The following is a 144,179-nucleotide window of genomic DNA, read 5'->3' on the forward strand; positions in this document are numbered from 1 at the left end:
CACGGTTCGGGTCTGGCGGACACGGCGGCTTAGATCGTGGGGCTTGCAAATGGAGCTGGCAGAGGGTCTTTAGACTGCTCTGGCACTTTCCCAGTCCTCGTCTGCCAGCTCTGATGTTCTCACTCCCCGTGCGGAAGCCTGCCCAGCGGCTTCTTCCATTTGGGGTTAGGGCCAGATGCTCGAGCTGTCTGCTTCTGAGCAAGTGGATGTGCTCAGCATCGAGGCGGGGGATATTGAAGGGAGTTCACCACTTAATGTTCCCACATACAAGGAGCTTGTAGAGGTTGTGACTTGTGATGTGGTAAAACTTAACATCAGCTGGCCACGTGAGAGGCAGGAAGAGCATGTGAAAAGCAAGTTGGACGAGTGCTTCCTGCAGTACAGATCACAACCTCAATGCCAGGGCTTGGTGTTTTTTCCTGACTTACACAATGAGTTTTGTAAGTCATGGACTAAGCCATATTCCTCTCAGCTGTCCAATACCCCTGTGCTTGATTATAGTAACATTGTGGGGGAGAACGGCTATGGGATGATGCCGCGGGTGGAAGAGGCTTTGGCTAGCTACCTTTCCCTTGAAGCTGTGTCATCCATGAAAGCCATGGCGCTGCCCACCAAACTCAGAGAGCTTGGGAGCATAAGTGGCGTTCTCACCCTAAGTCTTCCGAGAAGAAGATCGATCTGAGGACCGTCCTTCAGGTGAAGAAGGCTTCGGGAAGGAGGTCCTAGCTTTTGCAGGACCTCTGAGGGCTCTCCTCCCCGCGGGGGAGCGATTGAGATCTGCTCCCCCGCTGAACCCTTAGCGAACGCACGCTGCTTTGTCCGCCCCAATGGCTTGCGACCGTACAGCGTTTGTGTCTGCACACCGAAAATCGTTTTCGATTAACTCCTGCCAGTCAGCCGCTTCAGGGAGTCGAGAACAATATTTCAAGAACACCCGAAATCAGCCTCGAGATTTTTTTCAGGGCATGTATTTTTTCAGGGCATACATCCGTGTATTAAACTATATCGACGACTGGCTCATTTTGACTCAGTTGCGAGAGTTGGAGAGTTGGTTCAACATTGAGATGTTGTTCCTTGGCCACATTCGGAGCTTGGGGTTGAGACTCACCACGAAGAAGAGCATGTTGATGCCTGCTCAGAGAACTATGTTCCTGGGGGTGGTGTGGGATTCGACTACGATGCGGGCACAGAAGTCTCCTGCACGTATCGAGTCAATCCTGACAATGGTTTCCAGGATAAAGCTAGGCTGCACCCGTTCTGTATGTTCAGGGTTTTGCGCAAATGCCTTTGTTCCCTGTCCAAATGGAGTAAACCTTGGTTTCTGTCCCAAGGCCCGGTGTTGGGAACGCCGTGCCGCTGGAAAATCGTTTTGACAGACGCTTCCCTCACGGGCTGGGGCGTGGTCACGGACGGCCACTTTGCCAGAGGTCTGTGGCAGGACCACCATCATTCTTGGCACATAGATTGCCTAGAGATGTTGGTGGTCTTCAATGCTCTAAGGAGCTTGCTCCCTCCTGCTTCTTTGTGTGTGTCCCTTTATAGCTTCCGTGTATGCCATCACATGCTACATGCTCTCATTTCAGGCTCAAGAATGTGAATTGGTTTTTAGCGGGTTTCATCAGCATGGTAACTTACGCTACATGGCTAACCTGCTCCGGAGCAGGTTTTATTCTGGGTTAGAGATTGCAAACCCAAACTGGACCAATCAGTCGTGAGAAAAGTGTACACAATCAGTCGTGAGTAAAGATATCCCACAAACCGGTGCTTTCCATTCTGTGACAGTTGAGCTAAAAAATTAAGATAGCGTCTGAACATTGTGGTTGGTGGTTAGTTTGTGTTAATATACGTTTTTGTACCTTCGTGCACAAACGCTGCCAACAAAGTCATTGCCTGATAAGAAAGCGAGGCAACAAGTCAGCTGCCTATGTTTTCGGATGCAACCCTTATTTAGCTGGTTCAGTTGTGTTTGATCAGGGTTAAAGCTGAACTTTGAAGGAATGATAGATCTCCAGGAACAGGATTAACGGGAATTCATACGACCCTGAAGCAAAAGTGTGTGTGAAACAATAGGTGTGTAAGAAAATACAAAAATTTGAAACTTTTTAAACTATAAACCATTGCTTCCGGCATTCCACCTAAACTTTTACCCAGTTTTGGGGGTAATGCATTACAAGTAATGCAAGTTATGTAATCAGATTACTTTTTTCAAGTATCGAGTAAAGTAACACATTACTTTTAAGTTCACAACAAAATATCTGAAGTTAATTTTTCAAATAAGTAATGCAAGTTACTTTGTTTTCCCATTTATTCACTAACAGCTCTCCTTTCCCGATGTTGAGAGAAATCAGGAGTAAACAAGAGGGGTTGTGTGCACTGTGTAAACATGATGGTTATTGTAGTTCTAGACTAATGTGAGCACTTACTCATCTCACTTTATGTCATAAAAAAAGCAAAAGCAACTTACCACATTACTTTCCATAAAAATAACTAAGTAATGTAATTAGTTTTTTTCTTAGGGAGTAATTCAATATTGTAATGCATTACTTTCAAAAGTAACTTTCCCCAACACTGCTTTTATCATTAATATGTAATCTTCAAACCAAAATGGTGAATAAAAATTTCAGGCATCAAAAAACAATGCCTCTTGAAATCAGTGGTTCCTTAAAAATGGACGAATTTATGGCAAATGGCAAAATTAAATACAGATAAAAACTCACATGAGTGGAGGCAATGTTTCCACTTCACTGTAATTAGATGCACACCTGTCATGTCAGCAACTGCTCACAGCCTAAACCATCTAAACTGGTCAAACTGAAGCAAACTGATTGATTAATTAGAGATAAAAAAAAACATACCCATTCAAAAATCACTACTTTCAGTCAAGCTCGCGCCAAAATGATCTTGATATGGTTTGAAATAATGATCTGAGTTCTTTTAGTGAACGCTCAGCTCAGTTAAATAAAACTGTCTTCGTGCCTGTGACCATTTGTCCAAGTGTTCATATATAAGTACTTCCAAATGTTGTTTTGGGGGGGATATGGAATGTAAGACAAAAATTGTTAAGAGGAAGATGAGAGAATGAGGATTAGGTAAAGATAAATCCAATAATAAGACAGAAAGAGAATAATATTCAGAAAGACAGGGGGACAGAGTCTTCTGTGCTAAGTAGGTCGACCTGAGTCAGATGAAGGAAGAACAAAGTAAGTGACAAGAGGGAATAGAACTACGGAGCTTTATAATAAGGACTGTAATAGCACGGGCAGTGAGTGCTGAAAGACAGAAAACCATGGCAACATGTGCAAATCATGCTACAAACTGAACTGTGTTGCCCTCAGTGAACTACAGTCACACCAAGCTGATATATTCTCATACTCATAACCATCTTGTACCGTACAGTGACTGTCAGCAATAAAGAGATTCACATGTTCCTTTCATTTCCAGGACAGAACTGAATCATGTATGACTGATCCATCTGCTCCAGGAGACCAAGATCACATTTAAAGTCACCATGAAATTTGTTTTTATTATAAATAATTTATTGAAAAGACGATAACAACTTCCGCTTCATGCTGAATTTAAAGCTGAACCATAGCATTTTTCTTTTTCACTTTTAAAATACCTTCTCCACTATTTAGAGACAGCTATAAATATAATATTTTTGTATGTTGTTTCCCCTGAACAGTCTGAACAATGCAACACTTAAAACATTACTGTGTGTTCGAACAGCCAGATTCAGCATTATTGGCTCAACCAATGATGTGAGTTTGGGGGTGGGAATATCTGTTTATTCGACCAATGGTAAACGATGTAATAGGAAACTTGTTTGAAAACAGTGAATTTTTTTTTTTTTTTTTTGGAAACAGTGGCTCAGAAGTTCTGTGCACTGATGTTTGCTTATTGAGCCAAGGTGCACAAGTTCACATTGTTTACCACCAATAAATATTATTTTAGTGTTACAAAACAAATTATGGAACAGTTCTCTTCAAAAGAAAGTGTTTAATTGGAATATTTGTCATCTGATGTTATTAATGATCTGTTTGGCCATCATACCTATATCAAACACTAGCCTCTGGTACTTCATGGAATAGTCACCTGTATTTATTTTAATAATCACAATCTGTTATGAACAATCTCTCAAAACAAACTTTCAATGACCCATGTGACCTATTACTAGTCTGCACTGGTTATCTTAAGCTTAGTTTACCAATAGTGTTTAAAGTACTGTTTGTAAAGTGCAAGGATGAATTGTGTATATTTTACAATAATTTTATTTAAAGGTAAAAAATTTGTCTGTCTTATATTAACAATTAAGGTATTATATTTACAACATTGTTTGTACATAAACTGTTTGGCATTATGCTTGAGATTGCAAAGCATTTATTTATTTGAACTTGTATATCCAGCAATGCGAAAGTACTTTTTCAAATATTATAAAGTAAACAATAAATTAATTATCATATAGATACATTTTAACCTACTGTACTAAGATTTCACCTATGAGCTCATTTATTATTATTTTTTTTAATCTCATTGATGTCTGAAGTATGCCAGAGTGTTTAAAATGAAATCTAAATAGCCTGTATACTCAGATGTTATATTAAACATGACACAGCAGGACATTTAGGTGCACCATGAACTGGAAAAACTGGTTTTTGAGTAACTGTGTTTTTGAGTAATTTCAGCATGTGTTACCTGTTCATCATATGCAGAATAGCGACCCACTGTGAGATCCTTTGAGAAGATGACCTTTTTCATTCACCCTCAGCATTGATAGCATGTTTAACGAGATCAGGGGTTACTAAAGATGTTTTGCTCTCAGACAACATGATACCTTCATCGTCTTTCTGTTCGTGACTGCTGCATCATCTCCCTGTCTCTTTAATAAATGAAGCGTGCAGCATGTGATCTGGCATCAAAGGCTTTGATAGAGCTACATATGGCAAGCCAAAAATAACTCCTCATCCTTTGATATTTTGCTAGTTATTTTTGAAAACATTTTTTTAAAACTGTTGAATGAGTAATTTGCTGTGTCTCCTGACTATCTAGACAGCATTTTGGGGCTTATGCTGCTCACTAGGTTTGAGACATTATATTAGACAATAGTTTTCATGTTCAGGTGTCACCTACCCTGGTTGTCTTAACAACAGCTGATAATGTTAAACTACTTTGTAATGTCTCTCATGGAATATCTAACCTATAGACGTGTTCAAATCAACAACACTTTTTACTAGTAATTATTTTTTTGTGGTTTATAAGATCATTATAAATATTCAAGATAAATTTTCTTTAAAAATCTTCTTTTGGACAGTCTGAATCTATGTAGTTGTAAGGAGGATTTAGGCTGAGTGGATTCCATAAGCGGGTCTTTATTAAAGGATCTGAGCATAAAATCCAAACAATAGTCACAACTCGTAGTAAGGTCACAGGCTTTGGTCGAAACACAGGGAAAACAATCCAGTGGCAGACAAATCCAAAACAGTAATCCAAAAATGTGAGTCAAAAGAGCAAAAGCAATGGTCATAACAATAATCAATAACGGAGTCATGGAAGAACGCTTAGTAAGGCAGTGAACTGGCAATACTTCGCAATGTGGCAGTGCAAACACATGGCTTAAATACAGGGTGACAGGAAATGACAAGACAGGAACTGATGTGGCAGGAACAGGAAGTGGCAGAGTTCAATATTCAGATGAAGGCTCCCTCTGGTGGACTGGAGCCTCCAGGTGTTCTTCTTTTAGGATGACCCCTTGGTCTGAGTGCTGGACGATCTGGGTGAGCTTGGTGAAAGTCTCTGATAAGTGATGAATCCAAGATGTCCTTAGTTGCTACCCACAATCTCTGGTCTGGGCCGTATCCCTCCCAATCTACGAGGTATTGCATCTGGCCCCTCCTGTGAGAATCTAGGATCTCCCGGACTAGGTAGGCAGGAGCTCCCTCGATCTTGAGCGGTGGAGGAGGTTCTTCGTCAGTGGCTTCGGGGCTTGGTTTCAGGAGGGACACATGAAAGGAAGGAGAGATGCGATAATTAGCAGGCAACTCTAAACGGTACGTGACAGGATTCACTTGACATATAATATTAAAAGGGCCAACATACCTTGGACTTAATTTCTTGCAAGGGAGTTTCAGGCGTAGGTCACGAGTGGAAAGCCACACCATTTGACCTGGCTGATACTCAGGATGAGGACGTCTGCGTCGATCAGCTTGGATCTTTTGAGATCGAATAGCCCGCTGGAGACGGACATGAGCATTGTCCCAGACCTGTTCACTTCTTCTAGTCCAATCATCCACAGCAGGCACTTCAGATGGCTCCCCACACCAGGGGAATAGAGGAGGCTGGTATCCTAGGACACACTGGAAGGGGGTAAGACCAGTTGAAGAGTTTGTGAGGGAATTTTGGGCATACTCTGCCCATGGGAGGAATATGCTCCATTTTTCCTGTTCCTGGCTACAGTATGATCTCAAGTATCTACCAATTTCCTGATTAAGATGCTCCATGTCTCCATTAGCTTGAGGATGATAGCCAGATGTGAGACTGACATTGATGTTTAAATGTTTGCAAAAGGCTCTCCAAACACGTGATGTGAACTGTGACCCTCGATCAGTAACAATATCATCGGGTAGTCCATAAATCCTAAATACTTGATTGAACAAAACTTGGGCAGTTTCCATGGCAGTGGGTATACCTTTCAATGGAATAAGACAACAAGACTTAGAGAAGCGGTCGATGGAGACCATGATGGTGGTAAATCCTTGAGAGTTAGGCAGATCAGTGACAAAGTCAATGGACAGGTGTGACCAGGGTCGTTGGGGAATTGGTAGTGGTTCTAAAAGTCCTGCAGGCAATTGTCGAGGTGTTCGTGACTGAGCACAGATCTGACAAGCACTTACATAATTATTGACATCTGCAGATAATGTGTGCCACCAAAACGAATTTCTGACCAAAGCAGTGGTGTGATTAATTCCAGGATGTCCAGAAGCAGGGGATGTGTGGACCCATTGAATGATTCTGTTGCGAAGACTGGATGGAACATAGATTTTTCCAGCTGGGCACTCTGGAGGGGATGGCTCTTCATGTTGGACATGTTGAATTTCTTCCATAATATCCCACTGGATGGGTGCGATGATAATGGAGGGTGGTAAGATAGTTTCTGGTCTCATCTGTGAATCAGCAGAGTCATGGATACGTAACAATACATCTGCCTTACTATTTTTGCTCCCTGGACGGTATGTGACTGCTAAATTGAAACGAGTGAAAAAGAGTGCCCATCTTGCCTGGCAAGGATTTAAACGCTTGGCATCCTTGATATACTCCAGGTTTTTGTGGTCTGTAATGACTTGAAAGGGATGAAGGGTGCCTTCTAGCCAGTGTCTCCATTCTTCAAGAGCGGCCTTCATAGATAATAATTCCTTGTTACCAATATCTACCAATATAAGTAATTGCTTTCTGCCGGAGTTAACTTTAGTGAGAAGAATGCTCAAGGGTGTAACTTGCCTGGTGTTCCATGACGATGAGAGAGGACAGCATCAATTCCACAGTCGGAGGCATCAACCTCTACGATGAAGGGAAGTTTAGAATCTGGATGCTTAAGAATTGGAGCTGTGGTGAAACTGGACTTGAGCCTGTTGAATGCTGATGTAGCTGCCTCCATCCATACTAACTTCTTGTGAGGTGACAGGTGCAGCTGTGGTACTGAAGTCACAGATGAATCTATGGTAGAAGTTAGCAAAGCCTAGAAATCGCTGTAACTCCTTGACAGTGCTGGGTGTGGGCCAGTCCGTGACAGCTTTTACTTTGGTCTCATCCATCTCAACTCCTGAATGGCTAATATTGTATCCCAGGAATATGGTTGATGTAACACGAAACTCACACTTTTTAGCCTTGACAAAAAGATCATTCTGGAGCAGGCGTGACAAGACAGTTCTTACATGAGTGATATGTTCTTCCATGGAGCATGAGTAGATCAGGATATCATCTATGTAGACAATCTCATACTGATTAAAGAGATCTTTGAAAACTTCATTAACGAAGGACTGGAAAACTGAAGGTGCATTGGCCAACCCATATGGCATAACCAAATACTCATAGTGCCCCCTGCTGGTAAGAAAAGCTGTCTTCCATTCATCACCCTCACGGATTCTGATGAGATTGTAGGCAGATCTGAGGTCCAATTTAGTGAAATAGCGGGCCTCTCGTAATTGCTCCAGAGAAGAAGGAATAAGAGGCAAGGGATGGCAATTCTTAACAGAGATTGCGTTGAGTGCTCGATAGTCAATACTAGGTCTTAAACTGGCATCTTTCTTGTCAACAAAAAAGAACCCAGATGTTGCAGGAGAGGTGGATGGTCTAATAAATCCAAAAGATAAGGCTTCTTCAGTGTATTCTTCCATGGCCTTGGTTTCAGGTAAACACAACTCTTAGGTGGATAGGTAAAGGAGGTAGATGGCACAGTCCCAGGGGCGATGAGGTGGCAACTTGGTGGCCTTGTCTTTACTAAATACCTTGGCTAAGTCAGCATACTCATTGGGGACGTTAATTGGTAATGAAAAGGGATTCTTGGCTAGATGGGTAGTGCAGACTGTAAGTTTGGTGGGCAGTTCCAGACAGTGAGAGTGACAATGAGGTGACCAACTGACCAATTCCTTTTCCCTCCATGAAAACTGTGGGTTGTGCGTAGACAACCAAGAATATCCTAGGATAACTTGGTTTTGTGGTGATGATATGACAGAGAGTGATTTCTTCAGTGTGAAGCAGGCCAACTCTGTGTTTTATGGGGAGTGTTGATTTGGTAATCTTCTTCTCCGTTCATCAGGCGGTAAGTGAGTTCATCCTATTTGCATGGCTTCAGTAGGACTAAACTGACATGGTATTTGAGCAGTAGTAGTAGGCACATGATAAGCGAGGTTAGACTTGGGACTTGGTTGTGTTCGTAAGAGATTGTCAATCTTGATAGCAAGGGAAACAAACTGGGAGAAGTTGAGGGAGTCATCTTTGCATAGTAATTCTGCTTGTAGCTTAGCAGACAGACTTGAACGAAAAATGTGCTTCAAAGCAACATCATTAAACCCACTTTGTGCTGCAAGAGTGCGAAACTGGATAGCATAGTCAGAAGCAGCTCCGTTGCCTTGACATAACTGAGTTAATTGAGTTGCTGCGTCCATGCCTCCAGCAGGATATTGAAAGACATCACGAATCAATTGAGTGAAGTAACTGTATGACTGCTGGATATGTGTGTCGTGATCCCAAACAGCTGTAGCCCACTCTAATGCCTTCCCGGTAAGCAAAGTCATGATAAAAGAACACTTTGTATGGTCCTGGCGATAAGTTTCAGGTTGGTTTGAAAAATAGATAGAACACTGTCGTAGGAAACCAGTGCAGTTGTCAGGAGAGCCATCAAACTTATCAGGTAAAGCGAATCTTACTAGGTCAGGTCGTGGGGCAGGGAGAGACTCAATGTACTGTGTCAAATGCTCGTTGGTGGCTTGCAGCGTCAATAAATGGTGTTGAAAACCATTCAGCAGATCCTTTTGATACTCAATGGTAGAAAGGAGTTGAGAGACTTCCGCTGGATCCGCGCCAGGTGAAGTATTCTGTTAGGAGGATTTAGGCCGAGTGGATTCCATAAGCGTGTCTTTATTAAAGGATCTGATCATAAATTCCAAATAGTCACAACTCGTATTCAGGTCACAGGCTTTGGTCGAAACAAGGGCGAAACAATCCAATGGCAGACAAATCCAAAACAGTAATCCAAAAACGTGAGTCAAAAGAGCAAACGCAATGGTTATAACAATAATCAATAACAGAGTCATGGAAGAACACTTAGTAAGGCAGTGAACCAATACTTCGCAATGTGGCAGTGCAAACACATACAGGGTGACAGGAAATGACAAGACAGGAACTGATGTGGCAGGAAGAGGAAGTGGCAGACTTCAATATTCAGGTGAAGGATCCCTCTGGTGGACTGGAGCCTGATCAAACGTTACAGATGTCCAGCAGTCAATAGCCAGAGTATGTGAGATCTCTCAATTATTATTATTATTACATTTAAAATTTTATGTAAAAAATTAAAAGATTAATCAGTTATCTGACATTATTATTATTTTTAATAATAATAATAATAATAATAATAATAATAATAATGTCAGAAAACTAATTAATCTTTTAATCTTTTAACTCAGAATCTTATCTGTTTTAATTAGGGTCTCATTTAGAATTCATTGAACTTTGCAAACTTATGTAATCATAGCTTGGCCAAAAAAAAAAAAAGGTTTTGGATCACTTTCTGGATTTAAATAGACAAATACTTAAGAGTCTTAAGAGTATGATTGGATCATTATTGCTGTGATTATTATGTTTCTAGCATATTATTTTTGGCAAAAACTCTTTTAACCCTGATTGATGGAGTGTGTAGCTTTTCATTTCTTAAACAACCATGTAGGAAAACACATCATGGCCATATTTCAGGATGACAAAGCCAAGATTCATCAGACTCAAATTGTGAAAGAATGGTTGGGAGGAAGCATGAAGAATTTCAATTTGAGCCTGATGAATCTTGGCTTTGTCATCCTGGAATATGGCCATGATACATCTTCCTACATGTTTGTTTAAGAAATGAAAAGCTACACACTCCATCATTTAGGGTTAAAAGAACTGTTGCCAAACATAACATGCTAGAAACATAATAATCACAGCAATAATGATCCAGTCATAGACTTTTTTTTTTTTTTTTTTGGCCGGGCAGTGTAAAATCCCATGAGTATCACAGATTATTAAAGTGATTTATATGAGTAACCACCAGAACTCAGATACTGTAGATACGTACACTCACATCTGCCAGCACCTTAAAGAGCAAAAATCATTAGCTGAGCAATGCCAAACTGCCTCTCCCTACAGCATTCATTTTAATTACATGACTTTTAAAAACAGCAAAAATCTAAGCAAAAGCTCACTGTCCCCTGGCCAACGCATCTCATTCCAGGGGCAGTATTCGATTCGTCCTAAATGCAGGCCTAAATTTTGCCAGAACGCTCCCTGAAAATTCAGAGACTAGCTTGGTCAATCAAAGTTGGGGACAACCTCCCCCTAAATATGTTTCAGAAGCTACTGGGCCTCATGGCAGCAGCCTCCTCCGTAGTTCTCTTGGACCTGTTACATATGCGGCCACTACAACACTGGTTGGAGGCCTGCGTCCCACCTCGATCGTGACACGAGGGCCGCCTCATTCTCAGGGTGACCTACGGCTGTACCAAAGCCCTGGTCCCCTGGAAATCACTCCATCTGTATCAGTTGGGAGTAGAACTGGGCTCGGTTTCCAGAAGGAAAGTAGTCATGATTATGTGACGGCAGGCCGGCCTTTGGCTCCTGGACAGAGCCAATGAGAAATGATGGCAGTACTTCTGGCCTTCAAGGAGTTCCAGTCAAAACTCAGGGGGCACCATGTCCTGGTCCGATCGGACAGCATGACAGTGGTAGCCTATATAAATCATCAGGGGGGTCTCAGGTCTCATCCACTAAACAAGCTGGCGTTCCGCCTCCTTCTGTGGGCACAGTACAATCTTCACTCAGTGAGAGCGATACACGTGCTGGGCTATCAGCAGTTCAGATGCTATCAGCAGCCCCATGGCCAATCCCACTGAGGAGGGACCACCTTTCCCAGGCGGAGGGGTCAATTTGGCATCCCCAATCCGAGCTGTGGAGCCTCCATCTGTGGCCTCTCGACTGGAGCCTTCACGTCTTTTCCGGGAGGTCATGAACACGACCTTTGAGACTAGGGCACCTTCTACTAGGTGATTTATGCCTAAAAATGGTCTATTTTTTCAGGCTGGTGTTCAGCCCAGAATGTAGAACCTCTTGTGAGATCGCTTCTATTCTCTCATTCTTAAGTATACACGGCAGCTATTGCAGCGTATCTCGGTTGGGAAGCACGACCTAGTGGTCAAGTTTCTCAGAGGGTCCAGGAGGCTAAACCCACCTCGCCCCAACACGGTTCCTTCCTGGGACCTGTCTATTGTTCTGAAAGCACTTCATGGCCCTCCGGTTAAGCCGCTCACGACGGTCGACCTTCGGCCTCTCTCTTTAAAGAGTGCCCTTCTGCTGGCTCTGGCGTCGGTCAAGCGAATTGGTGATCTGCAGGCTCTTTCAGTAGACACTTACTGCCTCGAGTTCGGGCCCAATGACACTAAAGTTGTCCTTAGCTTAAGATGAGGCTATGTGCCTAAGGTGCTTTCCAAGTCCTTTAGAGCACAATTCATTTCACTATCTGCTCTCCCCTCCGCTGAGGGCGAGCAGACACCACACCCACTTTGCCCGGTTCGGGCCCTTAGGGTGTATATTGAGCGCTCTAGCCAGTTCAGACAGTCAGAGCAGCTGTTTGTGTGCTTTGGAGGCCACTCGAAGGGGCTGCCAGTTACGAAACAGAGACTATCCCACTGGATAGTGGACGCAATAGTGCTAGCTTACAAGTCCTTGGACTTGCAGTGCCCTATTGGAGTGAAGGCCCACTCCACCAGGGGAATGGTCTCCTCTTGGGCTTGGACTAGCCAAGTGTCCATTCTTGACGTGCCTGCTCTTCATGCATCGATTTCATCTGCCTAGTCTGTCCATATCCTCTGGGGTTTTTCCGGTGGCATTATGCCCCACGGGCTCCGGTTCTGGACTCTAGCCCTTTTTTTGGGTCATATTTTAGGTTCCTATCTCTGGTAGCCTGCCATGGGTTCCGTGTATTCTCACGCCCCCAGGGTATGAGCTCACAGGACGGCTTCCAGTCTGCACTAGTAGCATGGAGCTATTGAATTGCGTTCAGAAACTGACACAATGCGATTGAACCGTATCGAAAGGGAATGTTGCGGTTACTAACGTAAGATAACAGGAACGAGCATTGCGTAGCTTGCTGTGCTACTGCACCTACACGAGAGTCGATGCTGCCGCTCCTCAGTCGAAAAATTCTGACGAAAATGGCTTTCAGCATGACTTAAATAGGCAGTGGGCCCCAACTGTTTTGGCGGGCTGAAAAGCCATTTGTCTGTGCATGTGAACCAATTAGGCTTCAGTAGTCAGAGAAAAACAGAGTTTTCCCCATAAGCGTTAGAAACTGAAGCACTGCTCGTTTCTGTTGTCTCAGGGAACCAAGGTTAGTAACCGGAACGTTATATACAAGTCGGCATGAAATGGAAGGTTTGGTAGTTTTTCTTCCCTTTTGTGATGTATATCTGATTGAAATGGCTTCTCAAAGAAGAAAAAATGTGGGGTGGGACTTGATTTTGTCCATTGGGATTTGATTGGATGGTTGTGGTTTGCTAATGCTGTGATGTGAGTGACAGATTGTCCTGCCCTCACGCCAGTAAACACAACATCAGAGAAAAGGAGATATTGCTGCTAGAAGGAGAAGTTATTTTGATTAAAGATTATGAGGGCACATGAATTTTTTTTAAATAATGATGTGCACAGATAAATCATTTATAAAAAACAGTGCTATATTTCATAAAAAAAATAAGAATTTTTCATTTTGATTTCACTGTGACTTTAAAATTTAGACACAAAGTATTTAAAAATTTCTAGTTGCTGAACATGTTTAAAAATAATGTAATGAGTTTGAAACACTTTTTTCACTATTAGTCCATATAGTACTGTATTCTAAAATATGAACCTTTTAGCAAAATGCAACTATAATAATGAGTAATGAACAGAACTAAAAATGCTCAGATTTTATTTTCTTATTGACACTATTTAGACTGAAGGTAAAGAACAGGACCTGCAGTTTCATATCCCAGTGATCATTTGTGTCCATTAACTCCATTGCTGACTCCAGGATGTCTCAGAGATTTTGGTGCCAGTTCATAATGGAGTCAAACAACCTTCTTGATGCAATAAAAGAAAAAGTGTCTCACTTTGTTGAAAATGTTTGCATTTTAAAAGTCATTTTGTGAACATTTTGAGGTTGGCACAGTTGATTTAATAATCTAATTTTAACACACAAATATCCAATATCTAATTCTTTGTGTTGCAAACTGCTTCTAACTCATCCTAAAAGAGATGTAAAGTGATTTGGTCATAGCATTTCAAAGCTTGCGTGATACACAAATGGTAAAATTACGCAACAGCATGTTATTTCACATAACACAGAAAGCAATTTGCCCTAAAAAGAAAAACCTCCATTAGTTTGCCAGTTGTATTCAGGGTTTGTTTTAAGTAACTCTTACACAAGGCAGTTATATAAAACGCCACCATGCAGAAGTGTGCGTTGGTTGAAGAGAGAAAGAACAAGGCCTCAAGGTTTCAAAGGATTTTTTTATTCGCAACTCTGTTTAATTATTCAGGAATTTTTAAGACAAAGTCAACTTCACCAGAGCAGGACACGCAATGGAGTGACCATTAAAGTTTCAGTGCTGCTCTCTGTGGTAAGAAATACAGGCATGAAATATTGATTGGACGACATGAATGGATTTGTTTGTTGTAAATGTTCTGTACATACTGTATGGGAGAAGGAAGCACGACAGGACATTCTTGTTGATGTTCTATATGCAGATAAGAAGGATATTTACATAGCTACAATTTAAAATACATCAACAACATGTTCTCTGCTATATTTTCATTATTCTGAGTCATATTTACAACTGGTTATGATCCAAACAGTTCAATTCAAAAGGAAGCTGCATTGATTTTAACCTCAAGTTTTGTTTTAAAACTATTAAAATGCCATTTTAATAGCTTGTATGATACTTTATATTTTCTTATCTTGCCAAAACTAGTTTTAAACAAAATTTACAGTTACATTACTTAAGTTCACATATTTGTGACCACATAAAACATGAATAAATAAAATGAAGTATGTTATGATTCATTCATTGGTGTAAACACTGTAAATTGTTCACTCCTGATAGTGGTTTATTTTGATTTGTTTCATTGTTAGTTTTCCAATATGTGTTTTTGTTGAAGTCAAACTGTTTTGTGTCCTTGTTACAATAACATGAAGGGCATCTTAAAAATGTCCTTTAACTTTAGCTGCCCTGTGGCACATGTTTATATGTCAATTTCCTTATGGCCTTTGTATCTTATCTACGGGGAAAACACAAACAGGACAAAAATAAACCTTATCTGCATGTAGATAAAATTGTGGTCTCATAGTAAACACTAAACTGAACTGGAAATATTAAAATTTAGTTCCTTTTGACTGAAGATGGTACTCATCTTATCTTTTTTTTTTTTTTTTTCCAGTGTTACATTCATATTCTGTTATCAGCCAGAGATGATGTACTATTTAAGAAATAGTACATAAAACTTATGGTTTCTTTTAATGTTTGGCTTAATGTTTACATTATTTATACCTTTGTGAATTTTTATGTTAATTAATAACAATCTGATTTCCCCCTTGGCTTTTTTAATATGTTCCTGTAACCTAATCCAAACATTGGACAGATATTAGCTTTAAGCTTTAACACTGTTTCACCAGTTTTTTTTTTCAGAGATGTGATGTGATTATAAAATGAGACATATCCCAGTGTTTAACTGCCTAGCACTATTAAATGAAACTTAAGTATGCTGCTATTATTGAGATATTTATAGTGTATGCTACACATTTTACATAATATTAATTGTGAAAGCAAATGTATAATAATAAACCTAAATAGCGAGCAGCATTGAAACTTTGAGTCATGTTGATTTTGCAACAAGCGTTTTCTGTGCAAGTTATTTTTGTCAGGCCTTCATTTAATTTGTCTAATAACACAAGGTTGCTTCAATGAGAAAACAGCAACTTTGAGACCTTGACCGCCCAACAGTAGAAAAACATGCGTAAAAACGTATCAAAAGCACAATGTCACTAAACCGCCACCTGCTGTCTGTAAATCTACAATACAGCGACTGAGTAAAAACGGTTGTTCTCCATCCTTAAATAAACGAATCTGTATGTGATCAGCTTAATAGCAGTTTAAGCATGTAGACAGAGACAAATCTTTCCAGGAATGAGTAATTTCGAGAAATAAAGACTACTCACGTCAATCCAGGAAAACTGATAAAGAGGGAAGCACTGACATCTTGTGGCCATCAGTTGGTACGTCGCCTGCTTAAAGGGTTAGTTCACCCAAAAATGAAAATTCTGTCATCATTTACTCAGCCTCACGTCGTTCCAAACCCGTAAGACTTTCGTTCATCTTCGGAACACAAATGAAGAGTTTGAGAGCTTTCTCTCCCTCCATTGACAGCTACGCAACTGACACTTTCAAGCCCCAGAAAGGTAGTAAGGACATCATTAAAGTAAATCATGTGACTCCGGTAGTTTAACCTCATAATTTACTACTTTATTTACAAAATATTCATCTCCAACGCGCGTTCACGAGAGCACCACGGCGCGTGTTATGTGGATGGGAGAGCAGACGTTGCATGAACGCGGGTTGGAGATTAACATTTTGTAAGTAAAGTGGTAAATTATGTTTTTTGGGGTTTTTTTTTTGCTCAAACAAATCACTCGTGTCGCTTTATAAAATTTAAATATTTCGCTTGATAAAATTGATATATTGTGTTCCGAAGATTAAGGAATGTCTTACAGGTTTGGAACGACATGAGGGTGACTTATGACAGAATTTCCATTTTTGTGTGAACTAACCCTTTAAAAAATAATTTCTCCCCACCCACACTGCTAGAATAAGCTAGAATAAGACCAACGCTGTTACTTCTTTTGGTAGCTTTATTAAGTCAAGAATGTGATGAATTAAGAATGTTGATGCCATACCCCTTGAATCAAGTAGACAGTAATAAATGAAGAATGCAGATGTGACGTCTGCTGCATTCTTAAAATTCTCACACTGAATTTCTCAATACAGTGCTCGGACAATGTGGAGGATATATCATATTGGCTCTTGGATACGTGTAGGATTGTCACTCATGCCGCATGCACAAAAAAGCGCAAAGTGGTCTGATAAACACAACGGCTCTGGGAAAAAGCACAGATACTTCAATAAATACAAAAATAAAATTCTAGTTCATATTTACAACATTTACGAAGGGATTTAGATCTGTGCGTTTATTTAGAGAGAAGCTAGATGGACAAGTTTTGGAAAGAAACAGTCATGTGGTTACAGAATCAATGTTTTCACCCAAAATGTCATAAGATGAGGTAAAAAAAAACAAAACAAAAAACAAACATCCTTAGCAACCTTTTAAGGGGCCACTCACACTTGTGTCCATCTGTGTTGTAAACATTGCGACATATTTGACTGCTGCAATGGATCTCGCTGTTTATTTAGCATCTTGCTCAAGAAGTGGTTTACATTCCAGTTTGCTTCATCTAGCTGATTTACATTTAGGGCCTCTCCATTTAGAAGGATATAAATACTTTTGAACACATGAATGATACCAAAGGGCTGTGATTTTTCAACAAAAGGTTCATAAAATACAGAGTTATTGCGCGGTCACATTTACTGTTGTTCAGCAAATTTTCACGGGCAAAGTGACTTCTGTCTGAGCTGTGCTTCATACGTAATTACACTATATACACAATATGGAGTGGACCTTTTTTGCCTGTGAAATTTTGCTGAGATTTTGTTAATGTGACCACATCTTTATCATTGTCCAGTCAATTTTTGTCAATTAAATCCAGTCATTTCTATATGAATCCACGCAATCAGGAATTTCTTGTGAGAGTGAAAGATTTTCACACACAGATTTTGCATCAGGTTCAAGTTGGCCACACAAAATGATAAAGGACAATTAACCTTTTTGCCCACAAAATTTCACAAATGTGAATGCAACTTTACACAGGATTAATGTGCTTGGACAGTTAACTCTGTACACATTGCAATGCAATGGAAATTTAAAGCAAGTTGACTTGAAAAGTTCTGACAAGATGGACCAGATGTTGAAAAATCATTCAAACATCAAATCAGCTTTTTGACTGGTCTTTGCTGGCGTCCTAGCCTGGTCAAAATGGCGTTCACTGTTCAGCAAGCTAGTCTGCCTGCCTCACCAGCTGACAAAAACTCATTTAAAACCAGCAAACCAGCTCAAGCAGATTTCATTTTGTTTTAAGCAGGGTCAATAAACCTTTGAAAGTGAGACAATCAACATGACTTTTCCCTCAGAGGTTAGAGAAATATGGCAAAGTTTGTGAAAAATACTCTTTGTGGATCTCTTCATTTTAAAATAGGGAAATGTACAGAACCACACACATGACATGCAGGAACAAAATAGTAGGCTAAATCATGTGCACGATTTACTAATTTGTACCCTTGATTTACTAAATTGCGCGCACTATTTACTATTTTGTTTCCTCGAATTATAAATTATGCGCATGATTTATAAATCAAGGGAGCGAAACAGTAAATCGTGCGAACGATTTAGTAAATCAAGGGAACAAAATAGTAAATCGTGTGCACAATTTTGTAAATTGAAGGAACTAATTAGTAAATCGGAGTGTCTATTTACACTAAGTGCAAACAGCACTATTTACACTAGCTCCGCCCACCACAGCAGTAGCGAGTAAGGCTCGCTGACCTGTCTTTTAACACGATCGATGTGGGTTCGAATCCGCCTTTTGCCGACCTTACATTTATTTTCAATAAAAATGAAAATAATGTTCTAAAAGTGGAACTAAACTGCGAATGAGTGTTTAATAATATTAAACATGTTTATTGGGTCGGGTTAGGGGAATGTATAAGGAGGGTTTTTATTCTCCCAATAAGGCAGAATCCATTTAATAATTTGAATAAATATAATCATTTACACTCTATGATATTATTGCATCCTGTTAATGTACAAAAATACTGAGGTGCAAATAGTATCTGCCAATATAAAGTATACATAGCATCTAATTACTATTTACTCTTATTGCAAAGAACTGATACTTTTACATGGTGTAAATAGAATCTATTGCAGTTTTCACCTAGTGTAAATAGCATATCGCTAAGAAAATGCTGATATTGTCACTTAGTGTAAATAGAATATATCTATTTTTACTTAGTGTAAATAGCATCTATCGCTAAGAAAATATGCTATTTTCACTTAGTGCAAATAGCCGCTACCTTAGTAAATCGTTCACACTTTTTTTTCTTGCACGTCACGTGTGGGGCTCCGTAGAAATATTTCATTCGAATGCATTCAAACAGCAAAACATCTGAGAAATTTTGCTTTAAATCAGGCTCAAACTGTACGATTTTGCAGCCCAAGACAAATTTTGGGATCATTCAAGATTTCTCTTTCTGTAGCACAAAATCGGGGGTCTTTGTGTGACGTGTATTCACTATAGGACAATACAGCCTCCAATAAAATTGTGGCAGTGAAATTTTCACAGTCACAAAGTATGACCGCTCGTACATGCTGTCAAGGGCACCATTGGGACCAAAGACATGGCTATGATGTGTATCATATGGTCGGACTGATGGCGTCACACAGTGTTCCATGACTTTTACCCAAGATCTCATTGGGATCATGTACAAAAACAGTAAAGGACCAGAAAAATCATACAGTATGTGCCCGGTTTAAATGAAGCTTAAACTACCAGATCTCCACAACAAAAAGCTTCTTACAGCCCTGCATTCGTCCCATGTATTTTTAAAGCAGCCAAATGTGGTAAACCTCTGGTACAATGTCATCTTCAGAAAAAGCCTTGACTAGGGTCATTTTTCTTTCTGATTAGATGCCTTGAACAGATACTACATGAAAGATTGAGATCTGAGGTTATTTCCTGTAAAAATATTGTAAATGCCAAAAGAGAGTGTAGAGGCCATAAAACCACTTAAAAATATACTCACAAAATACCACAGGGATAAAGGAAAGGAAATCTATCAGTCTCCTGGTTTTCGTTTCAGTCTTTGAAGCAGGAAGTCTTGTCGTCTTTTCTCTGCAAGGAGCTCTTGAATTCTTTTATTATGCGTTTTCTCACGGAACGGCACTCGCTTTTTGGGGACATAGTGGTTGAGTGTGACCTCGTTCGGACTGACAATCCTGTAGGACACGTCGATGGAGTTATTCTCCTTCTTGTCTTCTGATAGATGGAGACTGACTATGGCAGGAGGGCTTGTTGTTGCAGTAATGTTTGGCGGTAGCGTTGTCATAACTGTTGTCTGGATGTTTTCATTCTCAGGTCTGCTTGTAAACTGTGGAGTGGTTGGCCAAGGCTCTGCAGACGATGAGATAAACTCATGAGATTCGGAATCTGAGAAGTGTTCAGTTGAGAAGTCGCTCCAGGTTTCGTCCTCGTAGAAGGGGGGGCTGGTTTCGTCTTCATACTCAAGTGTGCTGGGATGCTTAGTATCCACAGTAACAGAACCAGTGGTGAAAGGGATTGTGGTTTTTTGTTTTAGGGTCATTGGGTTCAGAGTGGTTGTGTGGCCCCAAGATGTGGGTTTGGTGCTGATGTTTCTCCATCTGCTGACTGATGGTGTGATTGTTGTGCTGGGCTTCTGTGTGGTCCTGTACACCTGTGTCATGTGAACAGGAGACGCTGCAGTGGGAGTTATTGGAGGGCCAACAGTGGTGTAGATCCAGGGTCTAGTCAGGTTGAATTCAGAGGTGTAGTTGCCCTCGTTGCAAGACTTGCAGCACATCTGCCTGTAGCCGGAGTTGGAGCAGTACTTACTGAGAACCTCCATACGACAGAAAACAGACTTGTCTCCTTTACAGCGGGACCCTGAAAGATAAACCAGTAGGAGGCTGACGTCAATACAATAATGGGATATATATTTAATATTTTATAAAGTTATATTATATATATATATATATATATATATATATATATATATGAATAATAAGAAAAAATGAAATATGGAAAATAAGGCATGCAAGAATGTGCAAAAATAATGTGTGTGTGTATATATATATATATATATATATATATATTAATATAATATAATATAATATAACATAAATAAGGAATGAAATATGAAAATGAACCAACAAGAGACTTAGTGTGGAGTTAGTAGCATCAATACAATATTGAGAAATAAAAAAAAATAAAAAATAGGATATGTAAAGCAAGCAAATTTAAAATATGTAATATATACGGTCTCGTGGACTTAACGGACACGCGCGCGCGGCAGCCATTGTAAGTCCACAAGACCGAAAGTGCATAGAAGTGTGCCATTTGGGACAGGGCCACAGTCTTGCGGGCTCAGCAGAAGTGCGCATCGAGGGCGCATAGCAGCCGCAGAGGGGGCGCTCACGAGCATCCTTCTTTAAGCTTAAATGACGAATGGGGCACCCTACGGTCTTGTGGACTTAACTGACACGCGCACGCAGGGGCCATTGTAAGTCCACAAGACCGAAAGTGCATTTAAGTGTGCCATTTGGGACAGTGCCAAAGAGCGCCATGTACTTCATTCCTGAATGAATCAGCCCTTCAAACGAATCGAATGAATGAATGACTCACTGTCTCACTCATTAAGACATTTACCGCCACCTACTGGCAGTTTTAGATTCTTTTTTAGAGTATCACTTCATAAAATGATGATCATATTTCCATCTTAATAGTAAAAAAAAAAAAAAAACATTAAAGGGATAGTTTACCCAAAAATGAAACTTCCGTTATCATTTACTCAATCATTTCTTTCTAAAGCTACTTTTTGTAATGTCTCTTTGATGATCTTTTGGGGGTAATTTCTCAGTCAAATTTGACATGCTATTAATTTGCAATTAATTAGATTAATCGCTACATTGTGTAATTAATTACATTAAATATTTTAATCGCTTGACAGCCCTAAAATAAACATAAAAATATTATAATATAATAATAATGTAAAGAAAATAATGAAAGAAGCAGAACACCAGGAAATGAGGAAAAGGGTGCAAAGCATACAGTTAGTCACACTAAGCAAAACACAACATGAAATTATAGAGCAAGAGCACATATTCAGAGGGTTTAAGTATTCAATATATTACTTGACCCTTTATTCCCATAAACACAGCCGACAAGAAACCACAGTTACATAGAGACTTCCTGTCAAATATAGAGCATATACAAGACAACACGTACAACTTTTCTCAGTACAATGTAAACTGCTTTGAAATGTCACACCATTCACAGTTTAGTAAACACTTTGGTAAAACATTTCAACACCATCAAATCCATTGAAAAACTGACAATTTTGAGGATTATAGTTATAAAAAAAAAAAAATGGAAAAATGGCACATCCTGGATTACATTTAAACAATCACATAACGTAACCGCACGCACTGTAATGTTATCAAATGCTACACTCTGGAATGAAAGAGCCATGACAAATAAGACCTACAGAGGCCAGCATTCAGCAGAGATCTGACTACAGGCCACATGCTGCCTTCAACACCCTATTTGATATCAATTTAAACCACTTTTAATTACTTTAATTAATGTGTCCAGATGTGAGGTGGTCTGAATATGTAATTCCAGAAACATGCTGGAAGAACAGTCGAAAACAAATGCTACCGTTGGTGCTTTTTATTGTAAAGCTTGTATCGAAGTCTTGTGTGTTTAAATAAAGGAGGATTATTTCCTGGACCCTGTTATATTTCTTTCAGTTACTCAGATGTACAGCCATTCTTATTAAAAAACAACAGGGCCCCTGTCTCTCTGTCTCTCTCTCTCTCACACACACACACATACATACAGGCAGACACTTTATAATCCTTTAAAATTTCATTGTAACTTTAAATACTCTTTTCATCATGATATATACTATATATGTATCTCAAATCATTAGGCAAGGAAACCTGGCCTGTAAGGTCAAAATACATAGATAAATACAATATATTACTTTTGTTACTGGTGTAAGAGATAACAGTCATTGAATATGTTATTAATGTTACTAAGTATGTTCAACATCATTTAATATATACACATAATTGCTGTATAGTTTAAAAAAGGCCTGCATCGCTAAAGCTTTGTCTTTCCACAGACTCGCAATCATACAGCAGTGAAAGACTGTGATATAATCGAAGATCTGAGGAGCAGCAACTATCTTCACTCCCTTAGCTGTAAACATCCATATTCTTTGTTCTTTTCTTTAGCTGCCTCTTTTCGAAATTCAGTGGGCATGCAAACGTAAACTCGTGTCCCTTCAACCAAAGGCAAAAATGACTGATGTGAGAAATTACGCAGAAGCATGAGGTATTTTTTATCTTTCGATACGACATCAAACGCCGACACGCAACCGATTTGTAAAATAAAATGTGAGTGTTAAAGCGTGCTCCATCTTACCATTCTCATCATATAGAACAAAGAAAATGGGTAAAAAAAGAATGAAACATCTCCATAAAAGTTTCTTTTCATGATTCCATCTCAGTTCTTAAGACATTTTTCAAGAAAATATATACAAAAATACATGACATTTAACAGTCAAAATAAATTAAGATTATGGCCCACATTGCCATTTTAGTGATATATTCTTTATGCTCATATTGTATATGTATTGAATTGACAAATTGACTGAAATGCTCCAGTCACTGGCGGTACCGGACCAACTCCCTCACACAGGAGTTTGTTTCATAAAGTTTGTTGAATGATTCACCCTGGAAGTCGTCACAACAGTCATTTCCATATTACCTGACGTAGCACAACCATCATGGCTTCTAAAAACAAGGCCCCTTCCGCACAGGCACCTACTGCCCTATTTCAATGCAATTTTAGGCCGTGTTTAGCCCTCAGCCCTGCAGAAGACCAGGGGCAGGGGAAAGAAACAGCCCGCAGAATTCCCTCGAACGAAGGAAATGTTAAGAATCTGAGAGGGACAGAAAAGTGCTCAAGGTAGAGTGTAACAGAGCCATAGCGTAAGAGAGAGAGGCAGGGTCCAGGAAAGAGCGGCCATGCAGCACACAGCAGGTTGAGGACTGGAGACGGGCCGTTTACTTGAGGAGATCTTGGGCGCTGGGAACTCGGGGTCTGCTCTGGAGAGCCACTGGATGAGGAAGTTCCCTCTGTCATCTGAGAGTTGGGAGAGAGGTTTTAAGAAAAGGGTTATGTGGTTTTGGTTTTGAAGGAGTCTAAAGTGAAATCTGAGGAGCTTGTATACTGTAGGTCAAAGTGGACACTCACTTGGACACGGTGTCAGCAGACATGGTCTGATGTTCTCAGGTTTGGTGTCCATGCAGATGCCGATGGCGTTATCAGGGGTGCTGCACATGACCTGCCGCTCCTGAGTCCCATTACCACAAGTCACTGAGCACTGCACATACATACAGAACACATATAAACATATAGCAGAATGTGACAATAGCTGTTTCCATCCAAAGTTGCTAAATTGCAATATCGCTTAAAACATTTGCGAATCCCCTGAGAACAAAATCGTCACTTCCTGATAAACTGGTGCTAAATATCACTAAGAAATGTAGAAGAAGCCACTGCATATAATGATTTTCATATATAATAAATTATTTGCATCTCAGAGCGAGCAGACGAAATGCAATAAACGTGTTATCTTGCTTTCAGAGGTGAATGTAAGATGTAAGACAGTTCTGGGAGGAATTATACCGAACCACATTGACGACAGACTTCTGAATGACCAAAACAGCATCAGGAACAAGATTTTTCCACTGGTTAGTACAGTTATGCCGTCCCATTGTGCAAAGTCACATGATTTTTTTGATGCGCATCGAGGAATTTATTCGGTAAATGTGTTTCCATCGTAGTTTATGCGCATGTTTTCTTATCGGATAGAAATATTATCCAACCCAAACGAGCGCATCATTTTTTTATGCACATTTTTAGAATTTATGCGCATCTTGGCATTTCCATCCAGCAGTTTTTGATGCGATATTACAAAATGCGCATAAAAATAGGTGGATGGAAACATAGCTAATGATATTGATTAACTTACAAACAGACCTCACTGTTAAAATAATAATAAAAAAGATTTTGAGAAGAAAATCGTGACGAGAATGATTGTTTTGGGAATGTTTTGAGAATAAGGTTGTACAGTACAGTACATTAGGAGATAAAAGTAGTCATATTTTAATGATAAAATCAAAATTACAAGAACAAAAATCATAGCACTGAAGTCACAGTAAACTCACAATGAATGTGAAAAACCCTTAAAGGGATTGTTCACCCAAAAATGATAATTCTGGCATTAACTACTCACCCTCATGTCGTTCCAAACCCGTAAGACTTTCGTTCATTATCGGAATGCAAATTAAGATCTTTTTGATGAAATCTGAGAGCTTTCTGTTCTTCCATAGACAGCTACGCAACTACCACTTTGATGCTTAAAAAAGTTCATAAAGAGATTGTAAAACTAATCCATATGAATTGAATGGTTTAATCCAAATTTTCTGAAGAGACTTGGTCGCTTTATATGATAATTTATGCTTTTATTCACATATAAACATTGATCAGCAAATATAAGCAGAAGCTCAACCGAACCTGCTTGACGTGTGAGAACAAACCTCTTGCGGAAGCTCAAACGTGCTGCGTAACACACGAGAATGAACCTCATTGGTTCTCGCATGCGTTAAGCAAACATGTTAAATGTTGATTAATGTTTGTATATGAATATATGCCTAAATTAGTTTTTTTTTTTTTTTCATATAAAGCAATTGCGTCTTTTCAGAACATTTGGACCGCTCAATTCATATGGATCAGTTTTATGATCTCTTTATGAATTTTTTGAAGCGTCAAAGTGTCAGTTGCGTAGCTGTCTATGGAGGGACAGAAAGCTCTCAGATTTCATCAAAAAGACCTTCATTTGTGTTCCGAAGTTGAATGAAAGTCTTACGGGTCTGTAATTAATGACAGAATTTTCATTTTTGGGTGAATTATCCCTTTAAAAATTCACTTAAAAATGGGCTTTCTATCTTCTGTGGAACATAAAAGACATATTAAGGAATGTCTCAGTGTTTTTTTGTTAATGCAATGGAAGTCAATGGTGACCAAAACTGTTTAGTTACCAACATTCTTCAAAACATATTTTGTGTTCCACAGGAAAAAACAGTTAATTTTAAATGTTAATTTAGAATGACATGAGGATGAGTTAATGACAGGATCTTCAGTTTTAAATGCTTCAAGTGAATTTAAACATCGCAACAATTAAAAAGTACAGTATGTGAAATGGTTATTCATTCTGGATTTGCTGAACATTGCATTTAACAGTCATATTATTTGTGTTTATAAACATCAAAAACTTTGAGCATTAGATGGCGACAAAAATATGAGAAATGAGTATGTACAATTAAATATCCAATACTGATCAAGTTTATTTATATGATAAATGAAAAAAATCTCACTGATACTAACCTTGAGACCAAGGTCCAGTTCTCCACTGTGCGGGGCATAGGTGACGATTACAGGGTCGTCGTCCTTCAGGCCGGTCGTCGTTGCAATATTTGGCGTTGATGGCTTTGTATGTACCGTCCAGTTCAGGCCTCACACAGCGCACAGGTCGAGTCTGAGAACCGGTCTTACCACATGATTTACTGCACTCCTCCCATTCTCCTGTCACCCAGCTGATATACACAATACACATTTAAAATATGTCCACAAACTCCCATATCCTTACACCATCATCCATCACTCATTGTGTGTGTTCAAGTACAATTGTATGATATTGGTTTGAAAACTACCACATGGTGAACCTCATTTGCTTACATTGGTTCTGAGCACTCCTTCTGGTTGCAGGCTCGACTGATGGCGCGGGGTTTGGGTATGTTGGCGCAGAGTGTGCGGTGTACCATTTTGCCATCCGACTTCCTCCGGCATCCAAAACGTGTGTACTGTTTCCCTGTAAGCCAGATAAATAGACAAAACGGCACAATACAAGCTGCTGTCTCTTATGGTCGATCCAAGTTTCAATCAAAGCTCATGTCTGTCAGGGTTGTGCCGTTCAGAGTTGAACTGAGAATTAAATTCTTTTATCAATTTTCCTCAATTTGAATTGAATTTGAATTGAGGTACCAAACAGAACTGTAATTCAAACCTTAATTTAAGGAAGTATAATGAAATAACAAATACTTTTACTTTTCAGTATGAATTACACATAAACATGTTATCATACACTACCTTTGAAAAGTTTGGGTAATTTTTTTTTCTTTAAATTAATAATTTTATTCAGCAAGCATGCATTCCTTTGATCAAAAGTGAAAGAAAAGACTTTTATACTGCTACAAAATATTAATGTAACAAACAAATGCTGTTTAAATACTTTATATTAATGAAAGAATCCTGAAAAATATATCATGGTTTCCACAATAATATTAAGCAGCACAAATGTTTTCAGCATTGCTAATAATATAAATGTTTCTTGAGCAGCAAATCAGCATATTAGAATGATTTCTGAAGGATAATGTGACACTGAAGACTGGAGTAATGATGCTGAAGATTCAGCTTTGCCATCAGAGGAATAAATTACATTTTAAAAAAAAAAAAAAGAAAAAAAAAAGTTATTTTAAACTGTAATAATATTTCACAATATTGTTTTCAACTATTTTTTTTTTTTTTTTTTTACATAAGATCAAAAACATAAAAAAATCATTCCAACTTCAAACTTTTGAAGGGTTTTGTACATAAAGTTTTTTTTAAATGTTAATAATCAATGTTTGAAATGCAACCTATTAAAAAAATATTTTAAAATTAGTATTTAATTGTCATTCCTAACTAAATTCCAACTCAGCATACTGTGGGACATTGTCAATTCAATTTCAATTCTAAGTCTATTGAAAGTGAATTGAAAAGGAGAAATATTCTTCTATATTGCTGTGTACCTCCGCCACATGGCTTGGAACAGTGCGACCACTTCCTGAGAGCCCACTCAAAGTAAATTGTGTCATCCTGAGGCAGGGTGTTCTCCATTGATGAAAGCGGGTCTTCTGGCAGGATGTATTTGTATGAAAGCGTGACTTTAGAAATGCTCTGAGAATGAACCTGGAGAAGATGTTTGTTATTGGAGAAGTATGTTACTTATAAATATATTCTATTGAGTAGCCTTATTGCTATCATGTGATTTAACCTTAATTGTCCTTACCAACTAGGGATAGTTAATTTTATTTCATTTACTCACCCTCATGCCATCCTCAATGTATATGACTTTCTTTCTTCAGATAAACACAAACGAAGATTTGTAGGAAAATAATCAATCTCTGTGAGTTCATATAATGCCATTGAATGGGTGCCACCCGTTTGACGCTTAAAAACTACACACAGCGATCGTGACAGTAATCCATATAACCCCAGTGGATGAATCAATGTTTTCAGAAGCAAAACGATATGTGTGTGCATAAAAAATACCAAGTTCTGTCATGAAACTCTAGATGGCACAGGCTGATGAGTCCTTAACACAACCTGCTGACAATTACATTGTTAACTAAACTGCACCAGCTGATTGGTTCCTGTTGCATCTGCAGCCAATGAACTTGCTGCTCAACATTTAAATAGTTGGTCAGCGTTTGCTGTAGCAGTTTACAGCGTGCTTTTAGAGTTCCTCTGAAGCCCTCCACCTTCCCCAGCTCCACCTGTCTAGATCTGCTATAGGTAATTTCCTGTTATTTGTGCAGCAGCATGTCTTTCATGCTCACTGTGTATGTATATCCATGTTACTTCTCGTGTGAACTTCACAACGCACTATTGATATCAAGCTAAACTTGTGAACACGCCTAGGACATTCAGTCAGAAGCGATGGTTTATTTATTTTTCTCACACACACCTTTAATTTAGCTTCAGAAGACATTGATTCATCCACTGGGGTCATGTGGATTTCCGTCACGATAGCTGTGTGTGGTCTTTCAAGCATCAACTGACTGGAACCAATTCACTTGCATAATATGGACTCACAGAGATGGATTATTTTCCTAAAAATCTTTGTTTGCGCTTATCTGAAGAAAGAAAGCCACATACACTGCCCGGCCAAAAAAAATATGGCCATATTCCAGGATGACAATGTCACGATTCATCAGGCTTAAATTGTGAAAGAATGGTTGGAAGGGAGCATTAAGAATCATCAGTCCAGACCTTAAATTCATTGAAAGTCTTTGGGATGTGCTGGAGTAGACTTTACAGAGTGCTCGACTCTTGCATTGTCAATACAAGATCTTGACCAAAAATTGATGCACCTCTTGGTGGAAATAAATGTTGTGATGTCATTTCAATCAAGAGGTGCAACAATTTCTGGTCAAAAATCTTGTATTGACAATGCAAGAGTCAAGCACTCTCCAGCACATCCCAAAGACTTTCAGTTAGGGTTAGAAGAACTTTTGCCAGACATAAAACATGCTAGAAACATAATAATCACGGCAATAATGATCCAATTATAGACTCTTAAGCATTTGCCTATTTAAATCCAAACAGTGACTTTTTTTAGGCCGGGCAATGTACATTGGGGATGGCATGAGGGTGAGTAAATGATGAGAAAATTTTCATTTTTGGGTGAACTATCATCCAGTATTTAGAAATGCACTACTATAGTGCCCTTATTATCCCTGAATGTCCTTTAGGCTTAGTTCTGGATTTATAGTTATAATAACTGATATAAATCTCATTCTCACCATTATGAGAACTCCATATTTGAGTGGTCCAGTGGTCTGCACTGTCTCCATGTCATCATTGTTAGCATACTCCCACGCCACACCTTTCTCGATTACTGTACGTGACTCAGGAAAATCGCCCTCGTCGTTCAGGAAAAGATGATCTGTGGCCTGGTTCTTCACCGCTAGCAGAGGACAATTTAACATTAGGACAATCATGCAGTCCAATTTATGCACCAAGTGAGAAAAAACAAGGATCAGTCTTCATCATGCTGATTTAATATGCGTTTCTTGTACCTATAAATCACAATTTTGGAAGGCATTAATTCTAAGTAGCCAAGATGCTTCACGGCCACTGAGCTGGAGCTCCTAATGGTCTCAGTGCCAGGAGGAGTCCAAACCTCTCCATCAATAACAAACAGTGGGAGGCCAGACACTTGCATTATGAAGGCCAGTGTTGGAGTAATTAATCACACTGCCATTTGCTGAGAAGGAGCTTCTACCTAGAATATGTGGAGTTCCTTTGAATTCACGGATCTGTATGTGGCGTGCTCCTCTAGGAATCTCCAGGATCTTCAGAAAACCTAGGAATAAAATTCAAAAAAGCCAAAATGAGATTTGAAAATGGAAGAATTTCCAGATTATGATGAAATTTTGGGATGAATCTGGGTCGAAAACATTGGGTGACCTGTTCATGGAGTCTGCAGAAAGGGCAGAAGCTCACCTGGTTTCCTTGTGCTGCGGGTGAAGTTTCCTTTGACAATCTTGCAGGTGGAGTTGTCTCCTCCACACACACCACACTTATCATCCTCTAGCTCCGAGGCTATAACATTGTCACAGCCCACTTTCTGTGCAGAGAGCAGGGTTTAAGAGAATATATAGAGAGATGTAGGCACAACTAAGGTGCTGACCTGTTGATTTATTATGTATGGAGTTGGTCGACTCTTGAGGCCTTCTAAATTGAGATGACCAGCCGAATACTACTAAATTCATCAGTAATAATCATAGGCAACTAATAGACAAATAAACACTGCAAAAACTCTAACAGAACGCTAATTGATCTCTCTAACGCTGTGGCATTAGCCAAACAGACATACTTCCTATTCCACGAAACCCTATATTTTGTACCCTTGCCTGCGATCGCCCTGCTGGACGATTATGAAAACTTCTGTTTAGCCAGTCTCCTCCCCAGTGCCACCTGTAGAGATCTGCTACAGGGGTTTTAATATATTCTTGCAGCAGCATTTCCTTTATGTAAGTTATTTTAAAGGATTAGTTCACTTTAAAATGAAAATTAACCCAAGCTTTACTCACCCTCAAGCCATCCTAGGTGTGTATGACTTTCTTCTTTCTGATGAACACAACTGGAGTTATATTAATAAATATCCTGACACATCCAAGCTTTATAATGGCAGTGAATGGGAAACAACGAGTATGAAGCTCAATAAAGTGCATCCATCAATCATAAAGGTACTCCACGCAGCTCTGGGGGGTTAACAAAGGCCAAAAATATGGATATTTTTTCTTACACAAACGCATCGCTTCACTTGAGAAGGACTTTATTAACCCCACGGAGCCGTGTGGAGTACATTTATGTTGGATGGATGCACTTTCTTGAGCTTCATACTTGTTTCCCGTTCACTGCCATTATAAAACTTGGATGCGTCAGAATATTTATTAATATAACTCCGATTGTGTTCATCAGAAAGAAGAAAGTCATACACACCTAGGATGGCTTAAGGGTGAGTAAAGCATGGGGTAATTTTCATTTTAAAGTGAACTAATCCTTGAACTAAAATGAACAAATTCTTGTATGTGCTCAGCAGCATAGCAGATCATGTCCACCAAAATCAAACATATGTACATTTCATGCCGCATGCCAATAAATGCTGGTTAAATAATTCACTCAGAGAGTTGTCATGATAAATATATCAATACTTTTTACATAAAAAACAAGACAAAATACTGATTAAGAAAACTATTTCTGCAAAATATTTCTCCAAAATATTTAAATTTGAATAACTGAAAGCTTTTATGTGTGGTGCAGCAACCATAGCAATAAACGTCCTTATAAAGGCTAAGACAACATTATGTATGAATGGAATATTAGCTCTAAACTTAATCCTAATTCAATCCAGTACTCATATTTGCCAATAAAATCAATAAATGTCAATAAAGTTCAGGTAGGAAACACTCTTGAACACACAACTGCATGGAAACAATCACAGATCCTCTCTTTCCCTTACTGAGTGTCAGTGCCAGTACAAATTCAAACCCATTCTTTTCCAGACATTCATATCCCTCTCAGATTATAAAGCAATACATCTTGGAATGCACTTTATCTTTTAATTCCAGTAGCAAAACATCATCAATCTGCCCTACCCACAGGACATCACAGTCATGTATTCCACCAATAACAGAACTAGCTAAAAACAAACCATTCAAGATAGTGTTCTGTTCTAGCTCAACACTTTACACGGCAATGAGGAGTGGAAAGGCCTCAGAAGGCTGATTAGACTTGATATTATTCATTCTATGGCATTTTGGAGGATGAACTTCAGTGATGGATGGTTTGTGTAGGTGTGTTTGAATAACCTTTACCTCACACTCCCCACGCACACACACGCTGTAAGGGTCTTTGTAGGAACAACGTGTGCCGTCATGCACCATTCTCTTCATGGACACCACGTCTCCGGTCTCTTTTGACTGGCAGTATAGTTGACATCTCTCTTCAGCTGTCCAAAAAAACAGACCACAGACAAATTCATACAATTCATTTTTGTAGCTATTTGTCTGTGAGGTGAGTTTTATGAGTTTTAGCACACATACATTTTTGACACTGAAATGAATAATAATCATTAATAAGCATTTTAGGTATGTGCAACTTTAGAAAAGTACAAATGTTTACAAAACCTTTTTAAGTTTATATAATTCATGGAATTAATAGGTTGTTGTTTTATTGTATTTTAATGAGATTCATTAAATATGTTCACTGCATCACTTTTACTTAAAGGTGACCTATTATGCAAAATTCACTTTTTATATTGTTTTTGAACATAATTATGTGTCTGCAGTGTGTGTACACAACCATCCTATTGTGATAAAAATCCATCCACTCCATTTGTTATTTTCTCCGTAAATCGGAAACAGTGTCTCAAAATGAGTCATTCAGGAATGTGTTATGTCACATTGGAACAGGCCCCGCCCACGACTGGCACAGAATCTGCCCTATTAGCTTAGCTCCTCCCCTGAGTGAGCTGTACACAGTCCGCCATGTTTATCTCCTTGCCAGAGCATTTAAAGGGTTAGTTCACCCAAAAATTTTAATTCTGTCATTAAGTACTCACCCTCATGTTGTTCCAAACATGTAAGAACTTTGTTCATCTTCAGAACACAAATTAAGATATTTTTGATGAAATCCGACAGGTTTTTTTTTTTTTTTTAATCTCCCATAGAAAGCAATGAAATTACCAGAAAAGTAGTAAAGACATTGTTAAAATAGTCAACGTGACTACAGTGGTTCAACCTTAATGTTATGAAGCGACAAGAATACTTTTTGTGTGCAAAAACAAAACAAAAATAAGGACTTTAATCAACAATTTCCTCTCTATCCTGTCATTCTCCTACGCAGTTACGTTGAAGAAACATTGCAGAGGTTCCGTGTTTATGTCCGAACGCCAACTCTGTATTGGTCGGCTACTGTGTCAGCATCACACGCATGCGTCGTGGTGCTCACGTGAACAGCGTCAGCCAATACTGAGTCAGCGTTTGGATGTAAACACGTAAGCACTGCACTGCATCAACTGCGTAGGAGAGAGAAAGGGTAGAGAAGAAATTGTTGAATAAAGTCATAATTTTTGTTTTGTTTTTTGCGCACAAAAAGTATTCTCGTCGCTTCATAACATTAAGGTTGAACCACTGTAGTCACGTTGACTGTTTTAACCATGTCTTTACTACCTTTCTGGACCTTGAATGTGGTAATTTCGTTGCTTTTTATGGGAGATAAAAAACCTGTCGGATTTCATCAAAAATATCTTAATTTGTGTTCTGAAGATGAATGAAGGTCTTGCTGGTTTGGAATGACATGAAGGTGAGTAATTAATGACAGAAATTTCATTTTTGGGTGAACTAACCCTTTAACAGCAGCATTCATGTAAGAAATGTATTCTTAATAAAGCTACTAAAGTTATTAATTCAAAAGCAGTGAGTGATTTTCTGTTTTTCTTTTGATGTTTGATTCATATTAATAGCATATACAGCAGGTACTTTATATTACTCTGCTGTCACTTTAATACACAGATATCTAATATACGCATGCGATTTCTTTCCTCGCTTTTTACTTTGACATACATAACCGACTGTGTTTATGTGAACTTTATGTGTTTTGACATTACCTTGAGTGTACATGACAGCTTAAGCACATTAAGCTTAAGCTGACAGCCAGCTTTCTGTGTGTGTGCTTTGAATGTGTGCGCTCAGAAAATCATATATCAGAAGTTTAAACTGACATGGCTTTAAAATGCATGCAGATAATAACTTTCATGATGACAAAGAACTGCAATGTCACATGAGCATTACCGTGATATAGATGATAATCAAAACCAAACAGATTTTTTGTTCATTTTTGGCAGAGTATCCGAAACACGAGCTGTAAAGGCACAGCGCTATTCTGGATAGGGGGCAGCAGCTCATTTGCATTTAAAGATACATGCACGAAAATAGTAGGGCAGGGACAATACTATGCATCATGATTCGTGGATCATTTCTGATATTTTCGCAAATCGCAAATCGATTCTGAGCTTAGTTTTTAACAGCACATGGCGCTCTAGGCTATTTTTTAACCGCATGCTCAAATGCACACAGGGAAGAGCGCTCGTGCATTTGGCTGAGTCTGACAATGTATTTGCACCTCAAAATGCTTTTATGACACTAGAAATAATTGTAATTTGCTTTAACCTTTTCAAACTTTATGAATGATTATTTTATAGAAGGTTCAAGTGGCGTGTAAGGAATTGGAAGGAAGCAGAGTACGGCTGTTTCTAAAGCACACAGTGCCATCTGCTGTTGAAAACTAAGCTCAGAATCGATTCGAGAGAGATTTGCGATAAATACGGAAAATATCAGAATCGATCCAGAATCATTTCTCTATTCGCGATGCATCAATGTATTGTCCCAGCCCTAGAAAATAGCATGTTTTGCTTCCACTCAAAAAAATGGGCATTTTCAACATTTTGTGGGATATTTTGAGCTGATACTTCACAGACACATTCTAGGGACACCTGAGACTTATATTACATCTTGTAAAAAAGGGCATAATAGGTCCCCTTTAACACTTAATATGACATTATAATTGTTTCTATAAGATTTATGGTGTGTCCGTCACTTTACTCAAGCTGACACTTTAGAATGTTAAAATAAATTAAGATTTTGCTTACATTTTTTGTTTAAAACATCTGTATATAACCAGGCCTGTACAATTAATAACACTGTCAATAACAATAAACATAATACTATTATTGTATAATTTGAAAATGTAATTATACATTGTTCTTCTAAACTTTCACCAAAGAATTCTGAAAAAAATATCACAGTTTCCACAGAAAGATTAAGCAGTATTAAACTGTTTTAAAGTGAAAGTGACATGACGTGTAGCCAAGTATGGTGCCCCATTCTTGGAATTTGTAATCTGCATTTCATCCATCAAAGTGCACAAACACAGCAGTGAGTATTAAACACACACCCGGCCGGAGCAGTGGGCAGCCATTCTTGCTGCTGTGCCCGGGGGTTAGGTGCCTTTTTTTTAAGGGCACCTCAGTTGTGGGTAATGAGAGTGTAAGAGAGCACTCCCCCACATTTCCTGACCATACTGAGACTCAAACCCATGACCTTCGGGTTACAAATCTGACTCTCTAACCATTAGGCCACAACTGAGCAGTAAAGACTGACACTGAAGACTGGAGTAATGATGCTGAAAAGTCAGCTTTGCCATCACAAGAATAAATTACATAGATTTAGTAAGAATGCCAATGATATCATAGTTGTGGTGTAGTGATAATGTTTTTTGAGCAATGTGTCCTAAAAGAAGGTGTCTACTACATGAATAATCATAAATAATAATAATAAAAAAAGATTTTGCAACCACTGCAATATTGTTCATACTGTGTACAGAAAACAAGACTGTTTACTCCTCTTAGCTAGAGAGGGACGCTGGAGTGGTTATTAGCTGAATACCTGCATTCCCTCTACTGTAGCAGTAATTCGGCCCCAGTGGATAACTGGAGATGCCATTGCTGCTTAATCACATTTCCATGTGCCTTTCTTCCAACCGCTGCTGTCCAATGCTTGGCTGATGCTCAATTCTCAATGACTGGGCCAAACCTTTGGTGAATGTATTGAAGCAGCTAAGAGTACCTCTCCAGTTGATTAACAACCCTGTTACTCTTTCTAAATTCTTAAAGTTGAAATTACCAAATAAAGACATAAATAATGATACCATAATCATGAAGGAGAGAGAGCCAAAAATGGTAGCAGATACAGACACTTTTTCCCCCAGAAAGGAGTTTTAGTTTCATCCTTTCCATTAATTTAATTTCCATTCTCTTTGTTGCTGTTCTACATTGAGGTTTTAAAGGCACAGCATAAAACAAGATATCTTGATAACACTTTGCATTGACTTACATGAACTAACAACAAACAATACATTTTTACAGCATTTAACCTTTGTTAATGTTAGTTAATATTCATGTTAGTGCATTAACAGACACAACTTCTGATCTTAAAAAATATATTTTTATGAATGTATTACAACCCGAATTCCGGAAATGTTGGGACGTTTTTTAAATTTGAATAAATGAAAACTAAAAGACTTTCAAATCACATGAGCTAATATTTTATTCACAATAGAACATAGATAACATTACAAATGTTTAAACAGAGAAATCTTACACTTTTATCCACTAAATGAGCTCTTTTTAAATTTGATGCCTGCTACAGGTCTCAAAAAAGTTGGCATGGGGGCAACAAATGGCTGAAAAAGCAAGACATTTTGAAAAGATTCAGCTGGGAGAACATCTAGCAACTAATTAAGTCAATTGATATCAGGTCTATAACATGATTAGCTATAAAAGGGATGTCTTAGAGAGGCAGAGTCTCTCAGAAGTAAAGATGGGAAATCTGTGAAAGAGTGTGTAAAAAGATTGTGGAATACTTTAAAAACAATGTTCCTCAATGTCAAATTTCAAAGGCTTTGCAAATCTCATCATCTATAGTGTATAACATTATCAAAAGATTCAGAGAAACTGGAGAAATCTCTGTGGGTAAGGGACAAGGCTGAAGACCTTTATTGGATGTCCATGGTTTTCGGGCCCTCAGACGACACTGCATCACTCATCGGCATGATTGTGTCGATGACATTACTAAATGGGCCCTGGAATACTTCCAGAAACTACTGTCGGTAAACACAATCCGCCGTGCCATCTGCAGATGCCAACAAAAGCTCTATCATGCAAAAAGGAAGCCATATGTGAACATGGTCCTGAAGCGCCGTCGTGTCCTGTGGGCCAAGGCTCATTTAAAATGGACTGTTTCAACGTGGAAAAGTGTTCTATGGTCAGACAAGTCCAAATTTGAGCAGCTGGAAACTCTTCAGCAGCTGGAAACCTATATCAGGCAAGAATGGGACCAAATTCCAACACCAAAACTCCAGAAACTCATAACTTTGATGCCCAGACGTCTTCAAACTGTTTTGAAAATAAGAGGAGATGCTACACCATGGTAAACATGCCACCGTCCCAACTATTTTGAGACCTGTAGCAGGCATCAAATTTGAAATGAGCTAATTTTATGCATAAAATTGTAAAATATCTCAGTTTAAACATTTGTTATGTTATCTATGTTCTGTTGTTAATAAAATATTGGCTCATGTGATTTTAAAGTATTTTAGTTTTCATTTTATTCAAATTTTAAAAACGTCCCAACATTTCTGGAATTCAGGTTGTAGTAAATGTTGAGATTAACATTAACTAAGATTAAGAAATGCTGTAGAAGTACTGTTAATTGTTAGTTCATGCTAACCAATATTAACAAATGAAACCTTATTGTAAATTGTGACCAATATCACAAAATGCAGAAGTGTAAAGTTACTAGAATGCAAAAAATACTATATATGCCACCTATAATAACTTCCTTGAACACAAATTACAGTGGCGAGGAAAATTATTCTTAGCTCTTATGCTATGGAAGCATTTATAGAAAAAGTAGCTTTGTGAATAATATTTAAAAAGCAGATTCCTTTGAACGAGAAACGAACATGCTCCAAGACACATGGTGGACATCAGGAAGCATTAAAATGAAAAGTATAACATGTGAGTGTGCCAATGCCTTTTTCACCTACATAAAATGAGACTAAACAAAAGTGGAAAATGATTTGGGGATTAATAACACTAGATAAATAGCTTTGACTCACGTTCAGGGTGCTCGTAGGGCAGCCAATGGTGTTTGGTGCCTTCATGCTCAAAGTGGGGGTTCCACATCTTGCACTGCTCCTCTCTGAAGTCAGCCAGGGCCTTTGCACACTCCTCCATGTTACAGAGCTGGAACTCATAGTTGTTTCCATAACAAGTGCGCCCCCCATTGGCCGGACTACAACATAGAACAGGTTTGTTCAAGTAAACAGAGGAGAAATGTTAAGGGAAGATCAGTCTGAAGACACTCACATTGGGTTGTTACACTCTCGAGTGCGGAACTGTACTCCACCACCACAGGTCCGAGAACAGGAACCAAACTTGGTCCACTGACCCCAGTGGCCATCCTGCCTAAGAATGTCTGGTGTCAACTTGATACAGTGACCCTTAAAACAGTGCTAGAGAAATAGAGAGAGAAAAGAAAGTAAAAGATAAAAAGTGGTATCTGTTATTTTGGTTTTGTGTAATGTAGAGTAGAAGGTTTACAAGTCCAACCTTTTCTGTTGCACACTTGGTCCCGTCGATAGGAGGGCCCTTCTTAGTCTTGCAGAAGAAAGGGTTCTCGGGGTGGCTGCACCACAGCTGCTTGCAAGGATCGTAGGTGCTGTACTAAAAGAAACAGTCATGCTCGCATTCATACGCGCAGCCTGTGACAGCTAAAGCTCATGAGACCAGCTCTTACATGGTTGTATGGTGGCAGGGAAATAGGAAAGTGACAGAGGACTTGTGGTTTTTACATAGTTTTCAGAGATTTTATTTTTTTGCTTTACTTGTTTAAAAAAAATGTGCAGATCTTTTGCCTTTACGGGTACAACAGCTTGTCACTGAGGCAGTAGTCTTGCGTAGCCTATTTCAGACTGACAGCAGAAGGTCCGGACTCCATAAAGACCACCCAGAGGCCACCTGACTGACATGTAAAGCAACCAATCACAGTTCATTTTGTTCCATGCCATGTTTAGGGGCGTGAAAATGTAATGTCGATGTCCTTACAATAACAGACTGGTGTGTAGAACTCTTGGATGTATTTTAAAGAGTCTATGCTGCAAACTTTACATACTTCACATACTTTTGAAAATCCAGCATTTAATTGATCCTGATAAGCACTCATTGTCACATTGTGTTTCTATTTGTAAACACGACGCCGCTCTTCTTCCATAAGGGGGTTTGGCATCACTGCATCTTTGTTTCCAAGCAGACCATTAAAGAACGTGACACACAGGTCTCCTGGACATCTTGTAGAATTCAACCAATCAGATGACAACTTTGAAAATCCTGAAGTATTTCCAGTTAAGTGTGCCATATGCATCAGACGTTCAGCTAATAGTCCGTGGGTGTGACGACTGAGGCTGAGACTAATGAGGCAGTAACCATAAAGGGACAACTTCGTACCTTATTTTCCGATAAAAGTTCATAGTACTACCATAGGGAAGCTTGTTTCTGCCCCGGAATAAAACAATTTAAAAGATAATTGCGACTTCGATTATAATTGCGACTGATATCTGATATAAACTCGCAATTGCGAGAAATAAAGTCAGAATTGTGAGATGTAAGTAGCAATTCTGACTTTATTCTCGCAATTCTGACTTTTAATCTCGAAATTCTGACTTTTTTTCTCGCAATTGCAAGTTTATATCTCGCAATTCTGACTTTTTCTTGCAATTGCGAGTTTATTTCACGCAATTCTGATTTTTTTTTTGCAATTGCGAGTTTATATCTCGCTATTATGACTTTTTATCTCAAAATTCTGACTTTTTTTCTCGCAATTGCGAGTTTATATCTTGCTATTCTGACTTTTTATCTCGAAATTCTGACTTTTTTCTTGCAATTACGAGTTTATATCTCGCTATTCTGACTTTTTATCTCGAAATTCTGACTTTTTTCTCGCAATTCTGACTTTTTCTCGCAATTGCGAGTTTATATCTCACAATTATGACTTTTATTGCAATTATGACTTTTTTTCTCGCAATTGCAAGATTATATCATGCAATTATGACTTTTTATGTCGAAATTCTGAATTTTTTTCTCGCAATTGCGAGTTTATATAACGTAATTTTGACTTTTTTTGCAATTCTCTTTTTTCTCGCAATTCTGACTTTTTTTCTTGCAATTGCAAGTTCATATCTCACAATTGTAACTTTTCTCTTATTTGTGAGATATAAAGTTGCAATTGCGAGTTATAAAGTCCAATTCTGAGGGGGGAAAAATTACTTTTATCTCAGAATTGCAAGTTTATATTTCACAATTCTGACTTTATAACTCGCAATTGCGACTTTATATCATGCAATTCTGACTTTATATCTCACGACTGCTAGTTTATATCTCGTAATTCAGATTTCATAACTTGCAATTGCGAGTTTATATCTCCCAATTCTAACTTTATAACTTTATTCTGAATTGCACGCAATTCTGAGAAAAAAGTCATAATTGTGAGATTAAAAAGTCGCAATTACCTTTTTTATATTTTATTCAGTGGAGGAAACAAACTTCCATATACCTTAAGGGTACATATTACAAAAAGGTACAAAATTGTCCCTTTAAAGTTACTACCACAGTGACAAACAGTTGTACCACTCAAGGTAAAATTTTTGAAAAAACAAACAAAAAAAGACCTGAACTGTAAAATATGATGATCATGTTCATTTGAGAATGAGCCAAAGAGCATATTGTGCTTCAATGGTACAGAGTTACATGATCAATATCATTTGATTACATTTGATTAGTCATATTAGAAATAATACAGAAACTTAAATATTACTTCTTAATTTTATCTCATGGCTTTCCACAGTTTGAAAAATTATTTGCAGGTTTAAATGAAAATATTTTCACATTTTCAGCACACATTTTCAAACACATGTTCAGTATAATCTCTTATTATCTTAACTTTTTGGACTCCACTGCATATACTGCATTGGCAGATTTTCTAACTATAAATCTAACTAGTTTATGTGGTTGGATGTGAAATGAGGTGGCATGTCAGGTTGGCTGGTATGATACAGTCTCTCTTTCACTCACCGCAGTGCACATCATGTAGCCCATGCCAAAGTCAAAGCGGCACTGTTCATTCATAGAGTAATGCAGACCAGGCAGCTGGGGCAGAGTTGGCCACTCATGATCAAAAGGGTCATCACGAAGACAGTCATATGTACTGCATGAGTAACAACACTATTTTAGGATTTACAATCAATGAACCGGATTAATAATAGACTATATTCATCAAAGCAGGAAGCTACCAAAACACAGTAACTCACTTGAGGTATCGCCTGAGCTCCTGTTGACTGCATCGGGACCAGTGAAAGCGGTGGAAGGCTGCTTGAACCAGAGGAGCCATGATACTGCCCATGGGAACCTCATCCCCGCACTCATTCGCCTGGCCATCATGCTCCATCCCCAATCTGAATATAACAATCTAATATCACTCACTCAATCTATACAGTCAACTTTTGTACTTGAAGGAAATGTGGCTGAGAACATTTTTTTTCAAATATGGGGTGGAGAAACCATATTCCTCGTTTTTGTCCCAGATAAATACTTCTCTGATTTAAAAGAAAATAGTCTGATATTCAAAGATGTTGCCATCCCCCCAATAGCTTCAATGTAACTAACTCTTATTAGTGGCTTGAATTGTAACTAACTACTTAGTGGCTTGACTGCTTTAAATTATGAGTAGCTTGGGGCTTGACACTTTCATATTAGCTTCTCCAACATTGGTTGGTGGTGGCAAATTATGACAGAAGTTCTGATCAAGCTTTTCTCACACATGTCCTGTCTCATGGGCTACAACAAAAGCAGAGGAGAAGCCATCCTCATGGTTCAGAGTGCAACTTCTCACAGGGTGACACATTCCAGTCACAGGAGCATAACCTACAAAGAAAGCGAAGATAAAATAGTAGAAAAGTATGGAAGTATTTGCATAGTCACATAACACTTCACATTACATTATTTTTGTTTTCAACAGTCTGTTTCTGCTGCCTCTAATCTGCATGTCTTGCTGAAAATAACTTAATGTAACTCTCCCCATTACATGAATTTTAATTGGTCTGCAAATCTGAGATTCGTAATGTACATGATGCATCACGTTATGTTTTAATGTAAGTTTATGTCAAAAGTATTACCCTGCATGCCAGTGGGCCCAAACTCCTGCCTGGTGAGGAAAATGGCATGATCGTGGTATTCTGCATCATTCTTGTCCTCTTTCTGCTGCAGGAAGGCCCAGCGACAGACGTTCTCCAGACTCTGAGAGGCGTTGCCCAGCTCAATCAAACCCATGGACTGACAAAACCAACACAAATCACAGGTTCATACTATACGACTTTGTCAACCAGGAATGTCGCTAGACCCTTTTTACTGGGGCATGAGTCCCAGTGAAATACCGCTGTGCCCCAGTGAAATATTAATGATACGTTCTTATTTGTCAATGGAGATTAGTGTACCGACCTGAGAATCATTTTCCCTGATAATATTTAAGCAATTATGTTGTGTGTTTTCTAACAGTTGTGTAGAATCAGAGATGTACGGTAGCCGAGAGAGCTCAAAGTGCTGCAACTGAAGAAAAAAGACATGCAAATAGAAAAACACCAGCAAATTAAGAAAACATCTTCATCAGTTTGACAACACATGTGCCGCAAAAACTCACAACACAACCAAATACAGAAAAACGCTGCAAATACTCACAATGTACATATGATCAGGATACTTCAATAAACAAAAAACTCACTTTTCAGGTGAAATATTGAACAATAAGTCTACTCGGCCAGGTTCGTCCCTTGTTGAGGTCCCCTTGAAATATTTCCATGCTATTTGCAGTGCATTTCCGAATGTGGTTGCGTTGTGAGTATTTGCAGCACATTTCTGTATTTGGTTGCGTTGTGAGTATTTGCCGCACGTTTCTGTATTTGGTTACATTGTGAGTATTTGCAGCGTGTTTCTGTATTTGGTTGTGTTGTGAGTATTTGCAGCACGTTTCTGTATTTCGTTGCATTGTGAGTATTTGCCACGCGTTTCTGTATTTGGTTGCATTGTGAGTATTTGCAGCACGTTTCTGTATTTGGTTGCATTGTGAGTATTTGCCACGGGTTTCTGTATTTGGTTGCATTGTGAGTATTTGCAGTGCGTTTCTGTATTTGGTTGCGTTGTGAGTATTTGCAGAACATTTCTGTATTTGGTTGCGTTGTGAGTATTTGGAGTGCGTTTCTGTATTTGGTTGCATTGTGTGTATTTGCATTGCGTTTCTGTATTTGGTTACGTTGTGAGTATTTGCAGAACATTTCTGTATTTGGTTGCATTGTGAGTATTTGCATTGCGTTTCTGTATTTGGTTACGTTGTGAGTATTTGCAGAACGTTTCTGTATTTGGTTGCATTGTGAGTATTTGCAGTGCGTTTCTGTTTTTGGTTGCGTTGTGAGTATTTGCAGAACATTTCTGTATTTGGTTGCATTGTGAGTATTTGCAACACGTCTGGTCAAACTGATGGAGATGTTTTCTTAATTTGCTGGTGTTTTTTCTATTTGCATGTGTTTTCTTCAGTTGTAGCGCTTTGAGCTCTCTCGGCCACCGAAGAATGCCAGATTCGCGAATGAATCACTCTTTTGATCTAATTTGTCAAATGGGTTTGCAATAAGGTCTGAAATGGTTCAGCGGTTTCTCACAGTGTAACGGTATACTTTATAAAACAGAAAACAAAACAAAAAGGCATTGGATGAGGCGGATATTCACCTACAATCCATTGTAGTAAACAAAACTTGCAAATGTCTACTATTGTTTGTCAAAGATTTATTGTGTGCACAGCTTGTGAATGACAGGTAAAGGTTGTGTACTGTAGGAAAAGATGATTTATATCAATTTATATCCAAAAAATAAATCAAAAAGAGTATTAAAATATGGGCACACTTTTGTGATGGAGGAGGTGGTGCCCAGTACTGAAACGCTCCTGCTGTCAACTGAAATAATTTAGTTTCAGAAATCTAGAAACCATCTTAGAATACAAGATAAAATAAAGACAAATCAAAGTCTTTCGAGTCACTTTTCGAGTACACACTTTTCGAGTACTGGAATTGTGTACACAATTTTCTCATTTTAAGCTTTAAAGATTCTTTGCCATTCATGCCATTGTTAATGTATCCAGACTCCAGACACTACAAAATAAATCGAAAAGCCTAACTTTAAAACTAACTTCTTCAGCTACAGTGGTGAGACTTTGCTTTGGATTTCGATAACAGGATATACTTCAATACAGTCTCTGTTGGACAGTGAGTCGAGTATACTAGATTCTCATATTTTTCATAGTTAAGATTTTTTTGTACTTTGAAGTGCTGTTGATACAACCAAAGTCATCCAAAAAAAGTTTCAAAAGGAAGCTGGCTGATGCCGTCTTACCTTGGAGGAGCAGAGCATCATGATTCTAACCAGGACAACATTAATATGGGCACCCAGGGAGCTGTCCTGATAAATTTCATTCACCTGTGGAACAATTCATAAGAAAAACATAAAGGATAAACAAGAAAAAAGGTAACACAAACACAGCCTTACCAGAGACAACCTAGACTTGATGAATGGATGTGTAATTCGTCTGGGCAATAACAGGGCTATGAAAATTATGTAGGCAGGAAAAACTGTCACAGAGCCAGAGGCAATTTGAGAAGTTACACAGTTTAACAGGCAAAAACAGAGTTTACTGCCTGTGAGCTGAAAAATGCATAGCACTTACCCTTACAGTCACCCTGAGAAGGTTTTAAAGGTAAACCCTGAACCCTAAGTCATAATTTACTAGTGCCTGGACATGTATATGTATATCTGTAGAAGCGTTATGCTTATTGTACATGTTCATTCAGATTTTTCAGCCAGAGTTTTTGAATGAAAAAAATATTTGAAATTTGTGCATAAAAAGTATATATAAAAAAGACATCCAGGGACCCTCAGGGGACCTCAAAGGTGAAAAAAAGTTCAGATGCAATTCTGAATGAGAATTGTAAGAGAAGCCACCCCTGCATATCTGCATACCTTCATAAAAGAACATGGATTTGATATCACCAGTGAGTGCAATTTATACTGTTCGATTTCAGCATTACATGGTCCTAAAGAAGGGAAACAGCTTCACCATGCTCACACCTGACTTCTCTCCACTCATTTACACAATACCCTGGGGCAACCTGGGAAGAAATCTGTAAGGAGGCGCTGAGCTCTGGCTAAAGGACCAGAGGGTGTGTGAGAAAGAAAACGAATGAAGCACTAAACCACACACACACACACACACACTCATACATAAGACACTGACAGATGGATGACAGCTCGACTAGAGGCTGTTTAAAAATCTGAGTCTGATTATGGAGAACAGACACTGAGCTAGCTATAGTTTCCACTAGAACGCTTCAACCCTCCACCAGAATGCATACAGATACAATTAGATGCCTATTCCTTATAACACCACTTGTTTTTTTTTTTTTTCTCAATGAAACTAAACATTAGATGAGTGTGTGTTCACATAATCACAGATGGCTCCAGAAACGTCTGTTACTGTAACAGGAATATATGATCATACAGTAAATCTGATCATGGGTATATGTATTCACATATACAGTATCTCACAGAAGTGAGTACACCCCTCACATTTTTGTAAATATTTTATTATATCTTTTCATGTGACAACACTGAAGAAATGACACTTTGCTACAATGTAAAGTAGTGAGTAGCGGTGGGACGGTTCAGATTTCTCACGGTTCGGTTTGTAGCACGGTTTTAGTGTCATGGTTTCAGTACAGTTTGGTATGTGCTATGTTCAGTAAAAAATAGGACAATTGTCAAATAAAGATAAAGAAAATAAAAACAAATAATTTAACTACAAGAAACAGCACAAATAAATACATGAGAGCTAAGATACAAATACAAAAAACAATGCTTTACAGGTTTTTCAGGTATCTAACAGCTTTCAGGTACAGAAATTGAATAAAGTATTCAAATATAAAATAACACTGCATTAAAACTTCTTTGAATAATTAAATAAAGATGAAACATTATTGAAGTTACAAAAGCTATTCAGTGATTTCTTCATCTTTTGTCGTTTGATTAACATTAAAACACATAGAGCAGGAATATTAGACTGCTGTCCCTTTAAGACATAATTCAAAGATCCAGCTGATATTGATACACATGCATTGTCTATCTCGTTTTTCTCCTCTTTTCGAGCGCGCTCGAGTTCTCTTTCACGTCTTACGGATGAATGTTTAAACTCGCAAGGTTTAAATGAGTTTAGTTTAAACACAGATAGCAACGTGAGATGTTCAGGTCTCACCTGCGCTCGCGTTGCGCGCTATCAACACCCGGGTGATGACGGCGTAAATAACTGGTCATAGAGCTTTCGGCACGTCATTGAACATTTGTTTACAACGAGTGACTGTTTTGTCCATGTTCTTTTTATCATCGCTGTTGTAACGTATTGTGAAACCAGAATGTGTATCCATCAACTGAAACATACATTAGCCGAATCCGTCTGTCTGTTTAGCACGTTGTTTTCAACAAACCATATAGATGCGTTGTCAAATTTGGGATGAACCGCGGTGCAAGCCCGTGGGTGGAGAACCGAACGGTTCGATTTTTTACAGCGAACCGTTCCACCCCTAGAAGTGAGTGTACAGCTTTTATAACAGTGTAAATTTGCTGTCCCCTCAAAATAACTCAACACACAGCCATTAATGTCTAAACTGCTGGCCACAAAAGTGAGTACACCCCTAAGTGAAAATGTCCAAATTGGGCCCAATTAGCCATTTTCTCTCCCCGGCGTCATGTGACTCGTTAGTGTTACAAGGTCTCAGGTGTGAATAAGGAGCAGGTGTGTTAAATTTGGTGTTATCACTCTCACTGTCTCATACTGGTCACTGGAAGTTCAACATGGCACCTCATGGCAAAGAACTCTCTGAGGATCTGAAAAAAAGAATAGTTTCTCTACATAAAGATGGCGTGAGCTATAAGAAGATTGCCAAGACCCTGAAACTGAGCTGCAGCACGGTGGCCAAGACCATACAGCGGTTTAACAGGACAGGTTCCACTCAGAACAGGCCTCGCCATGGTCGACCAAAGAAGTTGAGTGCACGTGCTCAGCGTCATATCCAGAGGTTGTGTTTGGGAAATAGACGTATGAGTGCTGCCAGCATTGCTGCAGAGGTTGAAGGGGTGGGGGGTCAGCCTGTCAGTGCTCAGACCATACGCCGCACACTGCATCAAATTGGTCTGCATGGCTGTCGTCCCAGAAGGAAGTGTCTTGCCTACAGTCAAGCATGGTGGTGGGAGTGTCATGGTCTGGGGCTGCATGAGTGCTGCCGGCACTGGGGAGCTACAGTTCATTGAGGGAACCATGAATGCCAACATGTACTGTGACATACTGAAGCAGAGCATGATCCCCTCCCTTCGGAGACTGGGCCACAGGGCAGTATTCCAACATGATAACGACCCCAAACACACCTCCAAGATGACCACTGCCTTGCTAAAGAAGCTGAGGGTAAAGGTGATGGACTGGCCAAGCATGTCTCCAGACCTAAACCCAACTGGAGGAGCGCAAGGTCTCTAACATCCACCAGCTCCGTGATGTCGTCATGGAGGAGTGGAAGAGGATTCCAGTGGCAATCTGTGAAGCTCTGGTGAACTCCATGCCCAAGAGGGTTAAGGCAGTGCTGGAAAATAATGGTGGCCACACAAAATATTGACACTTTGGGCCCAATTTGGACATTTTCACTTAGTGGTGTACTCACTTTTGTGGCCAGCGGTTTAGACATTAATGGCTGTGTGCTGAGTTATTATGAGGGGACAGCAAATTTACACTGTTATACAAGCTGTACACTCACTATTTTACATTGTAGCAAAGTGTCATTTCTTCAGTGTTGTTACATGAAAAGATATAATACAATATTTAGAAAAATGTGAGGGGTGTACTCACTTCTGTGAGATACTTTATAGATAAAATGGTAACACTTTATGTTAGGGTCTTTTAACTAGTTGCTTATTAGCATGCATATTACTAGAATATTGGGTATTTATTAGTACTTATTAAGCACATATTAATGCCTTATTCTGCATGACCTTATTCAACATTCTTAATCCTACCCAATACCTAAACTTAACAACTACCTTACTAACTATTAATAAGCAGTAAATTAGGAGTTTATTGAGGGAAAAGTAGTAGTTAATAGTTTATATGTGTTCCCTATACTAAAGTGTTACCGATAAAATAGACATAAATGATTTTTTTAATAAAATTTTTGTAAATAATTTTTTGATATTTTAAAATCACCATGAAATCAAAATTGACTTCTTTTTTTTATTGCAGTATTTAGTATAAATGATTTATCTGTGCACATCATTTAAAAAAAATCACATGGCCACATAATCTTTAATCAAAATAACTTCCCCGCCCACCTGCAGGGACATCTCTTCTCTTCTCTAATGACTTAGGTGGGACAACCTGTCACTTACATGTGATTACAGCAATAGCAAACCACAACCATCCAATCAATTCCCAATGGACAAAATCAAGTCCCTCCCAACATTTTTTCTTTTTTGAGAAGCCATTTCACTCGGATATACGTCATAATATGGAAGAAAAGACAACAGCAACTTTCATTGCATGCTGACTTTAATAATAAAGATATCAAGTTAAATGTAAAAACTATTTAATGATATACTGAAAAACTCCTACAATGTCAAGAATGAATGATGAAAAATTAACGGTTTTAGAACCGTTTAAGGCCAATTCACACCGCACAGACAGACGCCAACAAACACAGACAATCAAGTTGGCCGTTGGATTTATAATTTTGTGAAATATAAGTGTCATGTTCACATCACCACTGACAAATTTTGAGTCAGAATGTCTTTACGTGTCATTTTTCGCCTGAAAAGAGGCAAAAATATTGGGAGCCCTAAGCAAATCTCCGGGAGGGGGCCCCACGATTGCGTTCCCTGCGGTACTAATCGTGATCGCGTTCCGTTTCCCCCCGCAGTAGTAATCGCAATCGTGTTCTGAGTAGAAATCATGGGGGGTTTGGGAGGGTTGTGGTCCCCCTTGGGAGAAATTGTGGGGGCCCCCCAAGCCCGCAGGGCCCCACGCAATTGCGTGCTTTGCATGGTGGGAAAACACGATAATGGGGTGAAACCGTGGTTGCTGCGAAGGGAAACATGGGCGCGTAGTTGAATTTAGGCAGAGAACTGCAGTTGATCTGGACAAACTGTTTCATTAGAAAGATTAAATACTCCAGCTTTGATATTTGTTCACTGTTTATGATAAAATGTGGTTGCTGTGACAGAAACCTGCAGGGACATCTCTTCTCTTCTCTAATGACTTAGGTGGGACAACCTGTCACTTACATGTGATTACAGCAATAGCAAACCACAACCATCCAATCAATTCCCAATGGACAAAATCAAGTCCCTCCCTACATTTTTTCTTTTTTGAGAAGCCATTTCACTCGGATATACGTCATAATATGGAAGAAAAGACAACAGCAACTTTCATTGCATGCTGACTTTAATATAAAAGGTACCAAATTAAATGTAAAAACAATTTAATGATATACTGAAAAACTCCTACAATGTCAAGAATGAATGATGAAAAATTAACGGTTTTAGAATAACCAAACTGTGAGTTTTAAGGCCAATTCACACCGCACAGACAGACGCCAACAAACACAGACAATCAAGTTGGCCGTTGGATTTATAATTTTGTGAAATATAACTGTCATGTTCACACCGCCACTGACAAACTTTGAGTCAGAATGTCTTTACGTGTCATTTTTCGCCTCAAAAGAGGGGATGCAAAACGAAAGAGGTTGTGGGTGAAACAGGGGCGTGTTTACGTTATTGGGGTCCCTAAGCAAATCTCCGGGAGGGGTCCCGCGATCGTGTTCCCTGCGGTGCTAATCGTGATCGCGTTTCATTTCCCCCCGCGGTAGTAATCGCAATCGTGTTCTGGGAAGAAATCGTGGGGGGTTTGGGGGAGTTGTGGTTCCCCTCGGGAGAAATCGTGGGGGCCCCCCAAGCCTGCGGGGCCCCACGCAATTGCGTGCTTTGCATGGTGGGTAAACACGATACTGGGGGGAAGCCGTGGTTGCTGTGAAGGTAAACATGGGCGCGTAGTTGAATTTAGGCAGAGAACTGCAGTTGATCTGGAAAAACTGTTTCATTAGAAAGATTAAATACTCCAGCTTTGATATTTGTTCACTGTTTATGATAAAATGTGGTTGCTGTGACAGAAACCTGCAGGGACATCTCTTCTCTTCTCTAATGACTTAGGTGGGACAACCTGTCACTTACATGTGATTACAGCAATAGCAAACCACAACCATCCAATCAATTCCCAATAGACAAAATCAAGTCCCTCCCAACATTTTTTCTTTTTTGAGAAGCCATTTCACTCAGATATACGTAATAATATGGAAGAAAAGACAACAGCAACTTTCATTGCATGCTGACTTTAATATAAACGATACCAAATTAAATGTAAAAACAATTTAATGATATACTGAAAAACTCCTACAATGTCAAGAATGAATGATGAAAAATTAACGGTTTTAGAATAACCAAACTGTGAGTTTTAAGGCCAATTCACACCGCACAGACAGACGCCAACAAACACAGACAATCAAGTTGGCCGTTGGATTTATAATTTTGTGAAATATAACTGTCATGTTCACACCGCCACTGACAAACTTTGAGTCAGAATGTCTTTACGTGTCATTTTTCGCCTGAAAAGAGGGCATACAAAACAAAAGAGGTTGTGGGTGAAACAGGGGCATGTTTACGTTATTGGGGGCCCTAAGCAAATCTCCGGGAGGGGTCCCGTGATCGCGTTCCCTGTGGTACTAATCGTGATCGCGTTCCATTTCCCCCCATGGTAGTAATCGCAATCGTGTTCTGGAGAGAAATCGTGAGGGGTTTGGGGGGGTTGTGGTCCCGCTCGGGAGAAATCGTGGGGGCCCCCCATACCGGCAGGGCCCCACGCAATTGCATGCTTTGCATGGTGGGTAAACACGATAATGGGGTGAAGCCGTGGTTGCTGCGAAGGGAAACATGGGCGCGTAGTTGAATTTAGGCAGAGAACTGCAGTTGATCTGGACAAACTGTTTCATTAGAAAGATTAAATACTCCAGCTTTGATATTTGTTCACTGTTTATGATAAAATGTGGTTACTGTGACAGAAATTTCTTAATTTATGTCAGGAGTACAAAATAATCAATTTGGTAACTTTTTTTTTTTTTGAAACACACTCATATTCAGTCACGTCTGCTGTGGTTTATTTGTTGCAGTTGCATTAACAGTGTCCATTAGGGCTTTTACTCCAAAAGTGCGCATACTTGGATACTTGGCATACTCCTCCCGAAATAATGTTTAATAACTTTATTATATATCTATATATTTAAAATTATTATATATTTATAACGTGATAAGAGATTCTTCCTTGTTGTTAAAGTAACAATTCATTATCATTGTTGCTAAGCATGGTTGAAATATCAGTCTCTAAGAAACAGTGCCAGGTAACCCTGTTCCCACCTAAAACCATGTGTATACACAGGCACTCAGTAATGACAGCTATGTAACCTGGCACATTAATGACTAATATCAGCATACTCTCTCGTTTTTATTCTCTTCTCTCCCACACACACACACACACACACACACCATACTAATCACCTTAGCAGCAAGTCTCTCATTAGCGCTGGCTGTCTCTGGCCCTTTCCAGGACCCTGTCAGTATTTTATTAGTCCAAATCTCTGCTTGTAGCTGGCAGGTAGCTAATTGACGTGTAAGAGGCCAAAGTGCCAGAAAATCATTAGGACTTAATTAATAATGCAGCAAGGTCTACCATCGGAGCTTGTCTTCTGCTTAGCAACGGAACCACCGTGCAAACAAAAATGAACTGTGAATGAGAGAATTACGAGGGCGGAGGAACTCTGAAACATAAGTTGCAAGACCTCTGGAACTGGGAGCAAGTCACTTTTATGCCCAAAACATACTTTACAAGTACAAGAATGAAAACTTTTCTAGCTATGCAAATTCAATTTTGTGTGTTGTTGCATTTCAAAATGTCAGACCGCAGTTCATAACGCAAAGCAAATATGTGTTGCATTTTGTAAACAGACACTATAACAGACACTAGAGCAAATGTTTTTCTTCTATGGTTACTTTTATTTTAAAAAGTTAGCATGTTTATAGCTAGCCATCTAAATAAAAGACATCTGGTTTATTATCACAGGCTTTTGAAGGTAATCCTGAGGTTTGTTAACACCACAGCAACGTAAAAGTTTACATTAAGTATCTTCAAATTGAATATGGGTGTGTTTTTTGCGCACTACTCTTGCCAAAATGAGACTAAAATAAAAAAGAAAATGGAGGAAAGACAGAACATGTTTAGTTGTGCAGTTTTGACGGCAAGTTCATTGCAAGTCTGGTCTTGTCGAGGATCTCAAGTACATCAATCTTTGAGGTAGGAAACCCTGTCAGGGATGTAGATGTAATTTCTTGACTTAAAGCGGTTGTCAGGGAAATGGATGGAAGTTTGGCTGAACCTCTGACATCTAAGCATTGTGTACAGTAATGCTAATTTCTCTCTTTCAGTTTGAATAAATTCATGTGAATGTCTGTCTGGTATAATCATCGTTGGATATAACAATGATACTGTCTGAAAAGTGACATTGAGGGAGATTTTTGGATAAGTGTTGATTTGTTTACATAAGACGCAAACCGAAAAGTTCCTGAGGTAAATTACTCTTTATTTAGCTAACACATAATTTAGCAAATGCCATTTAGCTAATGTCTTTTATACAAAGTAAATACAAAGTAGAAGAACACTTTTCCTGAACTCTTAAAAATTCTATCATCATTTACTCACTCTCAAGTAAATGAGTAGGCTCGTGTGCAGTCTTCACGAGCACTTCAAACTATCTCTTAATGCCGTTGCATTCTCTATTCTTTTTGGTGAAATCACAAAACAAAACACACAAATGTGTCTTTGCTCTTGATATACAATCATTGGTGAGCATCTTTAATTTTAATGAGAAAAAAAGAAAGAAAAGAAAAATTATACGAGAGCGGATTAGAACCCAGAACCTCTCGCACGCCTAACAAAAGTTCTACTACCAGACCATTAGGGAACACAAATAGCAAATGCGGAGATATATTTATTCACTGACATGAAGAATCTCGGCACTAACAATATATTGTATTCTAGTAGATGTACGAATGAAACTATCACATTAAACATGAGTTCTATGTTGATACATTAAACTCATTGTAATGCTGAAATTGATTTCTGGACATTATAATGATATTTTTCTACAATTGCTATTGTACATATCTGATAGCATTGTATTAGCCTGTATCACTGTATTAGGACCTTTATTTAAGAATGTGGGGCAAACTGAGAATTTGTGTCTTGCGTATGATGATAGGGCATGGGGGGGTCATCTCAGAACATTAACCTTTAGCTGCTACCTCAAACAACAGGTCAACATGATTAAAATGTACAAATATTTATATGAAGTCTAGAGTAAATTCTTTTTAATGGGGTTGGGGAAACTTACAATATTCATGAGGGTCAGGAGGTACTTCTGGATGTGCTCTCTGCCGTGAAACATCACCACAGAGCAGTCCACCCCCAACAGAACCTCGATGTTAAAGATCTCATCCTCATATGTCTCTCTGCGTGCTCGTGTATTGCTCTTCATTTTCTTCTTAACATGGTGGGGTAAATACTCCAGTCCAGCCAGACCACCCAAAGGGGAACCTGTAAAAAATGCACACAAATTATTCAAGAGTATAGATCTTTTGATTACAATGAAAACATATGGTAACTTTCAGAACCAGAAGTGGAGCACAGGGGGAAAACATATTAAATAATAATAATAAAAAAAAAACTAAATAAAAAAAAAAGTATGATGACCCTTGAGAAAAAGAAGTACACTTTTTTTTTTTTTTTTTAAGTGTACTTTTTAAAGAAATAATATACTTAGTATATATATATATATATATATATATATATATATATATATATATATATATATATATATATATATATATATATATATACAAGAAAAAACTTAAGATCAAAGTTAATGTAATATTTTCAGACACTTAATTGCATGTATTATAATATAATTTATATTAAATGCAATTAGTTGCACTTCTTTAATTAGTTGAATTTGTAAAAGAGGGATTGTTTTTGATCCACTTAAGTAGGATTTAAGTACATCTTTATAAGTTATTTCATAATTATTTCTATTGTCTTTGAAAAATTGTGAAAATGTTCCACCAAATGTATTGACAAGCATTTATGGTAACTAAAGCATATATTAATATTTAAAATATATTACATTTATAATATACTAACTTTCAATGTAATATTGAATAACACTACAGTTAAAATTAAAAACAAATACTTTACATGTTCTTTATATGTTAGTCAACACATCAACATTAGAGTACTTCTTTAAAAGCGTGACAAAAAATTAAAACAATCATTTAAAATGTACTGTAAGGTAAGACTTGACATTATTACAAAGTTAATAAGAAACAGTCATTAAAGTGTACTCTCTTTAAGATACACTTAAGTGGCCTTTTATTTCATTAATATTATATTATCTGCAAGTACAGATTTGTAAAAGTATGCTTATATGATTTGAAGTACACTACAAGTGTACATTCAATATAAGTAAATGCACTTCTTTTTACACAAGGGATGACATCTTTAAATGTAACATTGAAATGTAACATGAATAAGGCCAATTTAAAGATATATAGTTCACCCAAAAATAGAAATGAACCCATAATTTACTCAACCTCAAGCCATCCTATGTGTATACGACTTTCTTCTTTCAGCTAAACATAATCGGAGTTATATTAAATAATATCCTGGCTCTTCCCAGCTTTGTAATGGCATTGAATAGCATTTTGAATAGCGTTTTTGAAGCTCCGAAAAGTGCATCCATCCATCATAAAAGTAAATCATATGACTCCAGTGGGTTAATAAATGCCTTCTCAAGTGAAGCGATATAAGAAAAAATATCCATATTTAAAAATTTATAAACTACAATTGCTGGTTTCCGGCCATGTTTGTACATGTGTTCACGAGAGAGTAGAGTTCAGGAGGAAGGGTGACTTCTGACCTGACATATTAAAACATCTGGGGATACTTATGTAGCGATGAAGCAATGGGAAACACCCTCGGGTGGTGCTGATTGTCTGCACCCATATAGAATCACAGCAATTTATTGGCTGATGGCGCGGGCGCCACCTCAGCAGCGCCACGTCAATCACTCTTGATATAGTGAATGCGGCATTTCCTCCGATTTTCTACCGAAGAATCCCACTTCGGCAGTGAGAGGAGCTTGGCAGTGAACACAGTGTCTTGTTCCCTATTCAGAGAACATGGGTTACATAAGTAACTTGAGACGTTCTCTTTCATAGGTTCACTTAACACTGCGTAGCGATGACATAATGAGAACAATATACTACACACACCAAGCTAAGCGCTTCCAGATCTGACCCAAATAACTTTTCTTTCTCTTATTATCCACACCTCATAAGCCAGAAAAAAATCACATCTCTCACTCAATGGGAAATCATGTGCTTAGAGGTGGCAAGCCCTCTGCGGCCAGCCCCTAAAGCACACAAATAACTGAGACGACTTGCGGCATTGGCCAAAGCGGTCCACCTATGCTTTTAAAGCCCCAACAGGGCAAAGCAAATGAAGCCTCTCCTCCTCTGTGGAGGCAAAGGGAGGACGAGGGAAAGAATGAAGCATGACCACTTGAGAGTGAAATGATGTGGACAAAACTTTAGGGACATAACCAGGCCTGGGCCACAGAAACATCTTCACAAGACCCGGGGCAAACTCCATGCAAGGCCAACTCACAGAGAGACCCTGCAGATCCCCCACATGCTTGAGAAAAGCCAACGCTATCAAAAACACCACCTTGAGGGTCAGAATTAGATCGGGAGCTGACTCCAAAGGTTAAAAAGGCGGTTCCAATAACCCCTCCAGAACAACAGACAAATCCCAGGAAGAGACACTAACAGGACGCACAGGCCTCAGGTGCCTAACAAAGAGACCAGACTGTGTCTACCCAAGGGGTGGATCCCAGAAGCCATTAGCAATCACCCCTGATCGGCCACATACATAGCCTCCAAATATCGGGTTGAGGATGCCAAATCCTGCCCTGGAGCTGAGATAACAGATTTCTCCTGATTGGAATTTTCCACGGGGACCCTTCAACCAGGGAGCTCAGCTCCGAAAATCATGCCTGAGATGGCCAGAATGGGGATACCAACAGGAGGCAAATCTCGCACTCCCTCACTCTACAAAGGACCGTGGGGATTAACTTGACCAGAGGGAATGCATATAGCCTCAAATCCAGCCATGGGTGAGCAAAGACATCTATCCCCAGAGGCGCCGGATGAGCTTCTGTATTGACTGGAAATCTGCTGCGAGGTTCAAGGCGCCTGGGACAAAAGGAACCCATATTGAGATCACAGGAGAAAGTGGCCATGCCTGTTCAGGGTGCGTGACCACAAGCCCCCCTGGAGGTTTATGTGGGACACCACTGCCATGTTGTCTGTCCTGACAATAACATGACAGCCTGTCAGGGCCGGAAGGAAGTGATGCAGAGCCAGAAAGATGGCACTGTCCAAACACCGCAAGCCGGTCTGCCCTCAAAGACCACACCCCAACCAGTCAGGGAGGCATCTGTCGAGATGACTTGACAGCAGCAAACCACACCCATCCTGACCCCTTGTAACAAAAAGAGAGGGCCCTTCCACCTACAGAGAGCACAAAGGCAACTGCGCAATACTCTCAACAGATGGAAAGATGGCCAAGAAAGACAAATGCCCCTGAGTTTCATCCACCACAGGAGTGGCCTCATGTGAAGCAGACCCAAAGAGAGCACAGGAGAGGCTGCTGCCATGAGACCCAGAAGTCTGCAACATGTGACCACTGTGACATGATGGCTGAGTCTGAAGTGGGCCAAGCACGCACGGAGACTGGAAACTCAAGCAGGGGCTGAGCGAGCCTGCATCTAGAGAGAATCGAGCTGAGCATCCAAGAAAATGTTTCGCTGAGACGATGTTAAAGGGTTAGTTCACCCAAAAATGAAATTTCTGTCATTAATTACTCACCCTGATGTTATTCCACACCCATAATACTGAATTGGCGTTCTGACATAGAACCTGGAAGCGCTGGACGTAAACAATGTAGCAGTAAGGCAGGGGAGAGAAGATATTGTTTAATAAAGTTGTTATTTTAGTGTTGTTCCTGTGACACCACACCAACACTCTGGATTGAGCCAGAATGAGCCAATCGTCTAGGTAATTTAGTACACGGATGCCCTGGAGGAGCCTCAATGGGGCCAGAGCTGCATCCATGCACTTGGAGAACATCCGCAGAGCCAAAGACAGACCAAATGGAAGAACCAGGTATTGGTACGCCCTGTGCCATGGAATGACCTGGATGTGGAAACAGGCATCCTTCAGGTCCATGGAAACAAACCAGTCCCCAGATCTATGGCAGGATAATTTTTAAGATTAGCATCTTAAATTTCCCTTTAGAGGGAAAAATTCAGACGATGCAGGTCCAATATTGGGTGTAGACCCCGTCATTCTTCGAAACGAGGAAGTAGTGGCTGAAAAAGCCGCGGTTCAAGTCTGAAGGAGGAACCAACTCTATCACTCCCTTTAGGAGGAGCGACATCACTTCCTACTAACAGAAGCCTCTAGGGCGCTGTTTGTCACAGCGGGATGAACCTGTCAAAGCAATAAGGGTTGTGACAGAACTGGAGAATGTATCCTAATTGGATTGTGTGGAGAACCCAGCTTGACACACCTGGGAGAAGCCTTCAAGCTGCCAGGTGGTGAGACAGAGGTAGCATAAGAATGGGCCCTAGCAGGAGCTCGGTCACCAGACTTTCTATATAAGGAAGAAGTGGGCACAAAACCAAAGGTACCAGAGGAAGGCCTGAGGCATCCTCTGGCAATGAAGACTGGCCCAAGAGGGGTTTGAAGGGGCTGGAGCACCTGACGCAGGGAGAAAGCTGGATGCGTCTCCCATCATGAGTGAAGCAGTTTGAGTGAGAAGAGGTATTGAGGGGAGATAGCCTGAAGCGTCTCCATCCTTTCTGTTAATGTTGCTGGTAACCTAACTCTGTATCCCGAAACGCACATGCTGGCAGGTATAACCGATCTTAGCTCGGAGAGCATCTCAAGGGGGAAACAGATATGCTTTAGCTCTCCGTTTCCTGACCCAAAGATCAGGAGCGACCCAGCGGCGCCGAAGCTGCAGGTTTATCTGACTGCTTCAGGTCAATGTGCTTCAAAGGCACCGGTGAGGCATAATACGGCCACAAGCTCCCCAAACCATGCAAGGTGGGGAATGTCTCGGTTCTTCACTCCTCCTAGAGGTCTCTTTCCTGCGTGCAATGCGGTGCCTGGGAGGCAGGAGTGGGAGGTACAAGGGCCCTCCTAGGCATGAACTGCTTAAAGGCGGCAGATTGCGTCTTAGCAGTACGGAATTTATCGACCACTGAGCTGACTGCTTCCCCAAACAAACCTGACTGGAATATAGGGGCGTCCAGTAGGAAATCTTTCTCCTTTTCACGAATCTCTGTGAGATTTAACCAAAGATATCGTTTGACAGCCACCAAACCTGCCATTGTGTGCCCAAATGCGCGTGCAGTGTGCTTAGTTACATGCAGTGCCAAGTCAGTAGCTCTGCAGAGCTCCTTGACTGCCTCCGGTGTCAGGCCCCTGCCCTCGTCCATTTTCTTAAGGACATCCGCTTGCTAGGCCTGAAGAATAGCCATGATATGAAGCGCCATACCTGCCTGACCAGCCACTATGTAGGATTTTGCCACAAGGGTGGAAGTGGTCCTACAAGGCTTAGAAGGAAGAAGAGGGCAGGATGGAGCGGAAGAAGGTAAAAAGTGAAAAAAACAGTGGAAGTATGTTTCTCATTTCATTCGGTACATTCTCTCTCTTGTCACCTAGTACATGGCACAAACACTCTCTCAACTCAAAGAGCTTTCATGTTCAGATTGGGTGCCACTGAGGCATGCTAAACTACGGGGGACAACGGATAAATCATTATTAAATCCTTGTTAAAATAAGCAAAAATAAGCCTCACGTGGAGAGTTTTAAGCTTAAAATTCTCGCAAAACTTGCAGCCAGAAGCGCCATAAATAGCCTTGTGTGTATACGACAGGCCGAGGCATTTGACACTCTTACCGTGCAGCTCATCACTTGCAATGAAGCAAGAGCATGGCGGCTGGCAACGATGAAGATCCATTGTGCTTCACCAAGAGGAGAATGAATCAAGTTCCTCTAATTTCGGTTGCTGAAGCACAAAAATGAAAATATCCCATGAAATAGCTTAACTAGCATGGGCCAGACAAACCGCATTTCCCATGCGTCATCGCCATGCAGTGTTGAGTGAACCAATGATAGAGAACTCAAGCTCCTCTTCTCTTTTATCGAAAACCTCTGACATTTTTCTTTAAAACTTCTCATTTTAGACTTCTAATTCATGACCAGCATTTTGTTGTGCTCTATTCTTTGCACTTCTGCATTCGTCAATTCTCACCTGAGGTGACCTCATATGTCAGAGGTCACCCTTCCCCTGAAACACGGCTCTCTTGTGAACACGTGTACGGCCGTTGCCGGAAGCTAGTGAATAAAGTTTATAAAAGTTTTAAATATGGATTTTTTTCTTACAAATACCCATTGCTTCGCTTCAGAGGGCATTTATTAACCCACGGGAGTCGTATGGGTTACTTTTATGATGGATGGATGTGTTTTTTTGGAGCTTAAAAAACTCAGGCTCTATTCAATGCCATTACAAAGCTGGGAAAAGTCAGGATATTATAACTCCGACTGTGTTCGGCTGAAAGAAGAAAGTCATATACACCTAGCTTGAGGGTGAATAAATTATGGGATTGTAAATTATTTTTGGGTGAATTATTCCTTTAAATGTGCCATGGAAACTAAACTGCCTATTGTATATTGTTCAGACTGTAGATTAAGATCATTATTCAGCCCATTACTGAATATGGAAATAGCTGTACAATGATAAACTAACAAAAATGTGGAAAAACAGTGGAAGTATGTTTCTCATTTCATTCGGTACATTCTCTCACTTGTCACCTAATACACGGCACAAACACTCTCTCAACTCAAAGAGGTTTCATGTTCAGATTGGGTGCCACCGAGGCATGTCTCTCAGGCTCTGCCTGTGCCAAAACTGCTCAAGCGAGGGACAGCGTGAGGTGAGAGAGAACTAAAACCAATGACAGGCAGAAAAAAGATTACTGTACCAATTCAGTTATATATTGCCTTTGACTTCCCTTTGAAAATAATCACTGTGGTGTACCAAAAATTATCTTATTTATTTACCATGGTATTTACATGGTACTTTACAACACCATGGTATCATGTCCAAAACATGTTGCTTTTTTGTAAGTCATTGCAAGGTGCTAAGTAACGTCTGTCTATGAAAACAGAGAAATCTGATGTTTCTTCCCAAGGTGATAAACCTTATGACTACAAATTTTTATATGCCATTTGATGTTCCAATTTAATTTGTAATGAGATAATCCTGAAGGAGCGATTCACCAATCAGAGAAGTTGCTGTTACTATGGAAACCAGAATCTCAGCAAAATAGCTCAGAAGTGACCGCCCACTCCCATCAAGCACAGTGAATGACATAATCGGTTCTCCCAACACTGACAAACAACTTGTATATATTTGAATATTTTGCAAAACAACTTCAAATGTATGGTATTTTATTCTACATTCAATCACTTAAAGTTTTATACTATATGCAATTGCCAGAACTTGATTTCTCCAAGTACAACATGTTCCTGTATCAACATCTTTGTTGATCCTGGAACAACATTCCAATCAACCAATCAGACTTGAGGGACAAGTTTACAGTTACAGTTTAGACTTACAACCAGGGTAGGTACTTCTACATCAGTGTTATTCACCTATCATTTCCCTCTGATTTTATGGGTAGGGTTAGTTTTAGGGGTAGGGATAGATTTAGGACTAAATTTTCAGACAGCAATGTTGTTCCTGGATCAGCAATTTATGTTGTCCCAGGAACGCGTCTAACTCGGCAAAATCAGCATTTAATTGCGCCATTTGCAATATATCGTTGGATGGGTAGTTCAGTTCCTCATAATAAATTTCAAGTAACAATTTCCAATTTCTAAATAGTTTCTCTTCAAATCAAACATTTTAATGTTGTGATTCATCTTGGAGATTTATTAATTTAGATTAGTTTTATTCAAATATCTTTTAATGCCTAACAAGAAAATAAAAAAGAAAAGCAGCCTTGATTCTCAACCATTAGGCTATCAGCCCCACATCCAACATTTCTGTGTTGTGTTAATCCACAAAAATGTCCAACCTTTTTGGGTGGAAACAAATAGAAACAAGAAACATTTTTTTTTTTTTTCCTGTGGATCAGCGATTCGGGATTTCAAGATCAATATCCCAAGAATTGCTAATGTGCAGTCTAATTAGACTCTGTACTCCATTTGTGCATCGTGTAATTCAAACAAATGCTCTTCTTTAGTTCCTTTCAGATTTTATTTCCCTTAGTTTAGCACTTTCAGGGTAATTATGTAAATACAGTCTATTAATATGGATCAGAATGTTTCGAAAGAGGCAAAGCATTGTCTGTACATCGTCTGAAAAACTTCTTGTTTATGTTTAATAATAAAATAGAATTTGATAAACATATGGCTTATTTTTAAACAAGCAACACCCCGATATATTAACCAAATGGGAAGTCAAACAAATGCACCACAAAAATCATTATTGTTTACAGCCAAAACATCAACAATCATTTATTTGTGCAAATATAGCCAAAAAGAAATTAGCAGAAACAATAAGTGTAAGAAAAATTCTAAATAAACTAAAATTTAGATCAAGATCTCCCATTTGACAATGGTTATTATCTTGTTTGACATAACAAATTACCATAAAAATGGGTCAGCTTTGTTCGTGCAATAGATATCTGCTTTACTATTTCCAAATCAGAAATAGTAGAAATAAACTAAAGAGGTAAACCAAGGCTGGTCCATGTCACTCAAACTGGAGTTTTCTGCATGGAGTCAAATTAGACTTTGGAAAACGGGTGACCTGTAAATGTGTGTCTAGTGCTGGAACGACACCAAGGATAGAGGCAATTACCAGGACATCCACACAAAAGGCCAATGTCATGGAAAAGGTTAAGTATTGGCTTAGAATAAAAATTATTTTCAAATGAGAATAGCACTGACCATGGGTTGCTGTAACTAAAAGCAGCGTCTTTACCGCAGTACAAATAGGCAAATGCTTAAGAGTCAATGATTGGATCATTATTGCGTTGATTATTATGTTTTTAGCATGTTATATGTTTGGCAACAGTTCTTTTAACCCCAATTGAAGGAGTGTGTAGCTTTTCATTTCTTAAACAACCATGTAGGAAAACACATCATGGTCATATTCCAGGATGACAATGTCAAGATTCATCAAGTACAAATTGTGAAAGAATGGTGGGAAGGGAGCATGAAGAATCATTTTCACACATGAATTGACACCTCTGAGTCCAGACCTGAAAGTTTTTGGGATGTGCTGGAGTAGACTTTACAGAGTGCTTGACTCTTGCATTGTCAATACAAGATCATGACCAAAAACTGACGCACCTCTTGATGGAAATTACATCACAACATTTATTTAACATTGTATTTTTTTCTTCTTCTTCTATGGAAGTCAATGGGGTCCATCAACTGTTTGGTTATCAACATTCTTCAAAATATCTTCTTTTGTGTTCAGCAGAAAAAAGGTTGAGGGTGAGTAAATGATGACAGAATTTTCATTTTTGGTTGAAATGTCCCTTTAAGGTAAAACTACGAGGTGACTGTAAAGTCAGCATCATTACTCTATACTATCATTGTTACAGTCAAGCAAGTATCACAATGTCAGCTGACACCCAGTTGAATCCCACAGTCATCGTATTTCAAGGGTAACAGCCTTCAATGTGCCACTGCGTTCTTTTGCTATTGGCTAAAAATAGAAAGCTACAAACAAGCATCTTGTATTCTGGTTGCCATTCTGAGAGACCGCGTCTGCTCCTAGTTATCCCCTGACCTGAAGTCATTGGTGTTTCAACTGTAGCTGGGGTTTCCAATGCCGGTCTGCAAGGAACGATGCTGATGTACAGAATATTGATGAAGGCCAGGCAGTCAGTAACTGTTGCCAATTATCATAATTCCTCGAATCAATGAGTGCTGGGCTTGTCAGTTCTGACATATCAGGGTTATTTGTATTCAGGAAACGGGAGCATCACGAAAAACTGCAAGGATAAAATGAAAACTGAATCTTTTAGAAGCTTTCAAGTAGAACCTTTGCTTTGAAAATGAAATCAAAGTCTTTCGGATCTGTTAACAACTGGAGAAATCCTCTTTGAATATGGCAGTGGAAGCTCTTTTGACATGTTTTTTTGAACAAACATACCTCAGAGACACTGTTTCATTTCTAAATTTCTGATGGTAAAGTTAATTTTGAATCAAATTAGACATGATTATTGCAAAACACATAGCAAAGCAAAACAAATTTCCATGAAAAACAAATGTACGGCTTGGCTTTTAAATCAATGCTGGCAGATGTGACTGAAAACATAGGTGGAAAAAATACATGCTAAGTCAAAGTAAATTAAACTGTAAGATACAGAACTTGAAATGTACAACAAACAGGTGATGCAAGGAAAGTTCCTTAAACTTCAATCTGCACTGATTTCAACAAAGACAAGAACAATGAGACATTGATGTTAAACCTGAAATGTGTTTAACATGGACAAAATGTTGCTCAAATTTTGATTGTTTATGAATGTACCATCTTGTTCAGATTGAACAAGATTGAAAAACTATGTTGCTTGCAGGATGAATGAAGGTCCATCTGCTTAGACAAGCAAGAACATCCTCAATGAAGGAGTGTCTCAGCACAGAGGAATATGCCCCCCCCCCCAAACACACACACACACACACACACACACACACACACACACACACATTGGGTTTTCACGTTTTATGGGGACTTTCCATAGACATAATGATTTATATACTGTGAAAACTGTATATTCTATCCCCTAACCCTACCCCTAAACCTACCAATCACAGAAAACTTTCTGCATTTTTACATTTTCAAAAAAGTAAGTTTTATAAGCTGTTTTCCTCATGGGGACCAAAATATGTCCCCACAGGACAAGGATTTTGGATACTGCCATCTTTGTGGGGACATTTTGTCCCCAAAACGTAGGGTTTACCAAACTTGTCAACAAGGCTACTTTATATGAATGCGAGTGCATTAGTAGATAGTTGCTGAATTGCAGGTGTTTGGTTTATGAGATGAGGTCATGACTGCAGCCGCCGATGAGGCCGAAACCAGCACATCCAGTGCAAGTAGACTTTGACTATTTTATTTTACTTAACATTATTTTAAGCTATATTGACAAGACCTTTATGAAGGATATTGGTTTACTTGTGGCCTTTTTGTGCAGTTGAGCTTTACTGAGACTTGAGAGTTTGTAGATGTTTAAGAGGCTGTTGTGTTGACCTTGATTTATTGCAATATTTAGGTGTTCAGTTTTATTCTGATTTTACAAAATAAACATGATTTCTCATCTTACAAATCAACTGTTTCTTATTTTCACTGGCGTGTCTCTCTGGTGTCAAGGACTAGTGCATCTTTGAGCCTACATTCAGTACGAGTAAAATACTTCAGTACTGTTAAAATCAGATATTCTAAGACTTTTACTCAAGTCGCACTGGAATTGGTGACTTGTAACTTGTAATGAAGTCATTTTCGCTGTAAGGTACTTTTACTCAAGTATGGTTTTCAGGTACTATTTACACCTTATTTCTTGTTATTTTTTAATTGATAAACAACTTTTCTGCAGATCTCTAAACACCCCCATAAGACCCACAATTTCAATACTGATCTTTTTTTTTTATCTCTGACCCCATGAATTTTAGCAATGATCCTGAATCACATGACTTCAGTTGCACTTATTTATACATAGTGACAAACAAAAAAATGATCAGATTTCGTCGGACAATGGTAAATGTGACTGCACCTTTATTCTCGCAGCCAGAAAGAACAAAAACTGCCTGTTAGGTGAGTCATTTGCATAAGGTAAACACCGAATACACCATTTAGTGTACTACTTTTCTAGACGATTACCCTGCCGAAAAGAGATCATATTAAAACACAATTTCCCTACTGGTCCCAGCTGGTTTGTTATAGTAAGTTCTGAATTAGTGCTGGTCTAGCTGGTGAACCAACATGGATTTCATTCACATCTGCTGGCTGACACCAACAAACCAACATCCAAAACATATGCCATTTTCAACAACATAGTCAACTTAAAATGACTAGTTGTGCAAGCACACGAGCAAATGAATCTGAATAGGATGTCTCTCCAATGATGTTTTTTTTTTTTTTTTTTTAACCTCGATTTTACCATCATCTCTCAGGAGTACTTAATTAAATTTTTTCCTTGGCAATCAATCTTAAAACTAGAGTCAAATTAACCCTGTAATCTGTTAGTTAATGTCTTATTCACATAAGCACCATTAGTTATAAGAGCACGAGTTAGCTCATCTCACAAGCGGAATTTCAAAGCACAGAAAGATCAGTCTTCATTAGCTCTCCACTCTCCTTCTTAAGACATTGTCATTTCTTGCACTGCAGCAAAGGTGGCCCAGCACGAATGGAGATATTTGCAGCACTCAAGGATGCCGGTGTTCCTCCTTAATGTAAGACCAAGCCAACAGCTATTAGTCAATGGAACAACCGGAATGTTTTTGTTTCAGGGATGGGAAAAACGTTAAATGAAAAACACATGCTGTCACACATTTCCATGTACACATACATACAGCCACACATACAAACCTATATGTTCTCCGATGGCTAGCTAGAGGCATTATGGCACATTTGGCATGCTGTGGGTTGATAAGTGTGGGCTGAAATGTCGGGGTGACTGAGGTGAAGAGAAACTGACGAAAGTGCAGAAATGACACTCTTCTCAAATGCAGTGACAAGTGCTTAGAGGGGGGTGCTTAGAGTGAGAGAAGGCTCAGATTTTTTCCACCTTTATATGTAAGGTCATCTCCAATTATATTTGGTATGAGACCTATTGCTTTTAATAGACAGATTTGCATCCACATATTTTGCAAATTTGCATAAAAATCATGGATGGAAAACCACTGATTTACAACCCGAATTCCGGAAATGTTGGGACGTTATTTTAAATTTGAATAAAATGAAAACTAAAAGACTTTCAAATCACATGAGCCAATATTTTATTCACAATAGAACATAGATAACATAACAAATGTTTCAACTGAGAAATTTTAAAATTTTATGCACAGAATGAGCTCATTTCAAATTTGATGCCTGTTACAGGTCTCAAAATAGTTGGGACGGGGGCATGTTTAGCATGATGTAGCATCTCCTCTTCTTTTCAAAACAGTTTGAAGATGTCTGGGCATCGAGGTTATGAGTTTCTGGAGTTTTGGTGTTGGAATTTGGTCCCATTCTTGCCTGATATAGGTTTCCAGCTGCAGAAGAGTTCATGGCCATCTTTGACATATTTTTTGTTTAATGATGCGCCAAATGTTCTCTATAGGTGAAAGATCTGGACTCCAGGCAGGCCAATTCAGCACCCGGACTGTTCTATGATAAAGTCATGCTGTTGTAATAGCTACAGTATGTGGTTTTGCATTGTACTGCTGAAATACACAAGGCCTTCCCTGAAATAGACATCGTCTAGAGGGAAGCATTTGTTGCTCTAAGACCTTTATATACCTTTCAGCATTCATAGTGCCTTCCAAAACATGCAAGCTGCCCATACCGTATGCACTTATGCACCCCCATACCATCAGAGATGCTGGCTTTTGAACTAAACGCTGATAATATGCTGGAAGGTCTCCCTCCTCTTTAGCCTGAAGGACACGGCGTCAGTGATTTCCAACTAGAATGTCAAATTTGGACTTGTCTGACCATAGAACACTTTTTCACTTTGAAACAGTCCATTTTAAATGAGCCTTGGCCCACAGGACACGACGGCGCTTCTGGACCACGTTCACATATGGCTTCCTTTTTGCATGATAGAGCTTTAGTTGGCATCTGCAGATGGCACGGTGGATTGTGTTTACCGACAGTGGTTTCTGGAAATATTCCTAGGCCCATTTAGTAATGTCATTGACACAATCATGCCGATGAGTGATGCAGTGTCGTCTGAGGGCCCGAAGACCACGGGCATCCAATAAAGGTCTTCGGCCTTGTCCCTTACCCACAGAGATTTCTCCAGGTTCTCTGAATCTTTTGATGATGTTATGCACTGTAGATGATGAGATTTGCAAAGCCTTTGCAATTTGACATTGAGGAACATTGTTTTTAAAGTATTCCACAATCTTTTTACGCATTCTTTCACAGATTGGAGAGCCTCTGCCCATCTTGACTTCTGAGAGACTCTGCCTCTCTAAGACATCCCTTTTATAGCAAATCATGTTACAGACCTGATATCAATTAACTTAATTAGTTGCTAGATGTTCTCCCGGCTGAATCTTTTCAAAATTTCTTGCTTTTTCAGCCATTTGTTGCCCCCGTGCCAACTATTTTAAGACCTGTAGCAGGCATCAAATTTGAAATGAGCTCATTTAGTGGATAAAAGTGTAAAATTTCTCAGTTTAAACATTTGTTGTTATCTATGTTATATTGTGAATAAAATATTGGCTCATGTGGTTTGAAAGTCTTTTAGTTTTCATTTTATTCAAATTTAAAAAACGTCCCAACATTTCCGGAATTTGGGTTGTAGATTTTTAGTGTTTTATTCTTAATTTATTAAGTCAGAATAGTATAGAATGGAAATAATTATTGGCTTATTGGTATTAGAAAGAATTACATCCCCTGCATCCCTAATTAAACTTGCAACTTGGATTAAAACATGCTTAATAATTAGCATGCCCTCCATTTAGTTTGAAAAACAGCTGTCCTCAAATGGGAAACAGTCCACCTAGGAGAAAATCTCTGGCTTCACCGGTATTATTCTGATAGGTCTGTGAACAAAATGGCAAAAGCAATGTTTGTAGAGAAAGCACAAAGTATTGATGATTCAGTATTGTGAAGGCTAGCCCTCTTTCTCAGGTTACAGTAACAGGAAGTCCTTTTATGATTGTGTAAGTGAACAGAATAAGAGCTTTCTAGAAAGAGTGCTGCCACAGATGGCAGACACGTCCAAAAAGTCCAATAAATTAAGAAAATCATACATAACCCCTTGTTAACATGTTCACCACTGTCCTGAGTTACATCATTATAGAGTCAATACAGATCTATAAGGCCAAAAAAAAGTCAAGGTCAAATCTGGTCCATACATGTGCATAGTAATTCACAAAACAACTCTCTAAAGCAGTTATCTAAACCAAATAAACTATAAAGAAATTATATAAACAGAGCAGAGGAGTTTTCCAGAATATCTGATTATGAAACCTGGGGAAAAAGCCTCTCACCCTTCTCTCCTCCCACTATTTTTGCAGCAATTCTGAATTGTGAACGCTGCACGTCTGCCAAGTAGAACTTAAAGTCTCATCAAGCTTTGCCACGTAGACACTGGCTGCCTGAGTCCAGAATGTCTCTGCTGGAATTCAATGAGAGCCGCAGCTTCTCATACACACACACACGTTCCAGCTGATGTCGCCAAAGACCTGCTCGCTCAAAACACGGAGATTCACTTACAGATATATTGTCCTGTTATTTTTAGTACCGGCTTGGGCATATCCGCACTTCCACAATACAATACAACATCAAGCTTACTGCCACATGTGTAACCTTTCCACTCAAGTTAAAGCTGAATATTGTGTTCTGATAAACAGACACACCCCTAAGGGTTATGACTGATTTATGGCTTTAATTTGATGTGTAAGGGAAAAAAAAGTATATACTGCTGTGTTGAAACAATCGTCTGAAATGTGAGAGAAAATGCTTATCAGAGTTGCTGACTTCAGTCTTTATACTGACCATACACACTTCACTTTTAAACTATGTTTTAGAATCTTAATTTTAAACACAATTAAAAAGTAACATGTTGTCAAGACAACCAGCGTGCATGCACAAAACAAAACAAACAAAAGAAAAACCTTGAGGCAAACTTGAGGCTTTGGTTCAAAACGGGTTTATTTGTTTGTTCCTCACTATTTTTATTCTTGTATAAATACATTTATCCTGTGTTCAAAGAATTTTGGAAACACTAATTGACTTGTCATTATTGCAAGCAAAGTGCACTACCATGTTTAGGGTCAGTAAGATAATTTTTTTGAAGAATTTACTACTTTTATTTAGCAAGGATGCATTAAATTGATCAAAAGTGACATTAGAGACATTTACATATAATTTTACAAGTGATTTCTAGTTCAAATAAATGTTTTTTTGAACATTCTATTCATCAAAAAAAAAAAAAAAAAAATGCCAGCAAGACAAGTATAGTGCTTACACTGTGGAGGAGAGAGTCTCAGTCAGCAAATAATAATAAGTAACACAAAAACAACTTAAGGTATTACTTCCAATAAAAGTACTTATGTAAATGTAATAAGTTAAGGCCCATTCACAGTATTTATAATGTTGACCATAACCATATAAGGTTTGAAAATCGTTTATTATAATAGGCCACGTACACACTGCAGCTAAATTCGACTGTCAGTTCACCTTTTAGTGATTAATCGCGTTCTGTACACACACAGTTCAGTAAAATACAGGAGTGACAACCGCATTCTTCAACCGAATTAACTCCCGAAAAATACAGGTAGTGACAACCGCATTTACAGAAATTCTATGCAGTGTGTACGGAACCGAACTGAACAACTAGTTGTTAATGACGTTTTTATTAACGGCTGCGTCCGAAAACTGGAAAATGCTGCCTTCGGAGGACACATTTCAAGGTAGGAAGGCATCAAGGCACGTCCGAAATCAATGTTAGCTTCACTTCCTGTTTCCTAAGATACCTTCATCTGATCGATTTTTGAAGGCAGCATAGATGTATCCTTAGCTGCCTTTGATATCCCACAATCCTGTGCTTTCCATTCTGTGACAGTTGAGCTAGAAAAATAAAGATGGCGTCCGAAAGTTGCGTTAGCTGGCCAGTTTGTGAGTAAATGTACATTTTTGATCAACATTTTCCACTTTTGATGTAATTTCTAGCGAGAAATTACACCTGTAGTAATTAAATATTTGTGTAGTTCTCACCAAAGCTCGCGCTATATTGCTGTAAATCATCAAACTCTTATGCTGCCTCAGAAGTCTGTCCGAAATCCGTTTCATGAGGTGCCTTCATGCACAAACGCTGCCTTACAAGTCATTGCTTGATAAGGCAGCGAGGCAGCAAGTCAGCTACGTAGGTTTTCGGACGCAGCAAACGTTCATCTCTTCTGTATGCGCAGTGAATCACATGGAAAGCACAAGCCTTGACTCATTCGAGTTGCCAGATCTTGCTAGAAAAATCAGCGAACAAGAATAAGCCCACAATAAACCGAAATAAATCCAAATGCTTTATGCTGAAAATAAGACCAAAATATCGCGATTCATGTCTGCTCACTTTAATAACTCAATAAACCCATTCGCTTTATGAGACGATCTTAAACAACAAGCCCAAAAACGCTTATAATGAGTGATCATGGCAACACAGAAAGAGCGCGCTCTGTGTGAAACAGGCTGTACACGCATAGACAAAACACGATGCCTCCGTCGACTGTGTTAGTGTGTTTAGTTAAATTGCTGAAAATAATGAGTGTTTTGTCACTGTAATATTACTTTGGTCACAATAACGTCACTATGGTTTCCAAGCTGTCAATCATCGCATTTTCGAGAGTGAGTCGTGTTCCGTACACACATGTAACGATAATTTAGGGGATTCACTCCCGCATTTAAATGCGGTTGTCACTCCTGAAACTTACAGTGTGTATGTGGCCATAGAAGAATGAAGTCCACACCACAACCATAACAATAATGACAAAGAGGAACGATATTGTTGGGATCCCTTTCAGAGGATTTTGTTTTAGTTGATGAACGATAGCCAATTAAAATCCATTTGACTTTAAAGCTGCAGTCCATAACTTTTTTTTTGGTTAAAAATGATTCAAAATCAGTTATTGAGCAAGTACATAACCAGCCAGTGTTCAAAACTATCTCCTTACCTTAGCCCGATTCACAACAGTAAGCTTGTAATAATGTTTCCTAATCCGGATGGTACTGGTGAGTTTCGAGCATGCAGCCGTTCGTCTTTGCGTCATTATGTCACGTCTGTTTTACGTTGCATGTGGGAGGATGCTACAGGCGGCTGATCATAGACTTTCTCACAGCAGCTGCAATAATTAAACTTATCGTTTTGATGGCGGATTGTAATCCAGAAAGATCCAAATGACAATCATCAGTGACAACTGGAGATTAACCCGTAGTCAAAAGCAAAAGACTTCGGACTGCGGAGTGGCTACAGAAATTGAAATCTACAGGTAACGCTAATACACACTAAATACACATAGTCACGCAATGCTGATGTTGTTAACATTAACAATTTTTAGAACAAAGTATAATAATAATAATAATAATTTGCATGGTTTGATGTGTTCCGAGCTAAGCTCGTTAGATTTAATCACCATTAGCAGCGTGATTTATTGTAATGCTTTTTTTCTCAGTTGTTCAGAACAAAAGTGGCAGACATGTTACTTGTTCAGATGACATTTTCTTGGTGAAAATTCTTATTTTGGTCATACTTCCAAGATGTAGAATCTGTGATTCTGAAGTACAGTACCCACCGGTGAGGCGACTGACAACAAACATTGGATTCATCTGTGCTGAGGAGCCGTGCCGATGCACAACCCATGTAAAGATGATAATTCCGCAAATAACTGCAATTGCAGGTTTCAAACAGAGATGGCGACAAAGAGGCAAAACTTATGGAGTGCAGCTTTAAATATAAAGAATAAACATTATTGTCCATTGGTGTAAATGTCAATACAGTTTTCATTCTTGGTGTGATTGGGCCTTTACTATTTATGATGCATAAAGTAATATTGTAACATCGCTTTTAAAGGTAAAATAAAAGTAAATAGCTTTTTAAAGCTGTTACTTTTAAAAGTAACATTGTCCAACACTGGTAATGATTACAGCGCTAATCCTAAAGTCCTTTAAAAAGGATTTTATTTCTGTATTTCTGTCAAATAGTCAACACAGGGCTCTATTATGCAGTACTGCAGTTAAGCAATTCATGCAGCCCTCTAAAACAACAAGGCTGGGAAGAAAAATGAAAACGCGAAGGGACTATGACACATGTCGAGCCTCTCCATATCCCCCGGCTGAACTCGACCGCTCAAACTCAAAGTGACATGTGAATCCTTTTTAGAGAAGTTTATGACTTTATCCAGTCACTCTGCTGCTCCTCTCCTCACACGTCTCACACGGGATGCTGAGAGAGACAAAGATGGGGGTGGAGGGGTATTAACAGCCTGGGCAATGACTCAGCCCTGGAGAACTTTTTTTCACTTCATCCACGTACTGTATCCTGGCTCGGATCCATTTAGCAGGTAATAGTACTACCAAAACTGAAAAAATCTGTCATTATTTACTCACTAGAATTGTCCATTTTTGAAGAAACTATTTCTCAAGACATGGCTAGTTTAAGCTTTGATAGACAGTGAAGCTCTGTTTTTAAACTAGTTCAAATGGATACAGCCTAAGCAGTATTTGCAAAGAAATTTGAAATTGCAATAATGGTTTGAGATTTGCGAATTATTTGAGTCTTGGTAGCATCAGTGAGAATGGATTGAAAATTACAAACCAATTAGTAATAGTCTGCCATGTATGCGATTATTTTCCAGCAAGTGTTTATAAATGTATGGAGTTTCCTGTATAGTTATAGTGGTGTAAAGTATTTGAGTAAATGTAATTAGTTACTGTACTTAACCCATTTTAGCCCACCGGCAACTATAGTTGCCGCAGTGTATAGTTGTCATTTTCCTTTTGTATTTTTCTAGATGCTATCCATGTTTTATGTCTCAATGACATGCAAGAAAACAACCAAATAAAGGATTTCAAGAACAAAAAAAAGGTATTCACTTCCTTCCTGTCACATGAGGCTATCAACTTCCTACCCCTACTTCCAGGAAGCATGGCGAAGGCAAACCCTCCCAAAGAAATTTAATTTTCATGTTACTAATAAATATTTTTTGTTGACATATATATATATCTACATAATCATGAAGGTCTCTAGAATAATCCAAACAAGACAAATCTTACAAGAGATCTATAGTTTTTGGCATACTTAGTCAAAAGTCCAAGCGGCAACTATAGTTGCCAGTGGGCAAATTACTTGTAAGTACATATATCAAGGGGAAATGGGGTATACTGTGGATAGGTTAATAAATCAAGGTTATTAGTCTTGTTTAGTGCTTTTTGCTTTCACAATATCCCACCTAAAACATACACTCTAAAAAGTAATGGGTTAAAAACAACCCAAAAAGCTGGGTTGAAAATGGACAAACCCAGCAATTGGGTTGTTTTAACCCAGCGGTTGGGTTAAATGTTTGCCCAACGTGCTGGGTAGTTTTCAGAGATGGGCAGTATTTTAATTAAATGTATTTAAAATATGTATTTAATTATTTTTGAGTATTTTGTAATTTGTATTTTCTTTAACAAAGAAAAAATCAAATGTAATTTGTAATTAAATACTTTGAGAGACGATATTGTGTATTTAAAATACATTCAAATATGTTATTTTATTCTCACATACAATAACTTTCATCACCATGCTTAAAGATAGAGTAGGTCTGTATTCTGTAACTGTATAATTCTATATTTGAATTGTTCATTGGGGTTCTACAACAAAATCAATAAATACAGAGTGAAAAAAAAAAAAAAAGATAGAGTAGGTCATTTTCAGAGAGGCTAGCAATAGTGAGCTAGCTTTGAAAGCATAAGATCCCACCCTCCATTCAGAGCATCTCCAAAACCATGCCTTCTCCAAATCACATGAACGCAAACAGCAGGGAGCAAAAACGTCATGAGAGACAGCGTTAAACTACCTCATATCTCAAAGCACATACTAACATTACAATAATAATGAACATAAACAACTTAAAGATCACTGACCTGTACCACCTGACTGCTGCAGATTCATTTTGGCATTGATATATTGTTGATAGTGATCTGATTGGCTGACACTTCCATTGCCGCTTGAAAAGTTGAGAAATTTTTTTAACTTCTGCCGTTAGCAACGCGAGTGAAGCGATGCAACCGAACCCACAATTCAGTTTGACAATGCATGACGTCACCCATTCAAAGTAAAGCGTTAACGCCGACGCCCTGTGTGAATGCACCTTAAAGGTGGCTGCTGTTTTGGTTGTGGAGCTCATGACTGACGTCTGTCTAACTCTGCATAGCATAATAAAGTGCTGATAATGTGTGATGTCTGGTAAGAATACATATGTTGACAGGTAGAACATTGTATCATTGCATTCGGACTGAATACAATGATTGGGCGAACATTTTATTGTCCTACGCCTTCCACAGATGATATACATATTTAGACCATTAAATTAGTGATTGCTATCAGGATGAGAAAAGACTTTCAACCAGCATAACAAAAAATGTTTCTGTAACAAATCACCTACCCTGCCTTTAATAGGACTACCAAATAGCCTATCACAGTTTTTTGGCTAGATGCAAGCAAATCATGTGACACATCCTATTGGATCTATTCCAGCACACTCATTGTGAACAACATCAGAAGCAGGTAAAGAAGCTGCTTTTGTGCTCAGTCAAACTGCTTTAAGGTAAAGTATCTAGTAAAATATACTATCAGATATTATTCACTGAATGTCTTTATAGGACAGAAGATTAACGCAAATAGCTAGAACTCGTGAATTGACTTGCTAGCTAAAGCATGACGTGCGCTGTCTAGTGTTGCGCGAATCACAGTTATATCCACGGGTGCTGTAGATAATCCGCGGATGGGTGGGTCAAGTAATAAACAATATCGTTCTGATTAATTGCGAGAGAAAACACAGTCGGTCGTGTCTTAAATTAATGTAATCGTTTGGGTGAAAACTGGATGTGTGTCAGTATATTCAGTCTGTGCATTCTTTCCTAAAGTGACAACAGCCTATTAAACCTGCTGCTGTCTGTCATTAATGTTATTCAAGCAACAAAAGAAAAAGACAAAATCACTCACTGCTCCTGACTGAATAACTTTAGTATCTTTATAAGGATCATTAATCTATATTTAATTCACACAGTGATTGATTATTCATTTTCTGTATTATTTCTTACTTGAATGCTACTGTTAAATAGTTGTTAGTGCTTTTTAAATGCTTTGGCTATACATAGCAACTGAGAGCATCTCTCTCTTATGTGTATCTAACGCCACTGTTACTCTCACACTTCAAATGATTGTGTAAATTTTGTTTGTATTTTCAAATGACAAATTACTTGTATTTTAATTAAATACATTTTTTCACAGCAGTATTTTGTATTTTATTTAAATACATTTGATGAGTAAGTAATTTGTCATTTGTAACTAAATACTTTTTGATGTATTTGTGCCCATCTCTGGTAGTTTTATTTAAACTATTGTTTAAAAATTACTATATGGCTGACTTAAAATTAACCCAAAATAGGTTGGAAATTAAAAATCAGACATAATTACTAGAGGCAACAATAATAATCAAAAGGTTAACATTTATTAATAAGCAATTTAATAAATGTCTATTGTTTAATTATTATTCATTTAACTTATTAATAAATGCTCATTTATTAAACCTTAAATAAAGGTTAATTTCCAAAATACTTTGGGTTAATTTTAAGCAAGCAATACAGCAATTTTTAAACAACTGTTGAGTTAAATAAAACTGCCCAGCAGGTTGAGCAAACATTTAACCCAACCGCTGGGTTAAAACAACCCAATTGCTGGGTTTGTCCATTTTCAACCCAACTTTTTGGGTTGTTTTTAACCCAGCATTTTTTAGAGTGTAACTTCACTGATATCTCTATAAATAGAATAAATCTTTCAACAGCTCTACTGTCCCACCCCCGTGTCCTGTGTAATGTTTTCTTCATTCTATTTATTTTTATTTATTTATTTTCATTTAACTTTTTGATACACACTGCCCTGTTGGGGCAACTTAATGGCTGCACTTTGTTCTGCACTATGTTCCACCACTTTAAGACAAATGGATTTGTTGTTTGTTGTTTTTTTCATATTCAAGAGATTATAAGCTAGATGCAACCTTTTTGGGTTCACATCGAAAGTTCTTCGACTTTTATACATAATAAAACTGTTTATGAATAAAGATTGATCTGTTGAAAGCAGTTATTTTGAGTTAGATGCCAAATGTTCTCCTCCTAGTTAAATTTTACATTGAGGGGGTGCATACAACATATTTGCCCACCGGCAACTATAGTTGCTGCACATTCAAATATGATTTTCAAGAGAAAAACAAAAACCTGGGGAAAATAAATGCAGAACATGTTCACATAGGACACTATTAACATGACTATATGCATGAAACCATTCAGAAAAAATTTGGGCACAAATATCTTTTTGGCTACTTTTTAGTGCTACTGAGTATCAAAGATATTAGCAACTTTTACTCTCTACTTGACTACGTTTTTGAATAAGTAAATGTACTTTTTACTCCAATACATTTGTGATGAGTAATGCAATTACACATTACATTTTGCATGTCACCTAACTTTTTCTGCAGCAGTTTACTTCTGCTATAAACAAACAATGCTGCCATCTACAGGGCATTATGCGTTTTGCCTTTACTCATCCAAACTGGTCAACAAAGCTTTTAATTATTTTTATTTTATTTTTACTTAACATTATTTTATTTTATATATTGACAAGACCTTTTTGAAGGATATTGGTTTACTTGTGCACTTATTAGAACATGAGCTTAACTGAGGCTTGAGATTTTGTAGGCTGTTGTGTCAACCTTGATTTATTGCAATTTTGAGGTGTTGTTTAATTTTGATTTTAGAAAATAAACATGATTTCTCATCTTACAAATCAACTGTTTCTTATTTTAACTGGCATGTCTCTTAGGTTTTGAGGACTAGTGCATCTTTGAACCTACATTCAGCACGAGTAAAATACTGAAGTACGTTTAAAATCAGATACTCTAAGACTTTTACTCAAGTCGTATTGGAACTGGTGACTTGTAACTTGTAATGGAATCATCTTCACTGTAACGTTTCTGTACTTTTACTCAAGTATGGTTTTCAGGTACTCTTTACACCTCTGGTTATAACTGTATAGTGCCTATATACAGTATATACTAGGGCTCTCAACGTTAACACATTAACGCATGTGATTAATTCAAAATCCTTGATGCGTTAAAATAATTTAACATAAATAACGCAAATAAACTATTGAAGCATGCAAAATTGCGTCATTAATATAATTTACGTCACGCAGTTAGAAGATCTTAGAAGTTGAGAGCATCTACAGTACAATGGCGCACGCACCTGTAACCCAGTTAGGCGGAAATTTCCATTCAAGCCCTTTAACCTGATTTCGCTTCTCTGTTTGTGATCAGATCATTTTAAACTGCAAAACTCAGGGAAAGTTTTTAGTCCAATGATCCAGTAAGCAAATTCATGCAAACAATCAGTCCAAACAGTGCTAATGTAAAGAAAACCAGGCCAGATGATACACAAACTATGTTTCTCAGCTGGATAAAGCAAACCAGTGTCTCGCTAGTAAAGTTTTGATGGATGAGGATTGCAATCAAGGTAAAGAAGATTGAAGTGACATACAGGAGTTGTACAGTAAGAATGTGTTATATTAATGCGCAAACGTGGTCTTGTTTGGTATGGCAACTTGACTTGTCTAAAATGTAAACAAGCTCTTTAAAATGATGTATGCTTAATTTCACAACAAGTGTGCGATTAATTGCGATTAAAATTTTTACTCTATTGATAGCCCTAGTATATACATGCTGTAGATTTTTGTTTGTTTCAGTACCTATTCTGGCAGGAATTTAGTTTATTTAAACCAAAACCTCTCAGCAATTAGGGAGGAAGGAGAGGGTCAGTGAGCTGTTGATGTTAACTCACATTAATGTGCATTAAAATTAATGTATTTACATTATGGTGGGCCCAGGGAAAATGCTGGTAAAGCAAATAGAAATCTGAATTACTGGGTCAACCAGGCAAGCAGAAAATTCCTTACTGCTGAGCCCTGCTAACTTAACCATCAAGCCTCCCTTAGCCAACTAGTTTCATCAGAAAGGAAAAGCCAGACCAGCATCAAACCTCCATAAACCAGCATGGACCAGTATAGAAATTCACATTGATTCAACGGCAGGAAACTGAACCTCAGCATCCCTCCATAGTCATCAGCATGCATGTGAAGGACTCGCTGCAGCGCTCCATGACGAGCTGGTGTCATAAAGGGGATCTGACCTCTGGGGTGAAAGTCAGCGGGCTGATTGACGGCCGGCTTCTTGATGTCAGAGGAGCGGTAGACGATGTGATGACGCCCGGGTCCTCCTTCCTCCTCTCCTGTCATGTCGCCTCCTCTCTCCAGTGGCTCGATAAAAAACTCCTCTTGACCTGCACGGATCATCCCCGCCTGACAGGTTTGAAAGAGAGAAAGAGAGGTTATGTTTTTCAAAGGCAGGTACAGCACAAAGCTTGCACATCAAGTCCATTAAGCGAATCAGCTATAAGGGCTATTTCTGTAAGCCTGCTATATCATGTTTTCATCAGCTTTGGAAGAAACCCTCGGGCAACCCGATCTCTGAATCGATCCATCCTCTTTCTGCGTCTAACTCATGTGTCCGGGCCCCAACCATCTCTAAAACTCTGTGACATTGCCTGTCATAAGCAAAAACAAACTCTCGCTAATGTTTCTGAACAATTCGCCGCTTTTAGGGAGCAAACATGAGATTGTCTTGTTTGTGCAGTTTAAAGATGAGTGAGAATAGTCTACGAGGGCAAAGAGGGAAATCCAAACCGCGAGCGAAGATCAATATGAATCTCTCTGCCAGAGTGAACAAACTCACTGACAGACACACTTGACAGCTCATGTTCCGTTCTCGCTGTGTCTAGTTTAGATTCGTTGGCTTTGAGCGACGAGCCGCGTCCACTGCCAGGGGTGCTGAGAACGTAATGAGAGAGAGAGAGAGAGAGTCTACCAGGCTTTAGGCACATGGGACCAATCGATTGTAGGACACATCGCAGTCCCTACGACTTATTGGCTTTTCCCTGCCAGAGCGCAGGGTCTTTTCCCTTTGCTTCCATAGCAAATTAGACAGCCAAAACGAGAGCACAAATTGAATGGCAATGCTAGACCTCTTCTCTGATATGGTGGAATATCAAATGTGAACTTCAAAAAGGGCTGTTAAAGTCACGCTGGAGCCCCCTCAGTCATCACAATACTGAAGCCCGGCAGAGTGCAGGCCGCTGAGCTAGTCGTTTAGCTTGGTCTCCCAGGAAATATTACACAGCGAGTGGTCCCACCACCTCCCTTACTTCCTCCTGCTTCCCCCGAGGGTTCATTACGAAGGAAATGCCCGTGCGCTGCATAAATCGACACCACTGCATGAAGGGCTGCCGTTGCATGTGGTCTACACTAACTGAAAGTGCTGATGTAAAAACAAAATACACTCACATATACTTTTGTCCTCTCCCAAAATCCACTCAAAACAGTGTGTGTTGTCTCTATTGCAAATGGAAATGACAGTGTCACCAGAGGTTAAAGAAGCCTTTCCTTTCTTAATGACCTGAATGCGTCTACATTCTGCATTTGGGAAAAAGTGAGTAATTAATAGTATAATGCAAATCTGCCATCCACATCCATCTATCATAAACGTACTTCACAAAGTCCCGGGGGGGGTGGGGGTTCCTTCTGGAGCGAAGTGATGCGTTTGTGTAAAAAAAAAGAAAAAAATCCATATATAACAAGTTATGAAGTAAAATATCTACACTTTAAAAAGGAATTGTTGGTTCAACTTAAAAAAGTAAGTAACCTGATTGACTTAAAATTTTGAGTTCATTTAAATAAAAAATTTGAGTTAATACAATGAAGGCGATTGATTTAATCAAAAGAAACTTAAAATATTATGTTATCTGAACTACATTAATTATCTAAGCTAATTTGACAAAAGAAAAAATATGATAACAAATCATGAAAAAGTTTTTTTACAGTGTAGCATCCGCCAGACCGCATTCTGTATTCAACTTACTAAGAAAGTGTAAAACTCTTAAAGTTCAAAAAGCTTACTCTACGTCCTACGCCTTCCTTATTCAACTTAAGGAAAAAGCTTAACTGATGCGACGGCAGTTTACACTCTTCATAAGTTCAATATGAAAGGCGGTCTGGTGGAAGCTAGATATTTAATATGGATATTTTTTTACAGAAACGCTTCGCTTTGCTCCAGAAGAACTTTATTGACCCCCCAACCGGAGCCATGTGGAGTATATTTATGATGGATGGATGTGGATGGAAACACTTTCTTCAACTCATACTCGTTGGTATCGCTCACTGCCATTATAAAGCTTGGATGCGTCAGGATATTTATTAATATTTCTCCGATGTGTTCGTCAGAAAGAAGAAAGTCATATACACCTAGAATGGCTTGAGGGTGAGTAAAGCTTGGGCTAAATTTCATTTGTAAGTGAACTAATCATTTAAGGTTAAAAAAATATAAACACACAGACACACACACACACACACGCTATTGTTCAAAAGTTTGGGGTCGGTAAGTTGTTAATGTTTTGAAAGAAGAAAAAATGCAGTTTATTTCTTAAAATGTCATTTATATATATATATATTTCAAGGGTTTTATGTTTTAGTAAAAAGTAGTAGAAATATGTTTAAATTGTTAATCAAACAGTAGTTTAGTAAAGTGGCGTTTTTCTCCGTCCAAACTAGTGTTTCAAGTGTTTCCAAAATCGTTTCTGTCATCTTTGCAGGAATGTAAGTTTTGAAGTCAAATGTATCCTCTTGGGAGAGTCTTCAAAAGGATCAGAAATGCTATCTCAGTGTGGACGGATGGCTAAAACATAGAGAAAAAGATGCAACAAAGAGGAACAATATTGTTGGGATCCCTTTCAGAGCATTTTGTTTTAGTCGATTAACAAATGTATCCAAATTAGTGTAGATGTAGCAATAAATTATCCTTATGGCAGTCATTCAAGTCAGTCAGATGAACACTTCCTGTTTAAGTGGGCAGATGTTAAAGAAAAATCTGAGCACCTTTGAAAAATTCTTGTTCAGAGTTTGGGAACAAAGCATTGTTTCCAATGACATTTTACCAAAAAACACAAGGAACTGAGGCTGAGCGACTACTTGGAAAAACTAGTCACTATACAATTTTACAGGACAATCGAACATGTCTGCACTTCAACTGACTAATTCTTCCCATTTGGAGTCCTTTGGGACATCTCCAGATCCTGTAATCTGAAATGGAACCCGTCATCAAAACCGAAGCCCCTCTTTCCTCATGGAGAAACTATGGCTAATGCCTATCTTTTGGCCCTCTCGAGCACACATAGTTAGGCTCTAATGGTTTTAAATGAACAAGCTATAGTAAAATGGTCTGGTTTGTTACAGTCTAAGCACAGAAACACAGCACAAAACCTCCAACAGAACAAGCCAGGCCAGCTGCACCATCCAACTTCATCCAAGACCTCCATATCAGCGAGACTGTGGTTGGGCGGACTTCAACCGGTCTGAAGTGTCTCTATCTGCCAAAATATCCAAGAGAGAGTTCATGAGCAGATTCAGAAGCATTATCTGTGTTTGTATGCGCATGAATGTGTGGAAACAGGCCACCCTCCCTGTCCAATAAGAAATCCACAACCCTCTGTATGTGTGTGATTGCTCATAAAGCTGATATTTGTTTGACTCTGACAGCTACAAAACAATGAGCACTGTAGCTATTCTATTGCCACTATGGCTTCAAGTTTTCTTTACTTCACCTGGCCACATTGGCTCTAACATAACTTTTCTTGTTGTCAAATTTAACAGGAACTGATAGCCAAGATACTTTAGCAAGGTATATCTCAATGTCCCGCCGCCTAGCAAATTACTGTCTCCACTTCAAAGAGTGAGAAATATTTTTCATTTACACCCAATCCACACCTAGGAGAAAATACAATCAGTGTCAATTTAGAAGTTCCCATTTGAACTGAGGTATCACAGAGGGGAAAAAACACTGCATCATTCAACCTTATGACATTTAAGACAAAAGCTGTACTCTAAACTTGCTCTGTGCAATTTGTAAAAAAGTACACTTTAAAATACTTCTAAAAAGAGTACTTATTACATTATACATTATTACAATTAAATATATTATAATATGTATTATAGTTAATATTCAAATTAAATGCAATTAAATGCACATTTTAGTGTTTTGACCCACTTCGGGAGGACTTAAATACATTTTTATATGTAATTTTATAATTACTCCTATTGTCTTTGAAACATGGTTAAAGTGTACTGCCGAATGTACTGACTCTTGACAAGCATTTATGGTAAACAAAAATTATACTTTAATGAGTTTTATATTGAAACTTGTATGTAATTTATTTAAATATATTTGTAATTACACATTGACAATAATAAAGTTGGTTAACGACTACCAATGTAGTATTAACTTTAAATCAAATAATATATATTTAATGTCATCTATATTTTATCTTGTATGTCATGCATTTAAATACAGTTGTAATTACACACTGGTAATGATAAAGTTGCCATGCAGTATATTCAAAATATATTAACTTTAAATCAATTAACTACAGTTAAAGGGTTAGTTCACTCAAAAATGAAAATTCTGTCATTAATTACTCACACTCATGTCGTTCCACACCCGTAATACCTTAGTTCATCTTCAGAACACAAATTAAGATATTTTTGATAAAATCCTATGGCTCAGTGAGGCCTGCATTGACAGCAAGTTAATTTACACTTTCAAACACCCAGAAAGGTACTAAAAATATATTTAAAACAGTTTATGTGACTACAGTGGTTCAACCTTAATGTTATGAAGTGACAAGAATACTTTTTTGTGCACCAAAAAACAAAACAACGACTTTATTCAACAATATCTAGTGGTGGGCGATTTCAAAACACTGCTTCATGAAGCTTCGAAGCTTTACAAATTTTTTGTTTTGAATCAGTGGTTCAGAGCGTGAAAGTTACGTGATTTCAGTAAACGAGGCTTCGTTACATCATAGCCTTAAATTTCAATGGTTCACGTGACTTTGGCAGTTTGATATATGCTCCGAACCACTGATTTGAAACAAAAGATTCATAAAGCTTCGAAGCTTCATGAAGCAGTGTTTTGAAATCGGCCATCACTAGATATTGTTGAATAAAGTCATTATTTTGTTTTTTTGGCGCACAAAAAGTAGGTCTTACGGGTGTGGAACGACGTTGAGTAATTAATGACAGAATTTTCATTTTTGGGTGAACTAACCCTTTAAAATTATAATCAAGACAAATACTCTACATGTGCTTTTAGCATGTTAGTTAACACATCAAAATAAGTGTACTTCTTTAAAGCAAGACCAACGATTATTAAAAAAAGATTTAAAATGTACTTTAAAAGTAAAACTTTTAATTTGACATTATTACAGAGTGCACTTATTAAAAGTGTCCTTAAATGTGTTAAGAAACATTGACATGAAAGTGTACTCTCTATAAGTACCCTTAAGTGTAGTATATTATCAGTAAGTACACTTTTTTGTAATCACTACCACTGCCAAAAAACAATAAGGAAACCTGCCTCAATAACTACCGACCCGTTGCACTGACTCTAATAGTGATGAAGTGCTTCGAAAGAATCGTTATGAGTCACATTAAGACCAACACACCGGATACCATGGACCCTTTCCAGTTTGCATATAGATTGAATAGGTCCACAGAGGATGCCATCAGCACAACAATACATATACTGCCCTTACTTATCTGGAAAACAAAGACAGTTATGTTTGAATGCTGTTTATTGAATATAGTTCAGCATTCTAAACAGTGATATCATCGAAGCTCATCAAAAAGCTTGATACACTTGGTGTGCCACACAACCTGTGTAACTGCTTCTGAGCTTTGTAATGAGCAGACCCCAGACTGTCAGAATTGGGAATTACATATCCAGGACAATAACCATAAACACAGGAATTCCACAGGGCTTTGTGCTGAGCCCTTTTCTCTACACACTGTATGTGATGTGTGGCCTCCCAGAACAACACCAGCATCATTAAATTCACTGATGACACAACAGTGATTGGACTGATAACAGGAGGTGATGACCTAGTACAGCGTACAGTACGGAAGTGATAGACCTAGCAAAGTGGTGCCAGGATAACAATCTTTTCCTAAACATTATCAAAACAGATTATCGTCGATCTACAGAGGAAGAGAATGTAGCACCTAACGTTGTCACTGAGGATCTCACCTGGTCTGACAACACCACACAACTGGTCAAGAAATCACATCAGCATTTGCACTTCTTGAGAAGGTTGAGGAAATTTGGCATGTCGAGCCGGGTTCTTGGATGCTTTTATAGGTGTGGAATCGAGAGCGTCCTCACCAGCTCCATTACAGTCTGGTTCGGAAACTGCACAGTCCAGGATCATAAGGCTCTACAGCAGGTGTTCAAACCATCTCTGGAACTGCCTTACCAACACTGGAAAGTATTTGCCAGGCTAGAGTCATCAGGAGAGCCCGAAATATCATCAAGGACAATAATTGTCCCAACACAACCTTTTCACACTCCTACCATCAGGCAGACACTACAGGAGTGCTAAAGCTAGAACTTCAAGGATGAAAAACAGTTTTTACCCACAGGCCATTAGGCTTGTGAATGACACCTATCCACTGCCTCTCCCCCTATCTCTGCAGATGCAGATTGCCCTTGGATCCTGAAAGGGTATACAAACTTACCCCTTATCTTTTCGACACACACTTATAATACAAATAACATTACAGATTACTGAGTTTCTACAAATGTGAAATAACAATTGTAATATTAAGTACTATCTACTTTGCAGGTCTTTGCACATGTATCTTTTTATGTTTACATTGCACTTTAAATATGCACATACTTTTTTTCTATGCTTTATATATATATTTCAATTATGACAACTTTCGGAAAATTGTTAGCATGGTAATGGATATGACAATGTTAATGTACAGGTGCTGGTCATATAATTAGAATATCATCAAAAAGTTGATTTATTTCACTAATTCCATTCAAAAAGTGAAACTTGTATATTGTATTAATTCATTACACACAGACTGATATATTTCATATTTTATATGTTTATTTCTTTTAATTTTGAAGATTATAACTGACAACTAAGGAAAATCCCAAATTCAGTATCTCAGAGAATTAGAATATTAATTAAGACCAATACAAAGAAAGGATTTTTAGAAATCTTGGCCAACTGAAAAGTATGAGCATGTACAGCACTCAATACTTAGTTGGGGCTCCTTTTGCCTGAATTACTGCAGCAATGTGGCGTGGCATGGAGTCGATCAGTCTGTGGCACTGCTCAGGTGTTATAAGAGCCCAGGTTGCTCTGATAGTGGCCTTCAGCTCTTCTGCATTGTTGGGTCTGGCATATTGCATCTTCCTCTTCACAATACCCCATAGATTTTCTATGAGGTTAAGGTCAGGCGAGTTTGCTGGCCAATTAAGAACAGGGATACCATGGTCCTTAAACCAGGTACTGGTAGCTTTGGCACTGTGTGCAGGTGCCAAGTCCTGTTGGAAAATGAAATCTGCATCTCCATAAAGTTGGTCAGCAGCAGGAAGCATGAAGTGCTCTAAAACTTCCTGGTATACAGCTGCGTTGACCTTGGACCTCAGAAAACACAGTGGACCAACACCAGCAGATGACATGGCACCCCAAACCATCACTGACTGTGGAAACTTTACACTGGACTTCAAGCAACGTGGATTGTGTGCCTCTCCTCTCTTCCTCCAGACTCTGGGACCCTGATTTCCAAAGGAAATGCAAAATTTACTTTCATCAGAGAACATAACTTTGGACCACTCAGCAGCAGTCCAGTCCTTTTTGTCTTTAGCCCAGGCGAGACGCTTCTGACGCTGTCTGTTGTTCAAGAGTGGCTTGACACAAGGAACGAAACCCATGTCTTGCATACGTCTGTGCGTAGTGGTTCTTGAAGCACTGACTCCAGCTGCAGTCCACTCTTTGTGAATCTCCCCCACATTTTTGAATGGGTTTTGTTTCACAATCCTCTCCAGGGTGCGGTTATCCCTATTGCTTGTACACTTTTTTCTACCACATCTTTTCCTTCCCTTCACCTCTCTATTAATGTGCTTGGACACAGAGCTCTGTGAACAGCAAGCCTCTTTTGCAATGACCTTTTGTGTCTTGCCCTCCTTGTGCAAGGTGTCAATGGTCGTCTTTTGGACAACTGTCAAGTCAGCAGTCTTCCCCATGATTGTGTAGCCTACAGAACTAGACTGAGAGACCATTTAAAGGCCTTTGCAGATGTTTTGAGTTAATTAGCTGATTAGAGTGTGGCACCAGGTGTCTTCAATATTGAACCTTTTCACAATATTCTAATTTTCTGAGATACTGAATTTGGGATTTTCCTTAGTTGTCAGTTATAATCATCAAAATTAAAAGAAATAAACATTTGAAATATTTCAGTCTGTGTGTAATGAATGAATATAATATACAAGTTTCACTTTTTTAATGGAATTAGTGAAATAAATCAACTTTTTGATGATATTCTAATTATATGACCAGCACCTGTATTTGGTCTTGGCGGAGTAGATCTGCTACGCTGCTGCTGAATTGCTGCTGCTGTAGATTATTGCTGTTGTTGTAGATTATTGCTGCTGCTGCAGAGCAAGTACAGGAACTTGCTACTGCCAAATAGCATATATCAATAAACCATAGCAGATCTATACATGTGGAGCTGGGGAAGGTGGAGAGTTTAAGAGGAACTCTGAGGCGCGCTGCAAACTGCTATAGTGGATGTAACCAGCCATTTAAATGTGTGAGCAACAAGCTTATTGGCTGCAGAGGTGACATGAACCAATCAGCTTGTGCCAAGTAGTTAATGGTGTAATTTTCATCAGTTTGCGTTAAGGACCCATCAGCCTGTGCCATCTAGAATTTCATGACTGAACTGTCTATGTGTATGTGTGTGCATATATATATATATGTTTCCCTGTATACATTTGACAATAAACAAAATAAATTTTGAAGTGCACTTTCAATATACCTATGCACACTTCTTTTTCACAAAGGAACCTACACAGGCAGCTGCCTTTTAAGACAGTCTGTCATGAAACATCATACTTTCTACGCAGCAGTAGTCAGACATTAGCATTTTGCTAAGCTAACAGTGCAATAATCTTTTAAGCATAAGTATACATAGCACAATCAAATATTGGGTAAATAAATCACATTTTAATTATATAGAACTTATTTTGATATTTTTTAGTTCAATATCGAATGAAAGTTTATTTACATTTGAGATTTCTCTCACCTTGTCGCCATCTTTATGTTTTCACTTTGTAGCAACGTATTCTTGGATTGATTTCTAAAGATTCATACAACCTGAATTCCAGAAATGTTGGGACGTTTTTTAAATTTGAATAAAATGAAAACTAAAAGACTTTCAAATCATATGAGCCAATATTTTATTCACAATAGAACATAGATAATATAAATGTTTAAACTGAGAAATTTTACAATTTTATGCGCAAAATTAGCTCATTTCAAATTTGATGCCTGCTACAGGTCTCAAAATAGTTGGGACGGGGGCATGTTTACCATGGTGTAGCATCTTCTCTTCTTTTCAAAACAGTGTGAAGACGTCTGGGCATCGAGGTTATGAGTTTCTGGAGTTTTGGTGTTGAAATTTGGTCCCATTCTTGCCTGATATAGGTTTCCAGCTGCAGAAGAGTTCATGGTTGTCTTTGACGTATTTTTCTCTATAGGTGAAAGATCTGGACTGCAGGCAGGCCAATTCAGCACCCGGACTCTTCTACGACGAAGCCATGCTGTTGTGATAGCTGCAGTATGTGGTTTTGCATTGTCCTGCTGAAATACACAAGGCCTTCCCTAAAATAGACGTCATCTGGAGGGGAGCATTTGTTGCTCTAAAACCTTTATATACATTTCAGCATTCATAGTGCCTTCCAAAACATGCAAGCTGCCCATGCCATATGCACTTATGCACCCCTATACCATCAGAGATGCTGGCTTTTGAACTGAACACTGATAACACGCTGGAAGGTCTCCCTCCTCTTTAGCCCGGAGGACACGGCGTCCGTGATTTCCAACAAGAATTTCAAATTTGGACTTGTCTGACCATAGAACACTTTTCCACTTTGAAACAGTCAATTTTAAATGAGCCCACAGCCCACAGGACATGACGGCGCTTCTGGACCATGTTCACATATGGCTTCCTTTTTGCATGATAGAGCTTTAGTTGGCATCTGCAGATGGCACGGCAGATTGTGTTTACCGACAGTGGTTTCTGGAAGTATTCCTGGGCCCATTTAGTAATGTCATTGACACAATCATGCCGATGAGTGATGCAGTGTCGTCTGAGGGCCCGAAGACCAAGGGCATCCAATAAAGGTTTTCGGCCTTGTCCCTTACACACAGAGATTTCTCCAGATTCTCTGAATCTTTTGATGATGTTATGCACTATAGATGATGAGATTTGCAAAGCCTTTGCAATTCGACATTGAAGAACATTGTTTTTAAAGTATTCCACAATCTTTTTACGCACTCTTTCACAGCTCTGCCCATTTTACTTCTGAGAGACTCTGCCTCTCTAAGACATCTCTTTTATAGCTAATCATATTACAGACCTGATATCAATTAGCTTAATTAGCTGCTAGATGTTCTCCCAGCTGAATCTTTTCCAAATTTTTTGCTTTTTCACCCATTTGTTGCCCCCGTGCCAACTTTTTTGAAACCTGTAGCAGGCATCAAATCTGAAATGAGCTCATTTAGTGGATAAATGTATAAAATTTCTCAGTTTAAACATTTGTTATGTTATCTATGTTCTATTGTGAATAAAATATTGGCTCATGTGATTTAAAAAACTTTTAGTTTTCATTTTATTCAAATTTAAAAAAACGTCCCAACATTTCCAGAATTCGGGTTGTATAACGCTGCCTTAATGTTTGGTGAAAAAAGGTATTTTAGGACACAAAAAATAATGGAACAGTCTTCACATTCCAAAAATGCTGCCTCCGTAGGTTTTGGAACAGAGCAAAAGTCTCAATGCTTTCAATTCAAGATGAGAACTAACAGAGATGGAATTGAGACAAAGTGCTTGCGTGTAAGAGAGAGAACAGATGCACAGGGAAATACAGAGAGAGAGAGAGAGAGAGAGAGAGAGAGAGAAAGTATTACAGTCAGAGCTGAGTCCATGAGACAGGGAGGAAGTGCAGTGCAGTGCCTCTCCGGCATGAGGCCCATGAGAAGCCAGACTCTGACATAACACAGGAGGCTATTAGAAAGCTGTTTATATAGTGTAATAAAAGAGTTTTACATGATGAAAGAGAGGTGTGTGGGTGGTTGGCTCTAATGACATTAATGACGATAGAAAGACTACACTTAAAATACTGTCCTGGACAATCCATCAATGGGATAATCTCAAAGTGTGGACCATGACAAATGAACAAGATATTACTGGAATAGCTCATTCTAAGGAATAGTCATCATTTACTCACCCTCTGTAATGTTGCATTTTAGGTTAGAGTCTATCATTCCTGTTCCTGTATTCTCCTGAGTGTCAGTTACTTAAAATCTATATATTCTATATATAATCGTCGTGTTTACTGAATAGCAATTTGTGACACCCTCATGTAGTTGAACTATTCCTTTAAAATTTTTCCCTCCAGGTATATTAGAACTCTCAAAGAAAGTCACACAGGTTTGGAATGACACAAGGGTTAGTAAATGATGACAGAAATTTATTTTGAGGTAAATTATTCCTTTATTTAAAATTATATAAATGCTATAACAGCATCCAAATACTTGTAGCCAAGCAAATGCTACTGAGATGAATGGAAATGCTAAGTGACAGCTCTCTCTAGGTATATTAACACTCTTTTAAAAGAGCAGCATATGATGAACTAGACTGTCATTCAGGAAATATAGTACACAGAAGACCAGCTGCGTATGCTTTGGAACCCAGACGAGAGCAGTTTTTCCATAGTTCCTGATGACTATTATTCAATACTAGCCTTGGGAGAAAGAAGAGCAGCTAAGGTTTAGGTTTCAATCAAGATCGTATTTGGAGTGTTTCCAAACATGACGTGGTTATAAGAAAATGGGATATTAACCTTGTTTTTAAACATGATTTGCTTTACTAAGAACTGTAAGGATATCTGCTGTACAAAAGCAGTGACTCGTGTTTTCATTCACAGAACATTTGCAGTGTTTTTCATTCATTTCGTTTTAAGCAAAGCCAAGGCACATATGAGGTCTTTGATCAGTCAGACTTATGATGATGAGCTTCCTCATGTGTGTTTTTCTTGGGACAACACAGCTGATTGATCTAAAATCTGTCTCCTCTATCCACATCATATAGATATTTGAATGTTTTGAGTAACTTTTTTGTGAGTGTTAGATGACATGATTATCTAAATGTGAAAATAAAGGAAATGAGAACGTACAAGTATTTGACAAATATTAGACGCACAACATTAAAATTCTGGCCAATACCAATAAGCTGACAACTATTTTCATGTTATGTATGATAACCGATAAATGGTTGATATTAAAATTCTTTAGTACTTTTAATAAATAAAAAGCAAATACTAAAGACTAATCAAAGTTATCAAGTGTATTTAGGCATCACATGTTATGATCACAACAGTATGAAAAAAAAATAGAGGAAATGTACAAATAAATATCCAATATTGGTCAATATATATCCAATAACGATTGATAAAAAATCATTAATATCATCTGATATGGTATATAATTCTAAAAGGCTGCAAACAAAATGGCCCCTCTAAAGGGATAGTTCTCCCAAAAATGAAAATACTATCATCATTTACTGTCCTTCCTTTTTATGTTTCGCTGAAGAAAGTCAATAAGGTTTTGAATAAGACAAGGCAGAAGAACGATAACAGTCAATGATCACAAAACTTTGATTTTGTGGTGAGCCGTTCCTTTATTCAAAATTATATAATCTCATCTTTTTTTAAAGTAAATTTTAGTTTTTGTTACCCATGTGGTATTTTGCGCCAGTCCAATGATGCATGTCCGATTACTCAAGGATTATTAAATTGTGATTTAAAGCAGAAACCTGAGTGTACATGATCAGGCACACAGTGAAGTGGAATAGCAATTCCACAGAGAGAGGCACAGCCTTACATGTTCCTTCTGATCATTTATCTCCTGAGCTGGGCAAAGACAACAACGTTCCCTGAGCCAAACCTACTGCTTTTCCACAGCCTGTCCAATGGCTGGCGTGTATTTCATACAGACGTCTCTTCTGCGCTTTAAACAACTGACAGAGAATATGAGCAGCTCTCCGAGAAAAAGAAGAGCTCTGGACTTCTTTGGAGATTTTTTGGTTTTTGTTCCAGTAAAGGATGACAGATGAAGGAAAAAAAGCCAGAATTCCCCAATTATGGCAAAGAGTTCAGCAGGAATGTTGATGTGATGAAGCAGTGACGATGGGTTCTAAGTACTGGAAAGTATTTACACACATGTGCACAAACACACACTGTATATAAATCAGGTCAGACCTCACACACGCACAGTTTTTCCTGTCAGGGGTCTGGACATACCAAAGTGGTCAAGTTTTAGAAATCAGCACTTCCAGTTCCTGCGTTGCTTCCTAAGAACATTAGTCCAGCCAAATAGCTAACAACCTATTTAACTGTAAATCTGCCTTTTTTCACATAGATCTGTCATTTTCAAAACTTTTCAGTGTCAGCTCTCACTGGAAACCTTTTCTATCAATGGGCCTATCGGTAACTGAAACCATGATCTCATGTTACAGGCTCTTCGCCACATCATCAGCTGAAAGGAATTCATTGACTTTCTCCTTTCTCTTTCCTGAACACAAGGAAAAACTGACACTCACCTCACACTTGCACTTCCACGGTTAAAACAAGGTTAATCCTTGACGTTTCCTTTGAGAAGAGATGAAATCAAACCCAAGCAAAAACCAAAATCAAATACGGCTGAAGCTGATGTCATATTTCAAGGTATTAAAAAGGAAATTGGGCTCCACTGCTTTCATCTAAGTCCCACTGGCTTTGTAGTCTAACTAAGTTTTGTATCTTTTTTGGCTTTTAGTTCAAAAACGCTCCTGACTTGGAAAAAAAAAAAAGTATTTTTTTGTCCAGTAGAAACTTTTGAAAACTTTGAATAACACCACAATGCAATAAGAACATGAAAATGGGGTGACGGACCACAATGTACCACAAAACACAGCCAATTAGATCAGTTCTCTTTCTTGGCACTGTGGAAAAAGAGCGCGAAACTATGAACGGGTCAATGACGTGAAGGGTCATTTTTTTGTCCAAAGGCCTTAATAATAATAAAAAACAAAGATATGACATCCAAAGTATGTAAGGTAGTACACCTAAATCTCTTTTATCGAATCCAAAAGGTTTTAATTATATTTTGCTACATATAAAGGTATTTTATAAAGATTTTGAAGTGTCAAAAGGTCATTCGGTTTAACCATCCAAAGGCCAATACAGCCACTTAATTTGTGATTAAAATATCTTAAAATGTAATAAATGTATATATTTTTATTTGGGAATGATTTTATAACATCACATATTAACAGTGCAAAATGGTATTAAAATTATGTGTGGAAGTCGTTGCTTTGTTATGAGAAAGAATGTCCAGAAAAATGAATTTCATTGATATATAATGAACCAATATAAAGGGGCCATTTTGGATCAAGTCATGCGGTCAATATCATGTGACAGGATGTGCCATTGTTCAGACACCTGCAAAGGACCACATGGACGTGAAGCAAAATAACTAACTCTCTTTTAACTATTTGAAAAATTCATGTTTTCACTCGCTCATACGCATGTCCTGAAACATCAGGTCATTCGGTACAACCGCTATAAAACATGGAAAATGTTGTAATATTTAAAAAACTTGCACTAAATATAAAATGTTTGATTGTTCTTTTGTTAGCTAGATAGCAAGCTAACTAGCTAGCTAGCCTGTTAGAATTTTTTGAAAATATCTCCTCCTAAAATATCGGTAAAACCGAAATTTTGGTTAAACTAAATGACTTTTTTGGTGACAAATTTTGTCCATCTTGTAAAAAATGACAAAACCAGTGTTAAATGATTATAAAAACCACATAATCTCATTGTTAACACTTAATAAATCTTCAAAATTAGTTATATCTCCATTATGTTTTTTTTTTTTTTTTTACACTTTTAAAAACCTTATTCGTCAATGACCCGAACATACTTTAACTTGTTTAGTTTCAAGACTTCGGTAATGCTTCACCAGACAATTTTCTTTTTATGATTTTCCTCGTGTAACTTTTGTCATTTATTATTTGTTTCTAAATTTCCACACTCCCCTCAATCATGATTGATGAGGACAGGTACTACGGTCCAATGAGGTATGGGCGGGGAAATAGAAATCATAGTGGCTGACAAAATGTACTGTCACTTGCCATTTATATTTTTTAAGACTGTGTACAATATTTACAATTGCTTTCTGTGAATGTATGTTGAGAAAAGTTGAATTATTTATTGTTTTAAGAAAAATACTATGAAAATATTAAGAAAAACTAAATTTTACACAAAAAAATTAAACTTCATTTATCATTTATTCACCCTCATGTCTTTCCAAATGTGTATGATACAATAGTATACTGTTTTTACTGTATTTTTGATCAAATAAATGATGAACATAAGATGTTTAGATCTTACCAATCCCATGCTTTTGTATTCTCAAAAAAAAAAAAAAAAAAAGTCTCATAATCTCAAACAATTTGCTTCTCAAGTAAATTTAACTGGAAAACAAAGCAAAAATACTGCTTTTTTGCCGACTGGAAACTCTGCCAAGAAATATCACTTTAAAACAGTGCTGTAGCACACATTCAGCACAACTGGGCCAGAGGGAGAGCTAGAAACAAAGCAATAAGGGAAACACCTCTTTGTCTCCATGAACCAACAAACCCAAACCTCAATGTCCTCCAATAATTTGAGGAATTCAGATATGAGCTTCTCACAATGAGTTCAAGTAAGTACAGCCTTAGGGAGGGACTCCTTATCTGGCTTATGATTCTCTTCCCAGTCATCCCTGAACACATGTGTGTCAGTTCAGTCTCTCTTATTCCTTCCACAGGAAGGAGAGGCGTGTGTTTAAGGTATCAGGAGACTTCTCTGAAGCAGGCCAGACCACTCTCCTGCTCTCTCTTTCACAGCTGCCACATCACAAGACTCTTAAGGCGAGGTTCACAATAAAAGCACAGAGGCCATTCCAGAAATGAGAGCTGTCATCCATCTGGAAGGCAACTCCCAGTCAATCCCGTGCCCAAAGCTCTTGAGTGATTTCATTTGTACCTCTAAACCGTTCTGTTACTTCAGCACACTGAGCTGTGCACTCTGGAATTTGCAAACTGTTTATTTCTTTCTTTCTCCGCCACTTTATGTTTTGGAGAGCGTTGCTGCTGGAATGTTAATGACATCCTCAAAGCACTCCGAAAGATTCCCAGGCGACAGGTGCCAGGAGATTTCTGGAGCAACCCCACCTGACTAGTGCTCCTCTTTCATCCTCCGCCACAGTGCAATGACACACACACAAATGCCGCAAAGTGCCACCAAGGCCTGCTGCTTAAGTCTAACAGATGGCCCCCAAAAAAACCACCACCCGGTTTCTCATTCGGAGCATTTTTCAATTCATTTGAGACAGCTCAGAGGTCACTTGAGACTCTCAGCTCTAAGCTTCTGCACCGCTCTCATGATGCTGCCTAAACCCAGACTGAACAAACCTGACATCAAAAGAGAGTGTTCAGAAGATTAAAGGCTATCGGTTGGATCCTGAATCAGAGTAATGTACGCTCAGTTTCATCAAAGGTGGAGAGAAAGGATTGTATCGGCACAGAACATGACTGCTGGAGTCCAAGAAATCAAGAAATGCACACAAGTAACACAAAATACAATGATGTGCAAATATACATATTTTTGAAGTCAAGTGTTAAGAAAGCCATGAGCAATAGATTGCAACAATAAACTATGCAGTCTGTGAATAACGATGTAAAAAAAGTTACGTTTTTTAATGTAAAAAATTTTTCACGTTGTAAAAAACAACGGTATAATATAAAAACATTGACTTACAGACATTCATTATGAGTATAAAATGCAATAAATGTGAGGTTTGATGAAAAATAGTTAAAGGAACACTCCACTTTTTTTGTTACTCCACATTTTCCAACTCCCCTAGAGTTAAACAGTTGAGTTTTACCGTTTTCGAATCCATTCAGCCGATCTCCGGGTCTGGCGGTACCACTTTTAGCATAGCTTAGCATAGTTCATTGAATCTGATTAGCTTAGCATAGTTAGCATCTCGTTAAAAAATGACCAAAGAGTTTCAATATTTTTCCTATATAAAACTTGACTCTTCTGTAGTTACATCGTGTACTAAGACCGAAGGAAAATTAAAAGTTGCGATTTTCTAGGCCGATATGACTAGGAACTATACTGTCATTCCGGCGTAATGATCAAGGAACTTTGCTGCCGTACCATGGCTGCAGCAGGCGCAATGATATTACGCAGCGTCTGTGAATGGATTCGGCTGAATGGATTCGAAAACGGTCAAACTCAACTGTTTAACTCTAGGGGAGCTGGAAAATGAGCCTATTTTCAAAAAAAAGTGGAGTGTTCCTTTAAATAATTACAGGCTGAGACCATATCTCTTTTAGAGTGCTTATTGGGAGTGGGAGTTCACTAATGAGCTCTTTTTGTGGGTGTTTCTGATTGCAGGATTTAAGACACTGTTCTTTATCAGAAATTCGGCTATTTTTTTTCATCCAAAACTCGGCACATTTTTTAGGTAAGCAATAAGGTAAAAGAGGCTGTGCTGTATTGTGAATAAGTCACAGCTGAAGGGCGTTGTTGCCTGCAACCCCTTCAGCCGTGACTTATTCACGATACAGCACTAGCCTCGAGTACCTTATTGCTTTTATAAAATGGTTACCACACAATACAAATATTAAAGCCAAAAATATGTATCAATGCAACTTTCATGAAGTAAACTTTCACTAAAAGCCTTCCTTCCGCCGGAAAAAATAGTCCCTGACTGTGAATGGCAACAGAAGTTACATTATTACGCCATTAGATGGTAGCATAGACTGTCTTTATGAGTGTGTCAGTCAGTAGCGAAGACTTTTACATTGAAAAGACTGAACTGTTGTGAACTCGGAACAAGACGCAACTGACAAATGCTTTGACTAGCGCTGTCAGTCACGGGAAAACCCCTTAACTGTTAAAAGGACAAGATAATACATCGGACATTTAAACAGATTTTTTATTATGAACATAGGACTGACCTGAAGGAAAATGCTAAATCTGAATGCAGGTAATACACTCGCTCACTCTATCTCTTTCTGACAATACTCTTCTACATGATACAGTAAGCTTCCGTTGGGTGAAGTGGTCATAGCCATGTTTTATCATGAATAAAACACAGCTATTGATCAATCAGAATCAAGGACAGGAACTAACCATTTTATAATTTGCAATATACCGTTACTTAATCTCAGAGCTCATAGTAGGTCTGTTTTAAAAGATTTACATGTTATTTTTTAAGGAACAATTTCTCTATGGAGAAAGTCGATGGGATTTTTACTTCCTCAACCCAATTGTAGCGCTGCTTTAGGCTGGTTTATTAGGAAGTGTTTCCATTATACAAGTTCTTGCATTCAACATCAGCTAGACAGAGCACAAAGGAATGGAAAGTTGTAAAGACAACACAATAGCCAAAGACTTCAGTGTGAATGTGTAGTGTCTGGCTGTAGCAGCAGTGTTTTAACAGAAATTAATTCAAAGATACTACTTTACAAAGAGAGTTTACAATACAAATGGTCAAACACATTGTAAAAATGTTCATTCAACCACCATTTTTTTTTTTTTTTTTACCTTAAAGGATTAGTTCACTTTAAAATGAAAATTACCCCAAGCTTTACTCACCTTCAAGCCATCCTAGGTGTATATGACTTTATTCTTTCTGACGAACTCAATCGGAGTTATATTAATAAATATCCTGAAGCATCCAAGCTTTATAATGGCAGTGAACAGGACCAACGAGTATGAAGTTCAAGAAAGTGCATCTATCCATCATAAAACGTGACGTCAGTTAAGCTTTTTTCCATAAGTTGAATACAGCCATCACTGCCATTATAAAGCTTGTATGCATCAGGATATTTATGAATATAACTCTGATTATGTTTATCAGAAAGAAGAAAGTCATATACACCTAGGATGGCTTGAGGGTGAGTAAATCTTGGGATAATTTTCATTTTAAATTGAACTAATCCTTTAAATATAAATTTTTAGTGCAGGACAAAGTCAGCTCACCAATTAACACTCCATGGCTAAAATAATCATCAAACTAATTAAAATATTATAAGAAATCTAGATTACCTAGTTGACCTCATTAGTCAGTTGTTGGGTGACTAGTCGACTATCGAGAACTATTGCTAACAAAGAGTAACACAAACATTCATGCATGTGTGGGTGACTTAAGTCAAGAAGCCAAACAAGCAGCAATCCAACTAATGAGAAATTGGATGCTTGTTTACATAAACGGGGCTTTTCATTTCCATTCAGTATTCCAGATGTTTCTGTATTCCCTGATGTGCTGGACTAATGATGTTAAAATTACAAAAAAATGAAACAAACTGTCTCATATCTCAGCAGTGGAATACATTGTAAGCTGACAATTCATGAGGCTTTCCCTCACTAAAAGATGATTTCAGAGCCAAATTCATCACCAAACGAAATTACAGAAATAATTATTGTTACCAACAGGTTTCACAGAACACTTTCCGCACTTCATTGGTCAACCACACAGATAGTCCCACCCCCAAACTCACACTACTGGTTGAGTAGATGTTGCTATGTCCGCCTTTGCAGATCAAACAAACGAGACTCAAACAAACAAAGCAATGTTTTGAAAGCAACACAAAGTCACAGTGTTTACACTTTTCAGGAGAAATCAACCCTTGAATGCATTAGCACATTACTACAGGATAAGAGAATGAATATTAAAATTACACGCTTCACCTTTAAAGACACACCTTACTTATCCACAAGCCCAAATAATCCCCTTGTATATTGTGCTAAGTCTCATTGAGTAGGAGTATCCTGCTAATTTCAGGCTTCCTGCTACAAACTAGCTTTAGCTGCAGCAACAGCTTGTGCCCCTGCTGGAGAACTAAGGCACAAGCTCACGGTGCACCTCCCACTCACTTCACACTTAGCAGGGGTTCGGACCTCACAGCGCGCAACTGCCCTACTGAGCTCCACGACAGGCTCTGCACCAATGAGCTCTGAGCTCCATCCTCTGCTCTAGAAAGAACATGAGCGTGTCAGTGAGGACACAATGAGACTTATTCTTTGCTCTCCTTGTTTAGATTATAGTTACAAACAGGAAGTGGGTTTAAAGGGTTAGTCCACCCAAAAATGAAAATTCTGTCATCATTTACTTAATCTCATGTCATTCCAAACCCATAAGACTTTGGTTAATCTTCGAAACACAAATCAAGATATTTTCATTGAAACCTGAGATATTTTTGTCTCTCCATTGAAAGTCCAGGTCTAACCAAAACTTAGAAGATCCAAAAATGTCATAAAGGCATAGTAAAATGAATCCATATGAATCAAGCAGTTTAATCCAAGTCTTGTGAAGAAATACAATTACTTCATATGATAAACAGATTTAATTATTCACAAGTAAACACACAACATGGAAACTAGTATGTGCGTCACACGCTAGAACAAACCTCATTACTTTTCGCAAATCAACACACGCACATTTGAATTTTCGTGTTTTCCTATATGTGATCCAATCTATGTAGGCTATATGTGTTGATCATTGTTTAGATGTAAATAAAAGCCTAAATTAAATCTGTTCATCATATAAAGTGATTGTGTCTCTTCACAAGACTTGGATTAAACCATGGTTACCTGAACTTTCAGTGGAGGGACAGAAAACTCTCAGGTTTCAGTAAAAATATCTTAAATTTTTCCATTTTTAAAGTCTTATGGGTTTGGAACAACATGAGGGTAAAAAAATGATGACAGAATTTTCAATTTTGGGAACTTTAACAAAAAAAGGTCTGTTGTGTACATTTTTTGATGTTAAAATCCTACTGTATCCTACTTTAATATGCAGAGACAATTCTCTTTTCGTAGGTTGACTTACCAGAAGTGTAAACACTGTGAATTTTTTTTTTTTTTTTTTGGCAATTAACAGTTGTATTTCTATGGACTAATGTTAACAAATGAATAAATACTGTTACAAATGTATTGTTCATTGTTAATGTTAGTCAAAGCCTTTAACATAAACTAACGGGACCTTATTGTAAAGTGTTACTGTGATTCCAATGATATTGTGTCGTTATCGTTATAGTTGTGGTGTGGACCTCTCTATTCTCATAGAATTAGAATTACAGTTATCGTTATAGTTCTAGTTCTTGGTGTGAAGGTACGGTGCCATAGTGGTTAAACACGTCAACGTTCAGCTATTCACATAACCTGGTTCTAATTGTAACACATGAAAAACGAAGCCAAATGGTCATTATATTTATGGACCATCTGGTTGACAAGGAATTGAAACATAGGCTGTGTCAGAAACCTTAAAAAGGGTATCAAGCCACATCCAGATCAGATGTTTGTGTAACATCTGACTGAAAGACATTTTGAAGAAAGCATATATGTATCACGCCATGCCTATAATATCCCATATTGCATTTGGACACAGTCATATTCCTTGCTGTCATAGCTAAGCTTGGGTAAAATAAGGTTACAGAGCACAAATGAAAACAGATTAAATGAGTCACTGACACCAATGCCAATACCAATGTTTGGTACCAATTATGGACTGTTACAACAGGTTTGTGGAATTATGCAATTGAGCAAATAAAAATACACTCACAACAGCCTCCTTAAAGGGATAGTTCACCCAAAAATGAAAATTATCTCATGATTTACTCACCTTAAAGCCATCCTAGGTCTATAGGATAGGTCTCTCTTTTTTCAGACGAACACAATCGGAGTTATGTTAAAAAAATATCCTGGCTCTTCCAAGCTTTGTAATGGTAGTGAATGGCACTCGAGATTTTGAAGCCCAAAAAAGTGCATCCATCCATCATAAAAGTAATCCATATGACTCCAGGGGGTTAATAAAGAGCTTCTGAAGCAAATTGATGGGTTTTTCTAAGAAAAATATTCATATTTAAAACTTTATAAACTATAATAACTGGCTTCCGGCAACAGCCATACGCAAGTCGAGTTTCGGTCGGAAGAGTGACCTCTGACCCGACGTATGAAGTAGGATGTAGGAGTAGCGTAACTTAGGTAAGAGTAGACGCCTCTCTCGGTTCAAACAAATAGGGCTGGGCAACATACTCAAGCTCCTCTTCTCTTATATTGAAATCCTCTGCCATTTCTCTTTAAAAATTCTCATTTTAGACTTCTAATTCGTGACCGGTGTTTTGTTTTGCTCTATCCTTCTGCGTTCGTCAATACATCATGCGTCAGGTCAGAGTTCATTCTTCCACCCAGAAGTAGACTCGTGTATTCGATATTTTTTAAAATAACTCTGATTGTGTTCATCTGAAAGAAGATAGTCATATACACCTAGGATGGTTTGAGGGTGAGTAAATCATGGGATCATTTTCATTTTTGGGTGAACTGTCCCTTTAAGGATATTTTGTTTTAGGAAGAATGTTTATGAAGAGCCTATAGAGGAATGTTGTCTTGTCACGCCAACTGCTTGTAGTTTGACCCTGCACCCCCAGCAGACAGAGGTTAAGTGTTTTGCTCAGGGGCAGAAGGGGCCAGAGGAAGAGATCACTCCTGATCCTAGAGATCTGCCTTCCTGCAGAGTTTAGTTCCAACTCTAAACAAACACACCTGACAGTCTCGCTTGAAAATTGCAGGCAGGTGTTGCAGTGGTTAAGACTAAACTCAGCAGGAATGTACTGTAGATTTCCAGGAGAAGAATGGAGCCCTCTTGACAATAGGCATAGTTCAGGGTGCTGGTGCCCAATGCTTTTTAAATTGCGAAGATGTGAAAAATGTATCACGTGTTTCTCTATTAATGTTATCATTCTTAAAGGGTTAGTTCACCCAAAAATAAAAATTCTGTCATTTACTCACCCTCATGTCCCCTTCGTTCATCTTCGGAACACAAATGAAGATATTTTTGATGAAATCCAAGAGGTATATGACTCGTCCATAGACAGCAATTTAACCGACACTTTCAAGGTCCAGAAAGGTACTAAAGACATCGTTAAAAGAGTCAACGTTATCTCTTCTCTTCCCTGTCATTATCTTTACGTAGTTGTTGCAGTAAGCACAGTATTGGCTCAGTATTGGCCAAAGCTGATCACATGAGCAGCACGACGTATGCGTGTGATGCTGATGCAGGAGCCGGACAATAATGAGTCAGTGTTCTGACGTAGAACCTGGAATCTCTGAATGTAAACAGCGTAGGAGAATGACACAAGAGAAGATATTGTTGAATAAAGCCGTTATTTTTGTTTTGTTTTTGCGCACAAAAACTATTCTCGTCGCTTCATAAAATTAAGGTTGAACCACTGCAGTCACGTTGACTTTTTTTTCAACAATGTCTTTAGTACCTTTCTGGACCTTGAACTGGACGAGAATATACCTCTCGGATTTCATCAAAAGTATCTTAATTTGTGTTCTGAAGATGAACGAAGGTCTTACGGATGTGCAATGACATGAGGGTCAGTAATTAATGACAGAATTTTCATTTTTGGGTGAACTAACCCCTTTTAATAGTGATGTTGCAAGTGACAAAAATCACACACACTTTTTTTTTACCACAAACATGGTAATATTATTCCATTTTCATGAGGACAAAAATATATATTTTTACTGGAAAATTATGCAAAACACAGTTTCATGGCTGGTAAGAAAACATTTAAATTTCAGTATAAAATTATGGACCTTAAAAAGTTACTTTTGCACACTTCAGAAACAACCCCCATAAGGTCAGCCTTTGCTCTTGACTTGAATTCTACCACAATAAAAAAAGAAAGGAGAATTTGGACATGTATAAAATTAATATCCATATAATTGATTATCTATTAGTTAAGAAAGGTCAGTGTACCTTAATCTCCATAAAATCCATTCTTAGCCCCTGGAATTACATAATTCTTTTCTTCCACAAACTCCTATTATGTAAGAATTAGGCGTGTGTGTTTGTGCGTGCGTATGTGAGGGACATTAAATATGCATGGAACTGAGTATGCAGTCTGCATCAAAAGCAGTTAGGTTGTGAGGTCACATGCTTTGAAAGTGTCATTGAATGTAATATTGTAAAACAAAGATTTTGCTGTTCAATCTGAGGACTAGAATTCACTAAGAAAGATTGGAGTCTACTGATAGTGTCATTTAGTTGCACTTATTTGCTGTCTGCATGGATTTAACACTTGATTTGATAAAGGAATTACACAAAAAAGGTCCAAATTTACTGTGGAACACAATTTGAATGAAGTATGTTCCCCATCCTGCAGCTCTGTTGTGGAGGATACAGCACACTTCCACAATCTGACATAGTTTACTGGGACTGTGTGGCCTTTACTACTGCGATCCAGATGCCTGATTTGACTCTTTTAACTGATTAAAATATGCTTGACTATACTACTCCCCTGTGTATATATTGGTGTTCTCCATCATTTGACCGTTATTTGATGAATTACTGCTGCCATGATTGATCGAAAATGAATATAAACGTCTCTTTTAATAAAATTCTGTTTAGCGCCTACATTTCTCTAGCAATAACAGCATAACATTAATGGCACCCAGCAAATAGTGCTTAGTTTTGTGTATAGGAAGTTTTTGTGCTGAAATACTGCATGCCAATGGTGAAACTTTTTAGTCAATTCGCCCCTGAATGTGCAAAAAAAAGTGTCTAAGAATAACACAATTACCGGTGAAAAGCGGATCTGCTGAATTAGACTGCATTTAGCTTAAGGGTAGGGAAGTTCTCCCCAAATGCAGCATTAAATTCCTTTTACTCTTTTATGAGGAATCTAAAAAGGTGACTGTTTCCCTTCAGATTCTGTCTCCGGAGTAACAACCCTGTGGGTCAAATGGAATAATCCAGAAATCCACTCTACATCGACTAAAAGCCAGGCCCTGCTCTCCTGTGGTGCTGTACGTGTCTGCGAGTTCACTGCAGGGCTACTGTTACCCCTCCTTTCAGCCTGCAGTGACGGAGGAGCAGGGGCTTGTACTTGTGAGGTCACTCCAGAGTGTTTTCCGATGCTGCCCAGACATGCTCTAAACTCCACGTGCTCCAGGCACAGAAATGTAACACCCTCCGCGTGAGGAACGCCACAAAGTTACAAGTACAGACAGTGGAGGGCTACTGTATCCATCACTGAAAGCAACAGAAATAAGCTGCTCCCTCTATTCTGAAAGCCAGTTTCCATTCAATCTACTATCTTTTTGGTAATTACAGGATTTCAGGTTACCATAAAATCCTTAAAGTGTTAGTTCACCAAAAAATGAGGGAGAGTAAATGATAACTTTCATGTTGTTCCAAACCTGTAAGCTTCTTCTGTGGAACACAAAATAAAATCTTTTAAATAACTGTTTTTGTCTATATATACTAAATGGAGTCCAAAACAGCACTGTTCATTTTACAAAATATATTTTTTGTGTTGTCATCTTGTTTGAATGCTAAATTAAAAATGGAGTGTCTATTCACACTAAGTGCCAATAGTGTCCATTGTTGGCAAACGCTATTTACACTAGATCCACCCAACAATGTATGGTTGGGCCACTCAAGTTTAAAAAAATACAGAGGGAATTCAATGTCTTCAGTGGTGCATCAGTAGCAAGTAAGGCTTGCAGATCTGGCTTTTAACGCGATCAACCAGGGTTCGAATCCGCCTTTTGCTGGGCTCGCTCTTTACCATTTTCCCATCACATATCACATCAGAAAGGCATTTATTTTCAATAAAAATAAAAATAATGTTCTAAAAGTGGAAATAAATTGCCTAACGAGTGTTTAATAATATTAAAAGTGTTTATTGGGTAAGGTTAAGGGAAGGTGTAGGGAGGGTTTTTATTCTCCCAATAAGGCAGCGTTCATTTAATAATTGTAATAAATATAATCATTTATACTCTATAATATTATTGCATCCTGTTAATGTACAAACATACTGAGGTGCAAATAGTATCTGCCAATATAAAGTATAGATAGCATCTGATTACTATTTACTTTTGTTGCAAAGAACTGATACTTTTACATGGTGTAAATAGAATCTATCGCTCTTTTCACATAGTGTAAATAGAATATATTGCTATTTTCACTTAGTGTACATTTAAGGCAAATAGCTGTACAAAGTTCAGTCAAAGTTCAAGTTAGTGTCTCACTTCATCAGAAGCACAACTATCCAGTGTGTTCATGTTTTCACCCGCGGAGATCTTACCTCAACGAACTCAACAGATGAAATGAGTCAGAGAAGCATTCCACGTGAAAGAAGGCGGAGCCTCAGAGCACACCTCCTATTACGTTATAGTCACGGACCAAAGGTAGTACGAAGGTGTTTCGCAGCTGGAGCAAACTTTTCCTGAGAGTTCGCTTTGGCAAAACGTTTCGAACTCCCAAAACGAACACAAAACGAACTTCATTTTGGCCTGATTTTGTTTGAAATTACATCACATCAGTTCGTTCTTCGATTTCATTTGGAGTATATCGGGGCCTTTAGTGTAAGTATCTGTTGCTAAAAAAAATATGATATTTTCACATCTAATTGCTGTTTACACTTAATGTGAATAGCATCTACCACTATTTGCACTTAGTGCAAATAGCCGCTGCCAATTAAAAATAGCAAACAAAAAGATTTGAACTCTAAAACTCAATGGCCCTATACTTCCCTTAGCCTTTGGGTAGTAGCCAGGGCTTGACATTAACACCCGCCAATCTGCCAACCCGTCAAATTCGGGTGGATTTCAGCAGTGGCGTGTAACGCAGTCACTCTTACTAGCCATTTTGGCGAGTTGAATTAAATATGTAATATATACATTTTTCAATTGTAGTCTTTTAAAAAGACATCTGAAATAATAAACTAAGTGCAATTTAGTGTTGTCAAAAATATAGATTTTTTTAAATACATATCGATAGTACTGAAATACCTAAAACGCTTCCAATACTCATTTCCCACAGAATAGATACACAATAGCAGCTGCGCTTTCTCGCTCTCTGACAGCGAATTGACACACAAACCCGCCTCCCCTCACTCATTAATTTTACTTGCTTCGGCTGAATATTGTTGGTGTTACAGGGCTTGAATTTTAGCGTGCGATTGCACTTATTGTGCATAATTTTACTAATTCCTGCAGATTTTGTGCTCACACCCAAAAAGCGCACGCATAAAGCTGCCTCTGTCTCAGTACTAAATTTTCTCCATTTCATTTCCCCCATGATCAAAATTGTGGCCAGTTAAAATGCTGAGTGGTTAGTAACTTAGGAAAACCACTAGCCACAGTGGCTGTTAAGCAAAAAAGTTAATGTCAAGCCCTGGTAGTAGCCCATTGTGAAGTCCAAACTAGACAATTGGGGCACACTAATCACCAATGTGGATGTAAAGCCATTTAGGACAGTAATTTTGCATTTTTAAAAGTGAGGCATCTGATGTTACAATGTTAGCCTTTAAGAACCCAAGCTGAACTGTGTTTAAAAAAAGAATCACTTTTCAACCCATCTCTACCACATTCAAACCACCGAAGGGTATGGGAATTCCTTCAATTTCATCCAAGATATAAACACATGAATAATATCTATGTCGATCTCTAATTCATGGACAACAGCCAAGGCCAAATAGCTTTTCAAGGGGCGATTTGTGAGGAGAACTGTTTGACGGTGGAGAATGGCAGCAAATACTCAATGTTGTTCCTCTGTAAAGTGATGTTATTTGGTATATAAACACAATGTACAGCACACACGCAGCAGCTTTTCTTGTGATGTCAATAAGTTGCGACTGGTAGCCTTCTTTCAGTAGCATTAACCATGCCAGTCAGCGCTCAAGCATGCACAGAAACCCGGCAGGAAGGACCTCTGGCGGACATCCAATAGCAAAGTCGCTAAATAGCCTCTTCAACACAGATAACAGCGGTTAAGACAGTATACAACTAATCTGAATCATTACTACCTTTGCAGCTTTCACTAAAAGCACAGTGCTCTATTTGTACATGAGCAAATGCCATAAAAGTCTGATAAAGAAAATCATTTTTTGTAGTTTAAAACACACATGCCACGTCCTTAGAAATTGATTTCGATAAGCTATGTCATTTTCAATAAAACTAAATATAATATATATATGATTACTCTAAAAATATCATGTCGTGTAATCAAGTAAAAAATACATTTTTCTTGAATACATTTGAGTATAATCTTAATCGTTATTTTCAGGTAAGCTTTTAAATATTTTTTTAGTATTTTTTAAAACAAATATCATGAATTCTTAATAAAATATATATTTATAAAATAATTCATAATATGTCCCTTAGGCTCACCAAGGCTGCATTTATTTGACTAAAACTAATAGTCATTACTCCAGTCTTCACTGTCACATGATCCTTCAAAAATTATTCTAATATGCTGATTTGGTGCTCAAGAAACTTTTCTTTTTCGTGGAGTTTTTGCTGCTTAATATTTTTGTGAAAACTGTGATACATTGCCAATAAAATGTTTGGGGTAAGTAAGATTAAACAAAAAGAAAAAAGAAATTAATACTTGTATTCATCAAGAATGAATTAAATTGACCTAAAGTGACAGGAAAGACATTTAGAATGTTACAAAAGATTTCTATTTTTAAATTAATCAAAGAATCCTGGAAAAAAAAAAAAAAATTGCGGTTTCCACAAAAATATTAAGCAGCACAACTGTTTTTAACATTGAAAAATAATAAGAAATGTTTCTTGAGCAGTAAATCAGCATATTAGAATAATTTCTGAAGGATCATGTGACTGAAGGAGTAATGATGCTGAAAATTCACAGGAATAAATTACATTTTAAAATATATTAAAATAGAAAACAGTTATATTAAATGAAAATATTACAATATTATTATTTTTACTGTATTTTAATCAAATAAATGCAGCGTTGGTGAACATATGAGACTTCTTTTAAAAGAATTTTTTTAAAAATGTTTGTTTTTGGGGGTTTTTCAAAACTTTTGACCGGTAGCCCCCCAATTTTAAAATGCATTTAAATGTATGAATTGTATTTTTAATTTGTATTGTCATTAACCCACATTCCACTAGATGAACATCATGCAGTAATGTTTTATATAATAGAGCAAAGAACTTACCAGGCCATCGCAATTGCTGATAGCCACTGATGTATCCTGCACATTGGTAACATAACCCACATATAAACAGTCACTGGGCAACAAGGGCTCAGAGTGTGTTTGGTTATCGTCCTCAAGCCACTCCACTTTGGCTCCTGGGGCCACGAGCCTGGAATTTAGCCTGAGGCGAAGGTGAAACTCCTGTCCGAAAACAGTGACGTTATAAAAGAGTGTCTCCTTGTGCCTCAGGTGGTCCTGCTCAGAGTTCGTCTCCTCATTGGCCTCTTCATGCTGATTGGCCTGCCTCCTCCTGCGCCGGTGGGACCCCTGCCCACTCAACCGGCTGGCAGAGATGGCGTGGGAGAGGAAGCGTCCGTCTGCATCCACGCTCACCGGCCTCACTAGCCCGTACTCCCTCAGGACATGCTGCAGGGAATCTGCCAGGGGCACGCACACAGTTACAAACATTCAAATGTGCACGCAAACACGAAGTCAGTAGATTTCACAGTCCACACCAGAAGCTTCCAGCAACAGTCAAAACTCATCCAATCTCTAAATCAGCTGCAATGCTTACACAGCTGTCCAAACACATGAAAATTGTGTAGCCTATTTAAAGGGTTAGTTCACTCAAAATTAAAATTATCTCATTAATTTCTCACCCTCATGTCGTTCCACACCAATAAGACCTTTGTTCATCTTCAGAACACAAATTAAGATATTTTTGATAAAATCCGATGGCTCAGTGAGGCCTCCATTGCCAGTAAGATAATTAACACTTTCAGATGCCCAGAAAGCTACTAAAGACATATTTAAAACAGTTCATGTGACTACAGTGGTTCAACCTTAATATTATGAAGCGACGAGAATACTTTTTGTGCTCTAAAAAATCAAAATAACGACTTTATTTAACAACATCTAGTGATGGGCGATTTCAAAACACTGCTTTATGAAGCTTCGAAGCTTTACGAATCTTTTGTTTCAAATCAGTGGTTTGGAGCGTGTATCAAACCGCCAAAGTCATGTGATTTCAGTAAATTAGGCTTCATTAAGTCATAAGTATTTCAAAATTTCAGTGGTTCACCACTGGGGGGGCGTGACTTTGGCAGTTTGATACGCGCTCCGAACCACTGATTCGAAACAAAAGATTCGCAAAGCTTCAAAGCTTCATAAAGCATTTGCCCATCACTAGATTGTTGAATAAAGTCGTTATTTTGTTTGTTTTTTTGGCACACAAAAAGTATTCTTGTCGCTTCATAACATTAAGGTTGAACCACTGTCACATGAATTGTTTTAAATACGTCTTTAGTAGCTTTCTGGGCATTGAAAGTGTTAATTATCTTGCTGTCAATGGAGGCCTCACTGAGCCATCGGATTTTATCAAAAATATCTTAATTTGTGTTCCAAAGATGAACGAAAGTCTTACGGGTTTGGAAAGACATGAGGGTGAGTAATTAATGACAAAAATTTTTGGGTGAACTAACCCTTTAAAATACCATCTTTAAAATATTTTTCTTATTAAAGGTTAACAAAAAAATCTATGGAAGGCTATCACTTATATCATAGGGCCATCGAAAAAAAAGTGGTTAGGCGACACAAGTTAGGGGTAAGCTGTGTCATATCAACAGGCAGGTTGAGTAAATGCCAAAAAAAAATCATTTCTGATTTTAATTAAAAGTATGAACATTACTTATTTGTACAAGCATAATAATAATAATAATAATAATAATTATAACAATAATAATACCAATATTTGGATTCCAAAGTGGTGTTTTGCTGCACATTATTAACAATATAATTTTTTTTTCTTTTTTTATTATTTATTTATTTATCGGACTCAGATTATTTAAAGTAATTTGGTCCTCACTTTTATTAGTATTCCTGAATTCAGATCACTAGTTCAGTCTGTGACACAGCTTACCCAAAAGCATCTGACTCACACCCACAGGGGGAAAAAAAAGAGGCAAATTTGCAATTCTCCAAAATGTACATATGTACATTTTTAGAGCTGAATAGATTTTCTTTGACAGTATGACTGTCATGAAATTAATTCACACATGCAAAAAAAATCAGCTTTTTTAGCATAAAAAAATAGGCTACTCATCACTTTTCTAATGTGCAGCTGAATATGACTAATACCTATCTATACAGTCACATGACAAAAATTGTGTAGGTTTTTTTTTTTTTTTTTTTAAGAATAAGGGGTATACAAATATTACCCCATTCTCTCTTGCAATGTGTCATGCATTCCTTTCATACTGATGAGAGAGGTAGCAACACATTTGGCTGCTCTGTTTATGCATCCTATGCATAAGTGTCCTTCACTTCACCAGGAAAGAGCAGCTTACAAAGTAAACACTATAATATGATTTGGCTGAGCTAATTTGACAGTAAAGTAATGTGTATGGTTCTTCTGTCTAATTTACTCTTCTGTGTACTCATTTTGACAGTAATGTCGGCATTTTGCGACAGTTATTTCAAGCAGAAGACACTAGATCCATCAGCTGTTTTACATTATTGACAGGTAGCATGGATTTCTGCGCTTCATTTGACTTTCCCAATCAACGCGTTAAGCGTAAATATAATAAAATGCATATACTGTATTATGACGTTCTTTTTACTGTAACAAAAGTTAGAGATCTTTCGGTTTAGATGTCATAAAAGTTCCAGACACTCAAATTCAAGGAAAACGTAGCTGACAGCAAAATTCTTTCTATACCTCATTCATCTTTATAAAAGTATAAGTTGCTGAAACAGGAGTTGCTGCTTCATAAAGCTGGACATCTGAACAGATCCGTATCTCCTGCATAAAGTAGCCTAACCGTGACCAGTACTGACAATAAAAACCTCTCCACGTACCTATACTGTTGGCGATGTAAAGAGTATCTGCGTGCTGAAAGTGAAGTAAAATAATGAAGAATGCATATCCAGGAGTAACATCCATGGCAGGTCCGCGGAGAGGGGAGAGCGCACGGGCGAAAGGCGGACTTTGAGATCTCAGATAAGCGATCCAGCAGCGAACGCTGCCCCCTCCTTCCCCCCTCCCCTTTCAGACTGACTGCAAAGTGCACTGGGGAAGATAGGCTCATTCTCACCCTCCCTGTCCAGCCCCCTCTCCTCCTCCACAGTCCACGGTAAGCGTGAATGCAGATCCTCTCATGACAACAGAAGACCACCAGCCGGATCGTTCTTCTCATCAGCGTTGAGGGGGAACTCCAGTTTTATCATTCCTGTGATGCACTCGGGTGGTAAACATGAAAAAGCTGTTATACTCACACTTCAGAGTCAGAATCAAGTTCATTTGTTTAAGAAGTTTAATAAGCTCAATAGACGCCATTCAATAATTATGTAGACAGCAGAGATATAATGTTAAGAATATAGGGGTAGCCTATTAATAAAGGAAAGAAAACTAAAGATTGTATTATTTGAGTATTATTAAAGGTATTTTTGCTAAAGCTTTACACACACACACACACACACAAAAATCATTGTAGGCCTACACTCACATGAGAAGACAATCATAGCGAAAAGCTGTTTTATTCTACACGGAGAGGGTCGCCCCCTAATGGGCACCGCCATGCTGTCATCACATGACCAGCCATGTAATTGACAGAAAATAATACTCTAAAAAATAATAATAATTATAACAGCAATTTATTATGGTGGCTGAAAGAGCTCTGCAACTGAAGAAAACACATGCAAATAGAAAAATCACCAGCAAATTAAGAAAACATCTTTATCAGTTTGACTACACACGTGCTGTGTGTAGTCACAACACAACCAAATACAGAAACACACTGCAAATACTCACAACGAAACCACATACAGCAACACACTGCAAATACAGCGCAACCAAATACAGAAACACTCTGCAAATACTCACAATGCACGTACGATCAGAATGTTAAAACAAACAAAAAACTCACCTTTCAGGTCTTCGACAATGCCACTGATGAGTAGACATTGAACAATAAGCATGTCCCTGCCAGGTTTGTCACTTGTTGAGGTCCCCTTGAAACATTTCCGTTGTGGTCTTTGCTATTTGCAGCACGTTTCTGTATGTGGTTGCATTGTGAGTATATTTGCAACACGTTTCTGTATTTGGTTGTGTTGTGAGTATTTGCCGCATGTTTCTGTATTTGTTTGCGTTGTATTTGCAGCACTTTTCTGTATTTGGTTGCGTTGTGAGTATATTTGCAACATGTTTCTGTATTTGGTTGCGTTGTGAGTATTTGCAACACGTTTCTGTATTTGGTTGTGTCGTGAGTATTTGCAGCGCGTTTCTGTATTTGTTTGTGTTGTATTTGCAGCACTTTTCTGTATTTGGTTGTGTTGTGAGTATTTGCAGTGCGATTATGTATGTGGTTGTGTTGTGAGTATTTGCAACACGTTTCTGTATTTGGTTTTGTTGAGAGTATTTGCCGCGTGTTTCTGTATTTGTTTGCGTTGTATTTGCAGCACTTTTCTGTATTTGGTTGCATTGTGAGTATATTTGCAACATGTTTCTGTATTTTGTTGCGTTGTGAGTATTTGCAACACGTTTCTGTATTTGGTTGTGTTGTGAGTATTTGCAGTGCAATTCTGTATTTGGTTGCGTTGTTAGTATTTGCGGCTTGTTTCTGTATTTGTTTGCGTTGTATTTGCAGCACTTTTCTGTATTTGGTTGTGTTGTGAGTATTTGCAGCGCATTTCTGTATTTGGTTGTGTTGTGAGTATTTGCAGTGCGATTATGTATGTGGTTGTGTTGTGAGTATTTGCAACACGTTTCTGTATTTGGTTTTGTTGAGAGTATTTGCCGCGTGTTTCTGTATTTGTTTGCGTTGTATTTGCAGCACTTTTCTGTATTTGGTTGCATTGTGAGTATATTTGCAACATGTTTCTGTATTTTGTTGCGTTGTGAGTATTTGCAACACGTTTCTGTATTTGGTTGTGTTGTGAGTATTTGCAGTGCAATTCTGTATTTGGTTGTGTTGTGAGTATTTGCAGCACTTTTCTGTATTTGGTTGTGTTGTGAGTATTTGCAGCGTATTTCTGTATTTGGTTGCGCTGTGAGTATTTGCAGCGCGTTTCTGTATTTGGTTGTGTTGTGAGTATTTGCAGCGCGTTTCTGTATTTTTTTGTCTTGTGAGTATTTGCAGCGCGTTTCTGTATTTGGTTGCGTTGTGAGTATTTGCAGCGCATTTCTGTATTTGGTTGCATTGTGAGAATTTGCGGCTTGTTTCTGTATTTGTTTACGTTGTATTTGCAGCACTTTTCTGTATTTGGTTGTGTTGTGAGTATTTGCAGCGCATTTCTGTATTTGGTTGCGTTGTGAGTATTTGCAGCGCGTTTCTGTATTTGGTTGTGTTGTGAGTATTTGCAGCGCATTTCTGTATTTGGTTGTGTTGTGAGTATTTGCAGTGCGATTATGTATGTGGTTGTGTTGTGAGTATTTGCAACACGTTTCTGTATTTGGTTTTGTTGAGAGTATTTGCCGCGTGTTTCTGTATTTGTTTGTGTTGTATTTGCAGCACTTTTCTGTATTTGGTTGCATTGTGAGTATATTTGCAACATGTTTCTGTATTTGGTTGCGTTGTGAGTATTTGCAACACGTTTCTGTATTTGGTTGTGTTGTGAGTATTTGCAGTGCAATTCTGTGTTTGGTTGTGTTGTGAGTATTTGCAGCACTTTTCTGTATTTGGTTGTGTTGTGAGTATTTGCAGTGCATTTCTGTATTTGGTTGCGCTGTGAGTATTTGCAGCGCGTTTCTGTATTTGGTTGTGTTGTGAGTATTTGCAGCGCGTTTCTGTATTTTTTTGTCTTGTGAGTATTTGCAGCGCGTTTCTGTATTTGGTTGCGTTGTGAGTATTTGCAGCGCATTTCTGTATTTGGTTGCATTGTGAGAATTTGCGGCTTGTTTCTGTATTTGTTTACGTTGTATTTGCAGCACTTTTCTGTATTTGGTTGTGTTGTGAGTATTTGCAGCGCATTTCTGTATTTGGTTGCATTGTGAGAATTTGCGGCTTGTTTCTGTATTTGTTTACGTTGTATTTGCAGCACTTTTCTGTATTTGGTTGTGTTGTGAGTATTTGCAGCGCGTTTCTGTATTTGGTTGTCTTGTGAGTATTTGCAGAGGGTTTCTGTATTTGGTTGTCTTGTGAGTATTTGCAGCGCGTTTCTGTATTTGGTTGTCTTGTGAGAATTTGCGGCTTGTTTCTGTATTTGTTTACGTTGTATTTGCAGCACTTTTCTGTATTTGGTTGTGTTGTGAGTATTTGCAGCGCATTTCTGTATTTGGTTGCGTTGTGAGTATTTGCAGAGCGTTTCTGTATTTGGTTGTGTTGTGAGTATTTGCAGAGCGTTTCTGTATTTGGTTGTCTTGTGAGTATTTGCAGCGAGTTTCTGTATTTGGTTGCGTTGTGAGTATTTGCAGTGTGTTTTTGTATTTGGTTGCGTTGTGAGTATTTGCAGTGTGTTTTTGTATTTGGTTGTCTTGTGAGTATTTGCAGCGCTTTTCTGTATTTTGTTGTGTTGTGAATATTTGCAGAATGTTTCTGTATTTGGTTGCGTTATGAATGTTTGCAGAACGTTTCTGTATTTGGCTGTGTTGTGAGTATTTTCAGCACATGTGTTGTCAAACTGATGAAGATGTTTTCTTAATTTGCTGGTGTTTCACCGCATTGAGATCTCTCTGCCATCGTAATGTATTACCAAAAGTAATAATAATAATAATAATAATCATTATTTTATTAGTACTATTATTGTTACTATTATTTATATATTGTTTACCTACAAACATATGCATAAAGGTAGAATACATCTAAACAAACCAAGCAAACCCAAATCCTTCACACTGATTATTCTGAGCTGTAACACGAAAGTCATCTCAAATTTGTTTGTATAGTTCTTTTCACAATACACACTATTTCAAAGCAGCTTTACAGAAAATAATCTTAATATCTTCATGCCTTATAGGAATGGGCAATAATATACTTTACATTTTGTTATGATACAAGTAATCAAGCCGTTGAAACATGCGATACAGTAGACAGTATAATAGTCCTACACAAGAATACTATGCGAATGAAGTTGGACATACTTACATATCCAATTTTACATAAAGAGCTAGGTGATAATATAGCTACATTTTGCGACAAAAGTCAAGCAGTTGAGATTTTCTGTATCGATATATTATGTATCAAACCTTATATAGAGATCTGCGATGATACAGTAAAGACAGCAGACAGGGAAAAAACAGCATACAGGGAAAAATATAAAGTTTGTTAACTTAAGGAGAATAAAAAAAAAACAAAAAAAAAACATCAATATAAGTTTTTTGCTTGCCTAATGGTGTACAGCATCTACTGGCAGGACAACTGCTGAAACTATAGCCAGAATGATAAGGTGAGTACTTTCGATTGGCACTTGTCAAGGAAACAGTGGGATTACATTCATGGAAAAGCTAAATGCTCTTTCTGAGGTTGTGTATTTGTATGATGTCTTGTAGAACTCATTCCTTATTTTCCCCTTTATATTTCTTATAACTAAAAATGAGTATGTCTGTCCTAGTATTTTTAATATCATACATTATACAGGACTACAGCAGTTGGAAAAGAAGCATCCTGCTCTGTTATGAAGTTAGTGGATTATTGAAATAAATCAGCTGGTGAGATTGGATGCTGGGTTCTTGGAAAAAGAATATCTAATGCATCTCTGTGGCGCAGGAGGAAATGGATCATGTGCCATCTATCTGTCAGCACCTTTACTTCTCCACTCACCTCTGTGAGGCAAAGGCTTTAAACGGACAAAGATTTGCCTTCACATGCAAGAACTCACCACCACAGCGTGCTTTTCATTTGCACTATATGGAGTACAAGCAACCCGACATTAACATTGTATACTGCTTTTTCCAATAATTTTTTCTTTGATCATAGAGATGCCCCTAGTTACCAAAATTTTTTAATCTAAATATTAAGACTGTCATTATTTACCCCCACTTTGTTTCTTTCGTGGAACACAAAAGCAGATGCTTAATATCAGAACGTTCTGCTCTTCACCATACAACAAAAGTGGATAGTGAACTGGGACAGTCAAGATCCAAAAAGGAAAAAAGCACCATAAAAGTAGTTCATATGACTGAATATAGTAGTTCATTTGAAAATGTTGCCCTACACAACAGCTGTTAAATCTCATTTGCCCACATATATGGTTGCTTTGTCATCAGTAAATTCTTCTTCTTATTATTTTCATTTTGGCTATCACTGCTGAAATTATGAATTAAGTCCAATTCTGAAGTCTAACTAGCAATGTTTTTAAGTAGTAAAATTACAAATAAATATAGTAAAATTTACTGATCAATGTACAGTTGCATGAAAAAGTATGGGAACCACTTGCAGAAATCTGTGAAAATGTGAATAATTTTAACAAAATAAGAAAGATCATACAAAATGCATGTTATTTTTTATTTAGTACTGTCCTGAGTAAGATATTTTACATAAAAGATGTTTACATATAGTCCACAAGGCAAAAAAAATAGCTGAATTTATTCATATAACCCCGTTCAAAAGTTTGGGAACTATTGGTTCTTAATACTGTCTGTCGTTACCTGGATGATCTATGACTGTTTTTTTGTTGTGTGATGGTTGCTCATGAGTCCCTTGTTTGTCCTGAGCAGTTAAAGCTCTGTTCTTCAGAAAAATCCTCCAGGTCCTGCAGATTCTTCAGTTTTCAAGGATTTTTTGGCATATTTGAACCCTTTCCAGCAGTGACTGTATGATTTTGAGATCCATCTTTTCACACTGAGGACAATTGAGGGACTCAAACACAACTACTAAAAAAGGTTCAAACATTCACTGATACTCCGGAAAAAGTTTTCACCCCCCGGCTCTTAATGCATCGTGTTTCCTTCTGGAGCATCAGTGAATGTTTGAAACTTTTTTAATAGTTGAGTTTGAGTCCCTCAATTGTCCTCAGTGTGAAAAGATGGATCTGAGAATCATACAGTCACTGCTGGAAAGGGTTCAAATACGCAAAAGATGCTGGAAAACTGAAGAATCTGCAGGACCTGGAGGATTTTTCTGAAGAACATTGGGCAGTTTAAAGGTGCAGTATGTAGGATGTCTGTCCGCTAGAGGTCGCTAGAGGCCTATTCAAAACAAAGGCGTAGCTTGATGACTCCAAGTTTGAGTGTGGAATCTTGGGACATGTGGTCTTCACCTCAACGGACGGTGCAAAAGAATAGGGATAGGACTCGGGAAGAAATCATGTTCATGAATGCGATTATTAACGTTATTGTAGTATGAAGCAGAGCAGGACCGAGTGTTGTGGGAGCTGAACGAGGCCGCTGGAGCAATTGTGCAACACACGCCTCACGAGCAGCGGAACTTTTATTATGCTGCAGACGCCGGCGCCGCTTCCGCTTTTCCGGTCATAAGTATGAGGTAACGCAGCTCTGTTTATCATATTAGATACATTTGAGTGTGTTGAAAATGATGTTCGTTACTCTGTGCGTTCGCTCGGTGGCTGCTGTGAGACACTTGTTTGAGACACACTGCAGTAAGCTAGATCGATTTAAGAATATCATATTAAATGCTAGATGGCTTGTGTTGATAAATGGCATGCAATTCATTTTAAAACGTATTGTATGATGGAGAAAATTCTGTATTACTGTTACTATAAATAAAGCTGCATCTGATTATGCTATGTTAACTACTTGACAAAATAGTGTTTTTCTCTGAGGCATGGTAAAGCATGGTACTCGCAAAAAATCAAGAAAATTAGATTTAAACAATAAGAATAAACGTGTTGAGCTATATAACAACAATTAGTTTTCTCACGATTTACAAATAGTTGGAAACATTTGGGATATTGTAAGTACTCAAGTGAACAAAAAATAAAAAGTGAACACTGGCCTATTGGTTTTTGGATATTTTACTGCAAAAATCTTACATATTGCACCTTTAACTGCTCAGGACAAACAAGGCACTCATGAACAACCATCACAAAACTAAAAAAAAACAGTCGTAGATCATCCAGGTAACAACACACAGTATTAAGAACCAATGGTTCCCAAACTTTTGAACGGTGTTATTTTAATAAATTCAGCCATTTTTTTTTTGTCTTGTGGACTATATGTAAACATCTTTTATGTAAAATATCTTACTCAGGACAGTACTAAATAAAAAATAACATGCATTTTGTATGATCTCTCTTATTTTGTTAAAAATTATTCACATTTTCACAGATTCTGCAAGTGGTTCCCATACTTTTTCATGCAATTGTACCTGCATAAAGTAATCGCAAATCCATTTTGGCATTATTTATAAAATTAGACATTATCAAGGGATCAATAACAGAGTAACAGAGTGTATCTCAACTCAAAAAGCCATCAAGTGAAAATATAAAATCATACACTTTATACCTTACACATACACTTGCCCCATGCTTATACTTTAGGCTATGTAATTTAGGCTATATCATAGAGTAATGAACTGTTATTTGCATAGCATTCACAAGAGAAATGACTAAAAATGAACTATTTACTTACAGAAATATAGAAAACAGATTTGGGAAGCATTTTGAATCAGATAAGACTAAAAAAACAGCACACTATTAAACTATAAGCTCAGTTAGCAAAAGTCAGCTGTGGTTAACTTTATGACATAATTGCAGAGACCTCAGATTGTGGGATTTTAAGAGCAGAGCAGAAGAGAGTGTTTCTGAGGCGGACGGCACTATAGGGCAGCTGGAACATCGTCCATTTCTCGTGCTTCTCCAACTGAGGTAAAAGATTGAGGTTGTCGCTGTGGTTAAGGCAGACGATGGTTTAATTGAACCTCTACATTCCAACTCCATTGCTTAGCCAGATGGGTCATGCTATCATGCTTTACGTAATGCGATCAACTTTCTTGTAGCTGGCATCCAGAATGTAAACTAGGTGCATTGAGTATACATGTTAAGGATATAATGCATTTAAGATTTGAATAGTACACCATATTAAGGCCAAAGACGATTTTAAAGCTGTAAAAGTATAATATTTATGGGGAAGGTCATATCCTGGGAATAGTTGAGAGTTTTGTCACTTGAACTTGCATGATGGGGTCAGATGAGGAAAGGTTACTTGAGTTTTGGTTCACTGAACTGAAAGTTGCAAAAGAGTGAATGTGAAAGCAGATGGTCATGTATATTAATCCTTTACTAAATAACACCATCAGAGGCAATCTGCGAAAGGAATATTTTCTCTAAGCATTTTAGGAATTGGAATACCTCTGTGAAAAAACTAAGCTATTGGATAACTAGCACTATAAATATATAAATGTTTGCGCACCAAATCAGCATATTAGAATGATTTTTGAAGGATTATGAGACACTGAAGACTGGAGTAATGATGCTAAAAGTTCATCTTTGCCATCACAGGAATAAATTATTAAAATATTTTAAAATATATTCAAATAAAAAGCAGTTATTCTAAAGTAATAAAAAAACAGCTAATGCTATACAGAACACATTTTTAAATTTCATTTACAAACACAATCTTGTCAGGCAACAATAGACTATTGCTATTCCTATTTACTGCCCACTGTGGACAAAATGACGAGTCAGCAAACTTCATGTAATAGAGCCTGAAGGGAAAAACCAATAGATGCATACTGCAGCTAAACACAACCTTTAGATACATAAACCAACAGACACATACTGCAGCTGGCTTTAGACACAACCTAAAGTCTAAACACAACCAGCTACGAACCATCTAATGTCCCTGAGATGTATGAGCAAGTTAATTTACAATATGACCAATGGTATTATCAAACACCACATGTGCAACAACATGTCCTAATGCATGTATAACACTGTTTAAATTCCTCTCCTGTTCCGGTGCACTCAGCCAAATCCACCATATGTGTCATATGATTCACTCATGTGGATCCGGGAAAGGGAGGACAGATATGTTACTTAGCCTTTGGTTTTAATCGGAGACTGCATGGATAGGGCCCAGAGTTGGCAGAGGTTAGCAGTAGAGGGACTTGTTACTGTTTAGTGGCTGTAAAAGAGAGTTGGATCTATGTTGCCGTCACTGCTGGCTCTCAAACGAACCACGGCCGAGCCAGTGTGTCCCGCCAGGACGTGTGTTTCACATTTGTTCCTCCGCTCCCTTTCTCCCCTCTCCTCCTGAAACTCCTTCCGCACAGACTCATGTCACGTGACCTACTGGGCTAAACAGTTGCTGCTGAACAGACACATGGATTACATGAACATACACTTAAAGGCATACAAGCACTTAAACACAAGTACTGACAAGACAAAAATGAAAATTCTGTCATCATGTATTCACCCTCATGTCGTTCGACAGTCTTTCTTCTGTGGAAAACAAAAGATGTTATGACGAATGTTCATGCTGCTCAAACTTTTGAGGGCATAAAGTCAAATATTTCAGGGTGATAGAACTGTCCTGATATCATAAGAAGAAGAAAAAAGAAAAGACAAACTTAAAAAGTAGTTTGCCATAATGTTTGCCATTTAATGAAATTTGAATAATTGAATAATGAATAATGAATAAATGAATAATTCATGGTATGTGTAAAGAAAAAATCTTAGAAAATACATTTAAAAACATGTGTTGAGATGTGTACACTCACATATTTTCAATGCATAAGGAAAAGATGTTATTACTTTGTACTTGATGGTTACACCACATGACTGTCATAAACTGGTTTGGTTTCATTTTCATTGACTTTTCATTTGTTTCTCTCAGTTACCTGTTTTCCTTTGTTCCTGTTTCACACTCCTTGTTTGTTTCCATGGTTTTTGATTAACTCATCATCACCTGTTCTTCATTTGAGTTATGTCAGCTTGTGTAGTTTGTTTAGTTCCTCTTTTTCATTCAGTTATTGTTTGGTATTGATTGTGTGAACATGTAAACGTATGCTTGCTCAGGTGTTTATGTCATACATGCTGTTACGAAGCCTTTTGCCTTATGGATTACTTAAGATTATTGTATTATAGTACCTTTTGTTTATTGGAACCTTTCTGAACCTTTTTCATCGTCCTTATCTGGACCAGACTGTAACAGAATGCCAGACCTCAAAGAATGGAGATTGCCAACATAAATGTAGGCCCTATGGGGAATTTTCTTCTGCCCTCAGGGGCTACAACTGTTATTTTTGACATGGGGAGTACGTGTAGGAGTTTCTGAGTGTCTGCCATCATGTCACCTGCAGCGACATCACACTCATGGAGGGGTACTGGGTCAGGCTCGACAACGAGAGCCGGATGGTGATGCCGAGAGGAAATTCCTGCTGGATGCTGGCCAAGTATATCAACTTCACCTTCTGGGTGGAAGGATCTACTTCTACAGTGGGTGAGGTAGAAGGGGATCTCACTGCCAGTGTCCAGCCCCACTTACCATCCATCACCACACCAGAGCCAGACCCAGCACCTATGCCCACTGTGGAGATTGAGCCAGAGCCCACCACACACCGAAAGACCCAGTCTATGCCCACTACGGAGCCGCATCCATTCAGGATAAGATGCCTGTGGTCCTGGCTGACCAGGTGTGCGAACCGGCCGTCACATCTGAGACAGTGGGAGTGTGGAGTTGGGGGAGAATGACTGGCTAATAGACTGGAATTCAAAGGTCACGCTTCCCACCGTGGTTTCCACCCACAAACCTCTGCTGCCGTTAAAAATTCTGGCCATCAGTGAATCTTCATTTTCATCGCTGGAATCCCCATCCAGCACAGTACTGTCTTCACCGCTACCATCCCTGTCCCTTTCCAAGTCCGTCTCCATACTCAACCTTCCTCTCCTGTTTAGTTCAACGAAGCCAGTCTCTCCTTCGGTCCTGCCTCTGCTGGCTCCCCTCAGCCCTTCGGCTCATCCAGTGGCTCCGCGATGCAACCTGGATCCTCCTTGGGACTTTGAGTCACCTGCTCCGCCGTGGCATGGGGATTCCCTGGCTCTGCCTCATCCCTCCGAGCCCTCAGCTCCACCTTGGACTGTCGACCAGTCAGCTCCACTCTGGCTCCTTGCCCCCTCAGCTCTGCCCAGGACCGTCGTCCCTTTGGCTGCACCAGGCTCCCTCGTCCCACAGGCTCCACGTGGGTCAGTCATCACCGCATCATCGCCACGAACTTCTGGGCTGTCTGCCTCGCTCCAGCCCTTCACCCTTATGGCTCTGTCGGACTCCTTCTTCCCTCAGGCTTCACCGGGGAACACGCTCACACTGGCATTGCCTTAGTCCACCGCCCCCAGGCTCCACCTTGGTCACTCGTCGGCAGGAATCCGCCTTGGTCCCTGTGTCCATCAATGTTGCTGGATCTCTTGGTTAATCAGACTTCGCCTGGGACTCACCATCTCCCATCTCTGGCCGTCTGCTCATCCATGGATTCTTCCACCATCCACTCCTCCATGGGCGCTTCCACAGTCTACTCCACCCTGGTCTCGCTCACTGACATGTCTGCCTGTTTCCAGGTCTTTACCAGCTCTTTGTCCACCTCCAGAGCCTCCTCCTTCCAGGGCAGTTCGACTGCGGGGGGGAGGGGTGTATTTAGTTTCTCCTTTTCATTAAGTTATTGTCTGGGATTGATCATGTGAACGTGTAAATGTATTCTAATGTGTTTATGCCATAAACGCTGTTTCAAGTAATCCAATGATGTTTTCAGAGTCATTCAATTTAATTCAAGATAAATGTAAAACTTAAATAAATTTAATTAAATCATAAGCATATGAAACAACGAGAACACAAAGACTAAGGACTTGCCACATGTTTTAAACTGGATTTTTTAAAAAGATTTTTCCTTTTTTATCAAGGGCACTCTTATATTGAAACATTCGATCGAAATCTCAGTAAATGATGACAGTAATTTAATTTTTAGATTAACAATTTCTTCAAGGAAACATTAAATCTGTTGATCCCAATAAATATATTATGAACAACAACTGAAAAGTAGGTCATACACTGCATGTCCTGATTTTTATACGCGTTCCTGGGTCAACATAGTTTGTTGATCCTGGAACAACATTCATGTCTGAAAATGTAATCCCTACCCATAAACCTAACCCTACCCATAAGTTATCCCTAAAATCAGAGGGAAATTATAGGTGAATAACACTGATGTAGAAGAACCTAACCCTGGTTGTAAGCCTAAGCTTGACAAAAACTGTAAACTTGTCCCTCAAATCTGATTGGTTGATTGGAATGTTGTTCCAGGATCAACAAAGCTGTTGATCCAGGAACATGTTGCATTGGGTGAAATTGTCATACACCCCAGTAACATATTTTACACCTCAACACCAGTGTGTTTTACTGCCATGCCTTTCAGCTGATCCCTGTTTTGGTGGATAGACATTTGCATATGAAGCAAAAAATTACATCACACATTTCTTAAGACTCTCGTGAGGGTTTTATACCTCAACAGTGTGTTTTCCATGGCAGACCTGTTTTACTTTAACTTTGTTGAAGGAATTATGATTTTATACAGTGGCTCACCCCACAAGAAAAAATGACTTTATAGGAAGGTTTTGGTTGGAGTCCTTCAAGAGTCAAGAACAGTATCTCTGGGCAGCACGATTTACAAATGACATTTACAGGACCAGAAAGAAAACAAAGTAGACTAGTAAAGGGAGAAGTCTGGCACTGTTATGAAAGCTGTTGTTCAGCTTTATGAAAACTTTAGAAAAACTCTATAAAACACAGTCTTGTACATGCATGCAAACCTTTAAGCCTGCTTCAACAAACATTCGCTTTTTCTTAAAGGTGTTCTCAGTATTTCTTGTTGTGCTGACAGTTGTTTTGGACACTATCACCTAGTGGTGTGGATGCAGCATCAAACACAAACATTAGTTAGAAAATGAAAAGCCGCTCACTATTCACAGAGGGACATGCCATTGACAAAATTTTCCGTCATTTATGAGAAAACGCTTCCCCGCCATTGACAGAATTTTTCGGCTTTCCGTGTTTTCACTGTTATACAGTAGGCTGCGCTATTACGCAACTTCTGAAAGAGAAGAGAATCTCTGGATAAAAACACAGGCAAAAAAAGAGCAGAAACAAGCGAGAATGTTGCTTTTTTTATGAAACTTTTTATGAACTTTTTTTTTTTTTTAAAGCAGAGGCTCTGTTCTTTCTTTTGATATATTTCATGTTCAAATATTCATACAACAAAATATTCTGGGGGAATATGAAAAGTTATCCATGAAAGTTTTGTGAAAATTATCAAAAATGCTGGCTGGCAACTTAAAAAGAAAAAGACAAACATTGGCAAGGAAAGAGTTAAATTATTCTGTGAGAAAAAGTGACCAGTTAAGGGACGTTACGGAGATAAAATGAGAAGTATTCGGCTGGTCTCAAAATGGCTGCCCTCTTGAGGTGACCCTCTCCATGTAAATCAAAACAGCTTTTTTCAGCTACTGATATAATTATTATTATTTTTTTTTTTATGTGCAAAGCATTTTTAATTACAAAAAATGCAGAGTATACATTTATCAAGCAGAAACGTATGTGTGGAAAGGCTGTGTTGTCTGTGTCATCAGTTTGTGAGATCACACAGCTGAGTTGACTATGAAGAATGGTGAGGGATTTTCGAGGAATGCATTAGCAGGTATATCATTCTCTCAAGTGTTGGAGACGAAGATCCGACTGCACCTCGATAGTGATATCCCGAGTGGGTTCAGGTGAAGGTTATCCCTTTCTGCTGTTTAATGGAGGGAGATTGGGAAAGCTCCCTGCTGTAGCACACAATAAACCCACTGAGCAGCCATATGCCAGATCAGCAGTACACACTATGGTCCGGGAGGACCTCAAGGTCTTCTGAATCTTCTCCTGCATTGACTTAGCACCAAATGAAAAGTCACCAATTCGGAAAGCAAGAGCATGCTGTATGAGACGTCTGTGACAGCAGCCAGTGGAATCTGCCTCAAAAATGGACAGGAAGACTGTCACCGTGGTTACACACATAGCGACGCTGGCGCTCCTCATTAGAGGGTGTTTCATAGACAAGTTGTCTCCTGTAGGAAACACGTCCTCCTTCAAATCGACTGTTTCAATGTGCACTCACAGCACAGAGGAAATAGAAAAATGATTCAGATTAGAAGACAACAGATTCGCTTTTGAAAAAATAAAGGGTACTTTTCATAGGCCCATATAAGGTAGAAATTGATGCCTTATCATTAAAAAGCTAGTTTTAAACACATCAATAGAACAATGTCTATATGTTAAATATTTGTATGAATATCTGATTAATTGATATTTAATTAATTGTAGTAAAAGAAATTAAGTCATTTTAGTTAAAAAATTCATCATATTTATAGTGTCCCACATTCTGCAACCCTGTTATGACATAATTTTAGATTAACTTACTCTACATTTATGAGTTACTCAAGTTATTGTAATAAAAGAACAATCAAATAAATATTATCATCATATTTTATACATTTTGTTAGATTTTCTAATCATATTCATTTATAATATTTATTGTATATCATGTCTATTTATAAAAATATGATAACACTTCATTTCGATTACTTTAGACATACTAACTATAAGTAACTTTGCAACTACAATAACTTTCATTAGAGTATATTAGACTGTCTGCTTAAAGGGATAGTTGATTGGAATGAAAATGAAAATTTTGTCATCACTTACTCGCCCTCAAGGTGTTCCAAACCTACACTTTAAAAAAAAAAAAAAAAAAAAAAGTTTCAACTTAAAAAAGTAAGTGTTCGTGCTGCCTTAAAATTTTATTTGTCAACTCAAATATCCAAGTTATCACTTCACATTTGTCACTTCAAGTTGACTTTTAAGTCAGCAGGAACACTTACTTTTTTAAGTTGAAACAACATTTTATTTTTACAGTGTGTATGAGTTTCTTTCTTCTGTTGAACACAAAAGAAGACATTTTAAAGAATGTTGGTAATCAAATAGTCAACGGTAGCCATCGATTTCCATAGTAGAAAAAAAAAAATACTGTGGAAGTCAATGGCTACCATCAACTGTCTGGTTACCAGCATTCTTTAAAATATCTTCTTTTGTGTTTAACAGAAGAAAGAAACTCATACAGGTTTGGAACAACATGAGGGTGAGTACATGATGACCAAATTTGCATTTTTGGGTGAACTATCCCTTTAAAATCTGCTAACTCTTTATTTTGATGCTCCACTAACAAACATTCTACTGACTGTAAGTAACTTTGTAACTACATGTCAACTTAAGTGGCTTTCGCACCGGAGGAACCTTTTCATAGCTCCAAGAACTATTGGCTGAAGTACCCGGATTTTGCCGTGTTCACACCGCAGGAACTAGGAATGATTTTAGTTCTAGGAACTCCTTTTGGGGGAACTAAATTAGCCCCTTCTTCAGAGTAGGGTCTAAATCAGCACTATAGGAACTATCAGTGACGTGAGTGTACATTGTTTGGTCAAACGCATGTCAAACACCGGCACCCGGCATTTTTAAAAAGCCGTGTAAACATATTTACTTCACGAACATGGAAAACAGCGATAACAGCATTTACCTGTTGTCTGCGGGGTTGTTCCTTTCTCTGCCTTGATGATATGTACTGAAAGTTGTCATAGGAGATTTCGTCTCTTAGCCCCAATTTTTGCTCTTTCAGTAACGTAAATTATGCATTTACATTCCATCTCCGTTATCACGAAACCCACGACACACAACAAACACAGCTCTGATCACGGTGTCTTCCATCCACCGATTTTTAGCATCCAGGAACATGGCCCAAGGGAAAAAGTAGTTCTCGGGGAACTATCCTAGTGGCTAGTTCCTAAAACTATTCAATGTGAAAGCCCCTTTATTGTACTAACCCAAACCCTAACCTAACAGTCTACTAATACTCTAATGAGAGTTAGTTGACATGTAGTTGCAAAATTACCTATAGTTAGTAGAATGTCTAAAGTGGATTATCAAAAAAGTGTAACCAAAAAGATCAATATTGTAATATTGATGTAATATTAATGTTTATCCACTGTTTACTGCTTTAAAATAACAAAACCAGACAAAGGGTTTAAAATGTTTCAGACATGTTCCACATTTTGGTTACAGGGCTTTATAACTCGCAAAACTCATAAAATGAAAATAAAATAAAAAAGCTCATATAATACTTTCTTTGACCTCTTGAGGTGGAAGAACAGCATTTTATGAAGGTTAGGCATCTCTTCTCACTGACCATTTGTAAATTACTTAAGTAATTTATAGTATAAAGTTTCTAAGAGTTTCAGGCCCTATTTTGTATGCTATTCACGGAAAGTACCGAATACATGGCTCTGATACGTGGCGAGAGTGACTAACATCCTTACAGTGAGAATATGAACTGAATAACAGACTGTGCACCAAACAAGATTGTGAGGTTTAATCCCTCTGTTTAACCAGAAGCAGCTTCCATTGCTGGCTCTCTCGACAATGTGCTCCACATCTTCTGCTTCCAATTCCATGATCAAAGGCATTGAAACGTTGGACAGGAAAGAAATGGAATGGAATGGGAGGGAAACCTTCCAAAAAGTGACTTAAAGAATTGAAATCCCCTGGTGTTTCAGGAACAGTTTGTTTTTCACTGCTTGTCTTGTCTGTAAATCTGGTGAGTGTCTCGACAATGCTCAGCGCCACAACATAACTTACTGTCTCATTTTTTGTCCAGTAAAAGAAATCAAAAGACGCATTAAATCACAGGACAACTTGCTGAGGCCCTTCGAATGCACACAAAGTATAAAGAGATCTTCATTTTAATACTTTATTTTGATAATTTGTGGTTCACAGCTTTCATCCACACACATTCATACTATTCTTGGTTTCATCAAACTGTCCAAGTGCTTATTCCTAAATTGGAGTTGTCCACATGGACATGTTGCCTGTAAAATCCTTGTAAACTTAAACAAAACACCCACTCAAAACACGTTTTCTTTCTTCATTACCTTAATTACCAACAAGAGAGGCTCTTTTTATGGTGGAATCGTGACCTATTTCACTGCACCCTGACACCAGGACAATCTAGGGCCAAACTTTGCAAGCCAAATATGGGAAGTAAAGCAAAACTCCTCACCTTTTATTTCTCCAGATGGTTAAAAGCATGCAAGTTGCTCGAGGATGCGTGGCATGGACATCAAAGCTTGTATAAAGACTCTGGACAAACATATAGCTAGATTTAGAAGATTACAATGGTCTCAACATGCAAGTAGTACAAACATAGCTGCTCTGCTTTTGTTTTCAAGAGAGTGTAATAAATTGAGGTTATCCACTGATTTTTCCATATTTAAAATTTTGAGCTCAAGCAAAAAGAAAGCTCTTTCAAAACCAAAGCACGTTCCCTTTTGAGCAGCTTCTGGTAAACAATAAGAAATTCCCATCTGCTCAGTCATGTTTGCTGTGCCTTCTCACCTCACACTCCTCCCTGCACTTTTGCAAGCTGCCTGTTCTGTTAACTTCACTTCAGACTGCTGAGCTCAGCATTTCCCCACGGATTCAGCCGCGGCAGCTACCTGGAACTGCTGTCACCCTGCATCTTCTCATCCTACCTGTACCTGCACCTCCAGCTGAGCCTCGCTCCCCCGCTAACAAACATCAGTGTCCTTGATGTCCCACCGACACTGTGTCAGAGACAAACGCCTCTCCCTGGCTCTAGATGCTGCAGTTTAGCTTCGGTCCTCTAAATCTCTCAACTCAGAGCGTGGCTTCATCAACAACTCAATTTGAGGGGGTTCACTTAAATAACTCTTCGACGTAATGCAGGTCCTTGTGAGCCCCAGATGGATGATGGTGAGAATTTGAAGTGACAAAAGTAAGGAAGCAACTCACAGGGTGACAAGTAATCCATCGGGTTTGTTAGGTAAAGAGCGAAGAGGGTTCTCTGCAAAATGAACTTTTCTCTTTTAGCAAAAGGGAAAAAAAACAGGTGACATTGTGAGTGGAGCACAACTCAGGGAAGTGTAGAGGATGCATTTGGGAGCTGTCTGCAGAGATTTATGTCAAATCAACCTCACTGAGGTGACTGCAGTCAGGACCCATCTGTAAGTGTTTGCGGGTGTGTGTGGCAGCATTTCTCTTGGAGCACTGATATTTGCACTACCACGGAAAATAACAATGTAATCCGCATCTGGGATGCGAGATGGTGATTTTCTCTATGTTGAGTTAAACACTCCATGTGATCAAAATAGAAATGTTGTGGCTTTTAATCCATCTTTGTGAGCTTTAAAGGGTTAGTTCACCCAAAAATGAAATTTCTGTCATTAATTACTCACCCTTATGTCGTTCCAAACCCGTAAGACCTTTGTTCATCTTCGGAACACAAATTAAGATATTTTTGATGAAATCTGAGAGGTTTCTGAACCATCCATAGGCAGCAACGTCATTGCAACTTTCAAGGCTCAGAAAGGTAATAAAGACATGGTTAAAATCGTTCATGTGACTGCAGTAGTTCAACCTTAATGTTATGAAGCGACGAGAATATTGACTTTATTCAACAATTTCTTCTCTTCCCTGCCAGTCTCCCACGCTGTTTATGTTGTTAACACAATGCAGCGCTTCTAGGTTCTACCTTAGAACTCCAGCTCAGTATTGGCCGACACCGTACACGTGAGCACCACGACACATACGTGTGATTCTGATGCAGAAACCGGCCAATAATAAGCCAGCTTTCTGATGTAGAACCCTGAAGTGCTGCACTGTCTACAATGCCAAAAGCGTAGGAGAATGACAGGGAAGAGAAGAAATAAAGTCGTTATTTTTTGTTTGTTTTTGCGCACAAAACGCATTCTTGTCACGTAATAACATTAAGGTTGAACTACTGTAGTCACATGGACTATTTTAACGATGTCTTTACTACCTTTCTGGGCCTTGAAAGTTGCAATGACGTTGCTGCCTATGGGTGGTTTTTGTTCCGAAGATGAACGAAGGTCTTGCGGGTTTGGAATGACATGAGGGTGAGTAATTAATGACAGAAATTTCATTTTTGGGTGAACTAACCCTTTAAGGCCATCTACTATATATGATAGTGCAGGGCCGTAATCACCATAAGCACTGAGGGGGACAAGCCGCCCCCACCAATAATTGGAAATGGCTAAATTGTCCCCCCCAATACTTGATATTTCTTAATGCTGCTCTCCATTACACTCTACTCTGTTTGTTGATGACAGACGGTTTAAAACATTTACATTTTTAGGCTGGTCTGCCTCAGCGGTCTAACAATGCTCGTCAGTGTCAAAATGATGGCCAATCAGATCAAAGAAGGCGGGGCTTACTATTCACTGAAGATGAGTGTGAATTCCTGAAAGAGTGAAAGAGTGCAAGCATGGTAAGCCATAAGTAGCTTAACATTTAATATTTGACAACTGTTTTACGATGGATATGTTTAACGACCCACAGTAACATACAGCGATGCAAACTACTCAACTTTTTTATGAAATTTCTCCATTTTGAATTGAAAATATGCTATCAAAATGATGTCATAACGGAATGTGACAAGACAAGAGACCTTTTTTTTTACATTTTTGACATTAGACTTACAAACAAGAGTGAATGTGTGCATATTTTTAAATAAAATATTCGCAGAGTTTAAATGGACTACTTCACAACTATAATCCCCTTTAATCCTTTAATTAATTATTTATTTAAATAAAAATACCCCCCCCCCCCCCCCACTCAAAAAAACAAAAACAAAAATACAACCTTTGGTCCCCCCCAATGTTCAAGACATGGTTACGGCCTTGTAATAGTGCAGTGCTAAAAGTTGACAAAACTAAAAGGAAATATTTTGATTACTTAATCCACATTTACTCATTTTGTCCAATCAATGCTGTCTAGAATGAGAATATCCCTGCCTCAATGATGCTGCCTTCAAGTGCACCTGGAAACTCGTACCTCCGAGTCTGACGTTTGTTATTACAACATGTCAAACATTCAAATCGGAAACATAACATGCCTAAACAAACAAAAGATTTATATTGTGAACAATAAACCCACGCACCCACGCAAACTACATCTGAATTCAAAATGATGAAAAATATTCACTTATTTATACATGGTATCACAAGTGTTTTTGTTGCATTAAGCAAACCGTGAAAGTTGAGTGATTCACTTTACACCACAGATTTGCTTTCAGCTCAATGATCTCTATAGATACACTATATGATATTATCTATATTTTTGATCAGTGTTTCCGCATTGATCACACTGACACGGCCCTTTCAATGACACAACTAGTGTGTCATCTAGAATTCTAAGTTTCCCACTTGTAAATGACTTCATTTTTTCATTCATGTGCTCGGAACCCGTAATTACGAGATTTCCGACCTCACTTGAAGGGTACATAACAGTGAAACATTTGAAACATGAAATATGTCAACAAATGAAATAAACCTGCACTAGTCAAGCCATTTTAGGGTGTTTTAGCTTTTTATCCTCTTGAATTCCCCTCAAAGGAACAAAAAGCTTAAAAGAATTATGGATATGCAAAAAATCATTACATAAATGGTACCACATGTATTTGATAAACAGCATGTCTTTTAACGTCAAAGAGCAACATCTGAAATCACTTGTTTGAATATGAAATACAAAGATGCACATGTATTACCGGCAACTCAGAACATGCAGAAAACAGAACCTCAGGATACTCGATTTATTCATTTACGAAACCCACTGAACAATTTATGAGCCTAAGAGGACGAAAAGCAAAGGACCATGAGCTTCCATTTTCCATGGAACACAATCTATTTTTGTCTATAAACTTGCTTCAAACTACATTTATAATATTATACAAGTGTTCAACCGTTTTAATTACTTAACCAAGCCCAGGCATCAAATGTATTTTCGAGAAAACAAAATTGTTAACCTAATGATAAAAATGTAATAGCAAAAAAATTATGTGACAAAATCCTAATTAAGTGATTTTCCACCCTAAATCTAACTCAGAGAAGTGATTTGCAGCAAGGACGTTTTTCCATCTTCACTCAGGACTTGAGGAGCCCACGTGCTTCTCATTAGGACTGACATCATGGCTGCTGAGCAGCCCGCAAACTTGACACCAGATGGTACCCTTAGATCAGGATAGTGGTCTACAACCTTCCTATGGTCAGATGGTCAAAATATTAACTAATTGTGTCTTACAGTTCTGCCAAATACTGTTTGCAGAATCTGTTGTTTAGCATTGTTTTTAATTAACAGCAAACAAAGAGTTTTTGTGTACAGTAGCTAAGCTATTTAACATAACTGACATTTACACCAATTCCACAAGACAATATGTTATCTGAATTTACACAAATTACAGTACAAAATAACTTTATCAGTATTTTACCTTGTTTTCCAGTAATAAAAAACACAATAAAATAGACATACATGAGATTCTGACAGTTGTTTGGAAATATATATCTTGAAATACGTGTATTTTCCCTTTAATTGAATATTACTGCTAACTCACAAACATATTTGCTTTTTGCTACCTTTACCAAATCTCTATGAATGTCACACAAGCGAAGTTAACCGTTTTAGAACTTCCGCCAGAACTAGAAACGACCTTTCTACCCTTTGGTGTTTTTACCTGTCAAGCAGAAGCAAAGCGAGCTTGGCATTCGTTTTCATACACTTTGAAACTCTCAGCTCCCTCCAATGATGAAATACTTTGCCAGGGTTTACTCTCATTTTGACTCCTTTTTGTTCTGTCGCTTTTTTGGTCTCCTTATTTTACCCTTCCTTTTCCTTTTAGGACGTTTGTCTTTGTACGCTGTTGATAGACGTGAAATCGCAAACTGTAAGCTCCAAATTCATGTATAACGCTCTCAGACTCCGGCTTCCCATTTATGGACTTCATATAGGATGAAAACCTCTTCTGATTGGATAATATATCTGACTGCAGCCCACGTAAACATTTATACCGATTTATACTGTTTACAGAGACAAGTGCGGTTTATTTCAGGGAGTAGCCTACAGTTTTTAAACTTAAAGGCCCACTGAAGTGCCTTGAAATGCGCATCATTATTCAAACTGTTAACAAAATTTCAGCTGAAACAGGAAGACATATCGAATAGCTCCTCCACTTTTTTTAAAATAGCCAATAGCGTAGGGCTGGGTATTGACACAATTTTCACGATTCGATTCGATTTCTATTCACATGCTTGCGATTCGATTCGATTCGATTCAATTCGATATCAATTATTTTGAATGTAGTAGCTATATCAGTTACAGTACATGGCAAATTTTCTAGAGGAAAAAAATCTCTCAACTAATGCTGTAAACTACACATGGGAGTCAGTTGGTACTACTTTACTATAATAATGAAGGTTAAAATTAACTTATTTATATACAAACACTTAAATTACACTTAATTATGTTTTTTTTTTATATTAAATAAAGTTTAGAATTACATAATCATATTTCTACTCCAATTTGTTTTTGTTTGTTTTTTTAAATCGTGGCTGTCATAACTGATTTATTCAAACATGCATTAAATATTGAAGAATATTATAATGAATATGTAATGGTGCATAGATATTTATCAGAATGCTGCTTTCTAGAGTTCACTTTTCTAGCTGACTAATGAGTTTATGGTCACTGAATATGTTTTTCTGAGGTAAATGTGACGGTACATGACATTGTTTACAAGCTGTTTTATTGATGTCTTTCCGAGATTGAAACACTGATTGAGCTATTACACAAGACATGATATGGATTTCAGTAAGTTGTACTGTATATTTTAACATACCTTCAGATGTTTAGTCATGTTTATTTCACGCTGTATCTGGTATTAAAGCGGAGGTGCTAAAGCGATCTGTCACGTCACATTAAACAGCGTCAAAACAGTATTTATTTTTTGAATCTCATAATAAGATGGACGTCATTTGAAATCTGAGACTTTGCTTCATATCAAAAGGAACAAAGCACAAAGATTATTGTGATTTATTGGATGGGAGGCGCGCTACATGTTCTGTTCATTCATCAACCGAAAACAGACTAGACTAATCGTTTCTTAAGATTTAGGAATGAGAATTGATTCAAATCGAGAGTTTGATATTGTTTACCCAGCCCTACAATAGCGTTTCGTTTATTTCACAGCTTGGCCAGAGCCGTTGAGCTTGGTAAAACCTCAGTTTCCTTCTAATCTCTAACCGTTTCTCCTCCTAATCTCCTCCATATCGCTTTAAAATATAGCATTCTGTGCAGAATTCAAATGGGTCCGATACATTTTGTGGTCTGCGCCGACTCACGGATATGATCCACTCTGTGCTATTCTGTTTCTGGACCGGAGCAGACTGTGTGCGCTGCGGTTCATGTAACCAGACTTCATTCACCTCAATGGGAAGCATATTTACACCGTCTTAATCATTCCCTATCCCCTATACAGTGCACTTTGTGCCATTCATCATGTAGAAAATAGTAAACGTGTGAACAAGTGACCGATTTCAGCCACAGCTTCAGCGTCTATTTATAATGTAGGGGGCGGGACACTTTAGATTCTAGAGATCATTTGATTGGACAGAAGATCTGATGAGAATAATAATGCAAATTTTGTCATTGTTTTGAAATCACACCAGCTTATTCATAAACTTACGGCTAACATATTCATACTAAAAGCTAAAAAAAGTACATTTTGATTTCAGGGGGACTTTAATGAAGAATCAACTGAATGTTGAAAGAGTAATCATCCTGACCAGAGCATGATGCTTCTGTAATATATACACTTATACACTGAGCCTTACAGACTGATAGGCCTAATATTAGTATTAGGAGTCCTAATATTAGTATTAGGAGGACCAAAGAAGCAGATGGTGCTCACTGTGTCATTAGAGTCACAAAACCTGAAGAAATGAAGTATTATAGACAGGCCCAGGCATAGTAAAAATGAGGAACAAATGATTTAAAATGTGGTTTTAGGATCAGCATTAAGGCCCTCAGTGTAAAGCCAAGCGAATTCTAAAGTGATATACCTCAAAAAGTGGCCGTCCCAAGAGATTGTGTCTGAAACCGTTTTTAGCAGGGATCATTGCTTTAGGTCTTTATAACCAACCAACAGACTTACAGAGAGAATTTAGAAAGATTCCCTATGGCCCAAACCTTGAAATGAAACTTCAAAACTAATGAAGTCTATCCAAGGATAAACCCAACCAGCAAACAACTTCAGCTTTAAGGCAGCAAAATTACATAGTGATGTTCTAACAGCCTATTGTGGATTTTCTGTGCAGAGAAACACAAACAAAAGCACCATCTATCTATCTATCTATCTATCTATCTATCTATCTATCTATCTATCTATCTATCTATCTATCTATCTATCCATCCATCCATCCATCCATCCATCCATCCGCCTATCTCTGTTTGTATGCCTATCTCTTTGTCTCACTGTCATTTTCACTAACATTTTCACCCAAGTAATTGTCTGGTGTTTCTTTTTCTTACTGTCTCAGAGACAGGTCAAGAGTTGATATTGTTTTGATGCTTTGATATTTTCCACATTGTGCATATGGTCATGATTATGTATCTCAGGTTCTCAGCGATACATAATTTGTAGCACTTGGCTGTCATATTGACAAAGTTTAAACAAATTATGACTGACATGACTTATTCATCTCGGTGCTGCAGATGTTTGCCGCATTGCTACCCAAGACTGACTGTTTATGCTCCCTGTGATGATCGTTTTGCAGGAGGGTTTGTCTCCATGGTAATTGCATTAAATCACAATGGAACTGCAGGAAAATGTCTGTTTACACATTCATACAGACTGTCAATTTGAGGGTTTTGTAGACAATATAATACATATTCATCTGTCTGGTAAAACACACTGTAGTCTTACAAAACTTTGTACAGATTTTTTTCTACAGGATCCTTTGTAATCTTGTAGGGTCATTTTTGTCTTTTCTCTATAGTGTCATGTGGTTGTAGTTTTATGAGACACCTTTATATATATATATATATATATATATATATATATATACACACATTCAGAATTCTTGCCAATTACAGATGAAAAAAAAGAGATGAGTTCATAACCACTGAGAACAGAAAAAAAAAATCATGATCAGCCATGTGAAACGTACTCCATCTGCTGGGTGAAGCACATCAGGGCAGACTGGGGGAAAAAACTTGAAGTAGGTTAAAAAATTAAAGCTGAAGTGTGTCATTTTACAACATTAAAGTCTCCTGTTTCAGTTTAATATGTAGAGACAACTATAAGAAAGACATTTGTAAGTTGGTTTCCTTTAAAACCATATACAATGACCGTATGTACTATCAAAACGTTGTTGGTTTGAGCATCCTGACATAGCAACATACTTCAACCAATGACACGAGTTTGGGGGTGTGACTATCTGTTTGATCAACCAATGGAAGATGTTCAGCTAACCTGTTAAAAAAGTGTTTGCAACTTTTGTAGCACCTAATGCTATATTTGTAGCCTACATGACGTGCTCTAACATTTAAATCGAATCTAAGAATAAACACAACACACCAAGCCTGAAACAGATATAGAATTTATTTAACCATGAGTAGGAAAAAAATACATAGGTGTAAAGGAAACAAGCTGACCCTGTTATAAACACATCACTACTCAGAACCAAGAGAACTGGAGAAACAGTGAAATCCAAAACGCCTTGTTTACCATTAGGTTTTTATCCCCAACACTTAATATTGAATTAAAAACAGCTGCCATTATTTGATTTTTTTTTTTTTTATTAAATATCTATATTCTTTTACCATATATATATATATATATATTTATTTATTTATTTATATATATGCAACATTCTTATTTGAAACATTGTGCAAGTGTTATGCTGGTATTCCATAAATGGTAAACAAGAGTTGGTCCAGTGCATTATATAGTGACATTACCTAAATACTTATTGACTCTCAGCTGATTCAACCACAATCCTGACCATTGAACTACTACCCCTACTGACAGAGAAAAGTGACTATGAAACAGGAAAAGGAAATGAAAAGGATTTCTATGGTAAAGCCAGAAACATCTGCTCAAGTGGATCTGAAAAAAAAAAAAAAAAAAAGGGGGGGAAAAAAAAAATAGATGCAAGTAATTATTGCCAAGTTGAGAATGTTGACATGATTAGCATTATGTTGTTTTTGCTTGTCGTGCACAAGACACCACCTGAAACCACTGTCTTTGACCCAAAGGAAACAAAAAAACATCTCTGAACAATATGGTGATTGCAACAATATCTAAACATGCTCAATTTATTAGAAGTGACTGTTTTTCAGAGGTCAATGACACCGAGTTGTGCACAGAACACAAGACTTGTTTATATTATAAAAAAAAAAGAAAAAAAAAAAAGTCTCATCTCATCCTACCCTTAAACTTACTTTCTTATGGAGAGCGATAGCAAGGAAACACCTAAAAAAGGTAGGGGGGAGGGAAAAAAAAAAAAAAAAAAAAAAAAAAAAAGGAGGGAGAAAGAGAGAAGTGTCTGCTATGCTTACCACAACCCAAACACATTTGCACGCTTTAAACTAACTGGCCCTCAAACCAGGTGAAATGCCACATAAAGCTCAGGGTCAAAGTTGAAATTGTTTGGTGACAAAATGACAGCTCTTTATTTCTCTGTGACTTTACGATTTCATTGACGTATTTTTTTCTCAAAAGTTTCTTGAAGTGAAGGTTAGCAACAATATAAATCTATAATTCAGTGTGCCAACATTTTTACAAAAAATTTGGTTTTGAGTATTACAAAACAAAAGCAAAATGAAAATGACAAAACTATTAGATATAATACACACATCAACACAATTCATGTCAAAGAAAGGAAACGTGATACATTATTTATTCACACTTTACAAAAATCTTTTTACTACAACACCATCAGCAATCCAATATAACCAGACAAGTTGCTTTCAATTAAAAAACAACCAGAAAAAAACAAAAAAAAAAACAAAAACTGACAGATAATGCGAGGAATAAAAAGGGACACCAAAAAGGGGAACTATAAGATGGTCCTCCCCAGTTCATCTATTTACTCTTGCTTGATAAAAGTCATTAAAAATTGACCTCTGCCCTCATGGCAAAAGTATGTTTTCATTTTTTTTTTTTTTTTTTTTTTTTAAAAAAGCAATGAGTAGCTGCACCAGTGATCTACAATAAGTGCTTGTCAATCCATTCGATTTTTAAAACATGACAAATTTGATAGGGAGGGGGAAACGAAAAACAAATTGGCTTTGAGAGCAATAAATGCCACCGTAGACGAAGTTAAAATCAGACCACGCTACAGGAACGGTACTCTGGCCTTGTGTTTAGAGCAGAAAACTGACAAAAATCACCATGTATGTTTTCAGAGAACAGGCTTTACAGTAGTAAATTGAGCTTTACACTTGGCCTTGTGGCAGAATGCATTGGATGGCACGACACGAGGAGATAACCGTGGTCTAGCAGGAAGTGAAATACAGAACGAGATCCGAACAAATAGAGAAACGCACAAGCAAAATATACGGTTAAAGTGAATTGCCTGAGTCGAGAGGGAGGAAGTGGCAGTAAATAGAGAATGCAAATGGAAGGAAGAAAAACAAAAAATTGAGGAATGGTGGAACTACGTGAGAATGATAGGATTTCTTCAAAATCACGAGCGCGGATCGGCGCAGCAGAAACACTCACTTTACTTGACATTGTAGACACCCAAAAAAGATTAGAGGAATAAGATGTTCGCTTGCGAATACAAAAAAACCCAACAGAAATGAGGATATTGTATAAGTAGATTGAGGCTGTTCAGGTGTTCACTGATAGCACTGGCAGTGCGCTTAGAGAAACGAATCAGTGAGGCACAATGTCATGTTTTCTTGAATAACAAAGTGGGTAACAGGACCACATCACCAGATATCTGCCTCAGTGGAATTATATATCCAAAATAATAATTATAAAAAAAAAAAAAAAAAAAAAAAAAAAAAAAAACTGGTACACTGGGTAAAAACGGGAACCTGGACAAGTGCAACTTTACACAGCAGATACCTGAAAAAAATTATTTTACACACGCTGGTCTTTTGAATGTTCATTAGGATGAACATCTAAAACTGATAGAAATTTCGCTTTCATTTACAATACAATCATTTTTCATCCAAATCTAAGTGTACGTACAAAAAAAAAAAAAAAAAAAAAAAAAGGAAAAAGAAAAAATAGATGCAGTAGATCAGGACTTTTGTTGCTTGTATACAATCATGTAGAGAAAAAAAAAAAACCCTTAAAAAGAACAAAACAAAACAAAAAATTAGGAGTGAACTGGAGTCTTGGCTGGGCGAAGCGTCTACTGGTGACATTGAGGGTTTAATTTATCCGTCTATGAGTGGGACGGGCTTGTCTTTGCCCATTCTAGCATACTCTCCGCATCTTAACATGATCTCCTGCCAAACTTCCTCAGGTGCAAAGGCTACGGTCACTGGCATTTGCTAAAACACAGCTGGCATTTTCCAGATGATTTCCCTTTATTGAAACTCTTGCTCGGCTGTACGCACCAGATCTGCGGGCACCTCTATGGCACATGAAGCTTGACAACTTCATAAGTAGGCCATTTTGGCTCTTGAAATGTTGCTTTCTTAAAAGCATGAATAATAATAAAAAAAAGGTACATCAATTGCACTGGCATCCAATGGACTTAATTATGAGATGGGCAAAAGCCCAGTAGGTGATGGTGGGCCGCGCAAACCCGTCACTGGTGTACAGCTAGAGCGCGAGGCAGAGCGTCCGTGGAGAGGCCTCAGCACCATCGAGTGCAAATGTGAGTTCGGCCAGCTCTCTTTACACATTAAAAGCCCTTTTTTTAAAGGGTTGCTCCTGGAGATCGGACTCTCTGACCTAAGCTGGTGAAAGGTTTTTCTGTCATCAAATTCAGCTGCTCGCTCTAAACTGGCCTTATAATAGCATGATCCAAATTATGCATTTCATGATATTTCACTTGAGCTGGACTCCCTGCATGTGTTTCAAAGATATTGCCATTTAGTTATTTATATAAAAAAAGCTTTTTTTCCTGTCTTAAGGTAAAACTTACATGATCACTCGGGGCCCTTAGGGTTTTGAAAAAAATACAGAATGTTAACTTGTGCCCAGAAACGGAGGGAGAAAATGAAAAATGAAACAAAATAAGAAAAAGTGGGAGGGAGGTGGTATAGATAAGACTGACAAAAGCGTCTGATTCAGTTAAAATCCGTGGGAATAAAAGTTTGCCATACCCCATCTCCTCATAAGAGATTCAGATTTATACACAACAGCCCTTGCCTCGTTCTCTCTCTCCACCATGAGAGCAAAAGGAGGTAGGGGCCGGAGCTCCCCCTGCTGGCTCGGAGAACTACCTGCGACCAGGCAGATGAATGCCGTTGACAGCAGGCGGGTAGGGCAGGAGCAGCTCCAGTTGTGCAAACAGGGAGAAGTGATCAGAGGGGATGTGGGGATGGGGGCAGCCAGTGATATTGTTCTCGTGGAGCCAGTGGGGGTCCAGGGGACCCAGTACACCCAGCACGTTGAGCAAAGGTTGAGAGTAGAAGATGTAGTCAATGATGCCCTATAAAAAAAAAATAAAAAAAAGAACATTACAATTGTACCATTGATGGGTTTCAGAATTCAAGATTAAATATGGATTAATCCTTATTAAAGCTACAAAAGTTATTCAGTCAAGACCAATGAGTAGGTATGTGGCCGAAGCCGAATACCTTATTCGAAAAGGCATGGATACTGAACAACACATTCTACTGAGCCCCTAAAGGGACATGGTGATAGTATGAGATATGAGAAAATAGATAGTAAATAGATAGTAGAAAATATGAGATGGGAGGAAAATTATATTTTTCATAGCTTTTGCATTCTCTTGCAATTATATAGCATCATCCTGTCAGTCATCTGTCCTTACTCAGGCATGTGATCAGCTAAAGACAAAAGAAAGGAAAACCTGACCACGCCCCCACTCCCCAACCCCGCCCCCCAGGCAATTATTATTTAAAAAAAAAAAAAAAAAAAAAAAAATCATGATAACAGTTCTATTAGTACTTTTATTATAACATTATAATATAATATATTTTACAGAACAGTAAAATTACAGTGTTAACATTTAATGTAATATCTTTGTTTTTAAATGTTAAACCATTAAGCTTTTATTTTGGCAGAAAACCACAGGAAGACCTTATCGCTTCTTTGTTGACAACAACAGATTTATAAACGATTCTCATGATGAATGTGTTCCCAAATGCAAATTATTAGCAACTCAAACACAAAGCACTTGCAGAGTAGCATTTACGGTGAATCGAAACTGAAAGCACAGTGCTGTTACAGTACTCTGAAACATGCAGCGTATCTGACTATATATTTATATAACTGCATCACAACTGTTGCGATTTGATGATCACACTAAGCCATCTCACGATTTCAATCATACAGTAACCCCTGTAGAGTGTAGCGTCCGTTGTCCAACTGAACTAAATGGCTTTTATTCCTATAAAAAGTAAAACGACAGTGGCCGCGGTGCCGTGGTGGGCGAGTAATGTAATCGGTGTATGGCCGAACACAGTAAGACAAACTTTCGCAGCAAAAGCCTAACCATGTCCTTTTAGGGGCTCCGTAGAACACGTTATTCATTTCCATGCCTTTCTGAACAAGGTATTTGGGCTTCGGCACATCCCTAGCAGTGAATGATTTTCTCTTTTTCTTTTGTTTGATTAACAATGACACAGATTGCAGCAGGATTATTAGGCTACTGTCACTTTAAGATCTGACGCAAATGGCACAGATCTGATACATTTCCTCCTAACTCTTTACGGCCATTTAAGACAACTAATTTAAGACTGTGCTTATGAGGATACTTGGCAAAAATGGGTATTCTGACAATTTTGTGCAAGAGACGCATTTTGACGCAAAAGAGAGCTTAAATTGGTACTGGTGTGCTGTCTGAAGCGTCTTTGTGCGTGCGTTTCAGGTATGTGAACACAGAGAGCCACTTATCGTGCTTGAATGGTTTACAAAGTTCCTACACATTTTCCATTTCAAAATTCCATACTTTTCCAGACTCAATTCTCCAAAACCTCTGTAGAGTTTGACAATTTAACAAATGGTTCATACAGCACTGTTTTCAGCATTATATTTGATATATAATAGTGATCTTTAAATATTTTTATTTGTTTTTTTTCATGGGTTTTCTCAAAGTAATAATATGCACTTAAATGAGAAGTAACCTTAAATGCTTTAAAACCTGCACATATTCACCTCTGACACAGCGGTTTGATGTTGCAATTGAGGTTTGATGCTGCATGATCACCAAACAGCAAAGTACAGTCTGATTTAGAGGATAACTTTCTCCTTTATCTGTTGCTTGTTTGAGTGGCACACGCATATTCATTCAAAAGACTTGCTTACGGAAAAAACAAACAGTTTCGCTCTTTACTTTTTTTCCATACTTATCTGTGTAGGAAGCCTGATGGTTTAAAAGCACTTGAATAAATGAGATCATATACTGTAACACTAGCCAAAGGATGTCAGGGACAAAACGATTGCAGCATTAATTGTGTTAAATATTTAACATGTTAAACAGAAAAAATTTATTTTGACAGCCCTTGCATAATTTACGCATGCATACATACGTGTGATTTTGCAGATGTATAATCAAGGAATACAGTGAATGATTTGCATAATTTTTGTTCATTTAAAGGGTTAGTTTACCCAAAAATGAAAATTCTGTCATTAATTACTCACCCTCATGTCGTTCCACACCTGTAAGACCTTCATTCATCTTCGGAACACAAATTAAGATATTTTTGATAAAACCCGATGGCTCAGTGATGCCTCCATTGACAGCAAGGATGTGACGGTGAGAAAATTTTTCCACCAGTTAATCGACATGTGACAACACCGGGGGGCAGGGCCTCTACCTCTTTTTTTTCTTTTTTTTTTTTTTAAAACAGCTTATGGGGCCATTCACAAATCGCGTCTAAAATCTTTGCTATGCAACCATGAACTGCGCTTTCCGTGACAAGGAATGTTTTTGACATGAAAAATAAAAACCCGCTCTGTACAGCAATGATCAGCTGTTCGGCTGAGCTTTCGATGTTGTGTTATGGAAAGGACGGCTTTCACTTTCAAATTAACGGCAACTGCTTGAATGGTGGGTTACTCTTACTGAAAAACACTCAACAAAAAAACGGACATTTTTGCGTAATGTGTGTGTGTTATGGTTCATTAAGAGCAGAAGAGAACTCGATAATGGTGCGTGTTGTGTGTGTCACATAGGCAGGACATTCACAGACAGCGCGTTCTCTTTTGCCTTGTCGCGCTTGAATGGTTTAAAAGCATTAGCATGAATAAGAGCTTGATCATATAACGCAGAAAACGGATACTACGTTAATTGCATTAAATGCAAATATTTTAATGCGTTAAAGTGGGGAAAAAATAAATAAAAATGTAACCTCGGTGCCGCAGTGGGCAAGTGATGAAACCGGTGTTGCGACTGAACATTCGGAACGTGTATCAAACTGCCAAAGTCACGTGAACCATTGAAATTTTGAAACCCTTACGATGTAATGAAGCCTCGTTTACGGAAATCAGTTTGATACACGCTCCAAACCACTGATTCGAAACAAAAGATTCGTAAAGCTTCGAAGCTTCATGAAGCAATGTTTTGAAATCACCCATCACTAGATATTGTTGAATAAAGTTGTCATTTTGTTTTTTTGGAGCACAAAAAGTATTCTCGTCACTTCATAACATTAAGGTTGAACCACTGTAGTCACATGAACTGTTTTAAATATGTCTTTAGTAGCTTTCTGGGCATTTGAAAGTGTAAATTAACTTGCTGTCAATGGAGGCCTCACTGAGCCATCGGATTTTATCAAAATCTTAATTTGTGTTCCAGAGATGAACGAAGGTCTTACGGGTGACATGAGGGTGAGTAATTAATGACAAATTTCATTTTTGGGTGAACCATCCTTTTAATTTATTGTAGATATCACAATATTATTGTGAACTCTTTTGGCCACAATAATTGTGCAGGGAAATCCTGATATAGTGAAAGGCCTACTTTAGCCTATTGATGTTTTAGAAAACAAAAGAAAAACAGCTAAAACAGAAGAGATACATAAGCATTTTATGAAAATTTCGAACCTTAAAGTCAAAGGTGTAGTTGGTGAAAGGCATCAGGCCGCTCTCGTAGGCACTCTTTAGCTTAAAGCCGTGCGTGATCCTGGTGCTGGAGGTGCCGTTCTTGCCATTGCAGTTGAAGTTGGTCAAGCTGTCAATGTATCGAAGCTCTTTGAAGTCCTTGTGGGTGCTGTCCACACCACCTGTGCTCAGGTACTCCACCACACCTGTGAGTGCATGAAAATCTCCATCAGGAATCAAGCAAGAAGGTAAATCAATCTCTAAACACTCTGGTACTGGCACACATACCCGAGTCAGGCAGAGAGTTGAGGTCAGCACACAGGACGAGAGGGATGGCATTGGTTTCCCCAGAAACTGAGGAGAGCTTCAGACTGCGAGTGGCCTTATCCACAATGTTCTTCACTTCAGACAGGAACATCATGGTCTGGACAAGCTTCACATCCGAGTACTCGGGGTCCCAGTGCATATGAGCATTGGCCACCAGAAGGAGCTGTTTCTCCATGCCATGCAGAGGCTTTCCAGCTATAGAACAAAAACAGAGCCATTGCTTTAGATATTGCTCAGGGACCTAAAAGTCTCTGCACAAGTGTTGTGTTAGCATCATTGAGATACTATTAAAGTTCTTAATATTTTGAATTAGT

At 38.2% G+C, this 144,179-nt stretch overlaps 2 protein-coding genes across 2 annotated transcripts in view; both read right to left on the reverse strand.

Annotated features, from left to right (window-relative positions):
- Positions 1-20,872: 20,872 nt before the first annotated feature.
- Positions 20,873-110,560, reverse strand: adamts2a (ADAM metallopeptidase with thrombospondin type 1 motif, 2a). The gene is made up of 21 exons (XM_051876637.1): positions 110,366-110,560; positions 107,531-107,946; positions 78,397-78,565; positions 53,432-53,634; positions 44,244-44,327; positions 41,984-42,140; positions 41,627-41,732; positions 41,120-41,263; positions 40,884-41,016; positions 38,367-38,480; positions 38,124-38,269; positions 37,874-38,049; positions 32,011-32,144; positions 30,134-30,257; positions 29,913-29,993; positions 29,431-29,594; positions 27,655-27,814; positions 26,543-26,675; positions 26,194-26,400; positions 23,996-24,126; positions 20,873-23,884 (listed from the first exon to the last, which is right to left on the reverse strand). The coding sequence occupies exons 1-21, from the start codon at positions 110,448-110,450 to the stop codon at positions 23,703-23,705; spliced, it is 3,249 nt and encodes a 1,082-aa protein (XP_051732597.1). The 5' UTR covers positions 110,451-110,560; the 3' UTR covers positions 20,873-23,702.
- A 25,364-nt stretch (positions 110,561-135,924) lies between these two features.
- Positions 135,925-144,179, reverse strand: part of cnot6a (CCR4-NOT transcription complex, subunit 6a) — a 19,858-nt gene continuing 11,603 nt past the window's right edge. The window contains exons 10-12 of the mRNA XM_051876665.1: positions 143,827-144,060; positions 143,542-143,744; positions 135,925-139,960 (exon numbers count right to left, since the gene is read on the reverse strand). Of these exons, the coding sequence (XP_051732625.1) occupies positions 139,748-139,960; positions 143,542-143,744; positions 143,827-144,060 (650 nt within the window). The 3' untranslated portion in view covers positions 135,925-139,747. The remainder of the gene's footprint in view (positions 139,961-143,541; positions 143,745-143,826; positions 144,061-144,179) is intronic.

Source organism: Ctenopharyngodon idella, chromosome 21 (genome assembly GCF_019924925.1).
Source record: "Ctenopharyngodon idella isolate HZGC_01 chromosome 21, HZGC01, whole genome shotgun sequence".
NCBI lineage: Eukaryota > Metazoa > Chordata > Actinopteri > Cypriniformes > Xenocyprididae > Ctenopharyngodon > Ctenopharyngodon idella.

Bases quoted from the DNA above. Each gene is read 5' to 3' on its own strand.
- adamts2a (XM_051876637.1), bottom strand. From the start codon at position 110,450: ATGGATGTTACTCCTGGATATGCATTCTTCATTATTTTACTTCACTTT. The intron at 38,481-40,883 runs GTGAGTGAAAGA...TGTTTCTTTTAG, and splicing joins GCTACATGATGTGCACTGCG to TACAGCACCTACGATCCTTG. The intron at 24,127-26,193 runs AGGTTAGTATCA...TATGTATGTGCA, and splicing joins AGAACTGGACCTTGGTCTCA to GTGCTCAGTGACTTGTGGTA.